Source organism: Glycine max, chromosome 5 (assembly GCF_000004515.6).
Source record: "Glycine max cultivar Williams 82 chromosome 5, Glycine_max_v4.0, whole genome shotgun sequence".
Classification (NCBI taxonomy): domain Eukaryota; kingdom Viridiplantae; phylum Streptophyta; class Magnoliopsida; order Fabales; family Fabaceae; genus Glycine; species Glycine max.
Window position 1 is genome coordinate 32,973,653 of NC_038241.2, and position 126,955 is coordinate 33,100,607.

Below are 126,955 nucleotides of genomic sequence, written 5' to 3' on the forward strand. Positions count from 1 at the left end.
AAAAGAAAAAGGATAAAAATTTCCGAATCTCAGCATGTACATTTTTTTATTTGTCGTAATATGTTTTTTTTTATTTGTTCAGCATGTACATTCTAACACCATACCAAAATTATTGACAAGAAAAAAAAAAGAAATTCAAATCTATCTTTTTAGTGTGAATGCTGCATAACTTACTCGGTCACAGAAATAACTTCATTTAAATCTATTAGTGATAAATCTCAACTTGACAATTTTTTTCCGTGGATAAGAACGTTGAGCTTTGAATGCCCTTACTGAATGTAAGTTAACAAATGCTTAATTTTGGGTTCAAACCATTACTTTTCAGAAAAACAAGGCACATACAATTTTTTATTCGTTTCTTTATAATATATCTCAAATTAGTTATATAAATAAATAGTATTATGTGAGTCTGAAATCTCCAGGACAACAATAACAGAGAGAAAAACTCAACACAGATGTTGATGAATTTCCTTTGAATTGGCTCCAACTCTGGGATTTCTAGCAGGAAGTGAATGTGTAATCAAATTCTAATTAATGATCCCTGTCAGCACTCATAGTTTCTGTCAACTTGTCACATTTTTTATGAGTAGTATATGTTTATGTTTCTGAGCGGCATATCCGGATTAATGTTTTTTCTCGATTGATAGAAGGACGGATTCTATTGTTTTGAACCTTGCTCGCATAAAGTCGGATTTGAATTTCAATCCAACAATCAGGATGGATAGAAAGACATACCATCTGCCCTTTGATTCTCTGGCCGAGTTGGAATTGCATTTTTAGGGGGCAGAAGTTTTTACATTTACATGAGTAAGTGTAAAAACTTCTGCTGAGCAGTTCTGGAACAATTTCTACAGTCAGCTGTCGGGGATTGCTAAGTCTTTCACTTAGGGTTCTAATGTTGGTCAGTATCACGATGATGTTATAAGGTTGTTGTTGGATTCAAAGCTGAAAAGACAAGGTATTGGGTTTACCATGACAGAGTTTATTTATTTACAGAACCATATGGAAGATCTGACATTAGCTATTCGAGTAAAATCATAGGATTGAAAGCCGATTGCTACTTTCTTGCCTTGGGGCCACCAATTGCCTCTTATATGCTACATGACCAAAGTAACATTTGTTTAAAGCATGGTGAAGGAGAAAACGATTTGACAAAAAGTGTGAGCTTTACGTTAAGTAAAGCAAATAAATGATTCTTCTTCGTCACTTAGTAACGAAGTGGGGTATCAAATATATGAAAAGGCCATCATGTTGCCTTCCCAATGAACCAACTTTTATGTTGTAGTAATTGTTGCAAGCCAAGAAAATAGAGACTATTTTTATTTTGTTTTTCTCTTAATTTAGTTAAAGCAGCTCCCCTTTTATTTTTGTCAACTCTGGGAAAGAAAATTCCCCCAATTTGAGCGTAGAAATTCTGAACCCATATTGCAATAATGTGGTATAGAGCCCCTTAACTTTTGTTATAAGACAGAATCCCGTTTTGGAATTCAAGTGTCCCTAATCCCTATTCTAGATATGATTTAGGTTTTTGTTCACACAGGCAGATCTTATTTTCTCTGTACTCTGGATTCCCCTGTGAACCAATTTACAATATGTTCTTAAACTGTTCTAAATTACATTTCATATATTTTGAACTTACTCCCTTTGTCTTTTGGTCAATAGTCAAACAAACTATTAAGGAGATAGTATATGCATTGAAGTATAAAGAGATTTTATATGATAAGTGTACCGACTTTTATAATAGTCACCTTAAAATTGACATCTATTATGATTTTTAATTAGCTGATAACATAAAAAAATTTACACTTACCAAACATAAAATTAAACTCAAATATGTCATTTACAATAGTTACATGTGAGCCTTGTAACAGGAAAACAGGAGGATTGTTCTGAACTAAAAAAATTAATCTATACACATAAAGTTAGATAGTTTTAATGTGATCACCAATTTTTATTCAAATAATACCTTTTGACTGTGATCAATGAATCCAATTTCATTAGCATTTAAGAAATCTTCAGTTATTATACAAGATGCTTTAAAATTAGCAGTCTGATTGAATATTTAGAAATGATCAATCTTATTTATATAAATAGAGTTCTTTTATCCACTTCTTACGAGTTTTATTTTATTTTATTTTTGGTAAAAAGTTAGAATTATATTTGTGAGACTCTAAATAATTATTGGACCCAACTATAATAATTTGGGTTATTCACTATCTCTTCACATGTTTAGGCATCAATTGCTGACAAAGGGATGCTTATTTCACAGTAATACTAAAGGAAACAAAAATTTTGTTACCCTTTTTTTTCTCGTGATCTTTGTTACCTTTTTGTAATAAGAGAAGGTTGCCAATTCAAAAACACGAGGCTTTTTAGTTCTGTTATATTCCTAACAATGATGACATACAGACATTGGTACCATACCCTGGTAGTTAACATATGCTGACAATCACACACACTCACAAAACAAATAAATTAAAGAATATAAATCCAAACTCCATGCTTATGATCAATGTTTGTAGGATTTTCAATGCAACAAAAAAATTAAACCAATCGTCAAGAAATTGACCAAAATCATAAATACATGATTATTCTTCTGGACCTTCCAATAATTTCTCCATACAAAGACATATTTGCCAAAGTAATTTTTAACTTGTTTATATCAATCTATTTTCTAGGAGAGAAAAATTTCAAACAGATGAAAAAGGAAGTCAACTTGAGAATATAATCAATAATTGAAGTAGATAAAACAAAATAAAAGCAAGTATACATGAGAGGATTTTTATCATGTCCAAGATCAAAGATATATTATACCATGATTGAGTATGACAAACTTATAATGTGATACGTATGGAAAAAAAGCCATAAAGAGCGCAAACACTATCCAACAAGGGACTCTAAGTCTTACACGCCAAGGGAATTATCTTTTTATCATTTGAAAAGGCCATTCATGGTCACATTTTCATTGCAAAGATTCACAAAATGACATTGGAGAGAAAATATTGGGATTGGAGAGACAAAAAAAAAAGAAGAAAAAAAGAGGATATGGCTTTTGGGTCACAATCAATGATGAGAAAAAAAAAATCCCATTAGTGGGAAGTGATATGTCAGTCGGTCCCCGGCGTGCCATGGACGACAACTTGGTCTTACTCTTACTCCTTAACATATTTTGCATCAAAAGCCCCACACCCCCTTTAGGACCCCTCTCACTGAGAAAATATACTAAGTACTTTGAATAGATTTGAAATAAATCAGTTAAATATGTAATTTTATTGCAATACTTGTTGTGACCGTGTATATGTACAGTTCCACAAAGTTAATCAAGCATGTTAATTAACCTTGGTGGCACACTGGCACCAACTCAATCAATCAGGCTTCTCCAACTTCCATGCCAAATTTTCTATGCAATTACATAAAAGAGAAAGTAAAAGTGAATTATGAAAATAAAGTATTGAAAAAAAAGTGAATTTCCCTTCTTTTTTTTTCTCTCTTTCTCATAAAGTTCTCTTATTTGTTTATTCATGAACTGTTATAAAGCTTAGAAGGAAGAATTGTTCCAATTTACCCAGCAACATATAGGTATAGATGTGGAAATTAGTTTCCTAAAAAAAGTGACTATGCTCAACAAGAAACTTCCAATTAAGATTAATTTGGCAGAGAGTGGAATGCAACAAGAAGTAACCTCTGTATGAATATGTGACAGTCGCGACTCTTCCGTTTTATGCAATGACGCTTACCTTATGTTTACACAATTGCCTAAAGTTGAAGCATACTCATAGGCAACTTAAATTATTTATCCCATTAATAACTGACTAGTCTTTGAGACTTGCTCAATACATATTTGACCTATGATTTTATAAGCTTGTTACCTCCAATATCTTTTTTAACTCAACACTAGTACAAAAATTTAAAGGCTTTTAACGTCAATTTTTTTGACATTCTAAATAATTTAGCGAATAGCTAGATATATAATCAATTGATATAGAAAATCAATAATTTCTATATCGATTTCAAAATTAATATAAAAATTTATTTTTTACACTAGTTTAAAGATAATTAATTGATATAGAGGCATTCTACATCAATTCTAGTCACAATTGATATAAAAAAATCATTAAAAAAATCATTTTTTACATTAGCATTTGTTGTAACTAATATAGAAAGTCATTTTTTACATTGATTATCTCACACATTCAATGTAAAAAGTATATATATTTATTTTTTTAAAAAAAACATTGCATCCCTAATGTACTATACTAGTTTCCTGGATGTCGGGTTTTATTTGTCACTATTTTAAAATGTTGAAAAATATAATAAAAAATAAAAAATAATCATAGTAAAACTATACATTTAAATATTTAATATTAAATTATCTTTATTTTAAATTTGGACAATCATATTTTATATTTAAGTCAATTAGATTTTATTGAGTAAATGATCTTAGTTTTAGTTTTTTCTCAAAATAAATTAAAATACATCTACAATTAAAATTATAAAATCTATTAAAAAATAATAATACATTAATTTTTTTTAAAGATTAATCAAAATTAAATAAAATCAATAAGTAAAAATATTAATGTCGACACATAAAATATGTGGTAAATTCGTAACATATTGACCATTTATATATACATATTTTTTCCTTTATTTCTATATCTATTGAGATTATATTGTCCTTTTCTATTTTGTATTTTCTTTTTATTATCTCGTGCAGTAATCTCTCTTTTATGCATAAATTTTTTTGTTGATATCATTTTTTTTGGAAAAAATATAATAAAAAAATTTATTTCATTAATATTATTTCTATGTTTAAATATCTTTCATTTAATAAATTTGTCAAACATTTTCGTTTTTAATAATGAAATTAGTGATATTACAATAATAACAATGCCAATACTATTTTGATATTTAGACAATTTTAACATTGTTTAAACTTTTTTTGTTTAAAATTAGATCATCATTTAATTTTTTATAATAATGTTTGTAAATTGAATGACAATTCCCTATAATTACAGTACTAATTACATATAATTATGGAAAAACTCCAAACCTTGATAAGAATGAAAATAATAAAGGCACACATATATAAAGATGAGTTTATGGGTATATGTTATCACAAATTTCAAAATGTTTACCCATAATATGTACTCTATATTTGCATTCTTAAATTAAAAAAGTCATCCAAACACATCTGAATCATCTTTTGTTTCTCATCATATATACACAACATCCAATTCAAGGTCACCAATTCAAGGCATCAGCCCCCATACATGGTCCTAGCATGTATATATAAATGTATTTTTTTCATAAAATAAAATTAAAAATGAAATGTAATTACGTTGAATAGTAATTTTTGGGACATGTTTCAAGTTTATGTGTGAAATATGTGTAAAGCATGAAGAAATGAAATGAACAGTTTAAAACATATTATTTCTGCAACTCAATATCTAATAATATGGGCGTAGAGGGATAAATTAAATTCTGCTTCATTGTTTGAGTAATCTCACGTCAAGTCCAGCAAACTAATGGGTGCTTAATTCAGGAAGTCACATTTTGATGAAGCGTAGTCAAGAAAACTGAGATTTGGTATTTATTTATTTGCAGTAACTAAAGTCTTATAATTGACAAAAAAAACTAAAGTCTTATCTCTCTCTCCAGGGAAAGTATTGAAGAAGGATATAACAAAATATTGAAGACAAATTCTAAAAGCAATCAAAAGATCACAGTTCATTGTCATCATGATTCATGAGGTGAAAAATAATAATGACAATGTACAAAGAATAAGTGCTGCTTTTATCTTGTCTTCAAAATCTCTCTTTTGCGCAGAACTTGAGTCACTCAAACGGTGTAGTGCTGCTGAAATGTCTCAATGTCAAGTCCCTGGAGTTTCACAACAGACTTGATATGGCCCTTTAGTGTGTAAACTGTGAAGCTCCCTTAACCTGCAAACCAAATAGACTACACTCTGGATTGGACTCGGCGAAAAAACAAAGATAAAGATATCCTAGACAATGGACATTACCTTGCAACTTCAGCACATTTCCTAGCCTGTTCAAACAGTTCTCTATAGTTGTTTTCTTCATTCAAGATTTTGACTATTTCAAGAGGATTCAGACCATGTAAACTGTGTTGAGCTTCAGCTTGTGCTTCTCTCTCTCTCTCCCTCCTTTTCCATAATCCTTCTTTGAGGTGAAAGCAACCTGCATCACAACACTGAAAAACACTCAGATTGAGCAACAAATTTGGCAGAGATTAAGATGTTGCCCTGATCTCGATTATATTTCCATGCCTTGTCTGTTAATCCATATTGGATGATGAACTTGAATATATCCAACGGTATGTAGAAATTAAATGATGCTATAGAGCCAAATGGCACCTGCCTGACTCCATTCAATCCTTGCAAAGCCCCAATTCACATACACAGCTATGATCATGGCTATCTAAGAAATAATCCATAAAACAAAATATCAACAATCATTAATGTGTGGTTTCTATGCAAGAGTAAGAATATTAGGAAAACAAACCCATTTCAATGTAAGTCCAGCTCCTTGACTGTGTAGCAATGAAAGCCTGACTTACAATACTTGAAGATAAACAACTGCTATGAGCTCACGGTGGTTGTTCTTGATAGATCTCACGCCAAATATGTCCTGCCAGTATTTTCATGTATATAGAAGTTAAGCCTGAAAAATAATTCTGCAATTTTAAAGAAAATATGCTTATCTTACCGTGAAGAAATTCGATGTAAGAGCAGCGCCTAGAAGAAGACAACAGTCATAATAGCACGTCTTATGGTCTCGGCAATGTCATGCCTTGGTGGGTCAAATAGAGGCAACAAACCCACAAATTGCCACTGCCCTCTCTTTGCTTTTTCTGGCACTTTCTGAATCAAACTAATTTGCCACAAAAACCATCATTTGAAGAAGGGGTGTATTCACACAATCACAAGTTCAACTCATTTGTTTGAAACAACAAGGGATCAAAGGCCACAATCAACAAATTTATCAATGATGGAGTGATCCATATTCTATATGTCTTCCTGAAGATATGCTAACAAATTCTGTAAGAGCTAACATTGTACAGGGAAACAACAAATTAAATATCAACCATGTGTAGTGCACTAATTACCTGCACTAGTGCCCTTTTGCTTACTCTCAATGTTTTTGTTATGACTGTCTACTTGTCAACTGGATTAAAGCGTAGGAAATGTAATTATATATCTGGAATAGAGTAGTACCCAAAAGCCCAACCTTTACACTGACAAACCTAGTAGCGCAGCTCATACCACCTGCATCTGTGTCATACCAATATGAAGAACCAAATGGAAGTGAGATCAGATGAGAATCAACTTTTGTCTTACAAAAATATAAAACGTGACTGATCAATAAACAACAAAACAGCTTAATTAATCTATTAGGCAAGAAAGGAGATGGGGTGAGTATGTAACACCCAAGAATCACACCAAATGAGAGACATCTAAAGACTATACAGGTATGAAATTATACATGTAAGGATGACTTAAATGAATTAATTGATATTATTTATACTAACAAAGTTTATCTACTTTTCGGTAGCCCATTAAATAGATAATTCATAGTTAAACATGTTCGATTTAGAGCAATTATGAGATGGATGACTTTCTGAAAAATTTTCCGAAAGCATGTGAATGAGAACAAAATATACCAAAAAGTCTTATGTTAGTTTCCAACGAAGAGTTAAGTGAAGTGTGGTAGTATGCAAATCATCAAAAAATCTACAATGAGCAATGTTACATAGTACAACAAAGCTACATCATATATGAAAATTAAAATAATAGACAAAAATGACAGTACAACTCATGACAAATTTGATAGTTACTTTTTTTATTTTCGTTTTATAAAATAGGAACACCAATTACTTCCTTCAAGTTAACTCGATTTCCTTCTCTCTTTTGTTCTACATTTATTATATTATAAATCATTCACTTTGAGAAATGTTTATTCATGTTTGATAAATTTTTCGTAATTGCTTTAAATAGAAGATTTAAGATAGATGAGTGAATATAATTCATGTGAAAAAATTATAATAAAAGAAACATGGAACACATTAAAAGAAAGAAGTTAACTTAGAGGAAAGTGTTGGTGTTCATATTAGATGATCAAATGAAAATAAAAAAGAAGCAACCAAATTTTCTTTATGTGAGCCCATCTAACTAGAAAAGAGAAAGGTTCTTTGTCCCTTTGTTATTGTCTATGTGTTAACGTTTTAATTACATTAGAATTTACATTGGTCAAGTGTAACCCGAATCTTAACTGTAGTACTGAATCGAAACTCAAGTCGTCTCCTAAGGGAATAATACAAGGATGAATATTCAAATTAAAACATTTTGAATAAAGATATTTTTGTTAACGCGATAATAATTATAGATGGAAATAATAACGTTGAGATGTTAAGATTGTACTCGAAATCCCCCTATTTGCTGCAATTCCTCACACTTCTATGTCATTATATTGTTCATCTCCAATTCCTCACACTTCTATGTCATTATATTGTTCATCTCCAATTCACTAATGTATTATATCCTTAATCCCTTAGGTGATAGATCCTAAATCACTTGCATTGATTTTCAATCCCTTGACAAATCAAGACAAGCAATTAACATTATCGTTTGGGAATTAATGAGGCTTAACCAAAATTATTCTATCCCTATCAATAATCCTAAATAAGTATCTGATTCAGTTTGGATTTCAACAAGACTCGTTAAGGTGCACATCAATTCCTGGAATCATCTATGAAGTATGTAGGCTCACAAAACATTAAGTATAGAAGGCGAATAATAGACTCAAACAATATATTAATGTGAGAAAATTACATCAAATAGGGTTCAGTCCTTTCCTTTCTTAACTAAGAAAGAAACTAGTCATTCATGAAATACAAGAAGAGAGAAGAGAAAAGGGTTTTTCAGTAAAGGGTGGTGTGTAGAGGTTTTTTTGTTATTGCCTATGCCTCTTTATTTATAAAATCGTAGATGTATTTAATAGAGACAAATAATCTTCTTAATTTATAAAATAATATAATCTATACAAAGAAATGATCTCTTCAACTGATATAATCTGTTTTAATTGTTGTAATTATCTTTCAAATGATTTTCTTCATTTATCTTTGAGTTATATCTCCATAATTATCCCAATTTTGAATTAATTCAGTTTATGGATGCACTGTCTAGCTCACTCCTTACTTAAGCGAGGTGGTCCTTTGAGTATGTTGTTTTCTATCATCTGTTTGCTTAAGCGAGATATCTTCTATAAAATTTCATCTCCTCCTCTGTTTGAGTTGGCTTGAGTGGCCTATACCTTATAAAATTATCCTATTTTCTGTAAAAACTCACACAATCATATTAAAACTTCTAAAATTGTAATTCTTATTTAAGATATATTAAAAACTAAAAACATAACGAATTTGATTCAAAATAAGGTCTAAAGTATCAACTAAACGTCTTAAATTATATATGAAAATACGATAAATTTTACGAGGATTTTTAACTGATACAATGATAGTGTTTGAAGCCTTCGAACACATTGGTTAGAGCCATCGAGCATAGAAAAAATTTCATCTCACATTCCCATATCTTGTTAGTTTTTTTTTTCAAACTATCATTAACATTTCCTCTCACCAATATAATTAAGACTTGAGTTATTTTTTATCTATTTTTTTGTGGTATTTCATAAAATAGGAAAAAAATATTCTTCAATTATATTATAAAAAGATTATAGTTTTAGTGTTTTGGTCAAAGCCAAAACGGTTTTGTAACCAAAACGGGTTAGTATACTTTTAAAATTACTATATTAGATGCTTCAAGTTGGTATCGAATCTTTGATGTGTTGATTAACAATATTAATATGTTGATTATCTTTTGATGGAATTGCTAATTTTCTCAATTGCAAGTTAAGTGTTTGGCCTTCCCATTTGAGGTAATTTGAGGAAAGCGGAAACTTAGGTCCCTCTTTTGAGCCAAAACGGTTTTGTAATCAAAATGGGTTAGTATACTTTTAAAATTACTAAAGAAGTGCCTCATCTCAATCCCACCTCATTTTTCTTTTCATCTTTCTTCATTTCTCATCATATTATTTATCACATCTATTACCTTTTCTCATTCTCTTCCTTATATACTTCAAAAATGAAATGGAGGTTATCATTTTCTTTTTTTTAAAAATACACCATGATAGTTTCTTGCAATTAAGAAAGCCTGCAAAATACTTAAAGATGTTGTTAATAATAAATAGGTAGTGTTTATTTTTAATAATTGTTATCTTCAATCTTAAAAGAATTATTAAACTCATGAATTCAATATATATAAGTTTATTTATTTAATGTTATACCAAAAAATGAAAAAAAAAAGTAAAACATATTGAATGTCCATATAATTATTACCATCTTGGAGCAATCAGAAATTTTGTACGTGGAACTGTTGAAGAACCTGCGAAGCGTCAAGGTATTTCAGGCTTTTACATTCAAGTTTATGGAAGTGCCCCGAAAATAATTCACTTTCTACATGCCAAAGTCATCCCTTAGTATGGTCCTCCGAAATGATTACGAATGGGTCACCACCATATTGAAAACTAATAATGGTAATTATAATTATCACGCAGTTTTCCCGTAACATCAACTTCTCTTGGTCAAAATGCAATCCTTCAATATCGATATACTATCACACAATAAGAAAGTAAGCTTCTCTCTCTCTTCCCTAGTCGTAATGACCAGATATTTGTGTTATGTGAATGTTACATTGTTACTTTACAATATTCATTTTTGTTGTAGAAAACTGTTTAAAAGTAAAAAAAAAAAAAAACAATGTAAAGGATGAGAAAGACAGCTGTTATTGAAGGTATACTTGTGAAGTGATTATCTAACATAACAACGTTGTTTTTTCTCCTTCGCGCGTGTCGGTGCTAACCTCGTTTCCTAAAGCCAGCCAAAGTGATATATCAATATTAATTCCATTATTGATCATTCAAACAATGCATAAACTTTTAACTAATATGCGAGTCAATATATGCCATGAATCCATTTTAAAAAAAAATACAATTCTCCTGTACTAGAATCATGATTTGGGTGAGGGTAGCTGGAGATCTCGAGTTAGGGTTTGTATATTAAGAGTGTAGATAAAACACAGAGAAACAATGCTCTCATGTAGATGCTGAAATTATTGACGAAGAATCATATTAATGTGCAATATTAAATCTTAATTAATTACATACAATAAAGTAAACAATTACAGCATTTAGAATCTTTTGCTCAATTATGCTACGTAACCCACGGTTTATTTTATTCACAAGACTTATATAATGACTCAAAGATTAATTATTTAAAAATGAACGTGAATTTGATGTCTATTGGTCATAGCCCGGACACATTAACACGTATTTAGTGGACTATACAAGACTTACTGGGAGAAGCATGGTTCCCCACACAACTCACACAACCTAAACAAATCCAACCACCTTAGCCAAAGAGCATGAAGCCTTTTAAAGTACAATTAGTCAAAATCTACTTTATGGAGGTTCAAACTAACAAATCAGAGGATGAACAGGAACTCCAGACAGCCTGAGCCTATATATCTAATAGAAAAAAAATTTCATATCAACTAAAGATAATACGAAAATAAAATATATAGATAAAAACATTTCTCATTTTACAAGTTAATGTTGTAAGATTAAGTTATATTCAAATTTTAAGATGATATCAAAGTTTATACTAAATCTATTAAACAAGTCATCCTCATATTATTTACAGACTAAATTCAAAAATGTTAAATGCGAGAAAATCTATTGAAAAAAAAAAACTCAGTCTCACACTAATTTTATAAAATTGAATTAAATTTAAATTCACCTTCTAACATATTCTCCTCAATAACAAATTAAGCTTTTATATATATATATATATATATATATATATATATATATATTATGGGTGAAAATAGGTCAAACAAATTCAATAACAGAACAATAAACAATGAAAATAAATTTTCTCAAACATGCAAGAACATGTAAGGAGCACCAATTAAATATAAAACGCAAAATACAAATTAAGAACACACAAGAGCATAATTTATTTGATGTAGAAAATCTTTCAATGCAAGGGTGAAAACTACGGGTCGTTCAGATCAAATAAATAACTCCATTATAATCAATAAAAATACAAGATAGACTCCAACAAGTGCACTAAAATATGTTACAAACAGTCAAACCAAAATCAAGCACCAATGCTTGCAATTGAGAAACAAGAAGATGAAAAACACCAAATGTATGTAGAGCAGGAAATGCGAAACACTTATCTCCCTTTTTAGATATCATTTTGATAATCTAACCAAAAAATTTGAAGTATCACGTGTATAAAACCTATTTTCCAAAATTAAACCCGATCTAACAGTGAACAAATCCACAATTGCAATCTAAACAATGTTTTCTGGTAAGTGTGCGAAAATCACAATGACTTTTCCTCTTCTTTCTCGCTCAATGTTTTGTAATTGTTTTCTCTCACAAATTAGTCTCTCTTTTTACACTCTAATCTGACATCTTTCCACGTAATTAAGTGAGACAAAATGAATCTTGTCTTTTGGGTCCTTCCTCCACATAGAAATAGAGCCAAAATATCCAACATATATATCCTTGGACACTTGTCACTTCCCACCAGCATCATAGCAATGATGAAAGGCTGGGTAGTGTAATCCGCACCACCATTCAACAACGTTTCCTTTCCTCGGTCTCTATACAAAAGAAACCTGAACAGAATTGAGGCATTTATGTTGTTTCGATCTAAAGACTCATTCATGCTTATCAGAGTATTTTCAGATACACCACTACTGCGGATAGCTCTCCAATGAGACCAAAACCATGAGAATTCGAAACACGCTACCAGAGCAGGAGCTAGCAGGAACACCTAGGCTTTTAATTTATATCAATGTTACTTTCAAATATTAAAATCTAGGAATTATATTTTAGAGCCTTTTTGAGTATATGAATGATGAATCGCCTTGGTTCGATAAAAAGTAGAGAAGTTGGATGGAACTCATGGAAGGTTGCATATTTTAGTTGTTTATTATTATTATTATTATGAATTTTAGTTTTGGTAATCCTAGCTACCTCCAATATAAAGTCTCGGAGAATTATACAAGAGATCCTATTAGCCCTCTTCTCTTAATTAATAGCTACAAAATCAGTGGTCTTATTGAAAGAGCATCACTCTTAAATTCAAGAGATACTAAATTAAATTGGAAACATAAAAGTATCTCATTTGCAATCTGTGAATATAACATGCTTCTAACTTGGAAAAGTTGGAAAGGAAAATTTGTTGTCCTTGAAGACTATATTAGATGCTTCAAGTTGGTATCGGACCTTTGATGTGTCGATTATCTTTGATGGAATTGCTAATTTTTTCAATTGCAAGTTAAGTGTTTGGCCTTCCCATTTGAGCTAATTTGAGGAAAGCGGAAACTTAGGTCCCTCTTTTTGACAAAGGCATTTTTTTTTCTTCTCTCTTCTTTTTGACAAAATTAGATATTGAGTATCATAATTAAAAAAAAAAGAAGTAAAAAACAAACAAGTGATTATTCTAACCATTAAAACTAAACTTAATTCACTTAAATAAAATTTTATATTCAAGTATATGAATAATATTGATAGTTGAATCTTAGTCAATTAGATTTATCGACAGAGATTAATCATCGATAAACTTTGATAGATATTTTATACTAATAACATAATTATCACAAGAAAAATATCAAAACATTTTCCTTAAAAGAAGAACAAGGATAAGTATGCGGATTACTGATTGATTTACAAGGTTAGAAAATAAACTTTACACACACTGGATCAAAATGTATAAACTTATCTAAATAACCCTTATATTCTTTAGCTGAAACTAAACCAAATTATACTTATAATAATTAAACACAAATATTAACTGATGCAGAGTTATTTTAATTTAACTACTAATCTCAAATTTATATTTTGAATATACATTTATGTTAAATATTTAGAAATAATTTTGTCACTCATAATAATTTTATTCCGTTCAAATAAGATTGTTTATGATAATTAATATGTATTATCTCTAAAAAAATCAATTATACATACTTAAGTGGGTCATACAACTATACAATGGTTAAGACTAAAAGTTATTTAATGAGAAGAGCGTTTGTCATGAAAGCTTGTGAAGAGTATATCTAGAGCATACAATCATCCATAGATGCTTAAAATTTTAATGTAAATATGTAATGTATTAAATCTCAATGCAAGTAGCCTAAATTAAAAAGAACGTGTTAATATCTGATATAGTTAACTATTACATACAAAATAAATAGTATCTGAATTTCAAAAAAAAAAAATAGTATCTGATTGATAGATTTTTATTTTCAAACAAGTGAAATTTCAGGTAAAATTCAACAAACGGAAACATATTGAAACGTGAACGTTAGATGTTAAGTTCGTAAATATTGATTTATCCTCCTTAGAATCCACAATTGTCAGTTACCAAAATTTGTTCCGATCCAAACAACGGTTTTACAATTTGTCTTTGTTTTCCATGCTTTTGACTGTGAATCGTTTTTCTCCCCATAGATCTATTCCTTTTAAGACAAACCCGTTTAGACCCTATCAATAAAAATTAAAAACTGATTCGTTACATTGTGAGAGTAACATTTTCTGTTAATCTAATTCTGGTTTATTTTGACTGTGAATTTACTTCATATGACAAAGATATTTAGTTGAATAGGATACAAAATTTGCGGAAATGCGCGTGCACGATTTTTTTTTCATTATTCGATCTTCCAATTGACTCATTTTTCCTACGGCTACCTGACTTATAATAGTCATAAACTCAATTCAGGACTTAGTTAAATAGTTAATCATTATTCTACTACTAACTACAGATTATATTATATATGGAAGGGGAATTTATTTCCTTCTTGTACATCGCAAATGTATTATTTTTTAGGAATCCATTTCATGTGAGCAATAATAAATATCAACTTGGTTCAAATATTTTAAAAAGATGTCGTAAAAGTATTTCATAATTAAATGTTTTTTCTCTCACATACTAGTTTGCATCCCTCTCCAAGTGACACATAAAAGAAACATTAAATAAAATGGGGATTCATTATTCTCTCCTATGGAAAATAAAATAAAAATTCACCACATGCAGACACAATCTTGATTTGGTGTGAAGAACAACTCAACAGGGATTCACTAAGCAGAATGTGCTAATTAGAGTGTGTAGCAAAGTAAGAGATGGTCCCAAACCCAGCTAAAAAGTTAAAACTTTATAAAGATTAGGGTGAATTGAACTGATTCACTGTTCAAATTTGTGAATAGTGTAGTGATATATATATATATATTGCAACTGCTGCAAAGCAAGAATGAATGAGAAAGGCGCAAAAGAGGGCATCATCACCTCCCATACCATTAACACTGAGCTAATTGATGTTGCTTCATTGGTGGGGGGCCCTCCATTTGTTTACTCTAGCTACAATTTATTTTTTCCCACGAAACATTCAACCGTAACACACTATCATCATTTTTTTCCCTTCACATTTCAACACGTGGGGCCCTCATTAATACATTTTTAATTCTTTTCAAGACTATATTCTAAATTAAACAATCACTCGATGATAAGCTCATCTGTAGACTTCAATTACAAATACTGTCCATAGAGTATAATTTAAAATTTAAATGCAACTGGAAACCGGTAGAGATTAACACAGACAGTATCAACATCAATAACAATAAAAATTATACTAGTGAGAACCTATTAGTTTATGCTTATTTTTTGTTTGCTTATTTATCAATCTTGCTATGTTTATCAAAGATTAAAGATAGTTTAACTGTATTTTCTATCCTTTTAATTTAAATTATGTATAATGTTGGTCTCGAAATTTTTCTATTAACCAATTAAATTTCTTTATTTTTAAAATCAAGCAAATTGTGTCATTCCATATATTTTTTCTATTTAAAACTCTCAAAATCTAATTTTTCTGTGTAAATATGTGGGGGTTTATAATGAATTTGGAATTAATATAAAATAAGGTGTAAGTTAGAAATTTGAAAATTTTGGTATGTAAGATTAGAGTTTAAAGAATGTAAAATTTGAGGCTTTTTTGTTGAATTTAATGTTTTGGTTGATGGGTTTTAAATGAAAAATGGTTTAAAATAATTTAATTTTCTATAACTTCGAGTAAAAATGATAATTTAATAATTTTACATAAAATTAACAACAAAAATAAATAAAAAATAACTTAATTTTAAAATAAAATATTTAATTTGTTAAAAGAAACTTGAAAGCCAAAATTACACATAATATAATTAAAAGAGCCAGAAGTCTAAATAAACTTGAAAATAGAATTCTTGATTTACCAAATCAGTAAGCACTAGGCAGAGAGCTATACGTGATTCTGTCAAATAAAAAAAAGCATGTCTCGAAGACACTGGGAGAAACAAACAATGCCTCAAATCAGAAAACAACCAGATATGTTGCACATGGTGCCAATATTATGTTTCACTACACTAGTACTATGTATATGGGGGAAACATTCTCACGCTCTCTGACAGACACTCACTCTTGGATCAAGCACAGGCCAAGCTCTCAGGTTTTCTTTCTTTTTTATAGCGCCGATCTTTAGATTCAGACCTTTGTCTGTGGGTCCCAAATCGTTGACCAAAAGTTAAATCAATCCTTTAATTAACTTCTCTCAGTTCTCTACTCTACACAGTTTATTATACCAAGATATTAATATTATCATATGTGTTTACGAGTGAAACTGAGTTTGTATCTTTTAAATTGAAATTTGATGATACGAAAAATATGATTAAGAGATGATTTTATTAAGATGGTTATATAGATTTTTTAATAAAAATTATTCATTAATAAATTAGAATTTTTTTTATTGTAGTATAACAAAGAACTTGAGTTTGTATCTTTTAAATAATGTCTCAAATTTAAGTTATATATGAATAGAAAAAATATGATTAAAATAAATGATTTTATTAAGATGATCAGGTAAACTTTTTTTTAACAAAAATTGATAATCAACAAAACTAAAAATTCTGCACTAGAGCAATTGTGCTACAAACTTACCAGTAAAGACCCACCACACACAGCACAACCTTATTCCCTCTCACGTTCCCTCCTTTAAATTTTATAAAACACAAAAAGCAGCACCTTTTCCCAAAGGTTTAGCCACAACAAATTCTCATCATACTCACCACTCTCACAATGTCTTTCCTCTCTCCTTTCTACACACATTAATCTATACTTCTCTGCAACATCTTTGCTGGTCTCTCTCTTCCCAGACCTGTGTTCTGTTCTGGCTTTGTACAAGGCTTGTTTTCTCAATGGAGAACAACCATGTTCAGTTTTTGCCTCTTCTCACCGTGACACTTCTTCTTGTGATCACTGTTTTGTTTCCTGTGACTGAGGGTGCAGCAGTTTCCTCCATCAAGACTGATGCACAGGCTCTTCTCATGTTCAAAAGGATGATTCAGAAGGATCCAAGTGGAGTTTTGTCAGGGTGGAAGCTGAATAGGAATCCATGCAGCTGGTATGGAGTCTCTTGCACCCTTGGAAGAGTTACTCAGCTTGATATTAGTGGGAGTAATGACCTTGCTGGGACTATATCTCTTGACCCTTTGTCTTCTTTAGATATGTTATCTGTTCTGAAAATGTCATTGAATTCATTTTCTGTAAATTCTACCTCTTTGCTTAATCTCCCATATAGTTTGACACAGCTTGATCTATCCTTCGGTGGAGTCACAGGTCCTGTCCCTGAGAACCTGTTCTCCAAGTGTCCAAATCTTGTTGTTGTGAATCTTTCTTACAACAACTTGACAGGCCCTATTCCTGAAAATTTCTTTCAAAATTCTGATAAACTGCAGGTCCTTGACCTCTCTTACAACAACCTGTCAGGGCCAATTTTTGGCCTGAAAATGGAGTGCATTTCCTTGTTGCAACTTGATCTATCTGGAAACCGTTTATCAGACTCAATTCCACTCTCTTTGTCAAACTGCACCAGCCTTAAAATTTTGAATTTAGCCAACAATATGGTTTCTGGGGATATCCCCAAAGCTTTTGGTCAGCTAAACAAACTACAGACTTTGGATCTTTCACACAACCAACTCAATGGCTGGATCCCTTCTGAATTTGGAAATGCATGTGCTTCCCTTTTGGAGCTCAAACTTTCTTTCAACAACATCTCAGGCTCAATCCCACCTAGTTTCTCTTCTTGCAGTTGGCTGCAACTTCTTGACATATCTAACAACAATATGTCAGGGCAGTTACCAGATGCAATCTTTCAGAACCTTGGATCATTACAGGAACTGAGGCTGGGAAATAATGCTATCACAGGTCAATTTCCATCTTCACTATCTTCCTGCAAAAAGTTGAAGATTGTGGATTTCAGCTCAAATAAAATTTATGGATCTATCCCCAGAGATTTATGTCCAGGAGCAGTCTCACTTGAGGAGCTGAGAATGCCAGACAATCTCATTACAGGAGAAATCCCAGCTGAACTGTCAAAGTGCTCAAAGCTGAAGACACTTGATTTTAGTCTGAACTATCTCAATGGTACAATTCCTGATGAGCTTGGAGAACTCGAAAATCTTGAGCAGCTAATAGCATGGTTCAATAGCTTGGAAGGAAGCATTCCACCAAAGTTGGGCCAGTGCAAGAATCTCAAGGATCTCATACTGAATAATAATCACCTCACAGGTGGAATTCCAATTGAGTTGTTCAATTGCAGCAATCTTGAATGGATATCACTGACAAGCAATGAACTCAGTTGGGAAATACCGCGCAAGTTTGGCCTCTTGACAAGGTTAGCAGTCCTGCAGCTTGGAAACAACAGCTTGACTGGGGAGATACCATCAGAGCTAGCAAATTGCAGAAGTTTGGTGTGGTTGGACTTGAACAGCAACAAGCTCACTGGAGAGATCCCTCCAAGACTTGGCAGGCAGCTAGGAGCAAAATCCTTGTTTGGGATCCTTTCAGGAAACACTTTGGTGTTTGTAAGAAATGTTGGAAACTCATGTAAAGGAGTTGGAGGTTTGCTAGAATTCTCTGGTATCCGACCTGAAAGACTCTTGCAGGTCCCAACATTGAGGACTTGTGACTTCGCAAGACTCTATTCTGGTCCTGTCCTCAGCCAGTTCACCAAGTACCAGACTCTGGAGTATCTTGATCTTTCCTATAACGAGCTTCGCGGAAAAATCCCAGATGAATTTGGAGATATGGTGGCTTTACAGGTTCTTGAATTATCTCACAATCAGCTATCTGGAGAAATCCCTTCATCACTTGGCCAGCTCAAAAATTTGGGTGTGTTTGATGCATCACACAATAGACTGCAGGGTCATATCCCAGACTCATTCTCAAACCTCTCATTCTTAGTGCAAATTGATCTATCTAACAATGAGTTAACAGGGCAGATTCCATCTAGGGGACAACTGAGTACACTTCCAGCTTCCCAGTATGCGAACAATCCAGGACTTTGTGGTGTACCATTGCCTGATTGCAAGAATGACAACAGCCAAACCACAACAAATCCAAGTGATGATGTTAGCAAAGGAGACCGTAAATCAGCAACTGCAACATGGGCAAACAGCATTGTCATGGGAATTCTCATCTCTGTTGCTTCAGTGTGTATCTTAATTGTGTGGGCAATTGCAATGCGCGCAAGGAGGAAGGAAGCCGAGGAAGTCAAGATGCTCAATAGCTTACAAGCATGCCATGCTGCTACAACATGGAAAATTGACAAAGAGAAAGAGCCCCTTAGCATTAATGTGGCAACATTTCAGAGGCAGCTGAGGAAGCTCAAGTTCTCACAGTTGATTGAAGCAACTAATGGATTCTCAGCAGCGAGCCTCATTGGGTGTGGTGGTTTTGGTGAAGTGTTCAAGGCCACACTCAAAGACGGTTCAAGTGTCGCCATAAAGAAGCTCATTCGACTGAGCTGCCAGGGCGATCGAGAATTCATGGCAGAGATGGAAACCTTAGGGAAGATCAAGCACAGAAATCTTGTCCCTTTGTTGGGGTACTGCAAAGTAGGGGAAGAGAGGCTCCTTGTGTATGAGTACATGGAGTATGGAAGCCTAGAAGAGATGCTTCATGGGAGAATCAAGACGCGTGATCGACGAATTTTGACATGGGAAGAAAGGAAGAAGATTGCAAGAGGTGCTGCTAAAGGACTTTGTTTCCTGCACCACAATTGCATCCCTCACATCATACACAGAGACATGAAATCAAGCAACGTGCTACTTGACAATGAAATGGAGTCCAGGGTCTCAGATTTTGGCATGGCAAGATTAATAAGTGCCCTTGACACACATCTTAGTGTGAGCACGCTAGCAGGAACACCTGGATATGTTCCTCCAGAGTACTACCAAAGTTTCAGGTGCACTGTCAAGGGAGATGTCTATTCATTTGGAGTTGTGATGTTGGAACTGCTGAGCGGGAAACGCCCGACTGATAAGGAGGACTTTGGTGACACCAACTTGGTGGGGTGGGCGAAGATAAAGGTCCGCGAAGGGAAGCAAATGGAAGTAATTGACAATGACTTGCTTTTGGCCACTCAAGGAACTGATGAAGCAGAAGCCAAAGAAGTGAAGGAGATGATAAGATATTTAGAGATTACTTTGCAGTGTGTTGATGACTTGCCTTCAAGAAGGCCAAACATGTTGCAGGTAGTGGCTATGCTGAGAGAGCTTATGCCTGGATCAACTGATGGAAGCAGCAACAGTGCTTGAACCATGTTATTGTCCATAGTTATGACAGGAGAATGAATGAAGATATGAAATGAGGCTTGTAAGATTTTCTCTGGTCTCTACAGCTGTTATTACTGAGTTTATTGTGCTTAGTTTCTCAATTTTTTTCTTCATTTGTTTTGTTTTTATTTAGTATTTATTGTCAGCGATACTATGTAACTCCAACCAATATTAACATTGCAGTAATTGCATATGAAATCAGAACAAAGAGACGAGTTAAATTAATTAATCTGTGATCTAGTCCAATCAATTGAGGCAATTTATCAAACACAAAGGTGATATGCAAAAGAATTATGACTTGCAAATTCACCATGCTGTGGTGAAATTTTTATTAACAATTCATTGACTGGGTGAGATGAACAATAAATCTTAACATCCAAACTTTCCTCGTTAGAACCAACCCAGCATCGCCATCTTTCTGTGTTGTGGCTCAGTCATAGTAGTGGAGGTTAAATGCAACTGCAAAGTGGACCGATTGTATGTACTGTGAAGAGTGACCATCTCATTAAAGAAAAATGGTTAACAAAACCCTCTTAGTTAATCTTTTTTATTATTGATATTTTTATCAAATATTTGAAAAATATTTTTTTTAAAATGTAACAAAATTGAAACAGTTTTTTTTTTTTTTTATAAAAGTGTTATTTTAAAGACAGATTGGGTTAGTTTGTTTAAGTTTATTTTTGTTTTTTTAAATAGAATAAAATAAGCAGTTTTATGATTTTTTTTATGTGATTGTCTAAACTATTTTTACTTAAAATAAGTAATATTCTACTTATTAAAAAAATACTTATAGAAAAAAGTGTTTATTTTAAAGTTATTTTTTTAAGTTTAAATAAATTCACCCAAGATTTTTTTTAAAAAAAAATTACTTATTGTAAGTAAAAACAGTTTTGGCAAGTACATTAGAAAACTGAAAATTTACTTATTTTATTAAAAAAAGTTTTTTTTAAAAAAAATAAACTTAACTAAACTGACCATTGGTTTTACTTTATTGCAGTTTGAATATCTTATTTAAGTTTTTTAACATTTTTTTTTCATTTTTATCATAAACGATAAACTCAAATTTTACAAGATCTTTTTTTGGGGTTCTTTTTTATATATATTTCTGGGGATGTTTGTGCATGTTTATTCAAGATGTGAAGCCAACAAATTTAATTGAACACATTTAGTTTCCATACCTATGCTGAAAACGGAAATGGGCCAAGACATATGATCCAGTATTATTCCCACAATCCAGTCGGCAAACAAACAAATGCACACATTGATGCTACACACACAGAGGCATCATCCTAAAAAACCCCCTTTACAAGGTTGAATTAACTTATTTTGTACTCAAAATAACTTGTTATTTCTATCGTGCGTGTAAATCAATTAGCACAAAATTATTCTAATTTAATCAATGTTCTTGAATTTAAGTTCAAAATATCCAACTGCATTAAATGATTAAGAAGTGCAAATACAACCGTGCATGTATTCCGGTAAGAAGAAAGCCATTATCGGTTATTAAAATTTTCATAACAAATTAATTGTTCTAATAGACAACAGGAAGATGTAAAAAAAAAAAAAAAAAAGAAGGAAGTGTAATGTCAATTACTACACAAACTAATATTTCTCAGCATTTCTACCAGCCATACAATATGTAACGTGTTTTAAACATGTTTTGTGATATCTATACTATTAATAAATGAAATATTATTTGTTGGTGTTCACAAAATTTAGATAATTATATTCTGTTTTAATTTTTAAACTTTTATTACTCTCTTTTAATAGTTACTCACTACTTTTATGTTGTTAATTACTTTTTATTAGTCTTATTTTTTAACTTCTAAATCTTTTTTTCCTTTTCTTTTATTTTATTTAAAATATGTAGAAGAGGTAGGGAATACCTCTTTCCCCTAGTATGGTATAATATACTTTTATTATTTTTTCTTCGTATATTTTTTGGTAATTTTTTCCATCATACTTTTATTAGAGTTAGTTTTAAGTTAACAATAAAATGTAACATTAGTAGAAAATGACGAAGAAACAGGAAGGAAGATAAGAGAAGTCAGAAGAGAAAGGAAAAAAGAGAAAAGATGCTAGGAAAATTCTTGGTGCACTCCATTCCTCATTATCAATAATCAAACAAAAGTTCAAATTAAAATCACAAAATAACTCAATTATGCCACTTCATAGCTAAAAATACATTTGCAAAATATCACAGCAACAATGTGTCAAATGTAATTAATTTCCTAAAAAAATGTGTCAATGGCTAAATTGAAAGGATCATACGCCTTTTTCTTCTTCTTTTAACTTCTTAGTTAGGCCCGTGTCATTACCCCATTTACAAAAGAATCTTATCCTAAACGTAGAAGTAAAAAAAATAAAATAAAATCTATATATACCAAATGGCATCCAAGGAAATTGAGAGTGCAAATGCATCAAAATTTATAGGACAAAACCCTTGGGTATAGGGACTTAAAGGACTAGCTGGGATTCATAGAAAAGCGTAGACACTGGAACTATATGGCCACTAATGGATCACTTATGCATTTCTTTAACAGAGAAACATGAAAAATACTAATAATTCAAGCAAATTCAGGAAATTTTCAGAGCTAAGTATACGGGTGAATCAGGTTCACTTATGCACTTCTTTTTTTTATTTTTCTTTTGAGTTATTACTTGTTAATAATTGACTAACTTTAATAATATAACAAATATACTAATAAAGTGCAAAATGGGTAACAAACAAAAGTTCCAACCAAATACCAAATACCTACTTGGTACAAAATGTCTTGTGAACTAAATATCTTAACTCTTAAGAACAAATGTCAAATATACACATAATAGTTAGCAAAAAGAATAACAAATGCGATTTATATTGAAAAAGAAAAAAAGAACTCCACAGACCAATTTTAGCATGCTAAATTCGTAGGTTATACATATTGAGTTGAAAAAAACTCACAATTAAGGGGCCACATATCTTCGGGAGAATCACAAGTTAAAATTATCCTCCATAAATCACACAACTCGTATACCCAAGTCTATATGCAATTGTACCAGTGAGTTACAATCTTTCAAAAGGACTAAAATATTACTTGGACAACTACTCCGATTGTCATTGAGAAAAAGGATTACTAGCATGGTTACAACATAAAAAATACTCAATTCATTTCATAACACTAAATCGAACATCCTTTGATGAACATTAGCCTAGTTTTTTTTATTAAAAAATTAATTATATTGAGCCCCTTGAAAATGATTGAAACTAAGCATCAACCTTTAATCTTCGCTGAAAATCTAACTAAACGTCTTTAGTGGGGATATTCTCATCTAACTACATTTTTTTTTTCATTCATAATGTCTGAATATTAAATCTTATTTAAAAAAAATTAAACTCAATTTTCCTAATACGAAAGATTTGTTTATAGTTATGAAGTAATTTAAAATGAAATTGATAATTGAGTTTTTTTTTTTTACTGTTATAACTTGGAGGGTTTAATTTACAAGTGTCCCTCCTGCTCTTACTCTCCGACTATTTATTATGCATAGTTGAGCCTCTACCATAAGGAAATGATACTCTCTAAAAATAAAGTTTATATGCACCAAGTAATAAATTGTTATGATCCAAGGCATAAACTTGAATTGAAAGCTGAATACATATTAATTCTTAACTATATAATAGCATGTGCATACAATCATTGAGTAGCTAGAGAAAAAGATTTGAAGAATTTCGACACAGTTATAGATTTCTTTATATAGAGAGAGGTTGGGACATGGAGAACAAATACTATAATTGTTGCTAGTGTTTTGATGACTGTCACGTGTTTGTGGATCAGAATTTTTTATCTTTAAATAAAGAAAATGATAACAAAAAATTTCTTTATAATTATAAATTTTAAATATAATTACAAAATGAAAAGTTAATTAATTAGGAGAAATTGAAAGTAATTATAAATAAAAAGTGATAAATGTTTATAATTATTTTTATATTTTATTTAATTATTAATGTTAGTAATATTTCCATAAAAAAAGGTTTAATAAGATACAAAATGATTTTTTTTATGATATATAGTACATGAATGTATATTGATGACCGACAGCATCCGAATAATATTGGCAAATTCTTATATGTACTAAAGCTATAAAATTTTGTTTATAAGATTAATATTATCTGACTGGTAGATCATAAGTTTAAGCTCTCATTGATTTTTCTAAAGATGAGGTAAATATAAATTTTATAAATATTTTTGGAGTTCAAAGGTTTTTTCCACCTTAAAAATACCATCTTTTTCCACCTTAACCGATATATATATATATATATATATATATATATATAATCAAGTAAGTCTAATTGAAAAAAATAGAAATTATTATATATCACTTCTTTAAATTACACTTTTATTTTAAAGATATCATTGGAGATTTTAATATACAGTTACAGTTGGGTTATCCCCATATCCATAGAACATGGAATTTTCATTTAGTAAAAGTCCACTTGAATGATGACTGCAAGAGTCAGATTTGTATTGAGACAGACCCCACTTATATTGCAACAACTCATGCTATAATGCATCCAAATAGACATAAATCATATTCTTCGCTGAAAGTGCTCGTACATATACTGTTCTACCATTCAATTCATGAAAATAGATAGATATGAGAAAAATGCTTATTCTGAAAACAGATTAAAAGAAGTATAATTCGGTCTCATTCATAAACCGTCTGGATATTACAGCTACATACCGTTGTTGGTGCCAGTGCGATACAATTGGCTGACCCATATTTGACCTTTTATGTTTTTGGATTTAACTCTTTTAAAATAATGATATTACGTATACACTTTAGAATGTAAAATTTAATAATAGTTATTAATTATAAATCAATTATTAATATCATAATTAACTTTAAACTTATTCTTTTATATATTTGATTCTATGACAATTTTTAATTATTGATTTTTTCATCAAAGATTATAAGTATTTTATTCTTAATTTAAACTCTATCCTTTATTTTAGAAGACTCAAATCTTTTTGTTTTTATAAGTTACACACTGACCTCTTGATAAGATTTTACTTGGGTTCCAGGCCAAGCATTCATTTATATATCTCGAGTCAAGTGTTTTACCTTTATGTCTCACACCATGGTTTCACTTCTTGTTTATGGATAAATTTTGCAAACAATAAAATAAATTATTTTATGAATAATTTGGGAATTAGAATCAAATTCTTCTTAAAGGCTCAAGTCTAACAAGCGTTTACCTTATGCATAATGTTTTACTCTACTATTATTGACTGATCAAAGTGTTGGAGTATTACCCCCCTTCATGATGCAAAAAGCAAATACTTGATTAAATCTTAATCACCTTAAGTCAATGATTAAATCTTGCAACCTCAAGTTAAAAATGGATTCATAATAGCTTATTCTGCTTATTTAGTTTCGCAAGAATTGACTCAGATGCTGGATAGTTGTTGTCAACACATATTCTTCCATACTTTAGGAGTTATATTGGAAAGTTTTCCGCCTCCAAAAGTAGAAACATTATCTTGGAGTCTTGATATATATGAAATACTAAGGTATAAGATTGATATAATATATATGTTTAGGTATAGAAGAACTTAATTACTTGAATTCATAATAAACTGATAGTGTTTTATTTGAGAATAGAATATCATTTCCTTTTAAAGTTCTTTGACTCTGAGCCAAAATAATTTACATCTCAAACTATTATAAATACAATCAATGTTAATATTTAGTGTCATGTATGTATCTAATGCTTAACAGGACCTTAATTGGTTTCCATTTTAAATTAACCAGAATAGATAATTACTGTATTTCTTGTTTTCTTTAATTTGTTTGCTTGAATTGTTAAGTTGCTTTCTTACATAGACATATGTTCCTCATATCAGAAACCAACATATAGCTATCCGACATATTACTAGTGTATGGATTCGTGGTCGTTGCAGCTAGCTAGTAGATGACTAGACATTGCTGTAATCACTCTCTTTCAAGCGGGCCATTTATGTTTTTATGATGATAACACGAAGCACCTAGACATTTTTTTCTCTTTGATTTATTCATGCAATGTTGTAATCGTCCAGTAATCCACACAAGTGTGTGGGTGAATATATTTTGTTTTTTAGTTAATAAAAGTATACATAGTAAAGCTATTAAGAGGTAGTAGTAACGTCAGTAAACTTGATGTATCGACATTCTTAAACTGTATGATAATTGTCGTAAGATAATTTCATAAAGAATTGAGTTTGAATTCGGTATAACCTTCCAAAAAAAAAAAAGTAAAGTTCAATGTGTAATTTAATATATGAACACATAAATTCAAATTTTAGGCTATGTTTAATAAAGTCATTTCAGTCATTTATAAATGAGTTTAACTAGTTTATGATGAGTTGATTTGATTAAAATAAGTATATGTTAAAAGTTTATGTTTGCAGCTTCTAACTCATTTTTGAATGCTACTTTAATTATTATTTTAGTTTATTTGTTTGACTATAAATATTAAAAATGTTTGACAAATAAGTTTTTATAATAGCTTGCAAAGTTTTTTTAATTTGTTAGTTTAAATAGCATTTTAGCTTCTATTTTTCAGCTTCTTTATTCATTTTTTTATCCTTAACTTATTCTTAAATAATATATTATAGGTTTATTTATTTTATTTTCGTTATTATTTTCAGAATTTTTTTCTGCATTACACCTTTTATTTTAGCCATTACGATATCTAATTTATTATTTTAGTTTTGTACTTCAAGATATTGATAATCATTTAGTATGACAACACAAATACTCATTGATATTTAAATGTACTTATTGTTATACTAATTAATAAACATAACAAATATGATGTCTACTTAAACGTATGTTACTTTTTTATTTTAAATTTAATTAAAAATATTTTACATATAGTATAAGTATAAGATTAATAGTAAAATGTAAAATATAAAAAATATATAATAAATAAAACTAAAAAAATATAATTAAAATAATAGATCTTTAAATAAATATAATAGTTTCAAATTGATCAAAAGGATAAACTATACTTATCCAAACATATATATATTTTATCCATAAATTCTAATTAAAAATTTGTACAAAAAATAATTATACAAGCATATCTATTTCTAACATTTTACATTTACCAACTATTTTAATAAATAATTTTATTTAATACCTATAATTTAAAAGATAGTATAATCACTCTCAATTTTCAGTTAATAATTTTCAACTTTTAATTAGTTAGTTTTTCAACTAAGTTAATTTTTTTATCTATTTCTTTTTTATTCATAAAAATTAAAAACCATGTAAAAGGATTTATAATAATTAATGCACATTCTACTTAATGAAATTGAGATAAATCCTCTTTACTCATCTATTTATTTTTTCGAATACAGTCTAATGATGTCCGCATATGAACCACGTGGCATGTTATGTTGATTCCATTTTCTGTCTCGTTCTCTCACTCTCTCTACTCATAAATTCGTCTTTCTTTATATTTTATTGTAATTTTTTTATTTTATAAATTCTTTCCTAAATTAATGAAGTTTGAGTTTTAGTATATGTCCAGGTTATCATGAAGCAAAAATAGGTTATCGTTATTAATTCTTTAAAGAAAAACATAAAAGAAAAAAAAACTATAATATTTATTGCTAAAATATAATAGGTTTAATAGCAAGTCAAATTCACAAATCTGGAGAATATAATTCAAAAATATCTGTTACAAAATAGAAGAGAATAACAAACAAAAGGAAAAAAAATGTTTAGCCTAGAAGATTTACGAGCAAAGAAGATGCTCTTTGCAATTTCCGTAGGCTCGATGTTGGTCTCGTTGCAGCAATGGTGTTACTTTGTGATGGAAGAAGCGAGAAAGACAAGAAAGAGAGATTATGAGTTTAAATTTTCTATTAACAAAAAAATTAATAACTAACATCAAAATTGTTGACATAAGTAATTTGTTATTTAGATTTCTTAATAAGATTTTGAGTTTGATCTATGACTTGAATATAAAATGATAACTAAAGGTATCATTTTATTTTAAAAATGGATCGATTTGATAGGGGAAGATTACACTACTAATTTTTTTTTAATTGAATTTACTTAACGTGTATTTGGATTGTAGTTTAGAGCATGAGAAAAGAAGAAACACTTTTTCTAAAGCACAAAATTGAGAAATGAGTATATTTTGGTATTGAAATAAACAACAATTACGTTCTAATGTATCCAAACGGAAAAAGTTTTCTGTCTTGATGGATTGAAATGAAGTACTTGGAGATGCTAGAACGAAATTCCGAACACACTTAATTTGGTACTTGATCACCTTAAGTAGAGCCAAAAATAAAAAATGTAAATCAGGGTACGATCGAAAAACTTATGTTGCTTTCAGAGTTCCCTGAGTTATTGAAGGTGCCATATATTAGAATGATAGCCCTTCAAATACGCATTGCTCTTTAAAACTGGTGGAAAGATAAAGGATTCTTGTACCGTACCGTAGCTATCTAGAATATATATAGAGGCAGACTCTTGGACCGTAGCAATCTACCATTGAGAACCAAAAAGGGTAGGGATGCATTAAAAGGTGGTCCCAGAAGGCACTAGATATCATTAACAGGGTTTTTGCTTTGGTTTCAATTGTCAAAGGACAATTACCATACTCCATCCACACCCATTTTTTCTGAATGTACCATAGATAAACTTAAATCATTGATTCTTAAAGCTCTATAAAGAAAATGTTGTAAGCAAATGGTTTTTAAATAAGTTGATTTTATTTTAGTATCTTTTTATTCAATTACTTTTAAATTCTGACTATTTATTATTATATATACCAAGACTTGTACCTATACAACACATTGGTATATGTATTTTTCTATTCATATGATGTTAATTACTTAGAGTTTATTAAATATAATATTAATTAATATTTTGCTAAAAAATTAGCTTAAGGGTTATAGTTAACAATGACATGCAGTTAATATTATAACGGAGTAGCTTATATTATTTTACAATTATACTGTTATTTTATTATTATTTCAAAATACAGTAATATAATAATAATAATAATAAATATGAATAAAAAGTTTATATATAAAGATGATTTGATTTTGATACACTGTTAGACTACAATTTTTTGCACTATTAAGTGATTGCAAATCACCTTGAATAAGACTAGAGTAATTATTACGAAACATTTGTGTAAAAATTAATTAAAACTTAAAAGAATGAATCATTTTTAATTTAATTTGTGCACTTTATAGTTTCATATATTTAACAAATGATATTATAACAATATATTAGAATAAATAAATTAACAACAAAAAAAAAACTAAAACGGAGCAAAGTGGAATACAATGACAGAAAACTTATTTGATGTTTTCCAGTCACAAATTAGGTAAATTTTACTTTATACTGAAACTGCCATACTGGTTTATTTCTGCTGATTTAAATGTATGTTCATTTATAGTTATTTTTTTCCTCTATTATCTAAAAAACATATATAGATATTGTTTACAACTATAATACAATATCATTTTATAGTTAAATATGCATTGGTCATAAAAGTTAAGCAACCTTCGTGTCTATCATGGTACAAAAAGTGGTATGAGTTTGGAATAATTCAAAACTTAATAATAAAGTCAAAAAATAAAGGTCAATAATATAATTGACTCTAAGGAAAAGCTCAACCTACTTTTTCTTTCTTTGAAATTTCAACAACACGAAAGTTCCTTCGGAATTCAGGAAGAGAAAGTCCAATTTTGAATTGAGAAATTGTACTTATCTGAAAGAATTATACAATATTTTTTATTGAGTAAATATTAATCATTGATTTTTTTTTTTGTTAAGTGAGAAATCCAACCATAATTTCTCTCTCTCTCTCTTCTTTTACTTTCAAGTTAATCTTACAATAAAAAAATGTTCATTTTTTATTTTTAGTTATATATCAAAGAATTTAATTCAATTAGTTAAATAAGGATACAAATTATTATAAATCTTATTATTTTTCGATTTTTATAGATAATAATATATTATAATTGTATTTATATAAAAGAATTACACTAAATGCACAGATGAATTAATATAAGATTATTTCAACTCAATGGAAATGAAAAGTTTCAAATATAGATCTTAAACATATAATTATATTAAATATTAAAAAAATCGTAAGAGAAAATGAATACTTGCGATCTATTAGTGATACTTGTTGTCTATATAAAAGGAATATTAAAAAAGTAATTGCAAGAAAAAAATTCTACTACAAATAATTTTGTCAGTTGACAAAGATTAACCAGAGTCAGTAAGTATTTTACTACATCGATGATGGTAAAACAAAAAAGATAAAATTGTTTAAAATTTGAAACAACGACATGGATTCTATGCTATTTTGCACCTTAATTAATGATAAAGCAACTGTAGCAGCCCTATGGGCTGACACTGCGACCTCTTAAAAGCATGTGCATATTTAGAGCCTTGTGTGCGTTTCTATATGTTGAGAGTGACGAATGCCTGCCCATTACCATTTCAACTGTGGCACTGAAAAACATGGCGTTTTTTTTTCTTATACATATACTATCCATTTAAAAGGATCGTTTATGCAATGAAAACGACCCTTCCATCTTTTCACCCTTTTCTCCTTTTTGTTTTCCCACATCAAAAGAAAGATTTATTTAGCCCCCCCTTTGATTCTGGTTCCTATACAGAAAATACATAAGTTAAAATAAAATGGTCCCAACCCATTGCTATCATTCGCCCGGATGAATGTCACATGTATCATTCATTTAATATTACCTAAAGGGTCCATGTGTACAAGGCAACCTGACATATATCAACAACATCATACTTCACTCCTATAACATTAATAACATTTAATGACACCATTTTTTCTGAATAAATAATAATAGTAATAATTAATAAATATTTCTTCTGTTTTTTCCTCACCACATTCATTCATTGCCTCTAATGTGTAATCCCAAAAATCCAGATATACCGGGTACTTCCAAATATAATCATTAATCAAACCCTGGAAGAGATATATCCTTCCTCTCTTGTTTCAATTTTTCCTTACTCAAACCCGGAATTTGAATCTACATTAATTGCTGTTAAAATAACTATTGTTTTCTAGTTAGTACAATTTAAGCCACAAATAAGTGGAATCCAGCCAGTATTTTGAATTAATATGTTGTTATTATTGAAGAGAAATATAGGGTACCCTCTAATTACAATAAAATTGTAAAAGTTGCCTTTCATGTATTAGGTTAGACATAAGGGCCGGGTAAAGCTAACCTTGCATGGTCTTCAATTTTAATTGTCATATAACAAATGAACGGATGATGAATATGTCAAATAATGATCATAAAAAACAAGTTACAACTCACCTTTAAACAAAGCTTCAATAGTCAGACTCTCAAACTCCTAAACACTGCATCTCGATAAAAATATAAAGAATATGAACTTTCTTTAAAATAAAACAAATTTCACCTAGTCAAGAGAGAAGGAAACATTAAAGAAAAAAAATGAATAAGAAAAAATTAAGAACAATATAACTTCATGTAAACTCCTCCTGTAATATCATCATATCATATCTTTCCCTTAGGCAGAATAAAGCTTGTCTTTTCTTTCTTTTCTTAGCACAATGTGTTCTGGTCACAGTATATGTCACTCATTCTGCTTCTCCTTCTGTGGTGGCTGAGGACATGTAACTCATCACAATGGAGGTTTCTTCTGATGATGGAACCCCAACAATTGAAGACTGAAACTGTTGCTTGCAAGTGTGGCATGTTATTTCCTTAACAGTGGAACTTATCTTCTTGATGGCCTGCTTTCTCAGCTCTTCAGCCTTTGCAAGTTCAGCTTGTGCTTGTTTCCTTATCCTTTTGGCATTCTCAAACTCATGTTCAGCTATCTCAATTTGGCGTTTGGCCTCTCTTCTAGCCTCTTCTGCATAAGCCTTTTCTGCCATGGCCAACTTAAGCTCCTCTCCTGCAAACTCCTTCAACCTTGCCACTTCCAATGTGGAATAGTCACTCACATTATTATTATTCCTTTCTGGTGGGCTCCTATGTGCTTCTGAACATGCTCTCTCTGCTGGTTCATTATTCCCTGTGTCGTTTCTACATGAGCCTATTGAAAGTTTCAAGCCATAGTTTTCCTTTGGATTATGTTTTTCTTGAGAATTTATTGAGGAGGGCAAGAGCTGAAGTTCTAAGTTATGCGAGGTGGTGGACTTGTTATTGTGTATCTCTGACATTAATAAGACTGCTGTTGCTGGTTGTTCAGCTGGTTTTGGCAGTACTGGAAGTCCTTGCAATGGTGGGGCTATGCTAAAATTTGCCTCACTAGAGGGACTTGCGCTTGAAGCTGTTCTAGAAGAGCATGCTGCTTGAAGTGCTTGCAACTCTGGGCGATGCTGCCGGACAGTGCATGCATCTTGGTGTTCTATGAAACTCTCCACCCTGTAAAGGACAAAAGTTTAGGTAATTAAAATAGATTAGATTATGATATATATGTGTTATGGCTTCATCTTGTTGTCTCTGAATATATAATTGGCTAGAGAAAAAAAAATCTTTGTCAAACAAAGATATACATGTATGAAAACCTTGTTAATGTAGTGTTTTAAAAACTAGCATGAAGCAACATAAAAAATAATTAATCAAAGATCTGGTTCTGGTCCATGGATTCTGTGGTCATGTTTAACTTGAATAGTGCAACAAAATAAAATAACTCAGAGTGATCTAATATTCTAATTAATGGGGTATTCATAAGTTCAAAAAAAGAATGAAAAGATTAAACTTTTCCCTCCTATATATGGGTTTATTTGGGTCTTTAGTAATCAATAGACGTGTGGATAATTGGAGATAGACTGCCCTTAAACTCAAAAGCTGTCATAGGAACACCAAGTACAAAGCCGGAATGAGATGGATTGGGTGTATGTATGTAATATTCATATGCATAACATAATGTTTTTCAACTTACATGTTTTTGAAGTTGCAAACTAGAATAAATAAAATATTAATAACCTCTAGAAGATGGGAAATCTTTCACATGAAAGGTATCTGAGATTCAGAATTTTTGTTTCTCTGCACCATCCTTGTACCTAGAATTTTAGGGTTTGACCATAATCATATAGTATAATTATATATATATATATAAAATTTAAAAAGCAAAATAATAACAATAGTTATAGTAGTAACTTGGTTTCTGTTATTGAGAGAAAAAACAATTGCTTAGCAGGGGATGAATCTGAGGAGCCCAAAAAAACAAAAACAGAAACCAAGAAAGAGAGAGAAAGATGGAAACTTGGAATAATGGACAAACACCACACACAGGTGTATGTTTATGTGAGAACTGACAACTGAGAAGTGGGAATTATTAAGTGGGAAAACAAAACTAATTAATAAACCTGGAAAAGACACGGCCACAGTCACAGGAATGGCCCCTGGTGCCACAGGTTTTGATGTGAGCCTTGTAATCAGATTGAACAGCATACCCTTTGGAGCACTTGTCACACACCCACTGCTTGTGATTGCTGTGCTTCCTTCTGAAGTGCTTCTTGATTCCCACAAGGTCCCCAAGGGCATGGCAAGGGTCATGGTGCAAGCAGCTTGGCTCAGGGCACACAAACACCCTCTTCTTATTCTGCCCTTGTGCTGTTTCCCTCTTTAGCAGCTTCCATGGCACCTTGTGCCTCCTCCTGTGCATTTGAAGATTCTGGTCCCTCTGGAACCCTTGGTTGCAGATCTCACAAACATATCTGTCAGATTCCAGCAAGGTGGTTGGTGAGAGAGACACAACCTCGGCATCTGGATCTGCAAGAACAACAAAAAAGAAATTAACTTTGGAGAGAAAACCAAAACCCCACGAATTTTGTAAAAAAAAGAAAAAAAAAGAAGCTTGGAAGTTGAAAAAACTTGAACCCCTATATAAAAAAGGAAAAAACTTTTACCGGGTGTGCCTGCTGGTCTTCTTTTCCTTTTGTTGTTAGCCACCCCATTTTCAGATAATGCAAAGGCGGCATCAGAAGAAGATGGTGCACCAGAATTAGAAGCACTGTTGTTGTTGTCTAACATGGGTGGAAAATTTTTGTGCTTTGAGGACTATATGTTAGCACACGATCAAATTCTCAAAACTAGTGCAAGTTGTGAGGTTGCAATAGTGGGGTTTTCAGCTTTACTCGTATGGAAAGAAGATGAGGAGGAGTGATAGTGGCACAACTGAAGGAAGAAATAGAGATAATAGAAATAATAGAGAGAGAGAGAGAGAGAGAGAGAGAGAGAGAGAGAGAGAGAGAAAGGTATTGCTTTTATGTAATCAGCTTTCTTTAAGGCTTTTTTTTTTTTTGCTAGCTTTTTCTTTGCCACGAGCTTTCTTGCTTTGTTGTGTTGTTTCATTGACCCCTCACCTCGAGCAGGTAAGGTTGAAGGCAAGTCTTGTTTATAAAGCTCCTCTATAGTGTGTGTGTGTGAGAGAGATTATGGGGTGTGTCGTGTGTGTGTGTGTCTTTTTTGCTTGGAGCTGACCCAATCTAATCAAACGTTTGGTTGAAAGTTTGAGCCCCCACACGCGGAATTTTGGACAGGAACAAAAAAAACATCCTCATCTCAGATCCATCCAACCACATAAGAAGAAGAAAACAACAGCATAGTAGTCATTATTTCGTTCATGGCACTGTAATTTGCTTGCATGAATATATATATAAATCATGTCAGCCAAGGACCCCGTTAACGTTGTGTTATATATGCGTGACCTCATATCACACCCCATCCCCATCTCTCACGTGACATCTGCGTGCCGTGACCAACTCTAATGGTAGGATAGATAGTGTGGTACAATGAAAATTCAGTTGCCATTGGCGTACCAATCGGGCGGCAGACTCAACACTTCCACCAATTTTGGAGAGAAAATATAAATATATATTCTAGAGATGTTGTGTTGCATCCAAGTGTAAGGAGAATGGCAAATCACTCACACCACATCCAACAAGTAGAAGATATACAAGTTAATTAATCAAATCAATTACATCAACATAGCCAATTTTTTTAAAAAATGTCTAATAAAAATCATATCATTTCTTACAAACTCAGCATAGCATATATGTATTATCAATTGATTATAATTTAAAAAGAAAGAAATCATGAACTAAAACTTTAAAATAATTTTATATTCTCAGTTATTCTCATTATGCTTTACTCTATTGTGTATCAAATGCACACTAAAAAAAATTCTATTGATAATACATAAATATTTGTTCTCATTTAAAATTCAAGGTTTTGAAATGAAATAAAAAATAATAACATATAGACTATTGAATAGAATTTTAAACATGAATACGATCGAGATTAAAATTATTGCAGATATAAATCATATATAAATATTACTTTTAAACACAGATCAGAAAATCAATATTATATGACCTTATTTAGACTCTATTCATTGTTATTCCTAATAAACTCAATTTATATGTGTTGATATGTACTAATATAGGATAAGTCGGGCCAACCTATGTGAAACTATTTATTTTAATTTTTTATCATTATTTTCGTTGATATTTTTATTTTATTTTCTTATTCTGAGTTTGTTATTAATACAATAAATTAGTATGTTATATATTTTTTTGTATTTAATTTTTTCTATTTTTCTTTTATATTTTTTATTTTCTAAAATTAAGTGAGTCAACTCACATAGACTATCAACCAACCTATGATGGCCTAAGCAGTTGAGCTGAATTATATATTTTTTGGATCATAAAACAAGTGAGTCAAATAAAATTAAGTCACTTTTTAAACAGCTCATAATAAACCAACTCAAATCGCCCAAATCAACTTCTCATGACACCCGTATTTTCGAAACTATTTCTGTACTCATTGTTTTCAACAAGATCCGGCCCAAATGACGTCACGATAAAATTACTTGCATCTTGTCTTTTTTTTGCTGACTAATAACTTTGCAAGACTCAAATTATGCTATGCGTTCAAATGCAAATAGAAGCACTTCAACTTGAGAAACTTATATATATATATATATATATACACACACACACTTGAGAAACTTTACCCAACATGTGCATGGTAATATTAGTCAGCTAAAATGTCTTCTTTATTTGTAACCAAAGCCACTTCTCTTCATTTTTATCACTTTTACTTTTTTATTTTAGTCTTTGTAAAAAAATTATCATTTTAGTAAAAAAAAAATATCATTTTTAGTTTTTTCTTTATTTATTAGCCATTAATATTAGTGATTGTGGATCAATTTTTTCCCTTTTGTTACCAATTTTAATCTCTGTCACAAACTAATATTGATGACTAAAAATAAATAATAGACTAAAACAGTGCAAAAATGTGTATAGAGACTAAATTACAGGAAATTAAAATTTTATAGAGATAAAAAATTTATTTACTATTTACTTAAAATACATGTAATTTGTGGATTAATTAGCAAGAAATAGTTTCAACTTAATTAGTGGTATTAAATATTTTGTGGGAGAGTTTTATTATCTATAGTAATCTTATCTAACTTAAGCAGAATTGTATTTCGTAAAGAATACTTACAATTTTCATTACATGTGTGTATGTGGCCACTTGACTCGTGGAACTAGGCCAAATTGGATCATATTTTTTTTGTTTAATTTATTTAATTTTTAAAAGGAAAGTGATAAATTAATAATATTCTGTCTTACCCAATAATTTTCATGTCAATTTTTTACAAGTTTATTCCACTTGATTTACCAAGCCGAGCCAAATTGGACCAAACCAATCTTGTCACCTCCATTAGCAATAAACAAAATGTTTAGTGAAAAACAACCATTTCTTACTTTTTACTTCTCATACAAACAGAGGAGAAGGGAGGATGGGATGTCAGGAGCCATGGTGCCTGATTTTTGTCTCATTCGTAGAATTATTAAGTTTGTTAGAAATATTAGTAGGAGAATCTGAACTTACTACTTATGTCTCTTTTTTTCTTCCTTCACCATTCTTCAACCATTGAGTGAACCTTATATCTTCATATCTTGCTTTTTCTCACCATCAATGTCATTCAACTATATATAATTTAATACATATCTTATTATCATAATATCATTTCCAAAGTATATATTTTCAACATTTTTTCCATCATATCTGAATATTTTTTAAAATATTGGTATCACATTTTATCAAGTATCATATTTACATTTTTCTTAATTCATTCTCTTTCTTGGTGGTGTCTATTATTAGAATGAAGATGTGTTCCAAACATTATTCATTTCAATAATACAGTCACACACGTAGGTTCCAATAACTCCTTGAGCCATCATTACTACTATCCCAATGTGTTATTTATCCATCCATATAGGTCAACTTAGGCTTATGCACAATGTTCCCTCTCTGACGCACTCTAACAGTTAAATACTATGTTTTACTCTGCAAAAAAGATAACACATCTTAGAATAGAATAATTTAATTTGAATAGTACAATGCTTGTATTAGTTTAATTACCCGTGCAATGAAATGATTATAGACTGCAAAAAAATTGTACAAAATAGAAAAGGAAGGAAAACCAAGACTTTGGGACCCAACTTTTGAGCAAAGGAATCTCACCAATGCTATTTCTTTTGCCTTGTAAAACTAAAGAATCTCAACAAGATTACCCTTTTACTCGGCTTTAGGATAGTAGGACCCAACTACAACGCATTGTCACTATGGCACACTGCAGTAGCTTCAACCTTCAAAATCAAGATTTCCATTGGTTTTAAAAATGCCAATTTATCATCATCATATCCTCTCACGATCTCTCTATTTTTGCCTTTAATATATTCTCTCTTTTTTTTTTTGAAAAATATAAATTATATTAAACCCAAAATGATACAACAATAGACGGGACATATCCCGCAGCTAGAGAAAATAAAAAATCTCTCTAATACAAGAAGACCTATATCAAAATGCTAAAACAAATACAACAGGTGCGTTTGTCTAATATATCCCTTAATATATTCCCTTATTTCTTCTTTGTTATAGCGCTGAATCCTAATAACATGATTTAAGTGTGTCACAATTAAAACACCTAAATTTTTCCTAAAAAAATTTGGCAAGTGTGGTTTGTTTAGTGTTTTATCGCACCTTGCCCTCTGTTTGTTTTGATAGGCAAATGGCGACATCTTCGACATAGGATCCATCTCAGGCTCTGCACTTTTCGTCATTCATGTTGACAACTAGCCTTTAGGAAAACCATTTTTTTTATCTTCTTAGAAAAAATATGTCTACCTTAATGAGCAGCCTCATTATAAACAACTTATATGAATGTATTTTAAAATTCAATAACTCTAGGGGAGGTACATTTCCTAACTAATTAATTTATCTAGCTTCAAACCTTAGGCCAATACTTCTCAGTATTTATCCTCCTAAGAGCATATCAATTTCTTTTTGAAGTGTTAATTGTTTGAAATTGATTCCCTTGTATTATCATGAATCAAAATGTGAGCCTAATTGGTTTTAAACTTCTTGTAAAATGGGGGAGAAATAGTTTGAAATGAAGCCGAATTATAAGACATTGATAGATTTGATAGATAAAATCATAAAAGTCTACGCATTCTTATGTACAAAAGGTAAAGTTTGTCTATGCTCCATTTAATTAATTAATGATATTTTAGTTAAATAAAGGATTCGTTATCTATTTTGTACGTATGAAAACAATGAAAACTGGAACTCATGAAACAAGCCAAGTAACTCATTGGCCAACTTTAGGATATTCAGGTGGAATGGAAAACTAGATTATGAAAAAGAGATTCTACAAAATAGAAAGCCTAGCTTGCCGAATCAAAGGCTGGTCGACCTTATTTTGGACTTTAACAGGCACTTGCACATTGGGTCACATAACAAATAAATACATGCATGAAAATGTAAATGATAATTTAAGATAGGCAAAGAGGAGGAGAACGTGTACTTGTTAATTGGTGGATAAAAAGAACAAAAAGACAGCATTCATTTAACAAGAAAACTACACCTTTTTTTTTTTTAAAGAAAGAATACTGTACTTAAGTAATCCCTCATACACACACCCAATTAAAAACCTTGGTGGAAGTAATAAAATCGACTAAAATTAAAGTTCTGTTCTGATCTTAACATTAATTGCCACAATATAATAGTGATTTTGTTACATTGTAACTTGGTGGTCCTAACTTTTAATTGTGGAAAAGCTTTTACAGTCATGTGATAAGCTTGCGCTCTCCCTCTCCCCTATGATGGTAATTATGAGCCTCTCACTGGATTACATTTCCATCTTGAATATGTTAACTTTGAGTTGAAAACCATTTTGTAGTTCATTTTACTCATATGTCCACCATGACTTTTGTCTGTTAGACTTAGAAGACCACCTCGATAAAGTTCTAAGCATATTAAAACTTCAAGTTATAAATAAATTTTGAGAAAGAAATTCACTTATTACAAGAAACTCGGCTAATATGAAGAAATGATTTTGATTGGGGAATGGACCTCTTCATCGTCAAGTCAAGTCAGTGACGTGTTTTTTTCTGCACCTCCAGAATTGCTTCCTGCACTTTCCATATTGCTTTCGGAATGTATTCCGGAAGCTTTAAATGCAAGAAGCAATATGGGAGTACAGGAAGTAATTGTCGTGAGTGGCCCAAGAATGGAGATTGTTCGACCTCAATATTGAGATTCAATGACCCAACACGTCCTAGTGCCAAAATTCTTTTTTCTCACCACCACCCCCTCACCTCCTCCACTGGCCACCACCTCTTTCTCAATCTCTCCTCTCCTTTTCCAACTACCATCTTCATCTCTTTCTCTTTGTTGGAAACTAATGGAGATAAGAGAAATCAACACCAATAGATCTCAAGCAAACCACAGACATAAATCTAACACCACAATCTAATACAAAAGCTTAAAGTTCGAATTTATTGATTTTATTCTCATTTATATATTGTTTAATTTTTATTTTATTTTTATACAATGTAAAATTTCGTTTCGCACTTGTATTCCAACACTCTTCTCTTTCTATTAGTCTCACTGATCACGTGTATCACCGTCTATCATCTTCCCCTTCTCTGGGAAGCTTGTTAGAGTCCTTATTGCAACCGAACTCTTATAAAAAAAAAGGTGAGTTTGGTGAACACATGTAGATCTAAAAGGAATTACAACGGAAAGAAGATTTTAACAAAAGCTCGAGGCTCTATCTAGGTTTCTTTGTAATAGGAGGAAGTGATTTCTCTGTCTTTGGTGTTTGTAATTTCAAGGTGCTAATTGTTAATGTAGCTAGTGTTTAGTGTGCATGTCGATCTTTCATTGTTTATATATGTTGCATTGTTGTAACGTTATTCTAATATCTTATGCTTGTGTATGTGTCGTTGAGCATTTTCATGAATGAATTACTGATAATAAAAAATATAGCTTGCTATTAGTTCTTGCCAGAGTCTAAGATTACAATTCACAAATTAAAGATCAAAAGTGAGTTATTTTTAAATTATGATACTAAGAAAAATATTTTTCAGTTTGAGAAATCAAAAAGAAAAATTGGCCTAAATTTATGGGATAAAAAATATATTTAAGTATTAACAAAATTGTTTCTACATAGAAAAAGAATAAGGAGAAAGATTTCTAAATTTTAATTAATGTTTTTCTTACTTATTAAGCCCAATACTTTTAGGATTTAGAGTAATATCACTTTTATAATCTCTTTGTATACTTTAATACGAACTGCATGGACAGCTCTAGAGAAGTAACAGTGGGATCAAAATATTCTATATAAGTTTATGATAATAAAGTTATAGTAAATATTATTATAATAAATAAATAAAGTTAGTGGAAGTAGAATGTTGATGACTTAATTCAAGTTTAATACTTTTTTTTTATCAAACTTTAATTGTTTGCAAAAAAGAAAAAGAAAATACTTAAATTCAATTCACTCGTTCAAGTAAATCAATTTTAGAACTTAGATTTGACTTTAAAGATCAAATTTAAAGTGATTTTATTTTAATTAGTTAACAAATTTTACACTAATAAGTAATAATTGATAAAAAAAAATATTTAAGAATATACAATATGCATTGAATATTTTTTTTACCTTTATTTAAAAATAATCAGTGCCCATGATATGTCGTAGTTAATTTAATCGACTGTCTTTAATTATGTTGAAAATGAAGTAAAAATAAATGAATTTGGACATAAAATTATGTAATGATAATATTCTAAGTAAATCATGACTAGTATTTAGTATGCACAATACAGATGATAAATATAATAAACAAATATTTTTGAAAATAAATTATATTAAAATTAAAAATTTTAATATATAAATATTATTTTAGATTTATGATAAATAATTTATATTATATAAGGTTGTTTTTTAACTATTCATAATTTCGTTTTAAAATTTCCTCAAAACAAATATTGAAAATTATTTTAGAAATAAATATGAAAATGAGAGATTAAAAAAGAACCTAAAAATTCTCTTATTGAAGAAAAAAAAATACTAAAAACATTCTTATAAAATAGCTATCATAATATATATAGAGAGAGAGGTAATTTACTAAGTATATGTACACTAGTGTATGCATATGAATTATTTAAAAAATAATAATTAATGGGAGTTGAGTCTAAGAAAGCTGGAATCTCCTACAAGGTGATGAACCAAGATTTGAATCTTTGTTATAAGAGGTGTCTAAATTTAGTATTCTACAATATCTCAAAAAGGATTGCTTCCAAAAAGTACCTATGAAGGACATAGTGTTGAGTTTATAAAAATCAAACTTAATTATTTAACAAGTTTATAAAATTAAGCTTAATGATTAAGAGTTTGATTAAGTATGAGTTTAGTTTGAATATTTCATGTATAATGTAAGTTATTTACAATCTTACATACAAGAGTTATAATTATTTTTAATAACAAAAAATACCAATAATACACTAATTTTAAATATAGTATTTACAATCCGATGGATTCTATGTAAGTCTCGTAAGATAATCTTATTTTACTCTATATCTAACAGAATTTATATAAAATTTATTCAATAATAAAAACATTAAAAAATATATTAAAGATTATGTTATCAAAGTTCTCTCGTAATTAAAATGTTAAGAAAAACTTACTAGGTTGATCTAGTAGTAGGAGTGTGGGCAATTTGTATGAAATCTTAGATTCAAACTTTGTTATTGTCATTATACACACACAAAAAATGTAAGGCTCTATATGACGTGTTGTGAATGTCTAATTTTTTATTTTCAAATTTAATTTTGAAAACAAAATTGGTTTAGATAATAAGGGGTTGAATTGGTTTTAAATGAATTTTAATACTATTTTAACTCACCTTTTGGAAAATAGAAAAATAAAGTTTTCTAGTTCTAGTTAAGTTTTACATGTTATCTCATCTCTTTTCACACGTTCCTCCACCACTCTCCACCTTCTGCTTAATCTTCTTTGCTTGTTATTTTTGTTTTAGCTGTGACAGGTTAGGTTGATTCATCCTGTTTGATGAAATTTAAGGTGTGAGCTTTAAATACAAAATATAAGCTTCTTTTTTTATACATATAGAAGGTTAGTTTGGAATTCAAATTGATATAACATAATTGACAAAAAAGATATAATCTTTTATCTTTCAAGGCTCAGCCAAAATACAAAATAATAGTTTGAATTGAATTTGAAAAACTTGTCCCAAAACCTCCAAAACTTATGAAAATCACAAGTCTTTTTAGGAGGGATTCAAGTCTTTACAAGTTCTATTAGTGTAAACTTGAATTTGATGATTTTAGACTTAAGTTTGGATTGTGGGATTTGAATCCCCATTTTTCATACTCAAGTTTTCCCGGTCAAATTTTCTAAATCAAAGTTGTGTTTCTCTAAGTCTTATTTGATTAAAATACTTCTTATTCCTTCTTAATGATGGATCCTAATTCAATTTTAAAACTCTAAATAGATCATTGTGGCATGGTACAACAAAATTTCTTAAAATTGAACTTTACTATTGATTCATGTAACAAATCACATAAAATTATGCTTATACTACTTAAACTGTACTACATGATCGAAGACTAATAATACAAGATAACAATTGCACACTAATTTTACTATGATTTGATCTTAATACCTTATGATATCATCATGATCTCATTATTTAGTCCTCAAAATTACAACAACTAGTCAATTTAATTCTTAAAATTATAAAAATATTACTATATACGCTAAAGTTATCAAGTTTTTATTATTTTGTCCCTTGAAACTACAACAATAAAGATTAAAATGATTTAAATTTAGTAATTTCAAAGTATAACAACATTTTTTTTAATTTCATAAACTAAATTAATTGATATTTGAAATTTTAGAGACTAATTTTGAGAACATATTCAAAATAGAATGTTTTTTTATTAAGAACAGAGGAATTCATTACATAAAAAAACCTACTACATTATTTTCTTTTAATTTTAAATCTATTTATACGGTACATAAGATTAGGAAATAATTATAATAAAGTAACTTATATTTTAATATTTTAAAATTAATTGAAGGTACAACACTATTTATAAATAGTTGCAATGAAAAAAATGAAAAATCTTACGTTTGAGGAAGACATAACTAAACAAAATTTTACCAATATTATCCTTAAACTGATTATTTAGTCGATATAACTTTAAACCAAACATGCTTTCCTTGTATACTATTTTTTCATCCACCTCTTGCTACTTCTATGATTGAAATATAAACATAGATTATGGATTTATCTTCTAATAAAAAGATCAACCTTAAAAGGCATTGAGATTGACATGAGGGAGTTACACATTCAATGGATTGAGAAAATCTGGCATGAACAAGGCAAGTTCTATACAAAGCCCAACATATATTTTTTTTCTCCCAATTTATGTTGTCCACATCGCCCTCTCTCCTAATTTTTTAAAATCCCTCTTTCTACATGCTTGCTTAGCAAAACTCAAGCTAGATATATGAAATTAGAAAAAGTCCAAAAAATACAAATTCATATATATTGTTTAAAACGAGCGTGGCAAAGTATATTATATATGCCCATACATACACTATTTTTTAGCACCGTTTCTCTCTCCCATTTCCTCTCTCTCCTCTCTCCTCTCTCCTCTCTCCTCTCTCCTCGCCTTTCTCTTTCTCTCTCTTTCAGATTTCTGTCTCTCTCATCTTTCTCTCTCCGGAAGGGCAAACCCTAAAGACCGTTTGCACCCACCAGTAAGTTTTCTCTCTCCTATCTCTTCTCTCTCTCTCTCTCTCTGCGCTTTCTCCTTCTCTCTCTCTCTCCCTCCCTCTCTCCCCTTCTCTCCCTCTCTTTCCTTAAAAATTTGAAATTGATGGGGTCCTTCTTCTACCGCTGAGCCTCAATATAAATCATTTGTGCTGTGAATTTGTTTTTCTTCGCCATAACGAGCGAGATCTAGTCCCAAATTTTGGAACCCTAAAATGGGAATTGGGGATCTGCACGCCGAGCTCGTCTTTTGTGTGTGCTGTGTTTGGTTTGTGAGGAAATGTAGGGATCGTAATGGCGTTCAGATCGTGGGGTTTTCGTTTTGCGGCGATTAGATCGAGCAAGTTCCGATCTTTTTTCACTCGGGAACGGTGAATCTGGACTTGTTTGAGCCTGATTTGAGAATTTGGGTTCGGGAATCTTAGACATTTTCAATTTTTGTTGAATTTGTGATTTTGGTATTTTTCTCATTTTTCAATTAAATTGCATGGTGTTTTGTCTATCTGGAATTTAATTTCCCCGTTGAAGTGTTTGTGTTTTATTAGTTCATGGTATATGTTGCTTGTTTGTTTAAGATTATTTTAATGGTGGACATTGAAAGAAGAAGCAAAGGACATATTTTGAAACTTTATGATCCTTTGTTTTGTGTTGTGTGTAGTTGTCATGGATGATGATGTGTTGAACATGCCCAATTGGGGTTATTATGAACCCTTCAGGGGGGGACATCTTGGTCTTCAGCTCATGCCTGGAATAACTGAACGAGACACAAAGCCATTTTTGCCTGGTCGTGATCCGGCTATGCTAATGGGTGCAAATGGAACTTTTCACCCACGAGATTGCGCTGTTTCAGAGGCACCAATGCCATTGAACTATGTCAGAGATAATTGGATAAACCCGAGAGATAGGTTTTTTAATATGCAGCAGCCCACAAATCCTAGTTATGCTGTTCTTCCAGAGACATCAGGAGCTCCTAACTTGCAAATTATACAGCCACCTGATTCGTCAAGTGACGAGAAAGTGGATAGAGTCGAAGAGGTAGCTGTCAAAAAGGAAGGTGGCCAGTCAAAGAAAAGGCAAACTAAGGGTGCTCTGTCGACTCCAAAAGCTAAGAAACCTAGGAAGCCGAAGGATAATGGCAATGCTCCAGTTCAACGTGCGAAGCCACCGAAGAAGACTATGGAGCTTGTGATTAATGGAATTGATATGGACATTTCTGGTCTACCTACTCCGGTTTGTTCATGCACTGGGGCTCCTCAGCAGTGTTATAGGTGGGGCTGTGGAGGTTGGCAATCGGCTTGTTGCACCACAAATGTGTCAATATATCCTTTGCCAATGAGCATGAAAAGGCGTGGTGCAAGGATAGCTGGGCGGAAAATGAGCCAAGGTGCTTTTAAAAAGGTTTTAGAGAAACTTGCTGCTGAAGGTTATAACTTTGCTAACCCTATTGATCTGAAGACTCATTGGGCCAGACACGGCACCAACAAGTTTGTCACTATCAGGTAGATAGGTGCTGTTGAGACGCATGACATTTGGTCTGTTTCACCTGTATATACACCTGTGTGGTCTTTCACACAGATGTTGAGTTATTTGTTATCCAAGATTTTTCTGTTGTGGTACTTCTACCTAAAATTTGGATATTCCGGTTCTTTTGTTCTTTTTCCCTCTTCGGCTTTTATGTGATAAGGGACAACCATGTTGTATGGCATCAACATTTATGTAGATGAGTTATAACTAGATAGACTAGCTTTGGATAATTCTCCTTCACATTTTAATTTAAAATTGTTAAGATTTTTCAATGCTATGATTTTTTGTGAATTAACTTTTCATCATTCCTTTGGCTTATTGGTTTGTCAGTTACACATTGCCTTTATTTGTTTGACTTAGCCCTTTTAGTTTTTTAGTTGTGTATAGTTCATTAACAATCCTATGAGTGGATGCTTCTTGAAGTGTGCTTCATTACGTGTGGATAATCTTTCAGTTGCAGTTCTAGTAAACTATGGTTTAACCTGACAAGTCCTTCCAAGGATTTAGAGGTTGCATAATGGGGGTAAGAGCCTATTCTTCTCCTATAATCACACCCTATATGATATCAATGAGATTAAAACCTGGGACTTGCAGGATAGGGACCTCATTGAATAACCAATGTATCCCTTGTGTGTTACTCTGTTAATTTTGGATGAATTTATACTGTTTGTTGTCAATTAATTCAGTGGTATTGTCCATTGAATTAGTCATCTATTCTGTTTATTCATGATTCTATACCATTTTATGGCCTTTGTATTATCTATTTCTCAGTCCTGTTCTGAACAGTCTAGAGACATAATGGGAAATAATTTAATGAAAAGGTTCTTTTGGACAGGAAAGCTGAAAATTTTTCAAAGTTCTTTTCTCCCCCATAACACAATTGGAAGGCAATAATCACATCTGAGATGCCTTGTGATTATGCAGTCCTGCAAATTTTCTAAACCTCAAATTTTGAAGTATAACAATGAGTTGAATAAATGGAAACAAGTGGCATGATTAGATACCCACGATCTTTTTACTCTGTATAGAATGCCAACTGCCCCTTATTTTAGTTAGCTCTTGTGAGGCAGTAGTGGCATTAAGTCAGCTATTACCGATTCAAAATTAGGAAGTTGGTCTTCATAGGTTGCCATTATAATAGGTTACTTTCATAGAGAAATAGTCAGAACATGTGTTGGCAATAGTTGGCAATGTTGGCCAAAATTATACTCATTCTGTAAATAGGAGAGGCTACGGTAACATTTATGCCCTGTTTGTAGAGGAGAGAAATAGGGTATAAAAAAGATAAGTGAAAATAAATGAAAAATAAAGTAGAAGTTAAAAGTGTTTGGTTGAAGATAAATGAGAAGAGATGAGTGAAAATAAGTGAAAAATAATAACAATGAGTTCCATCATTTCGATTAACTTGTTTGGCACTAATCGATAAAAGAATAGATTTTTTTGGGGGGATTTGAATGGATGAAGGAGGAAAAGGTTTTTGACCCGAAAAACTTAAAATGTAGTTGAAATAGAGAAGTTGAAAGAAGATTATGATGCCTAACAAAACTAATGGTAGGCTAAGTCCTGTTTTTGAGAGGGAGAGGCTGTTTGAGTAGTTAAGAGTCAGTTGTCTAGTGGCTAATAAAGAGCAGTAAATTAAGAGTTAACAATCTTTTATATTTCTCACTCTTGCTTCCCATCATAATTTAATGTCTTAAAATATTTTTAATCAATTTATCATTTCAAGCAATTTAATTCAGATTTTGTGCGTTGACATTTCGTTGTTTGACTCACCTTTTATCCTTTTAAGAGCGTTTACACGTGATTGTTCATTCGGTATTACCTCGAGATTGCCCGTTTTCACGAAAAGAAATTTGTGATTCGACCCACGAATTGAAAATCAGAAATCTTACGTGGTTGTGTTTTATTGATCAATTTTCTATGATTTTGTTAGTGGTGCCTTTAACCATTTTTTTGTCCTCTATATTCATATGCCACATCAATCATAAAAAGGTATCACAAAAAAAATGTAATATAGGGTTACTTTTATTCAACGTCCGTTTGCACGAAAAGTGTCATGATAAGAAAAATAGGATAAATAACAAGGGCAAATTATAATGCTAGAGAGCATCAGAAATAAAAGAAGTTGCATTGGAATTTGTCTTATTAGAAAAAAGGCGATTCTTCCTATCTAAACCATATAATCATGATTAAAAGAAGAAAAAGTATATACCTCTGACGTTTTATGCAAAAACTACATCACGAACTTTAAAAACTTTCGTATTTAATTCTTATGCATACTTATTATTTCATTTAGTTCTTCTACGCATCAACATGTTGGTTAGAGTTGTAAGAGTTTCTATCATTTAAATATATAATTTTGGTCCCATTTCAAGATATTTATATAAAAGAAGTACTATTAGGAAAATGTTCTTATTTAAATGGCACATTTCAGAGCTGGATTTTGAAGAAAATGAAAGGAGAATAGAATTTTTATTTCTATTTTGATAATTTTTTAAAATAAAAAAGATAAAATAATAGACTAGCAGAAACTTAATATATCAATCTATGGTTTACTTTTATAAATATTATATAATTATTTGTAGAAATAAGTATTTGTCGTTCTTTTTCTTTCCTCTCAAAAATCCAATTCCCAAACATACCATAATTTTGGGTAATACGTACCATAAGTATTTGATTATATTGTAAGAGATTAATCTCTCACTTACTGTGAGAATATAATATGAGAAATGAAAGAAAAAAAACACGGTCCTTTCATCTACTTTTGTTAAGCAAATCATTTTATTAGTTGCACTATCGGATGACAAAATGGATAAAATTCTTCGATGTAATGCGACGAAAAGACCATCAAAATTCAGTTAAGCAACTTTATTAGAGTTGCAACGTTGACTTTGGTAGACGAAACAAGTAGTCCAATTAAATTGATTTTAATTCATGATTCATAAATGAAATCAAATGAAACTTAACCCCCAATGTTTTAACTAATGTGTTAAAATTCCTTTCTCGAGTGCTCCGTTTTCTTCAATTTAGAATATTTCCAAAAATATTTAACTTTTTTTTATCTCTTTTTTAATTATTGCTTTTGAAAAACAGCCGTGCTATTTAGCACGAAAGAAACAACACACGAACACGAATCTGGAAGACTATTGTTTTTTTTTAAAAAGTAAATATTGATTTAAAAATAAAAAATATATGATATATGATTTTGCGGCAAGACACATTCGTGCATGTTTCACGAAAACTTTTTCTCACAAAACAACCATTTTCTTTCAAAAATCAAATCAATACTTTTAATGATTCTTAGTAGCATTGTCTTTGTGAATTAGTAATTGATCCTCGATTTTTTAGAAAATACTTAGTTATTCACAATTTTAATTGTTACAAATAATAAGAAAAATGTGTTTTTTGTTTTTATACTTTTTGGTCAAACTTGATTTTACTTCTTATACTTTCAAATTGATAATTTAGTCCTCAAATTTTATAAAATATTTGAATTTAGTCTCTTTTTCAATTTTGTGACGGTAAAAAATCTCACCAAATGTTAAGTTTGAACATAAAAAAGATTAAATTTACATATTTTTAAAACTTGGAGAATTAAATTCATCAGTTTAAAATTTTAGAGACTAAAATCAAATTTAATAAAAAATATAAGGACTAAAACATTTTTGTTCTAAATAATGTAATAAAATAATGACACTATTATGATACTTCTTTGGACCTAAATATAAAAAACTAACTAATTTTATACTAATTAATTAAAAAAATTTAGCTAATAACATTTAATTCTTTTATTTTCATTCACGAAATATTTTTTTTTCTAAACTTTTCTTTACTGAAACTTGATATAAAAAACAAAAAGTGATCGTTAGAAATAGTATCTCAATTAATTGAAGGGTACTTTTTACATATATCATTAAATAAGATAAAAATAATTAAAATTTTACTTATATTTGAGTCTTAGAATTTTTTTCTTCTTCTTATATTTAGACCGTAATAGTATTACTTTATGTAATAATAAAAAATAACTATAATAAATAATGTTTTATTTTTATTTTAAATACTTTTTGTTTTGTTGATTTTAATGCAAATAATATAATATTATTCAATACTATATATTAAACTATATTATTTATTTTATTATAATATACCTAAATATATATTTATAATATAATACTATAATATTGTTATATATATCAAATACAAGAAATGTCATAAGAGTGAAAAAAAATATTGCTAACATAACAATGATATATGGACATGCACATGCATATTACAAATGCTTATTTCATACACCTCATATTTCTTTCTAACTTATTTTTGTTATATCATATCATATCAATAATTTTTTGTCTTTTATTATTTCTTTCTTTAAGTTTCAATTAGCGTTATAATGTCTACTAATTTTTTTTATAAGATCTAGATCCAATAAAGTCTTCAATTTAGGCTATAGCCGAGTTTGTGGTTTTATTGACAGAGCAAAAGAGGAGACTGCGAAAAGTATCCTAATCCTAGATATTTGGTAGTGCTTTCATAGGGAATATTGTCAACTTGGAAAAAGAAATTTCAAATCTACCATTGGGAAGCCATGCTGATCTGCTTGCTACACTATGAAGGCAAATAATAGATGTTAGCAACTTGACGTTTGGAGAGGGTGTCATTGTAATATGTACCCTTATATTTTTTACTTTCCTAAATGTAATCAAACTATCCAAAATGTGTTTAGTAGTTACTAACTGAAATAGTCTTTGATGTAGAATAACCGAGAAGTGCGACTTAATTAGGTTGTGATTTTGTACTAAATAATTAATAGGAGTTCAAAACAATTTATGATTGAGTGTATATTTGAATTCTGATAGGGAGAGCTCAAAAGGACTTTTACTTTGAAACTATATCATTTTTTTTTTCTTTTCATTTTGTCTTAGAATTGGGAAATATGCTTTGAAATTTTCAAAAATACTTTCCCCAACTTGCAAGGAACATTGTGTTAGCCAAGATGAAAATAAAATGTTTTAGCATGTTACCTAACCTTGGAATGCAATAACATGGGTGAGTCCATGTCGGCGATGAATTAGATGTTAAGCGACACAGAGGATGAAAAAATTAATGCTAACATGCAAGGAACATAAACGCATGTATACAAAAGAATAGTCATAAAGATAAAATGCCTTTAGAGCGTACAAGGAAAGAGATCGATGCAGACACGTGAAAAAATTGAGCAATTAAATTAAATCATCTGAAAACAACAAGAATAGGATTTCAACGGATTTGAAACTCTCAAGCTTAAATGAGAAAGTTCAAATACAAGAAAACATATACACCATGTTACCGGGTGGATTTGTATGAGAAAACAACATGGGCAAAAGTCCAGAGCAAGGCATGAAATTGGTTTGTTGACATAATAAAAAATGTAAAATTGCTTTAACTAGAATTAAGAAGAGACTTTCAATGAGAGGAGAGCATGAAAGACTCAAACATGAATATAGAAAACAATTCATGAGCCATAGGTCAATTAGCCTGGTGTAGAGAGATATAATTGGCATGATGGCAACACAGAATTGGTCACATAAATTGAAAATAGACTGGTTACTTAAGCACTCATGAGTCTTAACCTTAAAGACTGTTAAAATTCAATAGAATAAATAAGCTAGTTATTGATTGATATAGATATTGCCACGTGTAATAAGTACTCTCCTATATGCTGAACCATATTGAGTATTAGCTATGTGCTAACAAAAATAATTTTCGTTGTAACTGTTTTCCTCTTTCTCTCTCTCGTTCTTGGAAAAGTGTATTTGTGTGTATGTGCGTGATTCTTTTGTTTTTTTTTATGAATTCATACTCCAACAAATGGTATCAGAGCAGGTTGTTGAAGTGTGATCATCGATTGAAAGTGAGGTGAGTGAAACTTAAACACGAGAGATGGTAAGCGAGTGAAAACACGAGAGGCGGTGATGAACCTTATCAATGGCAACGACGAACGGAAACTTTCCGGCGAACTTTCCGGTTCTTGATGGGAGAAATTATGATCAATGGAGTATGAAGATGAAGACGATCCTCGATTATCAAGATGTGTGTGATCTGGTGGTGAACGGACTTGATCCGTTGCCGGTGAATCCAACCGCTGCGCAACAAGCGATATATAGAGATGCGAAGAAGAAGGATTGCAAAGGTTTGTGCATTCTGCATCAGTGTGTGAATCAAGCAATTTTTGAGAAAATTGCGAGATCGGAGACGAGCAAAGCGGCGTGGGATGTTCTCGCGAGCTCCTACGTCGGTGATCAGAAATTAAAGAAAGTACGGCTTCAAACTCTAAGGTGACAGTATGAATTGCTAGGCATGGAAGAGAGTGAGACAATTGCTACCTATTTCACTCGTGTTCAAACCATGACAAATCAAATGCAATCGTGTGGTGAAACTCTGTCTGATGAGAAGATTGTTGAGAAGATATTACGATCGGTGCATTCGCGATTTGATCATGTCACGATAGCGATTGAAGAATCGAAGGATCTATCAACGCTAAAATTGGAGGAGCTTCAAGGATCATGAAGCACATGAACAACGAATGAATGAGAGGAAGTCTGTGAAGCCTAGCACTGAACACGCACTTATGGAAAAAAGTGGAAACAGAAGTCGTGACAGTCAAGGAGGACGTGGCAGAAGTAGAAACAGTTACAGAGGAGGAAAAGACAGAGGTAACAATTGTAACTCAAACTCTGGTAGAGGAAACTCTAGTAATAATTACAATAGTGAACAAAAGAACAATAACAGTGAAAATTATAGAAGAAGAGGTGGAAGAGGTGGTAGAGGAAGAGGTGGAAGAGGAGGAAGAAAAACTGATAAGAGTCACATTCAGTGCTATAATTGTGAAAAATACGATCATTTTGCCAATGAATGCTATAGTAATCCAAGCCACACTGATGCAAGATTGGCTCAAGAAGAAGATGAGAAGGAGGAAATTCTGTTAATGGCAGTAGAGGAGGAAATTGGTGATGATGGAGTGGAAGAAGTGAGAAAGGAGAAAGTAGATATAGAAGAAGTGTTATATATGGTGACTGTGAAGGATGAGAGTGATCATGGTGATAACTGGTTCCTTGACATTTGGTGTTCAACACACATGTCAGGAAAGAAGCAATGGTTTGTTGAGATAGATTTCACTGTCAAAAGCAGGGTGAGGTTTGCTGATGACAGGACTATGAAGGTTGAAGGTGTAGGAAAGGTGATGATCAGGAAGAGTGATGTGATTGAAGTATTCAAGAAATTCAAAGTTTCAGTGGAGAAACAGTGTGGAAATAATTTAGAGATATTAAGAACGGATGGTGGGGGTGAATATGTATCTGCTGAGTTTGTTGAATTTTGTGAGAAAGAAGGCATCACACATGAAGTAACACCTCCATATACTCCTCAACATAATGGAGTAGTTGAGAGGAAGAATAGAACTTTGTTGAACATGGTGAGGAGCATGTTAAAGAGCAAGAAACTACCAAAATATTTGTGGGGAGAAGCTGTGAACACTGCTGCATACATCTTGAACAGAAGCCCAACTAGGAAATTGGAAAATATAACACCTGAGGAAGCTTGGACAGGAGTGAAACCAAGTGTGTCTCACCTCAGAGTGTTTGGATCTATTTGTTATAGACATGTACCTGACCAAATGAGAACTATCCCTCAAAGATTAAATGATTTTGAATTGTTGAATGATGGTGCAATTAATGATGAAGGTGAGATAATGCATTTTGCACTACTAGCTGAATCTGAGTCACTCACAGTGGAAGAAGCAATGCAGAATAAGAAATGGATTAAAGCTATGAATGAAGAGCTTAATTCCATAGAAAAGAATAATACTTGGGAGTTAGTGGAACTACCAAAGAATAAGAAAGCCATTGGAGTGAAGTGGGTGTATAAGGTGAAAGTAAATCCCAAAGGAGAAGTGGTGAGGTATAAGGCGAGATTAGTAGCAAGGGGATTTCTCCAAAGGCAAGGCATTTACTATGAAGAAGTATTTGCACCTGTGGCCAGATTAGAGACAGTGAGAGTGGTGGTGGCACATGCAAGTTTGAGAGGGTGGAAACTACATCAACTTGATGTAAAATCAGCATTTTTGAATGGTGATTTACAAGAAGAAGTGTACATTGATCAACCACCTGGGTTTGTAGTGAAAGGCAGTGAGAGCAAGGTGTTCAAATTGAGGAAGGCTCTATATGGGTTGAAACAAGCACCACGTGCTTGGAACATGAAAATAGATAAGAGCTTGACCAATTTGGGTTTTGTGAAATGTAGGTCTGAGCATGGAGTGTATGTGAAGTCAGGGGGTGAAGACATTATGATGCTATGCCTTTATGTTGATGATCTGTTATTGACAGGAAACAATGAAGCAAAAGTGAATGAATTTAAGAAAAATCTGATGGATGAGTTTGACATGACTGACCTGGGTGAGTTGTCATATTTCCTTGGAATTGAATTCAAGAAGTGTAGTGAAGGAATTGTTCTCACACAACAAAAATATGCTACTGATATTCTGCATAGATTCAATATGCAACACTGTAACAGTGCTGAAACACCTGCAGAAGCTGGATTGTGGCTCGATAGAGATAGTGAAGAGGACTTAGTAGATGCTACTGAGTTTAGAAGGATTGTTGGGGCATTGAGATATCTCTGCAACACCAGACCTGATCTGGTTTTCAGTGTTGGTCTGATTAGCAGAGTTATGGACAGGCCTAGAGTATCACATCTCAATGCAGCAAAACGAATATTGAGATATGTGAAAGGAACAATTGGTTATGGAATTTTGATGCCCATTAACCATAGTGAAAATACAAGAAATCTATATGGCTATACAGATGCTGATTGGTGTGGAGACAAAAGTGATAGGAAGAGCACTGCTGGGTTTTTTTTTCTAATTGATTTAGCACCAATTTCTTGGAGCTCGAAGAAGGAATTTGTGGTGGCACTTTCATCGTGCGAAGCTGAATACATTGCTGCTACAATGGGAGCTTGTCAAGCAGTGTGGCTTGATACTTTGATGCAGGAACTGAAGATCGAAGAAGAAGGTCCAGTTGAGCTATATTTAGATAACAAATCTGCAATCAAGTTAGCCAAACATCCAATTGCACATGGAAGATCAAAGCACATTGAAACCAAATTTCATTTCATAAGAGACCAAGTTGCGAAGGGAAAATTCAAGTTGAAGTTCTGCAGATCAGAAGATCAGCTTGCAGATATATTTACCAAGTCCTTGAAATCTGAAACCTTCAAGAAACAGAGAAGCATGCTGAATATTGTTGATAGCAGGAAACTAGCTTAAGGGGGTGTGTTAAAATTAATAGAATAAATAAGCTAGTTATTGATTGATATAGATATTGCCACGTGTAATAAGTACTCTCCTATATGTTGAACCATATTGAGTATTAGCTATGTGTTAACAGAAATAATTTTCGTTGTAACTGTTTTCCCCTTTCTCTCTCTCGTTCTTGAAAAAGTGTATGTGCGTGATTCTTTTTTTTTTTGATGAATTCATACTCCAACAAAGACATTACTAAGCTATAATGATCAATTATGTTCTGTTATTTCTAAAAAAAGACTATCGCCATTATCCTGTCATGATCGAAAAAATCTCCATTGAATCTTATATAGTACCCCATGTCCCATTATACTGCCACATCAAGGATATCTATCTATCACATTTTGCATAAAATTAATCCAAAAAATTAAATTGGTGTTAGTTCCATGATCTAATTATCTAAACTTAAAAATGTTCAATTTCATAAAAATCTAATTAACATCCAATTAAGGGAGAAAAAATAAAAATAGATGACAACACAAGTTCTGCAGTTTCAATATCTAATTATCATATGTCAACAACAATAAGAACATAATAAATTGTCATAAAACTTTCCTAATGCTGAAGAAGGGGGATTCACAAAGACCTTCTGCTAATGTGGAGAAGAGAAATGCATCAGAAAAACTTTTACCCCTTTGGCTTCCACTTTCCAATATTTCCTTTTCCTAGTATACTTCTTTGATTGACAGGAATTGAAGATAGGATCATAGGGTTTATAATAATTCATGTGTCCTGCTAAATTAAGTGAGTTAAATCCTTAGATTCCCTAGCAGTATATTAATATACATATATAGAAAAATGAATCTAGTGAAATGAAAAGAAAACAACATATAAACCTCGGTTCTATGATTCTACCAACTAATTAGATCAGGAAGAGATTGATAGTGAGCAGGTACATAAGGTACGATGCCATATGATTCCTCAAAAGGGTTGGTTGTGGTGCCAATTATAACCTTATCACCATTAGACACATTATCCATTCCTTTAGCACCAACCATTATATGATCATCATCAAACACCTCCCATTGTTGCGTGATCACAGTCATCAAACCATTCTCTGACCCCTTCTGCTGTGAAACCGATGCAGTGGAAGAACAATCTCTCACCACAATGGCCTTATTATTATCCTCATCATTTCCCACAACACCACAACCCTTCTTGGAAGAAGCACCACTGATTATCCTCTCAAGATCTTGAATATCTTCCCGAGATATTCTATCAATCTTAGGGCACTGAGAGGCATTGAGGACCCCAATATCCTTGCAAAAGTCAAAGAACAAAGACATCTCCTCCACTTGAATCGATGCTTTCTGAAGAACCTTGAGGCCAATACTCGCTTCCATCTTCCCACCAACCTCATATATTCTCAACAAAACTTTTGCAATCTTGTTGCAAAACTTACTATACACACCGAAAACCTCGACTATGACACAATCCATAGCCTCAAGAATCAAACCAACGTTCAAGTTCTCATTCTTTGGCCTAATTTGGAGAAGCATGTCAATCATCCCTTGCAACTTTTGCAGCTTTTCAAGCTCTTCCATCAAAGTCTCATCCACCTCCTTCATTTTATTACTAACATTCTTCTGCTTCGTCTCGGAGGACGCAAACGCAGACCTCTTATCCAAATAAGCAAAATAAGCGCGAACGAAAGCGTTGAAGCTCCAAGCCTTAGCGGGGCTCAAATGACCATCGGAGAAGTTTGAAAGGTCAAAGGGTAACCTCCCCATGCGTTGCACCACGGGAATGTCAATGCAGAAAACGCCGTGGATGAGCATCAAGCCTTTGAGCGCCACAACCCAGCTTCGAGTCTTTTGCATGCGCATGGAGAGGATCCACACGAGAGGCTTCAGGTACAAGGGCGAGGTTCGTAGCCATTGGAACACTCTTTGCACGTTCTTTGAATCTATGTGCTTATCGTCGTGGCTTGTGGCTTTGATTATCACGGTTTCTAAATCAGGGTTGTGGAATGGACCCTTTGGTGAGAATTTCGCAACCCATATGCTGTTCCTGTCCTTGATGGCTCCACTGGCTCTTTTAAATACCCTCATTTTCCCCTCTCTTAACTTGTTGATCGGTTACAGTTGCATAACGGTTTGGTTGGGTTTATTGATATCGTGATAAATTACGAACAAATGCAACCCGATGTGATTTCAATTGTGGTTGAGGACAGTTGAAAAAAATTGATGTTATAACTCAAATCACGGTTGCCGATGGTTTTTTAAATCCTTGTTGTTGATTATTTCGATCTCTACAAAACAAAGGTGGTGGTGGTGGTGGAAAATTAACGAAGGTTAGGGTGACGGTGGTGTTTTCTTCACCACCTTCAACCTTCCCTTCTTTCTGTCGTTGAAAACTTTTGTTATTTTTTTTATTTTGTCTTCATATTTTGTATATGTTTGTTAGAACTTTGTGAATTCTGTGTGTGGTGGTTGGGACGTGCGGATGATAGGGGGGGAAACAACGCAAACACAAAGGGATTTAACGTGTTGGTGTTGTATACAACACATCCACGCGGCATCATGGCGTATTTTTGGTAAGGTTGTTACCTTAATATCATGAGTCGAAAACAAGCTTTGCTGTGGGATGAGTTGTCATGCGTTTGTAAAACTCTAGATCCTATTATGTTTGGAAAATGCTATTTGGAAGTGACTAATTGACATGTATTAAACGAATAAAGAGTCTATTTGTGGTTCACAACTAAGAGTATGGTTGATTTTTTGCTCTTAACTTGTTATGCACGAATTTTAAGATCAATTTTAATGATCCATCACAAATTGAACACAAATAAAAAAAGTGTGAATATTTTTGTAAACTTTATTTTGTCATCAATGTTTATTTACAACGGACACCCAAACATGCATTACAGCTTCTAGCTTATTCTCGAATGTTAACTGTGCCAGAAGGAATTTGTTTGGCATTCATATGCTTGTCCCATGATCCTGAGACTCTACATACATGCCTTAATTAATTAGGTTGCCTTCGTGAATGTGTATGATGTTGTGGCTATATATAAACATTGTTAATGTCGCTGGCTTTTCTCAACAACAAACATTTCGCGTTGTTTAAGTGCTTTGCTAATGATCGTGCTACTGAGGAACTTTATAAAATTATTTATAGGAAACAAATGTATCGAGTATGAGTAAGATAAGGATCTCAAATTTAACAAGTTGTAAGTTTGACTCTTTACTTCTAAATGTAAAAAGGAAAGAAAAAGAAAGAAAAGATAACTTTTTTTTTATGTTTAATTCAAGAGAGTTGTATGATGTTTATAAAAATAAATAAAAGATTAAGATATTGGGTTTATGTTAATCTATCAGTTTTATTTTTATTTTTTAATATATTTAATTAAAAAATAATATTTATTAAAACAATTTGTTATCCTGCTTTTCCTTCAATTTCTTAAGTAACCTTTGAATATCAATAAACTCCTGGCTTTAATTAAACTATATTATGAATGGTGAAAACTGAAATATAAAGATCATATGAATTAAGTGACATTTAATTTTGAAAATCTATAAACAATTATATACCAAAAATTTGCTCTTCTTTTTATTAAAACTAGACGAAATGACCCGTACTTTGTACTACACAAAAAAGCAAAACAGCGGCCATATTTTAAATTCACATAAAAGAAAAATAAATCAATGCTTACATTATATATATATATATATATATATATATATATATATATATATATATATATATATTTTCGGTCTATGGCACTGTAGTAGACTGGGGAAATGGATACAAGGACCCACGAGAAGAAGAAAAAAGGGTGTGAATTGCGTTCAGAAGATGAATCTATATTGATAACATTGCTCAAAGCTTAGTGGTTGGAAAAATCTGATTGCATGCTTCTCATTGGCACGGCATGTGAATCAATCGTTGAGCCTGCCAACTTATATATATATTTTTTTAAAAAAAATTAACAAATTAATATATATCGATAAAAAATTTACTGAGTACAATCTTATAACATATTTCATAGGCATCAGTTCACTCTTTACACATCTAATCAAATGTTTGTGATTGATTTTTTATAGCAATAATTAGACAGGAGTATCCAATTGAAAAAAAAAGAAATTCGAGATACAGTTAAAAGAAGAAAAAGTTCAAGAACCTAATTAAAATTTTTGTAAAATAATTATGGGGACTCACGGATCAATTTAACCTTTATTTTAAAAAATAACAATAATTTCTTTCATGGGAAGAAATATTCAGTTTCCCTCACAAATAATGGCTTCAAATGAGACAACAAAAAATTAAAGAGAGAACTAATCGTACATCATGCATGCTAAATGTCTTATTTTTTGAGAAAGGAAAAATGTACTAGAGGATCGAAAAAGTTTTCCTATTTTCCCAGTGTTATATTTGGTGATCTAAATTTATACTTCATTTGAATTTGGACCAGGAATCATGTGAAGGGTATTGTGGTCCTAGGACTACTCTCAAACCCCAAACTCTCCAAAATAGACTTTTCATTTCTTGGGTGACTCCTTAGGGGCGAAGCTCAATATAATTGGTCTTTCAAAAGCAGTGCGTGCAGGTTTTTGGGGGTTACGAAGGGTTATTTTTACACAGATATCTTTTACATATGATAATTTTATTTAAGTTCGATAAAATTATTATAAATAATAATAAAAAATATTCTAAATTTTAAAATAATTACAAATTTAAGATTCAAACTAAATATTATTGATTAAACTATAATTATTAGGTAAATGGTGACTAATGTTCTTAAGACATTAGTTAAAAAATTAAAAAAAATATATTTATTAAGATGTATATAATTTGTGTCATGCTCTCTTATATTTTTCGCAATGAATACTTTTTCTTAATCAATGTTCCAAAAATACTGATTAACAATACCTAACTATTATATATGTATGTTGATTTACACGTTTCATGATAGGATAATAGATTATTTTTATTTGATGAAAATAGTCATAGGGCGTGTGGGCATGAAATATGAACATAATTAATGAGGGTATGTGGTCCTCCTTTGAGGTGATTTTTGTTTTGTGTTTCTGGGTCTAGCTTTTCAGGATCTTTAAATGGCTTGGTAGTGGCGGAGCATATGGGCTTTGGAAGAGTCGTTGTAGAATCTGACTGTTTGATATTGGTCCCTCCTTTGATTCTGCAGTCAATTTTGTTTGCTCATATATGAGTGGGGCAACTCTGTTGTTTCCCCCATGCTCTTTTTTTCCTTTTATGGTGCCTTTTGGGCCTAATGTTCAACACAAACAAAATACTAGTATATAATATTGAATAATTTGTCCGAATAATTCCAATATTTACATTATTCTGTGATTTCTGTCTCTCATATATTGTCCAATCTCTTGAAGCTCCCATCAAAACATCTTCAAGTTATGGTATAGTGTTCTGAGCATTTTCTTTTTTGTTTAAATTGTATATATATATATCCTCTGTACAAGACAATCTTGCTTTAATGGGAAACACTTATGATGAAATTAGTTCTTGTAATTGTAACAATAGTTGTTTTTTTTTCTTTCTTTCTTTTCTTTATATATACACAACTCAAAAAGATCAGACTTAAGAGAATCAAGCATTAAATAACCACATATTTTTAAGTTAATAAATACTTACATTATTAGCATAAAAAAACTTATTAACACCGTGAATCAATTAAAAATTATGGCTGATATATATAACTTTTGAAGTATTTATAAAGTATTTAAAGTATACACGACAATTTCTAATTGAACATAGGGTAAAAAAAACCTTTATACTATTTACATTATTAAATAAATACTATTTTTCTTACTTTTTTCTTATGTACTAATTTGTTGATTCAATAGTGACTTGAGACACTTACATGCATTTATACAAGTAAAAGTTTCGCTCTAATGTACAGTAAAAGTTTTGCTTCAACGAGTAACAGATTATTTGGCTTGAAGTTAAAAGAAATTGGATATGATTTTTGCTTGGTAAGGATGATGTTATCATCTTACTTTTGCTCAAAAGCCCCAACCTGCGGCTTAACAAAGCTACGACAGACAACTTTTCTCGGTTTTGATGTTTCTCATTCCTAACTCGCTTATTTGACGTCAATCCAAAACTTAACATCAACTTTGTTTTTTTTTAATAAAAAAAAATGTACGTCAATAACAAGAATCTTTAATCAAGAACACCCCATTAATCATTGAATAATATGAGACATGAGAAATATGTGACGCGCTATGTTGGCCAAAGTTAACAATTAATATATATATACAGGGAGAAAAATATTTTAGCAATAGTAATCAACATTTCATCTCAAAATTAAAAAAGAAAATCAACATTTTGTTATTTAAAATAATAAAATTAAAGGAGGCCAAACTAGTACCAGTTCGTATTAACTAAGATTATTTATATTTGCTCAATATGAAGTAACCAAGTTTTAAATACTAGCGTGGAAAAAATATGCAAAGAATATTCCTAAAATACACAAATCATTAAAGAAATATTTGCAACACATTCTATTGAACATTCTTCTTATTATTAACTAAAACTTATTTGAGATTACAAAAAATTGTAAAACTTACTTATTATTTAATGAGTGTCGCTCGTGATATTTTAGTTTCTAATAAATTATGTGTTGATAAACAACTACCTCAAAATAGAGAATTATTATATGATTTGGGACCATCCCAATCCTAGCTAATTTCTACGCGACACATAGGTAAATTTTATTAACTCTTTCTTATAAGTTGAAAATTGTCTTAACTATGGACATATTATGATCTGGGACTTCTTGTGAAAATGGAGTGAATAGATAAAAAAAGCAAATAGAAATAGAAATACAAAAGAAAGAAAATAAAAGATGTGGTAAAAAAAAAAGAAATAAGAAGAAAATGAAGTGGAAGGAAATGAAAGAGTGGATGATGCTGTGATGCTCATTGCTAGCCTCTTTCAAAAAAAAAGAAGAAGAAGGAAATGAAAGAGAGAATGAAATGTATGGAAAATTTTATATATGGAAAATAAAGTTAGTACGTTAGAAGCTGCTGCAGATCTTCCCTACCAGATGCACCTTTGTCCTTGTAATTTATTCAGTGGCATCATACAACTTGAAATACATAACAAAATGGTTTTAACATCCTAAATTTACACCATCTTCATATGCACATACATATACTATGGAAAAGTATTATTAATGCGTGTATACATGTAAAATGTAGCTTTGATGTTGAAACTGTCACATGCTACGTACTACTTTACGAGTGTTACATCGAAATAAACGAACGGCTACACTTCAAAAGTGTGAAGACTAAAGTCATGGCAATGACGCGATATTTTTGCTTTCGGCTCTCGCTTTCTCTTTCTCCACACCTCATTTTCAAAGCTTAATTTGATTTTGCTCTTTACGACGGATATATGGGGTGTGCGTAACTTAGCAGCAGCAGCAAGCACAAAATTTGTTGGTTATTTCCTTCCTGCAAAATCCAAGTAAAGCAGAAAGTGTGTTCTGTGAAGAGAGAAAGAGAGAGAATCTAATATTTTTTTTAGATCACATATATTTTTTAATATAAACAATCATCTTGTTTGAGTCATATGAGATAAAAAAATTTCTTCAAATATTTAATATAACTATGCATTAAAATTCAAACCTGAAATCACTTTTTTATTTAAGATAAAACAACATGATTTGTGGTAACAACATTTTCAAGCAACTACACTGCTACCCTTCTTAAAAAGCAGCAAAGCAAGAAAAGAAAAGCCATGCCTCTGATTCGTCAAGAGACAAGCACCCATATAAAAATTAAAAACAAAAATAAAACAAAGAAAGCGAAAGGCTAAGATTTTAAAAGCAAGTAGCAAAATCCCAATGGGAATCTTTCTTCGTATTCAACTGTTCAAGGTGATCCCACATTGCACCTCTCTCTCTCATTCTATCTCTCTCATTCTGCTCTATTCCTCCTTTTTATGCTGTTTTTCTCTTTTGCCATCTTTTCCTCTCTTTCTCTCGCTCTCACAGACACAAACACACACAACAGACAGACAAACCAACATTTTCTCAGCTTCTGGCATGAGCTCATCTGTTCATGGGATTTTCATGCGGGGAGGATCATTTTGTAAGTGCTCTCAAACCCTTGTTTCTCTCTCCAACTCCTTCATTCATAAAATGGGTAATTGGAGAATGTGTTAACAGACAAGAATCTTTTGCTGTTTTTTCTTTCTTTTCTCTTCTTCTATATTGCACTATTGCTTATGCAAAACAATTTTACATATTTCAGGACGGAAAAGAGAGCGAGTTTCCCTTGATAGATGAGACTAGTGCAACACAACAACAAAACAGTATCATCATGGAAGTGCATCATCTTCAAGGGGTTGTTGTTGATAAAAGCACTGATTTCTTCCCAGTTGAACACCCTATGGAGCCACCAGATGAAGATCGTCCCGTGAAATGCCCAATGCCCGAGTCTTCGGTTATCAATGTAAGCACATATATGTTGTTTATCTTATCATATGATGTTTGCATGGTAAGGAAAAACAATTAATGCAGCTTCCTTTTTTTTATGTTTGTTTTACATATGTACATCTTGTCCATGATATGTATATATATATATATATATATATATATATATATATATATATATATATATATATATATGTGTGTGTGTGTGTGTGTTTTGATTGAGTCCTTTATATATTTATGCATTTTGTCCTCTACTTTTATTCTCGTAATCGTCTCTTGCTAGCAGAGGAACCGACATGTAAAGTTTCAGGAGGTTTACTTTTATATACCGTATAAATTAAAACACAAGAATTTGATATACTAAACATAAATTTCTTTTGGGCTGCATTATTTGAAAGACATATATACTGGACCTGGGGTACACCCTCCAGAGCTTCTCTTTCTAGCTTTGAATTGCAACATACAGATGTGGAGAATGACTTTTTAGGGTATAGTACATCGTAGAAAATCATTCAGAACATGAAGGAAGCTTTTGAAAGAAAAGAATTCTATATCAGTACTGTGCAGATATTTCTCATAATCTGTTTCTAATCTATCTAGGTGTTTGCTTTGAAGGAAAAAAGAATCTTGTATGTATACAGTCATAATGTATTTCTCAATATCTAGCTACAAGGTGTTCGTCAAGGTATTTGATTTTTATTAAATGATTCTCAATCCTTCTAAAACATCTTTTTTATTAATTCTCTTAAGACGATATTTAAACACAATTACTTTTTCATTTTATATTTTTTTTTTTATAAAATATTAAAAATTAGTAAAAAGATATGCTGTATAGATACACCATTCACTCGATTTTATTTTCTGGATATCCATGTCAATTGTCAAACATTTTGGATGTTGATTCTAGCTAGAGGGATATATTTTCCTACTTTATCCTCTCTTCTAATATCATTCAAGCCAGTATTAAATAGAAAAGAAAATACACTTAATATCTTAAAAATATAAAAAGGAAACATTTAATATTTTCCGCATTTAGTAAATTGATTTTATAAAAAGATTTAGAATTATTCTTTAAACAATATGTACAAAAAAAATGTACCATAAAACAATAAATAATTGAAGCTAATTAAATTAAATATAATCAGATCCTATGAATGTTGACAACTAGACAACTAGTTACTGGTTTGTCTGCATTTTTTTTTTATAAGGAAAATAAGAACCAGAGTTTTTCCCTCTTGATATTTAATTTCACTGGTTGTTTCATAGGCCCTCAGAAAACGTAGTGTAAGAGGAGTACTTCAATGCATTTTGAAGTTCACTCTGAAGTTCAGGGAAGAAACTGAAATCTACATGGCTTTTGCAGGATGAAAGGATGCATGAAAAGAGATTTGCAGAAAGCTCAAAGAAGAGAGTGGAGACAACCCGGGCCGTGGTGAATGGAGAAGGAACCACCACCACCATGGACTCAGAGCCTCCAGCTCGAGGAGTAAGAAAGCGGCATCACACACTCACACACGAAGGAGGAGACCTTGTGATGACTCCATTAATGAGAATGCCACCCTTACCATCCCAGAATATCACCATCTTTCAGGTGCTTCAGCAGTTGGACAAGTTCGAGTCTTAACAAAGAAATAAATTCCATCACAACATTCCATGTAACGAAGGATGCACTTTGGTTATAAGCTGAGTAAGCTTCAATAGAGCAAGACAAAAAGCATTGGAGCAGCAAGATCCCAAGTATTCATCATGTGTGGGTCGTCAAAAAATGTACCTCATGTTTTCTACTAAATCCAGATATTTCTATACTTCAGTGTTTGCAAATGTGCATATTATACAATTCATCGTGCAGAGGCATGTTGGATAAATACTTATTAAGGTAACATTTTGGAGAAATGCTAGCAAATTTTAATGAATGAAACCCTCACAATTTTTTAATGTCTAACAAATTTTAACCAATAATAAATAATGTAGTAGAAAGTGTTATATTGCTAGCATTTCTAAAAAATCTATGTCCCCAACTAGGCACGTCAATAATTGCATGTCAAAGGCTCTACAGCCTCTACTTAGAATTTCAAAACCTACTTACCTACGTTCCATCAAAATGTGTGGAGTGAGTTTCATGAGATCAACCGCCCTTGTCCAAATGTAGGCGTGCAGGCTCAATTTCCATTGAAAGAGAATAAAATAGAAAGACAGCAAAAACCCAAAACATAAAGACAACGGAAGAAAAAAGGTACAAAATCAATCAGACACAATCAGTGTCTTCATTTTACGTGCATCAGAAAGAGGAAACCATTTTGACTGCTATACAGCTCAAAAGAGAGAAAAATGTTACAAAATACAAAGTTTTGACAAAAAGAAAACGGCTTGTGCTAGGTTAGTATTAAAGACGAAAAGAAAAAACATGTACTGTACCAAGTTCACTCTGTTAGGGAGTAAGGAATCATTTGGTGTTAAAGCCTGACCATTCTGTTTGATCCATCATTTTCTATCAATTCCCCTTTCCCTACAAGCTTTTCTGGGTTCACCGTTTAGCATAAAGCAAAAATATAAAGAGAACATTTGTAAACTGGTTGGCATATTTTTGTGAAATAATTGGCAAATCAGGAATCAAGACATGCAAGTCCTAAAGAGACCACATTTCATTCATTCTACAAGGGAAATACCAAGGGCAACAGCCATGCCCATGGTCAGGGAGATTATTTGGACAACAGTATTTCTTAATGTTGTATTCCCACTGTTATTCATTTCTGCAAGTACTCCCGCTATTGCGATGTATATAAATCCACCTGCTGTAAATCCCTGTAAAAAAGGAGACAAATTATTGCTAAAATCAATCAACTTGCAATCAATCAGTATAAATTCGTTATGAAACATTCCTTACCTCAATCAAAGATGACTGTCCAGGATCCTTCCCCCACAGCAGAGCCTACACCAAAAACAGTGATTTTCTATTTCATTCCATGTTCATTCTTGGGCATAATAATAATAATAATGACGGGAAGCAAATCAAGAAAAGGGAATCTGGGACATTGAAATGTATCTAGATGCGATGCTCGTAATTATCCAAGTCCTAACACAATCTGGGACATTTAAAAAGATTTATAATAGTCCCATAAAAGTTTTGAAGTCGTCACTTTGTTACCGTATAGAAATCTAAGGTATAATGAATCTCTCTTTTCATTTTTAGCTCATTTTAATTTTTTACTTCAACTTTTAGCCTTTCAAAAAAAAGTTGATTACCCTTTATTTCTCCTGCACTCATTTACAACAATATTTGTTAACACATTATTGTCAATATTCACATTTTTTTTTTCAATGTTAATTGTGTGTAAAAGCCGTTTGTGGATCCACTAAACAGCTCACTCATTTGAAATATTGAACTGAAGACAACACTCACCAATGCAGTCCCCGCAAGTGCCACAAGTGCTGACAGAAAGTTGAAGAACAACGCTTTTGGTATGCTGAAACCAGATCTTATCAGAATGCCAAAATCACCGATCTGTATGTGGAAGAAACAAATAGCATAAAACTTTTGGTGGGACAAAAGTAAGATCTGAATCCAATAATACCGATGGAATGTACATGTCAACAATAAACAAAATCGAGACAGAAAAATCAGATAAAAAAGAAAGAACAAAATACTAAGCTGAAAACATTATAAAATGACAATAACAAAGCATGAAACCCAAAATAGCAGAAATATGATCACTTGCAGGAATTTTGATTCCTCAACTAGGAGATGATAGCACTGAATGTTCAACTTATATCCCTGAATGTGTCATTAAGGCAGGATACTTAGGATCTGACAACTTTCATGCCAGATTGATCAAGGTTCAAAGAGTCTCAAGGCTTCAGAGGACCTAGAATGTTTAACATTGCTTGAAAATGTACAAGATTCAAATAAACAACAGCTTAAAAGAATCATAACATGGACTTGGATCCATGGTATGGAATGTGCATGACAATGAACGGCTGGTCAACTATGACACAGACATATATATTTCGTATAAGTAACCAGATGAGTAGTGATAAATTTTTTAGTAAAGATAATATAATAGCTAACTGAAATCTGAATATACACCTGGAATGTACATCGATGAAGACATATGAGCATAAATGCCACCAGATGAAGTCTTTTTAGGAACCCTCTACAGGAGAAAGTATTAGCTGGGCAGTGAGAAAGAGATTGAGAGAAAATGTTTGGATCAAAGAACAGAAGGAATGTTCTTCATAGTATAACATTATTCATGAAGTTTCATAGTACCTTATGCTTGTAAAAAAATACACAACAATGAAGATTATAATGATAAATTTAATTCAGTGTCATCATGTGAATCATGTGTTTGGCTATTCTGACACCATAATTTGCAAGTTTTAACATATCCGTGCTAATTTTCTTATTAAAATCAAGTAATAAAAAGATCAAACCACTTTATGAACTTTAACTAAATAAATTAGGCAATAAGAAAAATAAACATCACATTAGCAAAGATACATATTTGCTTCACTTTGTCAAATTAAACAAACAAACTTTTCAGGCCTTCAGGAAATTGTTTGTTACAGATTAAGTTATGCCTAAAAATGGGATGAAAATGTTCTGCAGATTGGCATAATACTTATGTAAGTGAACATATGATAGAATAAAGATGAATTTGAACCTCTTGAGGAAGCTCATGTGCAAGCAAAAACAGAGTTCTAGACCAGCCACCAACAGATCCATAAAGCAAGAATGCACTTCCTAAAGCCATTCCATCAGTGAAGTTATGCTGCAATATTAATATATTTTGCATGAATACATCGAAAACTTTCCTTCATTACAATTTACAACCAATAAAAGGTCAAAATATAACTTACCACTCCGTCAGAGAAAAGATTGAGATAACCAAACACAAGACTTGTTGGTGATATAACTGGTTCCTTAACATTTGAAGATTTTACATTATATGTGGCGCTATCTACAGTATTAGTGTCCGGATCACCTTTGGTCACATTGCTTCCAATTCTCTGTGATACAAGTATTTCATTTGTCAGATAATTTTTTCTCATCCCCTCCAATATTCCATTCAAACTAAATGTCTAATAGAGCATTATACAACATGCGTAACCATCCTATTCCAGCTGTTCAGGTTTTGCATATATTATTATCCTATTAGTAATTGCATTCCCAGCACAACTGCTCAAACATCTGAAGGCTAAATGACAATGTCTACTGATAAAAGTCACGGCATATGTGTGACATCAACAATGGTTCGAACCAAACCAAATGGTGCATTCCAACCTTAGTCAGCTGAAGTGACATACCAGTGCTCATCTTACCTTTCTGAGTGAGGTTTCAGATTGAGATGGATTATCTCCCTTCAAGGAGTCACATGACACTTGATCATCTTCTTTTATCTCATCTATCAATCTCTCTTCTTTTGCATTATTAGATTCTGACTGCAAGTTGGCACTAGAACTGTTATCACCTTTCAATTTTTTCTTGCTATTGTGGTTATGGTGGTGGTGTCCATGCGTCCATGAATTAGCTCCTCCTGAGTTTTCTTCAACATACCTCACTAACTTCTCCACAAGAAGAAAGAGCACAATTCCAGCTGCAAGAATCATAAAACGTTGTAACAAAAAGTGGTTCTAAGAGAACCCACCTGCATAGTCCTACTTTCTGAAGACTACAAATGACTAGAGAAATATAGAGATGAAAGAAAATTGAGACAACGAAGGAAGAGATCAATCACAGCTACAAGCATGGCTTTAAGAAGAAAATTCAACCTCAAATTCCCTGTCCCCACCTTTTTTTCTCACTGCTATGAAAGTGGTTTGTCATGATGGTGTCATACAAAAAACAACAAAAATAGCCTTATCCTACTATGTATGGTTGGCTACATAGATTACATGATGCCATTGGACTCAATAAGTGACTAGATGTTCTCCTTGCTTCTTAAAACAAGTGTTCATAATTGTGAAATCATACATCATTCACAAATCAAGAATAAACTGTCCTTCCTCGATTAGATATCCAAAACCACTATAAGATATGGGAATTGTTTTATCTCACTACCAACATGTCCATTTAAATTCCCACCTACAAAATTCTTTTTCTCGTGGAAAGCCTTGAACCAAACCCTCCAATTCTTCCCAAAACTTTTCTTTCAAAAGTGCTTTTGATTCACCTTGTGGTGCATAAACACTAATTATATTGATAGTCTCCCATGCAACCAATTAATTTTAAAGATAAACTTATGTCCCTAATCCTTTTTACATCCACCACACTTTCCTTCTTATCCTTGTCCACAATAATACTCAAGTATCAAAGTTTAAATCTTATAGTGTCTAGCTCCTTAGCTTTTTCTCCATGAGAAAAGTTAGAGGAAAGATTGAAAGAATTATATGAGCATTATTGTGGACAAGGATTGGAAGGAAAGTGTGGTGGATGTAAAAAGGATTAGGGACATAAATTTATCTTTAAAATTAATTGGTTGCACGGGAGACTATCAATATAATTAGTGCTTATGCACCACAAGGTGGATCAAAAGCACTTTTGAAAAAAAAAGTTTTGGGAAGATTTGGAGGGTTCGGTTCAAGGCTTTCCTCTAATTTTAAAGATAAACTTATGTCCCTAATCCTTTTTACATCCACCACAGTTTCCTTCCAATTCTTGTCCACAATAATACTCATGTAATATTTTCAATCTTTCCTCTAACTTTCCTCATGTAACAAAGTTTAAATCTTATAGTGCTAGCTCAGCTTTTTCTCCAGCCCATTTAGTTTCTTGAAGACACACGATATTAATCCTGTTACGAATCATGGTGCCCACCAACTCCAAATACTTACTTGTCATAGTACCAATATTTCAAGTACCAAACCTAATAAGGCACTCTTGGACTCATATTGTTGCCCATATTGCTATAGAAAAATGTGAAGACCCTTGCACATTTAACATAATCCAAGCACGACGCAACAACTCTAGCTCATTAAACAGTGTACTCAAGAAATACAACCTATTAATTCTAAATATAAATCTAGAAATAGCACACAATCCATCATGAGCGATCCATGTTTGGGATTTCAACAAGTTTTACATTGGTTGTTGAGAGCCTAACACAACTTTCCTTTCAAAAGACCATAATAAACTTCCTTTCACCCGGGCCAAACTTCTTAATTATCTGAATGCAAATAAGAAAAAATATAAACTCATTCCATGCAATTAATAAGTGGAAGTAAGTGAAGTCAATAATTTAAAATATCCTTGCAGGTGAATAATCAACATGATCAGTAAGAACATCAAGCATATCACTACTAACCAAGGATGGATATTCCTATAGAAAGATCGGCTAAAGAATGTGAATGACCATGTCCAGAACTAGCATGATGGTCATGATCTCCATGGTCACCATGAGAATGAGAGTGTTCTCCACCTACAGTAAAAGAGAATCATATTATGTCACAAAATAACAATTTTTTTAGAAAACAAAATATTATCAGAAAGAAAAAGGGACATAAGAACTAGGGAAAGGATAACATATCCCTCTTAACGAAATAGGGGGAAAAAAACAAGATGGAAATTGAAATGAATCAACTCAATCAAGAACACAGCAAGTTTGGGCAGTCTCTCTGCAAATCATAAAGTAAAGTACATAATAAATTATGGACTAGAGTAAACAGAATCCAGTACAATATATCCTTGATCCTTTTCTACCAAAACATTTAAAATGGAGCATGAGAAAGTTCTCTAAATTGAAACAAACACCTAATACTCATCAAACAATTTTTACTCCCAATAAATGAAATAACAAAATAAATAAACACACCAAAAAAATCTTTTCCAAAGGAAAACAACTGCCTGATATTGTAAAAGTAAAACGCTCACTCTTAACTTCATCTGGCCAAAACACAAATATCAGTATAAAGAGCAGTACAGGACCTACGAATCTGTATGTCATCACATCCTACAAGGTATATAGCTCTCTAGATCAAAGAGTTGACCTTAGTGTAAGACCCCAAAACCCAAAATAAATAAAATGTATATGAGGAAGAGGAAGAGGAAGAGGTGTGATGTACAGGATCATACCAGGGGAGAGAGAATGAGAGTAAGATTCCACTTAGTAGGGAGGGGATTGGGGTGTGTGGATTGGATGCAAGGGGTATAAGCTTCGGAAGTGTGAACTGAGAGAGACTAGGAACTCTTGAATTGCCTAGAACCAGGTATCTCTTCGATACAGGCTTGATACTTGATAGTAATACATGACAGTTTCTTCTCTATTTCTCTTAGCTCTTTCTGGTACCTAACAGTAGATTTCCAAATTTGTGGGTCAAGGAGAAAATTTTTTCAATTAAGAAAGTGGGTAACAAAGAGACAATAGGAATTACAGGAAGAATCAATATCCTAAAATCTCCAATCTTTCATTTGAAAAAAGAAAAAAGAATCAAGTAAAATAAGGAGGGGCTCTAGTACAAAATTCTTAAACTAGTCACTATAGAATTATAGAATTATAGAACAGTATACATACATATGTAAATATATATAACCAGTACCACACTTTTAGTCTTTCTATCACACTAGTCACTATCACTTCATGCATGTTTCCTTCAAGAGCTGATAAACAAATTTCAGATTTTTTACATTTTCAAAGCATTAGCAATCAAACTAACACAACCATTAATACTCTAATGTTGAGAATGACAACAGTAAAAAGAAAAGCCAGAGAGATACACATGAAGAATATAAGAAAGAGAAAAGGAGATCAGAGAAAGAGGAAAAGAGACACATAATTTCCTCCAATGATATCAAATAATGGAAAACTAGCAATTACAACAATTCAACTGAACTTTATACAAAATCAATCAACAAAGGCATCAACTGTACTGAAGACAGGTTATGATGCTTTCCATACCAAAAGCATGTGGTAATTGGTGAAGAAATGCATCCCCCAACATAGCTCCTGCCTGCAAAAGGCATGATCAATGAGAATGAAATGAAGCAAAAAAAGTTAACCAGAAATAAAAGAACATATTTAATCAAGCTATTGACAGGGAAATAAGGAAGAATAATACCCAAAATTACCAGAAAGAAAAGCAATAAAAAGAGAATTCAAGATAAATGAAACCAAAGAAAGTAGGTGGATGAAACCTGACCCCAAATAAAGCCAACGAATCAACAACAGCCTTTGATGGTTTCCCTTGTACTGAAATTGGTGAATAAACCAGAGTATTCAGTTTTGTATACGGTAGATAAGCCTTTCCTATTGAGAAATAAATAATTTGTATTGTACAAAATGACAAAAAAATTACTTACCAAAAATTACAGGCAGGATAATCAGACAAACAAGAGAAGCCATGCTCACCAGAAATGAACAGCCCAATGCATTCAACCAAAGGCCTAAAATAAAAACAAATGATCTATATAAACATCAAAACTGAAACAATCTGTAAATTTGAGCTTCCAGAAAGCTAGAGTAGCATTAACAGCACACATCTTAGGCTATCATTGTCCATTTTTTTAATCCAAAAATATAAATGTTATAAGGGAATTGCATTGCTCTGGTGCAGCGGTAAAGTTGTGCCTTGGTGACTTGTTGGTCATGGGTTCGAATCCGGAAACTCCGGAAACAGCCTCTTTGAATATGCAAGGGTAAGGCTGCGTACAACATCCCTCCCCCATACCTTCGCATAACGAAGAGCCTCCGGGCAATGGGGTACGAAGTTTTTTATAAATGTTATAAGGGAATTGCATTCTATTAGAAGAAGAAGAAGAAGAAGAAGACATTTAAAAGATAATCTTAATCTCCAAATAAAAAAGTAATAGTTTCCAAATGTCATTATGAATGGAACTTTTGATTTACTCCAATTGAGATAATCTTAATCTCCAAATAAAAGAGTAATAGTTTCCAAATGTCATTATGAATGGAACTTTTGATTTACTCCAATTGAAAGAAAGCTGTGCAAGCTTAATGGATGAGAAGAGCATTCAACTTGAATAAGTATTGAAGATTCAAGTTGAATTACTCCAATTGAACCTCTGTCGGGCAAGGAAAACCGTGAGAAGACATTTAAAAGATAATCTTAATCTCCAAATAAAAAAGTAATAGTTTCCAAATGTCATTATGAATGGAACTTTTGATTTACTCCAATTGAGATAATCTTAATCTCCAAATAAAAAAGTAATAGTTTCCAAATGTCATTATGAATGGAACTTTTGATTTACTCCAATTGAAAGAAAGCTGTGCAAGCTTAATGGATGAGAAGAGCATTCAACTTGAATAAGTATTGAAGATTCAAGTTGAATTACTCCAATTGAACCTCTGTCGGGCAAGGAAAACCGTGAGCATGATCTTCTAAACAGGACTCAGTTAAACAAACAGAGTTTTCCACATCCTGGAGATAAGCTAGCAGTCCCTCATCCTACCAAGTGACATCTCACACTCAGTCCATCAATCCTCAATACAAGAATTGCCTCCAATCCATATTTTTCTATCTGATTAGCACCTCAGCCCACACTATACAACATAGGGAAATAGCTACGGTGAAGTAAATTAATTAGGTGACTTTTATACATCTTATGTTACTTACCTAGTACATTTGTGGAAATCCCTATCACCCCCATTTTTACATTATAAATTGCACGAAACACAGGCTTCGTAGCAATCTAAATCAGTCTATAAACCCTAGCGACACTTTGCACATAAACCCTACATCAGCTAGGACCACAATCACATCGCCCCTCAAAGCTTCTATAAATAGATTCTAATTCCATACAAAATTTGGTAATCAAACCATCACTGACCTAATTCCCACGAGCTGCATTTGAAATTAAGAATGTTAAAATTGACACAACATTAAGGAGTGAGAGAAAATGGATGAAAATACCTAAACCGGAGAGTTCTGCAGCCTCGATACCGTGATCATGGTGATGGTGATGGGGCAAACCGAAGCCATAGAGTTTCATATCCTCCTCCTCCGCTAACTCTTCGGGAAGAAGCTTCGACCTACCATCAATCTTGTCATGGTGATGGTCATGCGCATGGCCATGGAGATGGTCATCTCCACAGTGATGATGGGCATCGGATGCACAGAAACCAGAATGGGAATGAGAATGACCCTGATGCTGATGCGCTATTCCCAGATCCAAACACAAAAAGAGGAGAAGCAAAAATGCTAATTGCACACTCTTTTTTCTACCCAATGCCATGGAATTGAAAAATAGAGAGAGATTGAAGAGTGTTAGTGTTAAGAGCGTGAGTTGCAAGTGCCTTCGATGGAGAAGTAGCAAACAATTACTAAGAAGAGGATGATAATGCCGACTATGATTCCCAATGTTATAACATCCATATTTAGCTAAGCTTATTAGTGTACTAACACTCCAACATTTCTTTTTTATTTTTTTATTTTTTTCCATAATTGCACGCACTATATTCGCTTTTTTTTTTTTTTTTTTTGTTAATCTAATCCGATCAAAATATGCATAGCTCTTCAGACAAATTAATTACGGCTAGATCTGGGACCGTTAGTTAATGCAAAAATATTTTTGGTTCATACAGAAAAAGGGGAAATACGCATATGTTATACTACTTTTATAAAAAATTCCTTGAATTAAAATTATTTAAAATGTTTGTTGTTTACTTAACACGTTGGTTAAGAAATTAAACAAAAAAAATATTATTATAGAGATAATCAGATAACATAAAAAATCATAAAAATATAATTTTACATATTTTAATATTTTTTTAATTCATTAATCAATGTGCTCAGAGCACCAATATTATTTTAAATTTGATCTTTTTACATTTATGTGTTTTGAAAGAGTGAATTATGAATTTCATTTGAAAATGATAATAATAATTTAATGTGATTTGACTTTTGAGAGAACAGTAATAAGAAGGTTGGGAGAGAACACATCTACGAGAGAGAAAAAATGCACTTTATTTTGGTCCCAAAAATAAATGCTCTAATTTCTACTTTAATTTTAGGTGATTGGTTGGAAAAGAACAGCTTCCCAAGAATCTAGAAGTCGCAATTTAGGACATTTGATTTTTCTCTCTCACTTGGGACATGATCACTCTTATTGGTGACATGATCGCTCTTGCTTTGAGGATCAAATGTGTTTTTTTTATTGCTCTTAAAATGATTGAGCAAGGAATCTTCCAACAAAAGATATGGGAGGGTTGGTGTGGATAATCACAAGGAAGTGCAAATGATATGTGGAACAAGATGTCCCAAGAGATTATTAAAGTGGCTAAAGAGACGTTGGGTGAATCTAGAGGTTTTGGACCTAGGGGTAAAGAATCGTGATGGTGGAATGAAAATGTTCAGAGCAAAGTTAGAGTAAAAAAGGAGTGTTTCAAGGAGTGGTCTAGGTGTAGAAATTCTGAAACTTGGGATAAGTATAAGATAGCTAGAAATGAAACCAAAAAGGCGGTGAGTGAGGCAAGAGCCCAAGCTTTTGACGGACTATACCAAGCTCTAGGAACCAGGGACGGAGAGAGATCTATATATAGGCTTGCTAAGGGTAGAGAGAGGAAGACTAGAGATTTGGATCAAGTAAAGTGTGTTAAGGATGAAGAAGGCAAAGTCTTAGTGCATGAAAAAGATATCAAGGAAAGGTGGAAGGCGTATTTCCACAACTTATTTAATGATGGATATGGATATGACTCTAGCAGTCTAGACACAAGAGAAGAGGACCGGAACTATAAGTACTATCGTCGGATTCAGAAACAGGAAGTAAAGGAAGCGTTGAAAAGAATGAGTAATGGTAAGGCGGTGGGGCCAGACAACATACCTATTGAAGTGTGGAAAACTCTTGGAGATAGAGGTCTTGAGTGGCTCACCGAACTCTTTAACGAAATTATGAGGTCAAAACGCATGCCGGAGGAATGGAGGAGAAGCACGTTAGTGCCAATCTATAAGAATAAGGGGGATATACAAAATTGTGCAAATTATAGGGGAATCAAGCTCATGAGTCATACCATGAAATTATGGGAAAGAGTGATCGAACGGAGATTAAGAAAGGAGACTCAAGTTACTGAGAATCAATTTGGTTTCATGCCGGGAAGGTCGACCATGGAAGCGATTTATTTATTACGGCGGGTGATGGAGCAATATCGCATGGCCCAACAAGACTTGCACTTGATTTTTATTGACTTGGAGAAAGCGTATGATAGAGTGCCTAGAGAGATTTTGTGGAAAGCTCTAGAGAAGAAAGGGGTTAGGGTTGCATATATTCGAGCTATCCAAGATATGTATGATAGGGTATCGACTAGTGTTAGGACACAGGGTGGAGAGTCAGACGATTTTCCCATCACAATTGGTTTACATCAAGGGTCAACCCTTAGCCCCTACCTTTTTACCTTAATTTTGGATGTCCTCACGGAACAAATCCAAGAGATAGCGCCGAGATGCATGCTTTTTGCAGATGACATAGTCCTCCTTGGAGAGTCGAGGGAGGAGTTGAATGAGAGGTTGGAAACTTGGAGACGAGCTCTAGAAACACATGGCTTTCGCCTAAGCAGAAGCAAATCGGAGTATATGGAATGTAAGTTCAACAAAAGAAGGAGGGTTTCTAACTCAGAGGTGAAAATAGGAGACCATATTATCCCTCAAGTCACACGGTTTAAATATCTTGGGTCTGTAATACAGGATGATGGGGAAATTGAAGGGGATGTGAATCATCGCATTCAAGCAGGATGGATGAAATGGAGAAAAGCATCGGGGGTGTTATGTGATGCAAAGGTACCGATCAAGCTAAAGGGAAAGTTTTATCGGACTGCGGTAAGACCGGCGATTTTGTACGGAACAGAATGTTGGGCGGTCAAGAGCCAACATGAGAATAAAGTAGGTGTAGCGGAGATGAGGATGTTGCGGTGGATGTGTGGTAAGACTCGACAGGATAAAATTAGAAACGAAGCTATTAGAGAGAGGGTTGGAGTAGCGCCTATTGTAGAGAAGATGGTGGAAAATAGACTTAGGTGGTTTGGGCATGTCGAGAGAAGACCGGTAGACTCTGTAGTGAGGAGAGTAGACCAGATGGAGAGAAGACAAACAATTCGAGGCAGAGGAAGACCCAAAAAGACTATAACTGCAAGTATGGTGCTCGAAATTAATGGTTTGGATAGAAGTATGGTGCTTGATAGAACATTATGGCGGAAGTTGATCCATGTAGCCGACCCCACCTAGTGGGATAAGGCGTTGTTGTTGTTGTTGTTAAAATGATTGAGCATGGGGTTGGCACAGAACCTACAACTGCAAGTGCATAAAAGTAGTTCATAAAAAAATAAAATAAAAATCAGTATGCAGAAATGAAAAGAGATTCAACTATCAACAAAAAATCCAGATTGATTCACTATGCATAAATGAATAAGATGCATTAATTTGAAATTGGTGCACTTGACAGTATGCATCAATGAAGTAGTCATTTGATATTGCCGAAAATAACTGCTGCATCATTTCCAGATAATCAATTAACCTAATTCCCAGATAAAATGACTTGATACATTCGAGCTATATTTGAAATTAAATTGCATAAGAAATGCTATTTGAATTGGTCAAGTAATTGATCTAGGTATCTTATTAGACTGGTTGTGCATGTGAAATAGTATGAACTAGTCTTTATTAGATCTGAATAAGTAGATATCAGTTTTCATGATTGAACCGGTTGTAAAAGATATTTAATATAAATGCCATAGTTGAGAATTGAGCTTGAGACTAGTTGATTATATAGTTGTACTAATTTATGTGAGAGATTCTACCAATTCAACCAATAGCTCATTGGATGAATCAGTGACTCAGTAATTCAATACTTCCACGGAGTCAATGACTTTTTCAATTGTTTTGAAAAAATCCATGCCATCCAACAGATATAAAATCTACTATCGTTAAGGTATGCATCATTCATTTCTGTTGCTTCTTAAATTACTCACTCACTTGAGCGTTAGAAGTATTGTTAGAGATGACTATCACTGCCGCTCTAGAGATACACGCACGCAGTTACCATTATGATTTTTTTTTACTTAAACAGTTGGTTAAAATATGAGTGAAAATGTATATGCCATCATCTAGTGGTTAGTGGTCAGTGCTATATATAACAATAAGTTCAATTACGGTATAGTATAATGTCTTATAATCGTATATATTGTACGTGGATATGAATGGTATAAAACCTTTTTGTTATTCATATGAATCCATAACAGTTATTATTTGATAGTTTACAATAACTCTGCATTATATTATGAGTCCCATATTAAGAAAAATAAACTATAAGTCTTTAGCTTCTCCTATCTAATGGATTAGTTTTTTAATTGGGTTCTTTACTTGTGTTTAAGTCTTAACACATCATGTTTAACCAACTAAATTAGATCTTTTATTGGTGGATGGTATAATATCTTATTCATGCAGTGGTTAAAAAAATCCTTATTTATTATGTACAAAACAAACACCGAAAAATGAAAAGAAACTACGAGGAAGCACATGCGTAACTTAAAATAACAAAAAAAAAAAAAAAACAACTGAAGTCCCCAGCAACGTCAAATTCGTATACAGAAGCTTTAGTACCATTCATATTTAGGGTCACAGCAATGTCAAGAGCTGTTCTCATCTTCATTTTGGATCTTCATGCTGTCAAGATATGATCTCCCACGGAGTTCTCTTGAGAGGTATCCCCTGTAGTATTCGGGTACACTAATTGTTTTGAATACTGCTGGTGTTGTTGGAGTAACAAGGCTTGGTGCTGGACCTAATTTTACTTCCATGCCAGGGTTGTAAAATGTAGCTATGGAAAGCCTTTCCTTTTCTAAGTTCACTGTTGCTCGATGTTCGATGCTTCGATAAATTCCATTTGTCATTATCTACCCAATTGGTTGTTAAGGTAAAGGACCAAACATGTTTGCAAAAATTAAATTGAAAATGTTAGACAATTAATCATTGTATATTAAAAAAAAAAAAGTTGATCTAGCTTGTTAATACTTAATAGTATGATTAATTACCTCCATCATATCTCCAAGGTTAACGATGAAAGCATTGGGGAGGGGTTTAATAGGAATCCATGATCCATCTATTTTAATTTGAAGACCTTCCACTTCATTGAGTTGGAGAAGGATAGTGAGGCTTCCACCATCAGTATGGGGATTGAGTCCCATCACAAGCTCTGGTTGGGGACATGGAGGATAGTAATTCATCCTCATTGATTGAACCCCTTCACCAAATAACTCTCTAATTTCCTTGGAGTCCACATTAAGGGCATTTGCCATAAGTTCAACGATTTGGATCGCAAGTTTTTTTAATCCGGCAGAATATGTCTCTAAATCATCTCTGCCACCAAATGAAGATTTCGTAACACCCACAAAAAAAAAATGTTTTGGGTAGTAAAATACAATGTCAATATGCAATATACTATACAGGTGCTACGTTTTTTTTTTTTTTTTTTTTTAAAGTCAAATTTAGTTTGCCACTAGTTTGTGGTTTGGGCGATACCACTTATGCATTATATATAGTGTTGACTTCTTTTAAAAAATGTAGTGTTCACTTTGTCACTTTGTCAATGTACTTATTTATATAATAATAATAATAATAATAATAATAATAATAATAATAATAATAATTATTATTATTATTATTATTATTATTATTATATTTATAATCCATTAAATAATTAGGTCCACCCATCGAGACAAGTTTAATTTGTAAACATCAAGGCATCAAGAGTCCTGACATATTCCATAAATTAATTTTTTTAAGGTAGTTGATTTTCAGGGAGAAAATTGTTTGGAAGGAGATCGAATAAAGAAAGTTCTAAATAAATATAGTTTTACAAAGAACAACAATTGCTACCAAAATTAATAAGGATAAACGGGAGTTTTGCACAATATTTTTTTATCAGACAGAGAAAGATAGAAAGAAAAAAAAAGGAAAAAAAATTAGATGAGATAAGAAATGTGAGAGAAAAAATAAAAAATATTATGCAAATTGTATTATTCAATTAACTTGAAAGCGACACAAAGTTATAATATAACGCAAATGGAATCAAAGTGAAGTGTTTCCAACCATACAAGAAGACGAATATATCAACTTGAATGTTGTTATCCACATCCTTATTTTTAGCGCCAAAATATCTTTAATTAATATTTGTTGGATTACATAATTTTATTATTATTATTTTCACATTTTAAAAAATATTAAACTATTAAATTTTTTTAACGTGCCAAGATTCTTCCTCTCAAATCTAACGTTTATCTAAGGTGAAGGGAAAATTAGGACTTGTGCAAGGACAGAATAAAAGTTTTCGATCGGAATTCAAGCTGAACTTCATTTCTTGATTGATTGGAGAATGGAGATATAATATCATTATAATATAAACACATTATAATTCTATATCCTTATTAATGACTGTTTTTCTTGTAAGTTACTGCTGGTTTATCATATTAATTTTCAAAGTTAAAATGGAACACATAGAAAAGCAGAAAGCATATATATAATAATCGATCAACAAAAGAGAGAAAGAGTGGAACCTGAATGGTAAGGGGATGTTGGGGAATAAGTAGGGTTTCCTTATATGTGGTGGCAAAGTGAGCATGAAAAACATATCTGCCCACTCTAATTTCTGCTCCTCGGAGACCACAAAGGCCTGACCATATCCCTCCACACCTTCTCCTTCTCTCTGCCCTAACTTTTTCTTCTCTTCGATTGGAAGATTGAAGAAATCTTGAGCACCTCTCTTCACTTTTTCCACCAATGAAGTGCTCACTCCATGATTTATCAGCTGCAAATTAATCGTGGATTGATGAATCATTCACTTCATACTTAAAATGCATATTATGTTTTAACAATAAAAGGCGTTTGTTTATATGCAACATGCATTCAGGACTTTTATATATTAATAATTGATACTCCTAGCTATGAAATATGACTAATATGTAAAATTAAACCAATTCACTAGGATCAAACTAGTGGTGACTGGTGAGAGTTTTGGATAGTTTGTACAAGATTTTAGGTTTTAATTGCTATAGTACGTTGTACAGAAACAACAACAACAACAACAAAAAAGTCGATGGCAACCTGAAAAAATCCCCATTCTTTGCAGGCATAGTGCAGCTTTTCCAACTCAGGTTCCTTGAGATCTTGTGACAACAATTTGCTTAGGTCAATGACAGGAACTTGGGGTAAAGGTGTAGTAGTGGCTGATAATAATATTGGGCGCTCATGAAGTGGACGAACATAACGCTCTGGAACCCTCGTCAAGGCATCCTTTGCAATTTCTTGGACAAAGGGCACTGTAAGAGATGTCGGTTCCATAGCTTCAACTGAGCATTCACTATACTGTACACAGCTGGTTGAATCAATATAGGATACTAATTAATGTATATATATATATATATATATATATATATATTGATTGGTGAAGCTTAATTACAATATTATACTAGAATAGGTCTAGGATCCCACGCCAACACCACTTTACCTCTGTCAGTGGTATATATGATACGTTTAAGATAAATGGCACACTCGTGAATGGCAAACCTAGGAATTTCACACTAGAGACTAATTTCGTAATTTTCGTGCTTAATTTTATAATGTTTAAGCAGGCCAAATATTAATCTAGAATCTAAAGAAGCGTGCCGGCATGTTCCCTATATGTTTGTCGTTGTTCACTTCTCAACTATTTCAGAATTTAGCTTTTAATTCTTGTAAAAAAAAGTTTCCTAATTATAGTTTTTCATTTATTTTTATCAGCATTTTTTTTATAATCAATTATAATTAGAATTAATTTTTGTTTGAAATGAAATCAAAGAAATTACTATATGAAACATTATTAAAACAATTATTTTATACGACATACATTTTAATTCTAAGATAATTATGCGAAATCATCTTAAAATCACACTATGATAATTTGATAAATACAAAATTGTTTAACAAAGATGATTTTATATTGTCTTAGAATCAACTGTACTGCAACATACTTTCACAAAAATCGTTTTAGAATGATTGAAAACCGTCTTAGTACTTTTATTTTTAAACTCTCTGTGTCCCTCTCCTCTTGTTTCTCACTCTCTAATTCTGTCGTGTCTCACCCTCCCTCTCACTCTCCACCGCCAACACCAGCGCCACTGCCACCGCCTCAGGTTCAACCTCAACCTCAGCCTCAGCAAGAACAACAACCATAATAGCAGACACAACAAGGGATGGTTCCATCACAGGCGTCGTCGTTGTTTCAGATACTGTCTTTGTCTGTGCCGTTGGGGTGTTTGAATTCGTAGCTGGCATCATATCTTCTGTTGTTGTCGAGGCTTCTATTTTCCCCAACTTCTTGTTAGTTAGGGTTTCCACAGCTTCCGCTTTCGCCCACTGTGCCGCTTCCGCTGTCTGAGACATCTGAATTTGCTAGGAGATGGGTTCCATTGTGTAAGAAATACAATATTGAGCCCCAGGCACCGGAATGGTACTTTGGTCAGAAGATGGGCTATCTGAAAAATAAAGTATATCCAGCATTTGTAAGGGAAAGGAGAGCAACGAAGGTGTCAACTTTTTCTTTTTAAGTAATTTACTTCTTGTGCTAAAAGATGCAACCATTTGACTCCGCTAATGGTCTTTTTCATTTTGGCTGTTATAGAGGGATTATGAAGAATTTAAGGTGAGGATTAACAGTTTGGTGGCAACAACACAAAAGGTTCCTGAGGATGGATGGACCATGCAAGATGGGACTCCTTGGTCTGGAAATAATGTGAGGGATCATCCTAGCATGATTCAGGTAAGAAGATATATCAGTTTAACAAACATAAAAAATAGTGTTTGCATATGATGTTGTTGGGCATCTCATGGATGATTTGGAAAACCTTTTTCCCTTTATTTTGTTTTCTAGTTGATTTTTGTAGCAATAGCGGTTTTAACAGCCTCTTTGTATATGCAAGGGTAAGGCTGCGTACAATATTCCTCCCCCATATCTTCGCATAGCGAAGAGTTTCTGGGCAATGGGGTACGAAGTTTTTTTTTTTTAGCGGTTTTAACTTGGCAAAAGTCACATTCTCATAATTTTGATTTTGATGATATTCTCTATGTTGACGGTATATCCCAAGATTTATAAAAAGCGAAAGACATATTTACCTAAAGGAGCCCGAAGAGATGCTTTGTTGGCTACTAGATTTCCAGCATAGTTGTCGTAATCTATTAATCTTTGTGTTTTTATTTTCTTGCTCTTAAAATTCTCGCCTTGCTTCAAAATACAGGGTAATAGCATAACAACCAGATTGGATTTTTTTTTTGTCCTTGTTAATGTTATCTTGTTGTGAGATTTTCTTTTGAGAACATGGTTTAACATTGTTGTCATAAAACAGGAACGGTATTAAACAATGGAAGAATTCATGGCAAGATGGAGTTTTGGGAACCAACTGCCCCATTCCTCCAAACTCAAATTACACATACAAGTTTCAGGCCAAGGATCAGATTGGTACATATACATACTTTCCATCAACTCAACTGCATAAAGCAGCTGGAGGGTTTAGAGCACTCAACGTTTATCACAGATCTGTCATCCCAATCCCTTATCCAAACCCTGATGGAGATTTTACTTTACTCGTTGGTGATTGGTACAAAACCAACCACAAGGTAAATAAGATTTTTTATACCCTCTCTCATAAACATACTATTGCAAAATGTTCCTTGATACTTACAAGTTTGCCTCCATGTTCAGAACCTATACGATTCACTTGATGTCCATGTTGGCCAATCAGTTGCTGTGTTAGTAACCTTAAACCAGCCTCCAAAGGACTACTATATTATTGCCTCAACAAGATTTACAGAGAAACCTCTCACTACAACTGTTGTACTACACTATGCAAACTCTATTTCCTCTGTATTTGGACCCGTGCCTGCCCCCCCTGTTGATAAATATGACTTTGACTGGTCCATGAAGCAAGCTAGAACCTACAGGTAAGGTCACAAAAAAAACAAGGTAAAAAAAAGACTTTCTGAGTTGTTTTAATTTATTGATAAATTCTAATCTGTTTAAAATGAATTATTCCTGCAGATGGAATCTGACAGCAAATGCTGCTAGGCCTAACCCACAGGGTCATTCCATTATGGGAAGATTTCTCTTAAACAGTGCTGGTGTTAGGAGAGTAACAAGGCTTGGTGCTGGACCAAAAATAGAATCCAAACCGGGTTGTAAAACGTGACTAGGGAAATCCTCTCCTTCTCCGAGTTAATTGTTACTGTGTTCAATGCTTCGGTAAATTCCATTTGTTGTTATCTGCCAAAACAATAGGAAAGGTAAGCAAAGTAACAAGGTATTAAATCATAGAACAAACTACTGATCAAAATCCAAAATAATTTTTACACTTTAAATTTTGACATCCTTCTTACACTTTTTTGCCTTATTTTTTAATCACCTTAATTATTACTTTTAATTTCTTTCATTCATGTCTATCTAGATGTGAAGTGAACATTTTCAATAAAAGATAATTACCTCAATCATGTCTCCAAAATTGATAATGAAAGCATTAGGGAGGGGTCTAACAGGAATCCATTGTTCATCTTTTTTTATTTGAAGACCTTCCACTTGATTGGCTTGGAGAAGAATGGCAAGTCCACCACCATCAGAATGAGGATTGACTCTGGCTGGGGACAAGGAGGATAATAATTCATCCTTATTGATTGAGTCCCTTCACCAAATGACTCTCATTTCCATGTTATCCACTGATAGAGCATTTGCCATAAGGCCAATTATTTGGATCGCTAGTTTTCTCAATTCTGTTAAACAAGCCTCTAAATCATCTCTGCAAATGAAGATGCCAAGCTACCAACATTAACAATATCCACTGTTTTTGAAAATTCCATGCTACCCATCTCTGTAAAGCATTAAAAGCTTCTCCGTAATAAATACTCAAATTTTTACATAACTTAATACAAAATAAATAGGTCAAAATTAACTAAGTCATCTTATTGGTTTGACTAGATTAGATTAAGTCTCCTTAAATAAAGTTTTAGGTTCCAGCTTTATAGATAAAAAAATGATTGAGATAAGAGATTTAACTAAAGATAAGCAAAATTCATCTGGGAAGATTAATCATCAAAAAAATTAATAAATATTTTACACTAATGTCATGGAGATAAAAAAATCTTAAGAAAAAGTAAAAATGATCACCAAATTAAATTATTTTATTTGTCACTTGGTATATATGTAATTCAATGTGTACGATTACATAGATATTAGTATTACCTAGATTGGTACAAACAAAAATGATTGGAACAATAAAATCCATCTTGTTCATATTCTAAATATCCGTATAATTATCAAAGATTATTCAGATGATTAATTCCACAAAATGAAATAGCATTGAGGACAAAGAAATTGTTGGAGCTTTTTTTTTTTAATCCAGTACCAACATACTTAGTGTTAAAAAAAGCCTATTGTTTTACTATACTCTACATATTAACGGACGAACAAAAAATCATAAGACAAGACAAAGAGAGAAAGAGAATCTGAATGGCAAGGGAAGGTTGGAGAATAAGTGACCATGAAAAACAAATCTGCCCACTCTTAACTTTTGTTCCTCTAAAATCACGAAGAGTTGACCATATCCCTCAGCTTCTCCTTCTCTCTGCCCAAACTTTTTCTTCTCTTCCATTGAAAGATCAAATAATCCTTGAGCACCTCTCTTCACTTTTTCCACCAATGAAGAGTCCACTCCGTGATTAATTAGCAGTAATCATGGTAATTTGCACATGATATTAGCTAAAAACATACGTGAGTAATTGATAAATCATCCTAGTCAGAAAAATTCTTCATTTCCTATACTTTTAGTAGTTAAGCATGGTTATAATCGTTGTACTTTTATAGTAATAAATTTAATCCTCAAACTTTAAAAGTAAGAAACATATGAATATAGTCTATTATAACTTTAAAAAAACATCATAAATTCTTAAATATGACATTAAATCATATGTAAAATTTGAAAACCAAATTCATGATCAAAAGGCCTTATATAAAGAAAGACTTCAATCATGTTTGATTAAAAGTATATAGACTAAAAATTAACACATATCATGGTCCTTGTGATCTTGGGACATGCAAGAGTTTGTTTAGGTCAGTGAGAGGAACTTGGGGTAAATATTGGACGTTCATGAAGCGGACGAACATAACGCTTTGGGATTCTCATCAATCTCTCCTTTGCTAATTCCTGGACAGAGGGCACTACAAGAGCACTTAGTTCCATGATCTTCAACTGAGGCCTATGGAATGTTAATTAGAATCGGTGAAGGCTATTTATGAATTTAACCTTTATATTCGTTTTATTAAATCCGGCCTTCGGCTTAGGATTTATGATTAAAGAATATATAATATTTTTTTATAATTAAATTAAAATTGTGCTTTTATTTCACGTCTCTTTCATTTATCTAAATAATTACAATGTGGCATGTGAACGAAAATATGTTCTCATCTTTAGTTTTGTGATTGGGTAAGGGGACTTGGAGGCCCATTGTTTTCTCCAAAAACTTCAAAACACAACATTCTGATGGTGGGTATCGTTCACAAAAACATAGGCCCGAAATCCTCCCTCCCCCGTATTCAGTCCCATGTTTGATTCAACAATCCAATACAAAGTGTTCGTGGATGTAGATAATCATAAATTCAAAGTTTCTCAAACCGATCTAATTAGTTTGGTTCAATTTTTTTTAAGATTTGAGTCAAATTTAATCTAATTTGTTCAAATTCATTACTGTATATAATTAAGTATGTATATAATTTTTAATTCACCCATGATTTTTTTAGTTGATGTTTTTAATTTTATATCTTAATTCTATTTATGTTTTTTTATGCTAATATCTATTTAAAATTAAATATTGTTTAAGCATTAGAATCATTCATTCTATTAATCAAATACTCTTTGTAACAAAAAAAAAATCAAATATTATCACAAATTAATCTCCTTAAAAGATATCTAGTCATTATATATTAACAAAAATTAATTTAGATATACCCAATTGATCTAACAAGAACTAACTTATTTGTGAATGGATTTATTTGGTTTGAGTTTGACAATGAAATTATACAAATTTAATCCAACCTAACTCATACAATTTGATCTAATTAATAAGTTTACTCAAATCTAATCCATCAATATTCCTAAATAAAAGTGTGGACTTTGTTAATGGTTTTTTTTTTGCTAAGTTCATCTTCATGCTTATATGTATTTTTCTTCTTTCAAAAAGTACCCTTGATGGAAACAGGTTTCCATTGTTTATAATGCATAACAAAAATGTGTTTTATTGTGTTACAAGATGTGAGGAAGCAATACAAAATTGATAACATGTTTCCATTGGTTCAAAATACACAACAAAAACATTGTGTTAATTTAAAAAAAAATGTTGTGTGATTAGTTCTAAATACAAGTTAATTTTTTTTAAAAGTAATTAAATTAATAATGATATAGATTATCTCTTCTTAATATGGCATATAATGTATAATTACAAATTATACTAAAATTTAAAATATAGTAAAAAAAGTCAACATAATTTTTTTTAGTCTCACTCTATTTACTATTTTAATTAGAAAATTTTAAGATTTTTTTATGAGACATTTTCAATATTATCTCTCTGCATTTTTAAATGTATATTTCAATTTTCACACACTATTTTTATAATTAATAAAAAAAAGTTCTCCCTCGACCATTTCAAAAAAGTCGCCATACCATTGTTTTCATCAAATTGTGAAAGATGCAATAGAGCCATTATAGTGACGAAGACTAGTTGATTACTAGATGTGTGTGGTGTACATCCTCTACCAACATTGATCCAAAAAGTTCAGGATTGACGATGTTGGAAAATCACTTTGAGATGCCTTCATTATTGTCACGTGATTTGCATGCTGAAAAGCTTTTCCTTTCCAACTTCAAATGCATATTTTTCTACGAACCTTCCAAATAGGCACGTTTAACTTCTGTTTAGATAATACTATTCGTTTTAATTATTTTTTTATTATATATTTGTCTTTTTATTTATTAAGAGAGATAAAAAGACATCATTTTAAAGATATTAGAATAATAAATAAAAACAAAATATATAATATATTAAAAATATAAATAATTTCAATATAAATGAGATAATAATATTGATATGCTGTATTTTTAAAATTATAGACGATAAATAGACAGAATATTTTCTTGGTAAAAAAATAGTTTTGAATTCTTTGCACAAAATTTGTCCATACGAAAATTCTCATCAACCTTAATGTATTCGTAAGCATGTTTAGCTTTTGTTGCCTCTAATTTATTCGTATAATAGATTCACACGCACACACAATAGGTTCATAGAAAAATCTTCTCTGTACACAAGTATTTTGTTTGAGAATAATTAAAATACATTAATGATATTTGCAAAATCAAATAAAAATTTATCTTATATTAAAGGGGTATTGAGGGGTGTTTTCATTATTCCTTTAAATTTTGAAATGAATGAAACTATACAAAGTCGATCAGTGCGGTCAAAAACTCAAAAATATATCTAGATACTAGTTATTTTCATGAAAAGTAATGCTTCGTAAAATTAAAATAGATAAGATTTTGATGGAATTCAGTTATAAAAACTAAAAATTATCAAATAAAGAAAACTACTAAGCCAGAAGCTGATATATTACCAAATACCAACTAGACATGTGAGTGCTCAGCTCAAAGAAGAACATCGAAATAGTTGATAAGAAAGAATCTATTTCAAATGAAAAGGCCTTAGAATACAAAATAACTAATGACGTGAAAAAATTGCATACACATATGACACTTATCTAAATTTAAACAAATTCATTATATATTTATTAGATCTGTTGTTAAATTAGACTGAATATTTTTTTTGACGGAAATTATTAATTAATCAAATAACTCAACCACGAATAACATTATCTGATGTTTTAGCTTTCATTTGTTTATTGTGAAAGGAAACTGAAAATGAATGAAATGGACACTAAAATAAAATGTAATTCATAATTTTATATTTTATCTTAATTAATTTTCATGCTATTTTATTTCACTCTACCAAATACTCTATTAGTCAAAGCAATTCAAACTATTATATATATCATAGTGATGAATTACATCATTTGGTGTTAAGAAAAAGATTTGCAACATTCAAAGAAGTTAAAAGCCACCAATTAATCTAACCATTAAATATATTTGGTTCTTAAAGTATAATACTTAATGTCAGAGTGATTCTAAAATTATATTATTTGTTGATAAATTAGTCAATGATATACATGTTTATTACATTTACTTATTTGTAGATTAAATTAATAATTAAAAAAATATAAGGACTAAATTATCAGTAAATACATAATTGAGAAATTAAATAGGTTATTTATTAAATATGCCTAAATAATATCTAACATGATTTATGAATAAATAATTGTCTTTATACTATATTTTAAAATTAAACTCTATATCAGTATATGTTTTTGAACCGTCGACACGCGTAATAAGCTTAAAATATTCTATACTCATGAATCACGATTATATCTAATTCCACATGAAAATTATATGGGCTAAAAGAACTATAATACTTTTTTGCTTTCTACTTCTAAAAGAAAAAATTATATATTAATTTAATCGTAAACTCCTTTATGGGTCAAAGGCTATTCGAATGTTTACTTTTCGATTACGACAAGCAAACTGTATAAATACATATTTATATTTTTTAAGTAAAATATTATATTGCTGTAAAAAAAAGTAAAATATTATATTATGATAAACATAAACGATGAACCGGAAAAAAAAAGATATACACAATTGTCATATAACATTAAAATTCATTGTATTTATTTGTATATATACTATTTTTTTCATGAGTTTTCAAAAAAATATATTCTAAAAATTATTCATTAAACATTTTCTTACATTGATTTTTTTTTTCGACAGCATATATAATGGTATCAATTTCCATACAAGAATATGTTTATATAGTTAGCGTAGAATCCAAAAATATATAACATATTTATATTTTAGCGGCAAGAATTTTTTTTATAAGCAAAAATTTATTGAGAAGTAGAATACAAAGAACACTCTAACCCAGATACAAATGTCATACAAGGCAATATGTTAAAAAAAAAAACAGTTACATAATCAATACATCAATTTAAGAAAAAGAGTATTGAACATTACCTTTTTTTTACCTTAAATCATGTCTACCTTCATCAAATTTAAAACACTATTCAAGTTAAAGGGAACACTTAAAAAAAACACACACACACAATTTTCTTGTGCATAGTTAGGGAAAACAATGAGATGAGGCAAGTACAGGTAGTAACCCCGTTTGATGGATGAAAATTTGTCATGCACTTTATATATACCCACACGAGTATTTGTTAAGTAAGTAAGTATCCATGATTTTAATAAACATTCATGGCTATCACGACTCTCTCTCTCTCTCTCTCTCTCTCTCTCTCTCTCTATATATATATATATATATATATATATATATATATATATATATATATATATATTTATTAATGTATGGATCGATATTTGTTAAAATAAATATTTTAAGCCAAAAGTATAAAAAAATTTAAACAAACAATTTTGAAACATGCATGTATTTACACTAAAAATAAGTAATTTTAAAACATATATTTATACCAAAAATAAATGACAACAACTTAATTTATATATAACTAAAAATATTTAAGTAATTTCAAATGGTAGGTATTTGCAAGTGCATATACCTTACTATCCACCCTTATCCCGTTAACAAGTAGATAGAGAAAAATTCATTTCTTTTAACCATGAGTACTCATTAAGTTATCCATTTTCAATTTATAATGGATTTATCCTTTCAATTTTTAAAAATGAATTAAATTGAATATAATGTTGATGCCACTTTCTCACTTTTAGGAGCTAGATACTAAAGTTGTTTGTGCTGGGCGAGGTTTTTTGGGAGCACTTAAAGCTAATTAACTTTAAGAGTCTTCAGAAAATTGTAAATAATTTTGTGCTTGAGAATTTGGTACTCATCTCACGTCGTTTAAATGTTTAAAACTAGAGGTATTCTTAAAACATTGCATCTGTGTTACGTTGTTAGGATAATACATTAATTTCATCAAGCCCAATTTTTTCTATGATTCACATTAAATCCAATCAAACTCGATCTCCATGAAAACATGTATATCTTTTTTTTTAGCTTTCCATAGATACTAAGACCACTTCAGTTACATTACTAGAATCTGAATTATGACCTAATTAACAAGGAGGTCAGGTCAAAGTTGGAATCCATAAAAATTTAAAGCTTCTCACTTTTGCATAGTTTTCATACATTAAAAACTCAAGAAAATTAGAATAATCATGTTCTTTTTCCAGTTAAACCATTCAAAATATGGATCACAAGAAAACATATGCATATGATGACTTATTTTTTCACAATATTTCATCAAGTTAATTTGTTAAAACATGTCAAAATGACTTTATAAATCTACATATGCTATACAGATTTATAAAGAGTCATCTCCATCAAACCACATAAAATTTATTTGCAGACTTTTTAATATATACAAGACCCTTTTATTGACATTTTAAATAACGAAAGCTATTATAATAAAGATAATCTAGGCAATATAGATAATAATACTCCTTTCTAAGTTGTGTATGGACATGAGATAATCTAGGTAATATATATATAGATAGATAATCTAGGCAGTATAAAATTTACCAACATAATACAACAACCAAGAGATAATTTATTTCCTTTCTAAGTTGCCAACATAATTCAACAACATGTATCAACCTACCTCTTTAACAAAAAGAATAACACAGTGCAGAAAACAAGATTAAACACCCACTCCAATATAGCATGGCTCGTATTTGGTTGTGGCGCCCAGAAATAGGAGACCCTTTGTTTTGGAACATTTCTAACAACATTTTGGATATGCTAAAGAATACTCCAGTCAGTGCTGTCATGTATAAAAATATAGTAATACGCAGCATTTCCTTGCTGATGTACAGATGTTGAAACTATGGATTCATATTGTGAATATCAGGCAAACTGATGCAGGATTGGAAATCAGCACGATAAAGAATATTTAAAATAATTATAGCTATTTAAAAAAAATATTTTTAATTTATATTTTATAATATATATATATATATATATATATATATATATATATATATATATATATATATATATATAGAATAAAACGAGTTATGCAATTATAATATCCCAACATCGTGAAAACTACTGTTTAGTCACAATTTATTATAGCCTTGCATATCTTCTGATATTCATTTGAAATAATTTTGAATCTCCTTATCATTAACTCTGTTAATCCTTCTATTTGTTAAATAAAGAAAGTATTAAATGTTTTTGAAATTTCTAAAACATTATTAGATATATTAATTTTTATTTAATATTTTCTTCATAAAATATTAAGAGGATTTGTAAAAAAATAGAAAAATTCAATTACTTATTTTTTAACATCTATTAGCTCCTTACTATTTTTTTTTTTTTAAGATTAAGCTCGTTACAACTTCTTAATCACCCACATTAGTTAACATAGCCACTTAACTCCTTTTTTTTAAGCCGCTAACTCCCTTAAATATTCATAAAACATGATTTCACAGTATGACTCATCCCATCGTTTCACATTTGATTTGTAAACTATGGCCTGTTTGGATACACTATTATAAAACATTTTATAGACAAAGAATTTATTCAAGAAATTCTTATATGAAAAGTTATTTTTACATTAATTAATTTGACGTTTGAATGATAAACTCTTAAGTGCTTATTTAAAATAATATGGTGTTTGGATAAAATTGTAGAAGGTCTTTTGCATAATTAAAATTATCGAAAAGGATATTATATGCTTTGACATTATTAAAACTAATAATTAAATACTTAAACATTATTCTATAATTATTAAATGCATTAAATAATTAAATATTATTAAAAATAATAAAAATTACCTTTTTCTTCTATTTCATTTATGAAAATATTTTAACTTTATCATTATATTTAAAATATTGTTATATATTTTTAGAAATTTTGATTAAAAAATAATTATTTTTATAAAAAAATAAATGTATCTCATAAAAATATAATTATACGTCTTTCTACATAATTAATTTTCATATTTAAAATGTAATTAATACATTATTGTTTTAGTAATGTTATCACTTAGATTCTAGTTTATAATTTAATTATTATCTATGTAATTATTTATAACAAAATATAAAATATCATTAACCTGGTAATAATATGATCAATAATATCTTTCAATATAAAATTGTTCAAATTAACCCATGCCATAAACATGCAACCTTGTATTATTAAAAAATAAAGAAATTAAATACGTGTTGGAAACATATTCTTTGAAGATTCTCTAATCGTTCCATTTATACTTTGAGCATTCCGTTCTTCCCATGTTGTAGTATTAGGACCAACTTCACTTTCATCCTCATCACTATCTATATATTCGTTATCTTCATCTAGTGAATCAAATTCTCCATCACTCTTGTCATTTCTTTGAATGAAGTTATGTATAGTCATGCAAACAACAATGATTTGGTTTTGTATTTCCAAAGCAAAAGGTGGCATATTACCCAATATCTTTCATCTTGCTTTACATAAACCAAATGCACGTTCAATTATACTTCGAAGACTAGAATGATAATAATTAAAAACTTCAACTCTCTCTCTGATTCTAGGCCCAATTCTAAATTGCGGGAGATGATACCTAGTTTTCTTGTATGGCCCTAGAAAATCCATAAAAGTAGGATAACCAGAATTAACAAGATAATATTTACCTAAAGAATAAAACAATAGAGCAAGTTAGAACACAAAATTAAAATGATGCATATATTTATAATATATAATTTTAAGTACTTGAGGAGGATGTGGAAAATGAAATGCAGGCTTACATAAAGCCTCCATAAATATCTTAGTATCATGTGCAGAACCTTCTACCTGCCTCAAACAAAAGTGAAACACATGCTAAAGTCACAAACAACCATGACATTAGTGGTAGTGTAGCCTTTCCGACCAATATAAACTCCTTGTAGATGAGAGGGAACGCAAACTCGTATATGAGTACCATCTATTGCACCAATACAATCCCTAAAATAAGGGCGATATTTGGCATCTTTTAGAATCTCATCAGGAGTATCTCTAAATTATGGATTAACAAGTTTAATTATATCCTTTGCAAACATACACACAACTTCTAAGACACTATGAAAATGTCTAGATATTGTTTCACCTGAATGTTGAAATCTTTTCTCACAATTACGAACAGAACTTGGTTGACTCAACATGTATAAAAACAAGCCAACTTGCTCATAAATGATGACATTTTAATTTTTCTTTAAGTTGTACTTGGTTTCCAAGATATCACATAATTCAATAAAGATAAGTTTCTTCATTCTAAACATCTGATAACAACGTATTGATGACCATTTAGAATTTAGATACCCTAACGATGGTTGTCATGCTTGAATCTGTACATGGATTTTTCACAACATAATTCATGAAGTAATTGGTAACGTTAGCTACAACAAACATCAACACTTTGTTCTTCGTAATGTGATCGTCATCGCCAGATGAAGAGTCATTTGATGATAATGATGAAGACATCCTGTAGAAGGAAAAAAAAATCATAGCACAACTGAAAATAAAAATCAAGAGCCAAACCATAACCAAGATCCATAACATAACAAAAATTAAAAACTAAGATCCATAACACAACCAAGGTTCATAACCAAGCAAAACTTGCAAGTGTCAATGACATCAGATAGAGGAGAAACTAAGGAACTTGTGCTCAAGTGTCAGACTTGATCCATCCAAGTTGTAGCTCAGGCTCTTCTAAAGCAACAAAGGTGATCTTGTTTGCCTTTTTTTTTTCATAAGTCTAGTGGCTTTGTAAAATAGTTTACTCCCACACTCAAGTCTTGGTAGATCTTTCAATTTTACTACACATGCAGTAATGCTAGTTGGGTCTTGAGCAGATACACTAGATTCAAATGTTTGAATAATACGATCTAATTGTGAGGAAAGCTTGGCAGCAACCCCAATTCTTTTGTCACCCTCTCTACTTCTCTTCCTCTGTCCATTTTCCTTTGTCGAAGACATGTTCTGAGTTGTCGTGTTTGTCTCAGGCTCATTCACTTCCATCTCAGTGTTATCATCAATATTATCATTTGTCTCTTTTGTTCTTGTGTTAAATCCTTCATATTGTCTTGAATCCTCAGATGGTGCATATGCTGCAAAATCAGTAACAATAGTATCCTTAAAAAGGAATTCCATCTCAGGTAAGAATTTAAGGTCTTGCTATCTAAACTTTGTTACTTCAAGATCCTCCTATAAAATAAAAAACAAGAATTATAATATATATTTTGGCATGGGAGTTAAGAGATAAAAATCAATCTCATTATAATATATAGAAGTTCCTTCAAATATTACTCATGTTACATTTAGTCCTACATCATAGATTCTCGTCAGCTACTAGGGTGAGCATGCATGTTTACTTGATGGGTACAATTCTTGGTAAGGTTGGGATTCCTATATAATTTAAATTAAGAAAAACCTAATCCAATATGAATTTCTCCATATGTTAACCTTGTGTGGTTGGTTGGTTAGGTGCACGTTCCTTGGTGGGCCATAATAAATTATTTTATGAAAGATTTAGAAATCTAAATTAATCTAGGTTTCCTAACTAATCCGTATATCTTCTAACTTTGGACTCCTCACTAACAGTGTTTACAATTGTGCAAAACTCGTATTTGGAGATGAAAAAACAAAAGAAACTTCCGCGATATGCATGATATTTCACTGGTTTAATTGAATATAAATACTATGATTTAAATTCCTAAAAAATATGTGAAGAAAAAACTTTCTTATATCAATTTATATTTTAAAGATAATATTCATTTTCTTAACATAAATAATTTGAATTTGAGTTTTTTTCTTAATGAAGTCATAATTGGAAAAAAATAATAATGAAATATACAACACGTTATAGAAAATAGAAGTAATTTATTAAACATTTTCTTATCAACTGTGTTTTTAATGTAAGTTGCAAATTTCTCATTTTATACAAAAATAAAAATAACCCTATATAACGATGTAACTCTAACAATTAGCAATTAAATTAACCTCTAGCAAAAACATGTGAATTTAACTTGTTGTATGTTGTAGGATTTGTTTTTGTGTAACAGAGATTTTGTTGTTGGCAGCACTTAGTGTAGAATCAGGCTATCTAAAGAATTGGACCAAGCAAAGAACAGGTTGCTACAGCATCAGAGAAGGATTGTTCTCTGCTGCCGGTGTGTTTGCATTAGCCATAGTTTTCTTGGCTGTTGGTTTATACCTAACAGCACTACGTGCACAAAGAGTGTGAAAGGAGCTAGCAAATGTTCGAAGGGAGGTTCTAGAAGCCTCTACCTTGTATGCTTCTCCACCAAGATCACCTCAACCACAATAAATGTCAACTGTTGCCAAGGAAAATCCCACAATATGTGTGATTTTAGTTAATGTATTTTAAAAATTTTAAAAACTCTTAAGAATAAGGAAGACACAAATTTTTGCAATGATAAGAAATTTTTAACATTTATAATTTTTTAACATAAAATGAAAAAAAATCACATAGGTTGAGATTTTCAATATATAAGAATGCCTACTAAAATTTAGTGGATTTTGGGTAGTATGCATAGGTTTTAAAATCACTTTAGTATCAGCATATATTTTAATTTATGAATGTCAAGAATGAGAATAAATTGTTTTGGTTAAAAGTTCAAACTTGCAAGATGCAGGTGAGGAGAAGTATCAACAATCTCATGTTGAAAATATGATGGATTCTAGTTAAAATAACAAATATGGTTGCATAATGGTTCCTTAACTAATTGGGTTGACAGACTCTGAGAGATTCAGCTAGAGAGTTGTTGGATAGATGCACTTTGTACCATGGAATAGATATATTGAGTACATTTTTTACTATGCATGTGAATAGGATTGACTCCGAACTAACTTGTGAATGGTTGTGTACTCAAGCACCCATTTTTCTTCAAGTACTAACATTTGTTTGTTTTTCTTTTCAGTTTAGCATGTATCTGCTAAACCTAAATAATCTTTAGCATCTTGTTATTATCATAGTTATTCTAGCTAGTGTGAGTTTGGATTGGCTTTAAAATCATGTTGGAGAACACATCAAGGTTTGAAGAAAGCATATGTCATCTCTTGCAGAACATACTAAAGAATTGCCAAATATAATGGATAGTAGTAAGTAGTAACTCATGTACTCAAACTTACCCTGTTATGTTATTACAAAAAGCTCATGAAAATTTAACTACCATTATAAAGAACAAGAAAATTTTCATAAACTCAAATTTACCATTCATAAATTAACCAAAATCATCTTCATACTCATCTTACCCTCATGCCAAAAACATCTAAAAATAGCACAATGCAGTTAGCCTAAAATACAACTTTCTTAAGAAAAAAATAAGGAGTTATTTTGGTATGGCCACTGCATCAGCATTGCAAAAGGTGTGACACCCTCTACCCTTACAATTATAACTAACTAATTAAATAAATAATACAAAATTTAATTAAAAGATTATAAACACATAATAATAAAAGAAGGAAAAAAACATGCAAAATTAATTAATAATTTTTCTTTTTAAACACATTTAATTTAAATCAATTCAAAATGATAAAAGGTTCACATCCACTTAGTGAAAACATAATAGAATTTATTTTTTTTAATAAAAGGTAAGAATATCCCGGCTCAAAACAAGGTCGTTCACTCTAAATAAATAATAGAAAGAAACTAAAGTAGAAAAGTATAACGCAATTATATCATTCAGTCAATCATAACATGTGAAAATCATAATATGCGAAGTAAAATCCTATGCCCCAATGTCACACTTATCAGAGCATATCCCTATCACAGACTAAGTCTCTCCATCTCTAGCATGTGACTCATCATATGAAGCCTCACCTGAAACAAAGTGGCAATCAGCCCAAACACAAACACACACCGGGAGTGAGTTATCATATTCGTATATAATAAAACATTAGAGTATGCGAAACATTTAATACTTAAAGCTGAATGTATATAAATAACATTACTACACAAAATCGCACACATTATTCACACCCATTCAAGTTTATACCCTCCATAAAATAACATCAACCACAATTGTTAACTCAATGAAATTCAAACACAAGCGTTATGCAACAATTATACTAAGACTCAAGCCTATATGCAATGTGGTACCATGTCAGTGAAAAACAACACTGGGGCGCTTAGGAGTACATGACAAAACACACCACACAATGGGTATACTCGGTCACTCTCACTAAGTAACATCATAAGGTGACCGGTCAGGGTTACTCTGTTTTGCGAGAATGCCCCAACCACATGGGATCAACATGGGCTTAAAGGAGCACTCAAACCGAGTATCTTTACCCCCAAGGCCTAGATTCCGAAGAATCCGTTGGGCCTCACCTTCCTGATTCAGGTCCAACCCCTAAAATATTTTCTTTTTTGCACGCAGACACTGTTTATGAGTTATATAATACACACGACCTCACACTTATATTTCAAACATATTTAACACATTGCGCTATAGTTTAACCCTTCAGGATCCTAACTAGGAATCCTACAATTTCCTTTAACACTGCGCATAAAAGTTCTCTCAAGGTAAACACTGGTCGGGTTACTATATAACTCATAACTCACATGACAAGTAATATCACTACAAATATCAATCACACACTCATTCACAACCATATTTCATGTCCAGAGTTTAACATTTCACACTTTAACTAATTCCAAAATATACTCAACAATTAAATAACAATATATCATAACAATAATAACATACAATATTTAACTTCAAGGCTTATAAACAAATAACTATAAAATACACGTAAAATATATATATATATATATTAACGTAAACGTAAACGTACATATTATATATATATATATATATATATATATATATATATATATATATATATATATATATATATATATAACATATAAAAAGTATTAAATATATATTAATATAAAATAATCACAATAATATCAAATATATCATTAAGTAAATACAAATTATATATAACAATAAAATATATACTCTTATTGATTTCTATGAACAACATGTATACCTATATTCTAAATATATTTCAACTAAGTTATCAACATCAAGAAAATGCCTAATTACAATGTGAATACAACTTTAGTTAATTTCTTTAAATGATTTTAGCCAGTTCAATTAACCAACAATCCCTACGCATATGAATTTCATGACAATCCCTACACATATGAATTTCATGACGAGAAATCACCCACATGAAATAAAATATAAAGTTTGTAAAAAAAACAGTATCAATATATATATACGTATACACTGCGGTGTCAAAAAAAATAAAAAGAACAAGATTGAAAGGCCAACATATCTGGTATAAACAAAATCACCACCACACAATTTTTATGCTAATTATAAAGAATTCTAATTTCTAAGGTACGCACCTAACACAAGAACACATCAATTTTACAACAAACTCACAACAGAACACCAATTGGTTCATCAAACACACTCAATCCGCGATTAAACATGAAAACATAATTAAATTCATAAACACCCCAAAATAACCCAAAAATTGATCCTCTAGGGATCCCTACACATATTCATTCTAATCCCCAAGCGTGAGTAACTCATCCCTTACCTCGATGTAGTCGCTTAAATATTCTCTGTTAGCAATGGTGGCGTCTCTGATGCTCTTTAGAGCTCCTCCTCTGGTTGCTCTGTTAGGGTTCTTGTGCGTCAGAAAAGAAGAAAGGAATAGAATGTGTTTTCCAAAAAGCTGCTCTAGGTTAACATTTGGCTTATATAGTGGGAATTTATGACCTAATAATTTTTATTTTATTTTTATTTATTTATTTATTTATTATTTTCTTATTTACTTATTAAAGTTACGGCGGTTACAAAAGGAACCATTACCCTTTTATTTATTGGTTGTGCTCCTCACAAGCCTCAAATAGGGCTTTCGTTGCTACTAACAACTAAGGATCACAAGCAATAATCAAACCCCAAACATTTAGTTGATGCACCTCAAGCCTAAGCCAACCTTCATTGACTCCCAATTTTTAAAAATGAGCAAAAATATACCAGACTACAATACAACACATCTCTAGAGAGAGCTAAAAAACATCAATTAACACAATATAATCACACATCAATTGTATATCCTTGTTATGGTAAACAACACCTCAAATTGCTAGCATGGTGCATTTCATTTTTTTCTCATGTAACACACCACCATGATCTAATAAATAAACCATTCGTAAAATTTCACACTTAAAAGTGGTACTATCACAAGTTAGCAACAAATTCATTTCGATGTATCTAAACTAACTCAAATTCATTTCCATTGGTGCTATGGCTTAAGGACCAATTAAGTGGGGCTCTTTTTCTCACTCAATCGACAATAATAAGATCGAAGCATTTGCCTACCCCATTGAAAAAGGATCTCACTCCCACTTTGCATTTTGAAACTCTCATATTTAGATGCTTAGCTTAACTTGGCCTTTTGAATTTTGACCTAGATTTTCTCATTCCTGTGCATAGTCATCAACAGTGGCACACAGAAATAGGCACTCATTGATACAGGAATTAATTAAGCAAGTTCAGTTCTGTACATTTACATTTTTTAAGTTTTGAATCAATTTTTATGAGTTGATTTTCAACTTTCAAAAGCTTTCTAAGGTTAAAATTAGTTATCGATAAAATTTTCCTCCTAAGGTTTTGAAATAGCACTATCAAAATTTAGAAAATTTCTTTTAAAAATTCTCCATCAATAAAATTATCAAGAGTAATCATAACAACAATAAAATCTTATATTGTGTGAATTACACAATATCAATATCATTCAATTTTAATTTATTTTCCTATAAGATATAATCTTACAAGTCATTTCTTATTTTTACCCATTAGACTAATCTTTGGTTATATTTTGTACATTTACATGAATCAATAGAAAGAGAACTATTCCTTTATAAATTTACATAACAAAACATGTCTTTATGCAATACCAAACGATGCAGATAAACATGCAGTAGACAATGTCCATTCAATTTGATGTCAGCTACTTCACCACATTACAATCTCTTCTTGAACACAACACTATCCAATAAATTTCCATTTCATTAGGTTTTAAAAGAAACATCACTATATCAACACATTCATTTCTTTGCATCTAAACTACCTCACTTGCAACATGTAACAAAGTAATAACCAACCTAATTATCAACTAAAATTTTAGACGCAAGCTTCTAAAAAATAGTCTGCAGCTGCAATTTTGGCCGCAAAGTCAAGAATCACACATAAAAAACAAAAGAAAAGAGTGGCCTGCACAAAAACTCTATTTTCGTTGAATAATACATACCTGAATTTTGATTTCCCACCATTCATCACTAACTACAATGGTTTTCTTCTCCCCATCCCAGCCAAGACCTGTGTTCTTCCCAATAAGCTTAGCCCATAATTGTCATTCTTTTTTCAAAGAATTCCACCTATTTCTGAATTATTTATATTCATATCTCAAATTTGTTGTCTTATTGAATTTTTTTGCAATATTTGCCCAACCAAGCTTAGTGAAGTGATTGTGAGGTTTGTTTTCAGCATTCACCTCTTCTATGCACACTTTCAACATAATCTCAATATTTTTATCACACCATTATGCTTTCTTTCTTTTCACAGAAACTTGATTGAGAAACATTTCACAAGCTTAATGAAACAAACAAAAGCATAACCCTAATCCATAACAATTCAAAATTTAATGAGAAGAAAAAGAAATTAATGAAGACTTAGTTAACCTATGATGCTAACAAAGGAAGAAGAAGAGATGACGAAGGATGATCGAAAAGGATGACGAAGGAGATCGGAAGCACCAGAGAGAAATTCGCACAACACGTTATAAGGAACAAGAGAGATAAATTTTTAGGGTTTAGAAAATGAGGAAGACATGCTTTGTCATTTTGAAATTTTTTGAGGACATAATTGTCTAAGCATTATTTAGGGAGTAGATTCCCAAAAAAAAAATTTGAGAAACTGGAAATCTGAGCTTCAAAACAAGATCTCATGACAGTTTTTACTTTTGTAAAAACTAAAAAGAAATTAATAACCAAATACTCTTAAAAAATAAAAAAAATCTTTTTTCTAATAGATAAGATAATAAAAGATCTTTTGGACAAGCTAAAATAACATGAATAAAAGTTGTTAGAAAATAATAATAATAATGTAATATAACCCACCATTTTAATGATGAGTAAATAGGCTGACCCATCATAATCATTCATTTTTTATTTTTTCTTACATAAAAATTGTTATGAATTGTATATATAGAGTCGGTGTTCCAACCTTGGACCCATACCTTTTGTACATTCAAATTCGAAATACGTAACAATTTGTTATAACGTGCAAAACACAGAGTATTTTTTTTTATTACATCTAACTTTGTTTATAGGTTTTCCAAATTTAAAATAAATAAGTATACTGAACATAAATAATTACCTTTTCATAAATTGACCCCGAGTATTATTAAAATTTTCATATTTAGTTTCTCATTAAATTATGACCATTTAAGGTACTAATCAATTTTTTTTTCATTCATCGTTAAGTTCAATAACAAATACCACTAAAGATGACGAATCAGTCAAATTTTTTGATAAAAATTAGTTATCAATAAAATTAATGAATATTTCATATTAACATGATGATAAAAAAAAAACACTAGTAAACATTTTTTCTTTTTTTTATAAGTACTTATGCATAGATACCGTTCTATTTTTTTTTTCTTGTGGTATTATAACATATTCTCCTTTTCATTAAAATATTTATTTTAAATAAATAATAAGTAATTAATGAAGATGTATGATTGAGAATAGCAATCTGATCTTGGGGATCATCAGTGGCCACTAGTGACTCACTTTGTGGGGTACAATTGTCTCGTGAGAATTTTGGTGAACACCGCATGTTGAGAGGTGCCAGCCAGTTATATCATACATATGAAAAAATAATATTGTTAATAAGTGCTCTTATGATATTATTTAAGAAATTAAAAGAAAAAATATTAAATATAAAAATTATAAGAAAGTGCTAAATTATAATTAACTTAATTTTTCGTCTTCTAATAAAAAAACTCTATTTTAAGTTTCTTAAAAAATGTCTTTAGGAAGAAAGCCTACAATTTAATTTGGGGACAATCACGTTTTGTAGATGTACATGGGTATCCACTAAGGCTACATTGCAACTGGTGTGTAAGCAGAGTGGGGAACTAGAACAGCAATCCATTGATGAAAAGCATCAGCTTCAATTTGCTTCATGCATCCAGCTTTCAAATCTTTGGTGCTAGCAATGAGGTGGAACTAAAGAAGATTTTTTATTCTTCCCTTTCTTAACTGATATTTTCAAACTTTAAAATCGTTTTTTGTATAAACCACGAATATTTTTCATTATTAATTCTCTGTTCTTAAGATCATTATTATAAGTGTCAAATTTTACTAGTTGTTGGTCCATAACTTGGACATCGGTTCTTTAATTTTACTATAGCTAATTAGTTATCATGGCTTACCAAGGCCATTTTGTACGTAAAAGTTACTGATGTTCCCAATGCCCTTCATTTCATGCATGATTGTTGGAACGGCGACCGTAAATATTTATGTTAACTCCGTATTTTAACGTTACCGAACTTTTACCTGACTGTAAATTTTGGTAATATATATATGTTAACATTTAGCATAAAAAAGTATCATTATTAATGTACAAAAACAAAAAGACAAATAAATATTTTTTGTCATTTTCTTTTTTCATCTGGTTTAATTTTTCTCTTTATTTCATGCCTTACTATACCACTCTTCGTTAACTATGCTTAAGCAAACCTTGTTTAATTAATTGCATTTTGAAAATTGAAAGCAGTAATTTTTGAAAATAAAAACCAATCAGTCCCCGAAAAAATTTGTTTTCACGTTTTAATTAATTTGGAGCTTTCCAAAAGACGTAAAAAACTTTCATAAAATCAGTTGCTTTTCACTTTCAGTTATTATATAGATACTTTTATTGAACAAAGCATGTCCAATTATTATTCACAAATCTTGTAAATACATATTCATTTTTTTTTCCTATCTCCTTTATACTTCATTTGCTTTTATATATCTCTCTTTTGCAGTCCATACAATCACTTTCTCTTCTATATTTTCCTCTTCTTTTTTTATTTTTGTTCCTCCATTCTTAATTTTCACCTCAATACACTCTAAAATGGTATTTCACCTTTGTTTTAATGGTATTTCACCTACCTCTTTAATTTGTGCTTTATTGCTGAAAATTAATGGTTATTAATTGCTATAAATTGTGCAATGAACTAGCTAAGGGAAAACTAATCCATCTTTATCCTATATATAAATTGTATAATAACTGCGCATGCTCTCTTCGGGGACACTTCTAGAATTTTCTGCTTTTGTTGATTGAGTCTGAATGCAAGCCGTGTTTGTACCGAAGCAATTTATTTATCTAGTCAAGGAAATACTAGAAGGAAATTTTTAGAAACTCCAAAGAAATTTAAAAACAAAAGAGTTTTCAGCTACATAACAAGCCGACTTGTTGAAAAGTAAATATATATCATCCTTTTTCACGAAGTATATCTATGAATAATTAATTCATACACACATCCATGTCCAATGTAATTGAATTCTCATAGGACTTAATTTCCTGAAACATAACATCTATAAGTGCAACTCCAAATTTAATTTAATTGATCGCTGCCAAGCACGTGTTGTCAATTTAACCACTTGCAAACGCATCATTAAAAGACATTTGATCAACCGATAAATCATTAATTGGAGTGATACTAAATCTATTTCATTAAAGTAAAGTTTTAGATTTAAATATAATTAAAAAATATTCCACTGTTAAATTCTGCAATAGAAAATAATTATTAATGAAATTAATAAATACTTTAAATCAATATTATAGATAAATCAATAAATAAAGGACAGTTCATCCTTCAATTAAATTTGATCCAAATAATTAATTATGACAAATACATAACCTACGGTGTTGGATATACATGCATTAATTAAATTAGTTGCAGTCATAGCACATATGCACATTTGAAACAAGTTATTCTACTGCGGCAAATAAATAGCTATCATGGCCGTACAAATTAATTATTTAAGTCGTCATAGTCAAATATATCCACATTTTAATAAATATTTTTAACCTCCAAGAACGGGTCAAAACTGAATACGGCATTTTCTTGCTGCATAAATACCAATCACACCGTTCGTTCTCATTGCACCTTAATTTAATTTACCAATGGCTTCATCACAGCAGGTTAGTGTCTTTGGGAGCTCTCGTTCTGTTCTTGGCGTGATGGACATGCCCAAGAAACCAGAAATGGGAATACCAGAAATGTATATTCGCCCACAAGAACCTACAATTCGATCAAATGAAACCACTTTGCCAACCATTCCCGTTTTTGACTTCAAAGCCTCGCTACATGAAAATGCTATAGATGATGCTGAACTTGACAAGTTGTTTACAGCATGCAAAGATTGGGGTTTCTTTCAGGTTTGTACCCTAACATATATATTATATACCCTTAATTTCAAATATAGAATTAATGATAACTTTTCCATTTGCATTGATTAATTAATATAATTGCTTAATTAGTCATTGCTGTTAAGTGTTAACTACTGTATAATTTGTGTTTTAGTCTTATATGAGAGCACTACTGTTTTGTTTATGCAGGTGGTGAACCATGGTGTTAGCTCTCAGCTGCTGGAGAAGCTGAAACTTGAGATTGAGAAGTTCTTCAAGCTTCCCATTGAAGAGAAAAAGAAGTACCAAATAAGACCAGGAGATGTTCAAGGCTATGGAACTGTGATAAGATGTAAAGATCAAAAGCTTGACTGGGGGGACAGATTCTACATGGTGATCAACCCTCTTGAAAGAAGAAAGCCACATCTTCTCCCTGAGCTCCCTGCATCATTGAGGTATATACTTTCATTCATTTCTTTCTCTTAATTTCCTTATTATCTATTAAACCCTCAATAAATAAAGAGAAAAATTATATGCAATTCCTTATGTATTTTTAATGTTGTTTTCTAATTATAATTCAGAGTTTTACTTTGATAATTCACCTACGTAATAAAAATTTACATTCAATATCAATGTAAATTATTAAGATGAAATATGAATTCTGATTGGAGAACAGTATGAAAGTAGCCAGATATGTATGTATATATGTATATACCTTGATCATGATATATGTATAATAATTTGTATGCTTATGTATGTATAATTAATAATTATAAGATTTACATTAAATATCAATTCTGATTGGAAAACCAAAACCAAAAGTAATCAGATATGTATGTATGTATGTATATATACACCTTATGAGATACGTATATATTAATTTGTGAAGGGATACCTTGGAGTCATACTTCAGAGAATTGAGGAAACTAGGTATGGAACTTCTGGGGTTATTGGGAAGAGCCATAAGCATGGAGATTAAGGAAGTGATGGAGATTTCTGATGATGGCATGCAGTCAGTGAGACTGACATACTATCCGCCATGTCCAAAGCCAGAGCGTGTTGTAGGGCTCTCCCCGCACTCTGATGCCTCGGGCATACCCATCCTTCACCAGGTCAATGGTGTGGAGGGTCTGGAGATAAAGAAAGGGGGGGTTTGGATTCCTGTGACCTTTCTTCCTGATGCTTTTGTAGTTAACGTTGGGGACATCATGGAGGCGTGTCATGTTTTTCTCTCTTTTTTCATTCAATTTTTTTAATACTAATTCAGCACGAGGTCTATAGAACTTAGTCTTAGGATATATATATATATATATATATATATATATATATATATATATATATATATATATATATATATATATATATATATATATATATATATATATATCATAAGTCTAGTTTTCTGCATCTAACATAAATTATGTCCAATAAATCCGGTTAATATGCAAACTTTTTAATTGCTTTAAATGGATAAAGCAAAATTCAACATCGTCACGTCATGATCATGGATGATGCAAATGAGTGAAAACAGCTTATATTTTTTGAATTTATTTTGTAATTTAAAATGAGTTTAAATTTTTTATTTAGTTTAAGTTTTTTCTTTTTCAAAACTAATAATTTTTTTCTTAACTTAAAGTTTGTTTTTAATAAAATCTTTAAAATAGATTGATAAACTTTAAACAGTTTCTTGAGCTCAAAGAAAGAAATAATGAATATAAACTTATAACTCTATCATATTTAAAATATTTTTAAATAGTCTAAACTGTGATCTTTTTATTTGACTATGTTATCGATCAAAAAGTTTTACCTTAATTTGTTTAATGAAAGTTATTTTTTCTGAGTTTAGATTTATGTGTATTTGAATTAGAAGTGAAATAGAGAGAAAAGAAAAAAAAAGAGAAAAAACTGATAAAAGTAAAAGAAAAATAAAATAGTAAAAGATGTTTTGTTTGGATAAATAGACATAAAAAATAAAGAAATAAAGAAATTTCTCCCTGCTTCTTTAGAGGTAGATGCAGAAGAGTAAGTGAACCATAAATAAATTGTATAAAAAGCTTTTTATACTAATTTAAAAATTAAATTAACTAAAAAATAAAATTTGTATCATATTATTCTTTTTCTTAACATGAAATTATTTATTATTTTTTACATCACAAAAAATATTTAATTTTTAAAAAAAAGTAAAACAATAAAAATACAATGAACATTTTCCATAGTTAGGAGAGAAACTTTTTATATGTGAAACTAAAAAGAAAACTCCTTTTATTTTATTTCTTGTTATTTTTGTTCATCTTTTTTTTATTGTATTTACATTAAGAACAACATGAGACAAGTCATAAACACTAACATTTCTATATCAAGGCGTGAATTTTGACTTTTTTAAAAGTAAAATATTGACGTTTCAAGTAATTCCATAAAATAGTTTATGATAGCATTGATTCCCTCATTTAATTTTTTTACTAGTTATTTGGTACAGTATTCCACAAAACTGAAACAGCATGCATTAACACCTAATTAATGGAAAGGTAGTTGATAATCATGGCTTATTTATAAATGATAGTATCTCACTATATATCTCCTTATCCATAACTTATGCTGTCGGTGATCTTGCAGATTCTTAGTAATGGGGCCTATACCAGCATAGAGCATAGGGCTGCAGTGAACAAAGAGAAGGAGAGAATTTCTATTGCTATGTTCTTCAACCCCAAATTTGAGGCAGAGATTGGGCCAGTGAAGAGTTTTATAAATTCTGAGAACCCACCCTTGTTCAAAAGCATGTTGATGGAAGATTACTTCAAAGACTTTTTCTCACGCAATCTTAATGGGAAGTCACACTTGGAGAAAATGAGGGTTACAAGTTTTGACTTGATAAAAGATTAAAGTTAACTATCTGATGGGTCAGTATCCTTTAATTTTGTCAGCATGTTGTTGTATATAGTTTATCGATCAGAAACTCTAATACTGGACCTTAATTTCTATAGTAAAAGTTGATATGGATATGTACTTATGTAACCGATATTTTACTCACTATATTAAAAAAGATCTTTTATTCTAAATTATGATGGCATGCGAGTATCCATATTTTGTTATCTGAAGTTTGAGTCAAAGAAGAGCATGTTTGGATAAATTATTTTTAGGTAATTCTAAGAAAAGAAAATAAGAAAAATATTATAAATTAAAATAAATTTTTCATTAATTAATTTGTAAAGGTTTTCTTATATAACTTCTCTAAAAGATGAGAAGAAATTTATAATTTAATTAATAATTAACTAATAAAATTAATGAATAACTTATTTTAGTTTATAAAGAAACTCATTTTATATTTTTTTTCTTTTTTCTTTTTTCTAAAAATACTTCTAAAAACGTTTACTCAAACAAATTCTTAAAAAGTAAAAATACTTATAAACTCATTCGTCTGGATAAAAATAAATACAATTGGAAAACTGGAAAAGAGACTATAGAAGGAAGATTGGAATCACTGGCCGCAACTCCAAAAGAACACACTCATTTCAATCTATTTATAAACTTCGTTTTGAACCCATATTATGCAATTAAACATGTTCATGTTCATATATATCATCTATGTAACATGAATACATTTGGTTTTAGTTATCGTAAAATAATGAAACCTATATTATGCTTCAACGAATTATTTAGTGAGATTTGGTCCGTAAGATCTCTTCCATTTTCTCGACACGTAGCATGTTTTCTTTTTACTTTTGATATCAGATTGCAATATCCCCAGCCAGCAAACCTTAGTGGCCAACTCACGTCATTCTATTAATTAATAGCTGAACGTACGCATGTCCAATATGTAGTAGTTCTCATAAAAGATTAAATTACTCTGCCCTTGAAAGTTTTTATATCGTAATGTTTTTTTTTTTAATTAATACATATTATAATTTGAGAGAAAAAGCTATGTACTTAAAAAAAAAAAGTTGTATACATTGTGATTTGGGATGGAATGATATTATAAAAGTATTATGAATAAGCCTTTTGTTTCTTTGTACAATTTTGCAAATTCCTTTCGAGTTTCAAATTTTAAAAACTAAATAAAATTCTGGATAAAAACCTCAAGTCCATAACAAGAATGTTCGAAACTTCTTTTACAAATTCTCAAAATCAATAACAGTATTTAAAATCAACTGAAAATAACAATTAAGGACAATTATAGAAAACAGAACTGCTAATTAATACACTTTTTATCAAGCTATTTGTGCAAGAATTTTTCGTACCATCTAGTAACATTTTCCAAAATAAAAGGGGCATTCCTTTGGAAAGAAGGTGACATTTATCTTTAGAGAAATGATAAATGTTACGAAAAGTTTTTTTTTATCTAAAGAAAAAAATCCTGATTTTCATCAAATCATTATATATACTTTGAATTTTTATTAATTAAAGTTTATCTGAAAAATCTCAGCCTTACATATTATATTTCGTGCAACTCATTTTTTATTTGAACGGGTAGTATAGTTATTTGTGACTCCATTAATTGTCTTATAATACATGTGATAAAAATACATACATATTAAGTTCATTCACCAACCACAAACTTATTGTATTTTTTCAAAAAAAATATTGAACCGGAAAAGCTTAAAATACAATCAGCAAAGCAATGAGCAATGATGACGTACCTCAAGATCACAATAACTCGGCTAACGTCACAGCTGCGTCAATGCATACATATATTAATCAATTGTCATTTATAAATGCTCATGATCCAAATAATACCATCAAGACATATGAATTGCCAGCTACTATATAATATAGTAGTAGTATTTTTTAAATCAGTATATCATCTCACTTGCAAGTAAGATCAAAGACAATTGGAAAAGTTATTTATAGTCAATTGCTATATTATCTTTTTTTTAAAATAATAATAAAAAAGATACAATAAACTCTAGTTTAGTCAATGTATTTAGGAGAAGACTAATAGAAAGTAGAAACCTATTGCACAAGATGGATATGAGGGAAGATAGTCTGATTAAGGTGAGAAGAAATCAGATATAACTTTTAGAGATGCTATCAAAAGGACCTAGATTGCTCTAGATATATATATTGACAATTTGGCTGATATAGCCCAATTAATATCATTTATATTACTATAAATTTTTATATATTATTTTGGATAGCAGATGCTTATGATTAGAAATATGCATGCATATACTTTATGCTCAATATCGGATGAGTAATTTATTTGACATGTGGATATTTTAATTGGAATCACGGATCGGCAATATAGTAGCTTTATTATCATATCTTATTTTGTTGCTAATGTAAAGAAGAATCACCAAGCATGACTCTAACCTGTAAGCAATAAAACACAATTCAAAATATTTTGATTCTAAACAAAGAAAACAAATAGCTAAGTTACTGATATAGTTGAAATTTTGCTATAACCATCTTAGAAAGTTTTTTTTTTTCCAGCTTAACCCATGACTAAACAACTCCATTAGAAAATATATAAAATAGTATAAAATCTGTTTTGAAATTTATTTATTTTCTAGAACTGGTTAAACAAACAATTATTTATCCAACAACCGATTATATAACTGATTTTAGATATAATATAACTAGTTATATAATCAATAATATTATTAAAACTGTCAAACCACCATCATGTGTTGATTGTACAATTTTTTGAATTTTTGTATTTATTTTATTCAATTACTCAATTTATTTTTATTTTTTACTATTTTTTCTTTAGAATTCGGCAGTGCATGGATTTCAATGTTAGTTCTTTATATAACCGATACTGCCAAAGTAACTGATCGTTTGAACTGATTCAAAACCATCAAATTAGACGGATAAACGTGCACACACTTGTGATTTTTTATTTTATTTTTAAATAACGGAAATGAATAATATATAAGATAAGGAAGATATGTATAACATTTTAATCAAGTAGGGTTAGGTGTATTTACCGCTAACCTCAACAGATTGTAATTATCCCTTTTGGAAATTTTATGGTAGTAATCTGCATTAACAACTATGACAGAATATCAATCATATATACTGTATCTTTCAATAACTTTACCCTTTGAAGCCAACACAATCAATTATTTATGCTAAGCAAGAAGTGATTTTTGAATTTTGTATAAGCTGTTGAATTTTCCAATCAATGAATAATACGTTCCCCAAGGGCAGCTAGTGGTGTTGAAATCCTCACTTCAGCTGTTAAAAGTGTTATGAGGGCGTGTTTTGACAATGGCAGCCTCAACCTTCTTCCTCTAAGCATTTCCTCACTGATGCCAAAAACATGCGATTTTGCCACTTCATTCTCCCCCATCTCTGTATTTGATGCATGAATTCATGCAGTCTTTCAAGTGATTAAAACTGGAAACAAGGAAAAAAAGTAAGACGAAGTTCTAATAAAATTGAAAATACAGGGTGCTTTTGATTTTTCCCCATTTTCAGTTTTATATATATTCATCCTGATTTACCTAAAAACAAGTTGATTGACGCTACTATGACATTGGATTATTTGTGAATTGTAATAGCTTAAATGGCATTCAACCTTAGACTTAGAGTGTGTTTGGTTTCTTATAGAATAAAGCTTAATAAGAACACATTGAATTTTTTCTTATTCACATTAAAAACTGCCAAAGGTGTAATTAGCATTTTGGATGAAGAAAATATCAAATATTTTGTCCCCGAATAGACAGGGCTAAAGAAAACCCATATATGCAGCTGTGGGTACAGGGCACTGGCCCCTACCGACCCCAAATTTGACAGGAAATACTTAATTTGTCCTAAGGTCAGGTAAGTTTTTCCCCAAAATGTAAATGGTGGAGTTGGGTGGGCTTAGGATACAGATATAGATATACTTCCTAAACGCAAACTCAACTCTGATCCATAATTAAATTATAGAGTAAAAGTGTTGAAAATACACTCTTTATTATTGATTAGAATTTACAGAAATCAATAAAATTAAGAGTAAAACTCATTGAATAAGAAGTGTGACCTATAATTTTTTGTAATTTTCAATAAATTTCAAGTAATAATAAAAAGTGTGTTCCTAGCATTTCTTTTAGAATAGTAATGTGGTTACATCTGAGTCCTATTAACTTGACCTCTAACTGGATCTACTTTTTCACTTTGGAGGCAAGAGTCTTTTGGGCGGAGTTAACCATGGAGAACATTTTATTTGTTAAATCCTACCAAACCATGTTCCTTAACTAGCTTCCTTAAAAATGGCTCCTTATTTAGGTTGTTGTAACGACTCAAGTGTTGGATGCAAAACTCACTTGGACAGTATTTACATTGTGACTGTACAGTGTACAAATAGGTTCCTTAAGGCTAAATGAAGGTGGAAATATATCGATGGATGCAAAACCCTGACCCAATTAATCCTACGTTTCTACTTCTACAAAAAATTCATTATATTTTAACAATACTACTTACTTAGGACCACCCAAAAACCAAATATCACTGATAAAATGACAATGCATTAATTTACCAATGATTATTGAGATGGAAGCATCAATTCACCGGATAGAATTTAGCAATTCATGAATTAAGTGGCTTCAAAGTCAAAGAAAGAAAACAATATAAAGAAACTATAAATTTTCCTTGCCTTTTTAAACAGATAACTAGATGAGGCTTTTTTATTTTTTTGTATACCTACCTCCTGGGTCCTCACATCCCTCTTTTTCCATCAACTTTGCTTTCCTAATTGGCAATTGAACTTTTCAATGGGAGTACATTGAGACAACCCATAAATAATTTTGCATTTGTGATTTTACATAATTGTTTTCCATAGGTAGGACTCTAAACTATGTATAGCAATCGTTGGCCCTATTTAATATATTGCTCAGTCAAGAAATAGAACAAGCTCGGGATTTATATAGCATGTCTCACACAAGCAATCTTTCAGATACAATAGACAGAAAGTGTACTAACCTAGACACCTCGACAGTTTCAGAATGTTATTCAAACATCAAATGTCAAGTGGATTAAGTGGAGTTCCGCCCACTCAGCCACCTTAGCTGCATCTGCATCTCATGCAATAACCATAAGAAAACAACAAACTAACTGTGGGAATAACACAATTTCCACATACATCTCCTTGTTTGCAAGAGAAATTTGGATACTAAAATTTTCAGAGTCACGGTTCACCTATCTGAATTCACTAGAAAGGTTGCAATGAAATATCTTAAACTTGATCTAACTCAAAAGAAGTCAAAATGGAAACAAAAACATGAAAGCAAAATACAGAAAGTCCAGTAAGAAAAAGACTTACCGTAATGGGGAAAAATCAGTTTTCTTTCTCAGCATCACTTATCATTAGAAACAAGCCTCAAACATGTATATGCTACCATATGTCTCTACAAGTACAGTTACCATTCACAAATCTGTGATATCTGTTGACATCCCTCACAATTATTTCCCTTTCTAAAACTCTTGTCATATACTTAAAAGCCTCGTGGCAATCCTTACAAATCCTCAAATTCTTCACAATCCTTAACGGCTTCCCTGGTGGTGCAGATCCACACAACACTCCAAACGCAACAGCTAACTTCTCACTGTGATACCAAAGAGACTCCTTTCTCTTTTCCTCCCCAACATTATGCAACACCTCATCCCAAACAGGAACGTACCCTAATTTTTCAATATCCCCCATAAGCTCTGCCAACTTCTGATAAATTTCCTTGGACCTCTCATGCTTCCAATCCCCCGCCACAAAAACATGAACTTCTCCCTGCACTTCAATCCAACTCCTCCCACCTTTTTTCTTCACCCTCCTATCCTTCATCATCTTCCTCAATTCCGCAACATCATCCCACCTCCCTGCACTTGATAACACATTAGCAACACTAACATAAGCATAATCATCATGTGGCTCCAGCTCCAACACCCTCTTCGCCATACACCAAGCCTTGTCAGCCTCACCACGATACGCACAAACTGATAGCAAAGCTCGCCAAACTGCAGCATCCGGTTCAAACGGCATTGTCAACACAACCCTCTCCGCACGCTCCAATTCTCCAGCACGTGCCATTGCACCCACCAAACACGTATAATGCTCCAAACTCGGTTCCAAACCATAATCCACTCTCATCCTCGTAAACCACCGATAAATCTCCAGAAACATCCCAGCATTACACAAAGCAGTCAATATCGCCAAAAAAGTATACTCATCAGGCACAAGTCCAAAACCTTCCAAAGACTCAAACAGTTCAAAAGCAGATTGATAATCCCCATGCTGTGCATAACCAGCCATCATTGCATTCCACCCCGCAATATTCATATCATCCAAACTATCCTCAAAAACCCTCCTTGCATCGTCAACAACACCCGCTTTACCATATCCATCAACGACAGCACTACCCACCACCACATTCGAATCCAACCCAGCAATAATTGCATGTGCATGCATCATTCTACATTGCTCCAACGCAGCGAGCTGAGCCGCAGCACGCAAACCACCAGAAACACCGTGAACAGTTGACGCAAAACCGCGACACCTCATGTCAGAAAAGACCGATAAAGCGTCGACGGAGCGGGAATTCTGGGCGAGTGCAACTACCAAGGCGGAGAAACAAACGTTGTCTGGTTGGGGAATTTCGTCGAACACCTTGCGTGCATTGTGGGGCATGCGGAGCTTGGCGTAGACGGAGAGGAGGGAGGAGGCGGGGAAGGGGTGGTGGGCGAGGGCGAGTTTGAGGGCGAGGGAGTGGAGAGAGAGGGCAAAAGAGACGGCAGTGAGGGCGGCGCAGGTGGCGAAGAGGGAGGCAAGGGTGCGGTGGTTGGGGAGAGTGTTGTGGCGGAGCATGGCGAGGAAGTGGCGGAGGGAGAGGAGGGTGTTGGAGTGCGCGGAGATTAATGCGGTCCATGAGACAACGTTGGGAGGAAAAGGGAGTCTGTGAAACAGGGAGACAGCGTAGGATGAGAGGTTGGATTTGGAGTAGTGGGTTATGAGGTTGTTCCACACTGCGCGGTCTTTGGCGTGTGATGTTATGGCTCGTGCGTGCCTCACGCGAGGGTCCATGGACATTGACATTGTTGCTTCGTCATCGTTTTCATCACACTGAACCATTACTCGTTCAACGTGAAAACGAGTTGAACCTATGTGTGTTCATGGCCCAGTAGTTATATTCATATTCTCACTTCTATTATTATTAATATGTTTATGTGTATTGTTGAAACTTTAACGTGTAAGTGATTTGAATTTTTTTATACACTTTAAATGTTAAGAACCTATGAAAGTGTGTTTCAGTTTTAATTAGTTTTTAGTATTTTAAAGTTATGATCATATTTTCCTTTAATATTATCATTTAATTAATATTATGTTATTAATACTGGTTCAATCTCAATTCAATCATTAAATCTTCAACCAATGTCTTGATATCAAGTTAATGACCGGTTTGATTTTAAAATACTAGTTTTCATCTCTTAATTGCCAGATACACTCGAAGGATATCAAAAAAAATATTTCTCCTAATATTCTAAGTAGACCTCTTTTCACTTAATTTTCTTCATTTTTCTCTCTTAACTAATGGTTTTCTCATTTTCCTCAATAGAGCTATATCATATCCAATCAATCTATTCAATTTCAAGCTACTCCATTATGAATTAGTGATCTAGATCTGTACCTATCACCTTCAAAATTCTAAAAACTGGCCTTAGCCTCCGTGCATATAGGTCGCTAACACACAAAAGAATTAATATTCCAAATTTGCATGTGTTCATATATGTACAACTAGTCACAAAAAAAATAATAAAAAATCATACAAAACTAAAATTGGTTAATTATGAAGTATGCCAAAGAAAGTCCATGAATCTCGAGCAATAATAGTTGGTCACAGAAACCCGAAAGAAAAGTTGGAGACAAGAAATCAATATGGTTATACAAATTCCTGCGAATGGCTTGCATGCCGTAAAACTCCAAAGGTTATCCGATCATATAGCATCAAGACCGAGTCTCTAGCTAGAGGCAACTTTGTTTTTGTTTTTAGTTTTTTTTACTTCTTAAATAAATATCTCACTCATTTCAATATTAATTCAGTACATGACATTCAATTCTTCTGGTGAAAAAAATTATGGGTAGTGAAAGGGAAGAGTGTGAACGCGTTTTCAAGCGCTTTGATGTGAATGGCGATGGCAATATCTCCTTGTCTGAGTTTGCAGATGCTCTCAAAGTGCTAGGCTTAACTTCACAGGAGGAAGTTGAGCGTCGAATGGCAGAGATTGATAAAGACGGTGATGGACACATTACACTTAATGAGTTGATTGAATTTCATACTGCCAACCCTAGCTTGATGAAGGATGTCTTGAAGAAACTCTAATTCCTTTCATTCTTATCATGAAATCATATTTCTATATATCATTACATATATCTTTTGATATTTAAGAATTGTTTTGGTTTATTTTGTGGGGGATTCATGAGGGCTTCTCCTTTGGTTGCTATGAGAAGGTAGTGTGCCTCAAGCTCCATCATCATCCTCATCATGCACCATTCCAAATTCTTCGTTGTTTTTAGTTTATCTTTTAAAAAGTTACACCAAGTCCCTGTTAGTCTCACCTTTGGACAAACCTTTAAAGACACTTGTGGATGTGCTTTTCAAGGTTTCTTTTCCTTTTAGCAGGATATTACTCGTATATTTGTTGTTCTATGTATGTTCTTTGGATGAAAATAATAAAATGTGATTAAAGGTATTTTCATTTTTATTTAAATTATATTTTTTACTTTTCAAGTATATATCTCGTATCCCCGTGTTATATTCTGTTGATTATTAAATGGAACTTTAGGAGGAAGGAAATTAGTTTGAATAGTTGAGAATTTGTATAGGCTAAATATATAAACAATTAAAATTAAAAGAACCAAAATTATACATAAATTAAATAATAATTAATCCAATTAAAAATAAACCAGCACAAGAGTTACTAGCAGTTGTTGGATATACCTAATAACATATACATTTTTTTTTAAGAATATAACGTATACATCTTATGCTCTGTTTGGTTTTCGGTTAGTTGGTTTTCGGTTAGTGTGAGGTAGTCACTCATTAGATATGAATAAGAAAATTAAGTAATATATAAGTAAGAGAAAAAAATTTATACATACACACATGATGTCTTTAATTAAATTTTAAGTTGAATATAATAATAAGTTTATTTGTATACTTTACTCCTAGTTTTTTTTTTATAGAGATGTCCTCAAAAGTCATAAAAAAATAGAGATGCCTCAATATTTTAACCCCCTTATTTTCCTTAACAATGGTATTACTCATATGGTTATAAGGGGAGTTATTGTTCAATGTAATTCAAGATGGAAAAAGCTAGATGAAACTAAATCTTGGAGTCTGAAAGGTTCCTTGTTGGTGCTCAATATTTGGTTAGCTTCATTGATAATCATTGTAGGAAAATGTGGTTGTCTGTACCCATTGAAGATGAAGGATCAAGTTTTTCAATTTTTTGAGGAGTGTCATATCTTTGTAGGAAGATGAAGGACCATTGATAATCATTGTAGGAAGATGAAGGATCAAGTTTTTCAATTTTTTGAGGAGTGTCATATCTTTGTAGGAAGATGAAGGACCATTGATAATCATTGTAGGAAGATGAAGGATCAAGTTTTTCAATTTTCCTTCAAAAATTTCCACTTAAAAGTAAGAAGTTTATCTCCCTTAAGTTACCACCACCTGATCCTTAGATTGGTAACTTGCTGGATTTTCTTGTTTATGCCTTTCTAAGAAAACATCAAGGATAAAAAACTCTGTTTTTGCAGAATCACCTCGCAATCCTTACACTTACAAACCCCTTTATCAGCTTTTTTATCATAAAGAAAGTAATTTGCAATCTTGAACTTTCAGTCTTATAAGTGATGAGGTATTTTTTAAACAAGTTTTCATAATTTTAAAATCATAAGCTACAAAGAAATAAAAAAAATAGCTTGTCCTAGTTTATGTCTTCGAAGCACCAACAAATTGCCCTATCTCTACTAACATTCATTGAAATCCCCTTGTGCCATATTATTAATATACAAGTTATATATTTGTTCATGCACAGTATCTAGCATGGAAATGGCTAAGGATCCGCAAAAGAGGGTTTGTTTACTCGTTGAATTCGTGGATTTCTAATCCCATCTCGTGTATTGATCGACGTTAAGTGGCATTGTTGGGTTGGAAATCAGTCATTTATATAGTGCAGCAATTGTAATGTATTTCTAATTTTGTGGGGATGCTGCAGGTGTTAGATTTTGAGCGGGATTATCTTTTGGCATAGCTTCATTCGTTAATGTTAATTATTAGTGCCATACACTTGGGAAGTTAGAGAGCTTGTGACGTTTTATTTTCATGTAAATGTTTTTGTATGACTTTCAGTTAATCTGGTACTCCTTGTACCAGTTTTGATGGTTTTAATATATTTTGCCTTTTCAAAAAAATATACACAAGTTATTTTCTGATAAATAAAAAAACATTCATTGAAATCCCTGCCTAAGAAAATAATTTCCTCCAGTTAACTTGAACATCCGAAAATAAGAAATCCACTTGTACATATCTAATCATAACTTGTAATTTCCTAAAAGTAAAGATAAATCCCATAAATAATTTCTATTGGTGCAAAGTCAGGTGTGTAGGTACAGAATTCCCGGAACAAAAAATAGAGAAACAAATAGCAATGTTCCAAATTGTATATATACTTGTATGACTTGAATTGGTTTATTTTAAGAGAAAATAATCGCTTGTTTGTCAATTTTGTATTATTAAAAAACTAATAAAAGTGATTATTTTTAATTAAAAATTCATATAATTTGATACAGTAATATCAGACTCTCCCAAATGTTTGATATTTTCATATTTGATGAAGCACATTGCAGAAACAAGAAACCGCTGTAGTTGTTGGTTTTTTTTTTATTTTTATAACAAAACAAATTTTATAAGAAACTTTAGGTAAGAGGCCCAGGCCTAGCCCAATTCTTAAACACACTCCAACATCCATGGACTCCTTTTCAACATTTCTTAAACAATGGGCACTGCTAAGCGCATCCCAGTAATTTTGTATTTTTTTCATTTTACTCTTTTGTAAAAGGATATTTTTTATTAGTAAATATTTTTTATTTATAAAAAAATATACTAATTAAATAATTCGTATGAGTTATATCAAAATTAATTGTCACAAAAATTATTATTTAAATTTACATGCGCATTAAATATATATTAAAAATTTTAGTGATATATATAATAGCATTATTTATTTTATAATATAATTGACTTATTAACTTAATTGATTACAACGTTACATTAATAATGAAAGTCCCATGTTCGATGCCCTTAAACAATTAGTCAATTACTAATGCAAGTTAGAATTTACAATTTTAAATATATTCTGAAAGGTTGTTTGGAAATATAAAATATCAATTTTAACAGCATTTTGTGTAGTTAAATTATTAAATTAAATAAAAATAAAACTAAAATTAAAGTATATCTTATAAAATATATTTCAAATATGTATAAAAAATATATAAATTTAAAATCAAATGAAATCGATAAAAATATATATAATATTATTTATCAAATGAAGAAATCTTTTTTTGTTGTTGAAAGAATCAAATGAAGAAGTTTTATTATCGATACATAATTTTTAAGGAAATAAATTTTAAAGTTATATGAGATCAACTAAAAGTTGCTGGCTATACTATGTTCTTTCATGCAAGGAGGATAAGAGGTGATGTTCCCACTTCCTTTCAAAGATAACAATATTGAGGGCCTTAACTAGCTCAATAATTGTCATATTATTTTGCCATTTTGGATGCGTAGTTGTTCTATAATTTAATTGATTCTCAGGTAGCAATCTACAAAAAAAGCTTGATTTATTAATTTGGATTATAGTTTTTTTTTTTCCAATAGGTTTTGACATATTTCCATGTTCTGTCACATAACATATATACTTGATAATAATTAAAAAACAACCAACTTCACTGTGTACTCATCAGCAACAAAAACATATAATATCTCATCTCATCTCCTAGAAGTTTCTCAATTTCCTTCCTCTGAACTCCTAGCTCTTTTTTCTTTTTTCCGAATGTAAAATTGAACATTTATGTACATATATCACAGTTTTTTAAAAAACCACGTGCAACCACAATATTGATGATGGCAATGTCACGGTTGTTGGAGTCTCTAATTGTAATTGCGATCGCACCGGCCACATTTTTATGCAATTTTTCTCCAATACAAAAGATTGTGATAAAATTGCAACATTGATCACAATCATATCGCGATTTAAAGCCTAGCTTGAATCACACAAATAATTCACAATCGGAAGCTTGATCGTTTTCTATTTACAAAATCATCAGTGGTGGAAACTTCAAGGGGAGTTTTAATTTGCTCGTATCTTTCTGATAGGAATAAGCTTTGCAAGTTTTTCATCAGCTCTGGTAAAACCATGACTTCTGCCATAAACATAGCCTTAACAGGTCTATGATCTGACAGTTTTGATTCAATTCTAGTGTACTGAAGTTGCTTTAGACCCTCACCATACCATACTATTCGATCACACCTAAATTAAGAACCAACAAGAATTTAATAATAAGTATTCTACAGTGAAATGTAAATGTTTTTGAACGTGACCATATCTAATTATGGATTTTATATTGTCTCTTACCATGCTGGTGCTCTTCTCTTTTCTGCCTTTTTGCCATGATAGCAACATCCATAGTAAATGTCTGAATTTGGACAATATTTGTAGGTAGGTCCAAATTTAATTGCTCCTTCATTCCATCCTCTTAACATGTTTCCAGTCATTAGCTCCATTATTAGCTTCGTTTTCATTGAACATAATTTAGTTAGATTCTTAGAGATAAATATGATGCAAACAAATTCAAAGATTTTTTTTTTTTAAAGGATTCAATTCAACAAGATTTTTAAATCTTTAATCATACGTACCTGATCATTTTCTAATAAGGAATCCCAGTCTCTTTTTTCAACAAGCAAGCGTGTCGTTTCTTCTGGTAGAGAAATTCTGTAATTTAGATCTCCAAGAAATATTACATGACTGCACAAGACCAGCAGTGATTAGGTGTCTAAAATAATACATGTATATCATTCGAAGTACAACCAATTATATGCAAGTTGGGAGATAGTATATTTCATTAATTTGATGGTTCAGTGGTCAATATGAGTTTAGTTGTTACTGTCATTTGAATATATTCTTTTAAAAAAAAAATCTTTCAACCCAAGAGGATGAATGTAATAATATACTTATTTATATTAACATTAATTTTAACTTTCTTATACAATCTCCTTTGATTAAGAAAAATAAAGCTCTCTCATTTATGATAAGTGCGTATGTAAAGTATTTAAAAATTAAATATAGATAAAGATATAATTGAAAAGCCAGTAATTCATATTATGATAATTAAATTTTTAATTGATTAGATAAATAGAAACAAAAAATTTATTTCCTAAATGAACAGATGAAAAGAAATGGAGGGAGCATTTACGGTTACCAGTGCAAGTATATATCTCTTTACCGTGTTTTGTTCTGTTTGGCTTTTTTGACAACTTTTGTTTACTCACGGAACCACTATATATATCAGAACAATTTCTTCATAAATTCTCAAAGTTAATTAACTATGTGGGTGCAGTTCAGTTTAAAATGTTAAACCACCGAAGAATAATATATTAATGTTTTGGTGGCATATTCATTTCATTAAGCAAATTATTTATTTCAAGAACCAACAAACCAAACGAAACATAATGTATTTAATATTTGCACCTTGTTTACATGATTTTTTTGGAAAAGGACCATAATTATTAAACAAAAAGCAAGGGAGCAAAAATTATTAAGAATCAGTTTGGACGGTTTCAAACTTCACTTACTCATGATCAAGAATGGTTCTAGGCAAATCAAGCAAAGGGCCTCTAGGAAAACTTGTCCGAGAAAAAATTTCAGCAACATTAGAGTTCCTGTACTTTTCATCACCTTCGCTGCCCCCTGAAGCTAGATGGCTGCACACAAAGCAGAAGCTTGTTTCATGTAACTGAAATCTCACTGATACAGAACCCTGCAAAATTAATTGGAGTTGTAAAACAGAAAGAAAAAAAAAACCCAATTAGGATTTGTAGATAGCCAATTCTGATGCGATCAGCTTTAGACTAATTAAGACATATAGAAGAGTTTATGCATAAGGTGTTTATGACTTTTCTATATGGATTTTCAGCTCATTTCTAATTTTCTATAACAAAATAATTTTAAAGTTTATTTTGATAAGCTTCAGAATGAAGCTTATGAAAAAACTCTTATGTGATAAACTTTTACTTAACATGGCTCTTTACCAAGAGTACCTTAGGTGCTTTATAGAAAATTGATGTTTACAGTAATGATTTGTATGAGTGTATAGTACAAAACAAATACGAATATTCGATCAGGTGCAAAAGTAACATCAATTGAGTGGGGTTTGTTAGGTCACCTTGTTTCCTAAGCAGCCCATTATGCCACAGCCTACACATGACACGCTTGGATGCCGAATGAATGGACAAAGATCTCTTCTAATCCATACAGATATGAATAATCCAACCATTTGCTTGCTAATGATACATTGGAAATCATGTGGGGCTTCACAGCACTTAGCTGGATTTTCTTTCTTATTGGGAAAATTTTTCTTTAGCTCCTGTTTTTTAGCATCTTTGCCCCTTTGATGTGTTTTCTTGTTCAAGGCTTCCCTGATTTTTGAATTCCATTTCATAGAAATCTCATTGTTTTCGGAGCCCAATACATTTGATGCTCTTAGAGGCACTATTTCTTGAAACCTGGATTGGAAAACAGTAAAAATAAGCATAAAAATATTATTGTCAGATCAAAGCTTCAGTTTCTTTATACACATTTCAAAACGTGTTTTTTTATATATGCTAGAAAACCTGAAGCAGTTCTGACAATACCCTAGTATATAGATGTCACAAGAGTTGTTGAATGTCTCAAACAAATCATCTATATTCAAATCTTCATCCGGTGCAATCCCACCTACGTTCCATGTACTAACAAATACCCTTAACATGAAGTAAAAAACACAATATCAGAAAAATTGAAAGAAAAAAAAATATAGAGAAGAACAAAACCATAGAAAGCAGAATCAACCAAGAATAGAATTGAACTTGATCAATGATCAGGCACATACTTCAGCCATCTACAACTTTTCTATATATGATGATACATAAGATAGAAAAGTACTAGAAGAAGAGGATATATGTGTTCTTACTTGTATTTGTGTGTGTCCTTGTGATCATTAAGAATGGTTTTTGAGTTCTGATCAATGTCTACAATACCCAGCAAGGGTTCTTTATAACTAGGAAAATCTGCTATAAAATTGCTGCTTCCAAGTCTCTTCTTGAATATCTTATTAGCCACTAATGTAGGCCACATGTCCTAAAGAAATTTGCATACACAAATCGAGGTCTATAAAAGTTGACAAATGAAAAATGATTGAGAGAAGGTGAGAGTACTATTGCTAGGTGGTCACTGCTGCTCCTTTTCCTGGCACATGAGTAGTGTACGTGGTATTATTGGAAACATATATAGAAAGCATTATATAGAAAGTCCAAAAGGAGTAATAATAACAAGAAATGGAAAAAAATCATTCTGGGAAAGAGAAAGGCTTGTGCAGCTTGAAGAGGTAGGAAAGGCTTTCATGTGACGTAAAAGATGATGCACCTTTGGCTGCATTGCTCATCATATCATATATATATTTTTTGAAATATAGGAACATTTATGTCCCAGTGGGAGAGAGATAGAGAAAGCTAGTATAAAACATGGGTCTACCCTTCTTGCAGATTTGAATTCTTCTGTTTGTTGAGTAGATTTTAAAGGATATCTTAATGTTTATTACCTAATTTAAATTGCTGAAGATGAGTGCAAGTGGGAATGTGGTCCATAACAAAACAGGCAATTAGCTAGGAAATGTGATGAATAGCTAGTTATTATTGCCCCATCTACAGCTAGTCAAGTTTTTGGCTGACATAAGAATAAAATATGTGACTTGTTTTTTCTTTTTCTTTTTTTCTTTCTCTTTTTGTTTCTTAAATTTTTCTTTGGGGGAGGGGTGGCCTGCTGGAAGGACTTCTACAGAAACGGACTCACTGTGAGTGCGTTTGAAAATGGGTCCAAACCACGTTAAATGGAGAAAATTAGCTTTCTGAGACACAAAAGGCCAAACACGCGAGAAAAGTTTTCACTGGAACAACAATTGCGTTTGGTCAAATTCCCACACAAACACACTCTTTATCATGGAACTAAATATCTCTCAATTTTCATCATTATGATTCATTAAAGAGTTTTATGTATGGTATTGGCAACTTATGTTATTGTCTTAATGTTTTGTACAAAGTATTTTTCTGAAGCAAAAAGTGACAAATCACGTTATAATAATAAAGTTTTGTATTACGATTTGTTTAGTAAAATTATGTATATATAAACGTTCTTGTGGCATGCATTGTTTCCATTAAAAAAATACATCGCTTTTGAGGGATTGTGCCCAACTAAACGAGATATTCTGCAGATTCCAATGGTTAGTAGCACGTTATTAAGAATTTTATTTGAGACGGAAATCCGTTGAGATGGAACTACATCTTCATGTTAATTGAAGTAGACGTCGATGGTTAAATATTTTACGCTAGGGTGTCTTTCTTTAGTTGTAAACGATGGACCCACTTTCAAGTTTCAACAATGGTAATGCTATTTATATAATGAATAATAAATTTATAGAATGATATTTACGTAATTATTTTTATCCATCTTTCTTGCATCACTTATTATATCTAATATATTTCTTTATTTCTTATGTAGAAATTATTAATACACGTTCTCTACTTATTTTATCGAACATTTTTTTTGTAGAAATTATTTCTCTTATGTAAAAATATATAAAATCACACTATACGTCAGAAAATGTGATAAGGAAAAGCAATTAGTTGTAGTAATTTTTTAGCTTGGTTGCATTCCAAATGATAGAGATGATGGTGCTAACTAAAGTTAAAGGGTATATATATATATATATATATATATATATATATATATATGTCTTGGTTTAGTATTTAGGATTTGTTGTTCAAAAAATATTTTTTTAATTTAATTTAGAAGAATATGAACTCATATTGATTATTTTTTAGGAGGGAACTCTTTGGATTTGAGTTTTACCAATTTTGAATAAGACTAAGTTTTATATAT

At 31.4% G+C, this 126,955-nt stretch overlaps 13 protein-coding genes and 1 long non-coding RNA gene across 24 annotated transcripts; 6 read left to right on the forward strand and 8 right to left on the reverse strand.

The window, feature by feature from the left end:
• Positions 1-5,564: 5,564 nt before the first annotated feature.
• LOC102659756 (uncharacterized) lies at positions 5,565-7,454 on the reverse strand. Of its 5 annotated transcripts, none has more exons than XR_001388436.3 (4): positions 7,129-7,454; positions 6,729-6,893; positions 6,023-6,650; positions 5,565-5,942 (listed from the first exon to the last, which is right to left on the reverse strand). It is a non-coding gene; the product is annotated as an uncharacterized lncRNA (long non-coding RNA). The 5 variants fall into 5 exon arrangements; XR_005891507.1 differs by having other exon boundaries at positions 6,729-7,039; XR_001388437.3 differs by having other exon boundaries at positions 6,023-6,436; positions 6,525-6,650; positions 6,729-7,454.
• Positions 7,455-15,394: 7,940 nt separating this feature from the next.
• BRL2A (brassinosteroid receptor-like protein) lies at positions 15,395-20,768 on the forward strand. Its single transcript, NM_001251065.1, has 2 exons — positions 15,395-15,472; positions 17,325-20,768. The coding sequence occupies exons 1-2, from the start codon at positions 15,395-15,397 to the stop codon at positions 20,766-20,768; spliced, it is 3,522 nt and encodes a 1,173-aa protein (NP_001237994.1).
• An 11,349-nt stretch (positions 20,769-32,117) lies between these two features.
• Positions 32,118-35,365, reverse strand: LOC100806138 (zinc finger protein SHOOT GRAVITROPISM 5). 2 transcript variants are annotated; one of them, XM_014775654.3, is made up of 3 exons: positions 34,711-35,365; positions 34,255-34,573; positions 32,118-33,220 (listed from the first exon to the last, which is right to left on the reverse strand). In XM_014775654.3, the coding sequence occupies exons 1-3, from the start codon at positions 34,832-34,834 to the stop codon at positions 32,428-32,430; spliced, it is 1,236 nt and encodes a 411-aa protein (XP_014631140.1). In that variant the 5' UTR covers positions 34,835-35,365; the 3' UTR covers positions 32,118-32,427. The 2 variants fall into 2 exon arrangements, with proteins under 2 accessions (XP_014631140.1, XP_006580086.1); XM_006580023.4 differs by having other exon boundaries at positions 34,168-34,573; positions 34,711-35,358.
• Positions 35,366-44,773: 9,408 nt separating this feature from the next.
• Positions 44,774-47,000, forward strand: LOC100814354 (uncharacterized). Of its 3 annotated transcripts, none has more exons than NM_001252795.3 (2): positions 44,774-44,942; positions 45,614-47,000. In NM_001252795.3, the coding sequence occupies exon 2, from the start codon at positions 45,619-45,621 to the stop codon at positions 46,456-46,458; it is 840 nt and encodes a 279-aa protein (NP_001239724.1). In that variant the 5' UTR covers positions 44,774-44,942; positions 45,614-45,618; the 3' UTR covers positions 46,459-47,000. The 3 variants fall into 3 exon arrangements, with proteins under 3 accessions (NP_001239724.1, XP_006579455.1, XP_006579456.1); XM_006579392.4 differs by lacking the exon at positions 44,774-44,942 and adding an exon at positions 44,949-45,413 and having other exon boundaries at positions 45,614-46,751; XM_006579393.4 differs by lacking the exon at positions 44,774-44,942 and adding an exon at positions 44,949-45,365 and having other exon boundaries at positions 45,614-46,751.
• Positions 47,001-56,370: 9,370 nt separating this feature from the next.
• On the reverse strand, positions 56,371-58,232 carry LOC100814886 (putative clathrin assembly protein At1g25240). The gene has a single exon (XM_006580024.4). The coding sequence runs from the start codon at positions 57,865-57,867 to the stop codon at positions 56,668-56,670; it is 1,200 nt and encodes a 399-aa protein (XP_006580087.2). The 5' UTR covers positions 57,868-58,232; the 3' UTR covers positions 56,371-56,667.
• Positions 58,233-63,658: 5,426 nt separating this feature from the next.
• Positions 63,659-66,100, forward strand: LOC100815951 (uncharacterized). The gene is made up of 3 exons (XM_003524795.5): positions 63,659-63,891; positions 64,054-64,254; positions 65,599-66,100. The coding sequence occupies exons 1-3, from the start codon at positions 63,862-63,864 to the stop codon at positions 65,857-65,859; spliced, it is 492 nt and encodes a 163-aa protein (XP_003524843.1). The 5' UTR covers positions 63,659-63,861; the 3' UTR covers positions 65,860-66,100.
• A 696-nt stretch (positions 66,101-66,796) lies between these two features.
• Positions 66,797-75,665, reverse strand: LOC100816483 (IAA-alanine resistance protein 1). Of its 2 annotated transcripts, none has more exons than XM_003524796.5 (11): positions 75,099-75,606; positions 73,528-73,611; positions 73,368-73,417; positions 73,127-73,178; positions 71,537-71,650; positions 69,555-69,829; positions 69,093-69,242; positions 68,897-69,004; positions 67,636-67,737; positions 67,120-67,164; positions 66,797-67,037 (listed from the first exon to the last, which is right to left on the reverse strand). In XM_003524796.5, the coding sequence occupies exons 1-11, from the start codon at positions 75,418-75,420 to the stop codon at positions 66,882-66,884; spliced, it is 1,458 nt and encodes a 485-aa protein (XP_003524844.1). In that variant the 5' UTR covers positions 75,421-75,606; the 3' UTR covers positions 66,797-66,881. The 2 variants fall into 2 exon arrangements, 1 of the variants encoding a protein (XP_003524844.1); XR_001388438.2 differs by lacking the exon at positions 66,797-67,037 and adding an exon at positions 68,320-68,386 and having other exon boundaries at positions 75,099-75,665.
• Positions 75,666-79,561: 3,896 nt separating this feature from the next.
• LOC100817012 (protein SRG1) lies at positions 79,562-82,687 on the reverse strand. The gene is made up of 4 exons (XM_003524797.5): positions 82,275-82,687; positions 81,728-81,978; positions 80,207-80,531; positions 79,562-80,068 (listed from the first exon to the last, which is right to left on the reverse strand). Exons 1-4 carry the CDS (start codon positions 82,509-82,511, stop codon positions 79,802-79,804), a joined length of 1,080 nt encoding a protein of 359 aa, XP_003524845.1. The 5' UTR covers positions 82,512-82,687; the 3' UTR covers positions 79,562-79,801.
• Positions 82,688-83,674: 987 nt separating this feature from the next.
• On the forward strand, positions 83,675-85,559 carry LOC121174867 (L-ascorbate oxidase homolog). The gene is made up of 6 exons (XM_041015294.1): positions 83,675-83,734; positions 83,830-83,967; positions 84,079-84,128; positions 84,551-84,821; positions 84,907-85,145; positions 85,243-85,559. The coding sequence occupies exons 1-6, from the start codon at positions 83,675-83,677 to the stop codon at positions 85,388-85,390; spliced, it is 906 nt and encodes a 301-aa protein (XP_040871228.1). The 3' UTR covers positions 85,391-85,559.
• LOC121174868 (1-aminocyclopropane-1-carboxylate oxidase-like) lies at positions 85,417-96,491 on the reverse strand. Its single transcript, XM_041015295.1, has 3 exons — positions 96,224-96,491; positions 85,681-85,832; positions 85,417-85,464 (listed from the first exon to the last, which is right to left on the reverse strand). Exons 1-3 carry the CDS (start codon positions 96,489-96,491, stop codon positions 85,417-85,419), a joined length of 468 nt encoding a protein of 155 aa, XP_040871229.1.
• A 10,054-nt stretch (positions 96,492-106,545) lies between these two features.
• On the forward strand, positions 106,546-109,848 carry LOC100807726 (protein SRG1). Its single transcript, XM_014775656.3, has 4 exons — positions 106,546-106,822; positions 107,003-107,247; positions 107,682-108,006; positions 109,406-109,848. The coding sequence occupies exons 1-4, from the start codon at positions 106,568-106,570 to the stop codon at positions 109,670-109,672; spliced, it is 1,092 nt and encodes a 363-aa protein (XP_014631142.1). The 5' UTR covers positions 106,546-106,567; the 3' UTR covers positions 109,673-109,848.
• Positions 109,849-112,666: 2,818 nt separating this feature from the next.
• Positions 112,667-116,893, reverse strand: LOC100808258 (pentatricopeptide repeat-containing protein At4g33170). 2 transcript variants are annotated; one of them, XM_006580026.4, is made up of 3 exons: positions 115,035-116,893; positions 114,695-114,786; positions 112,667-113,128 (listed from the first exon to the last, which is right to left on the reverse strand). In XM_006580026.4, the coding sequence occupies exon 1, from the start codon at positions 116,829-116,831 to the stop codon at positions 115,107-115,109; it is 1,725 nt and encodes a 574-aa protein (XP_006580089.1). In that variant the 5' UTR covers positions 116,832-116,893; the 3' UTR covers positions 112,667-113,128; positions 114,695-114,786; positions 115,035-115,106. The 2 variants fall into 2 exon arrangements, with proteins under 2 accessions (XP_006580089.1, XP_006580090.1); XM_006580027.4 differs by lacking the exon at positions 114,695-114,786.
• A 908-nt stretch (positions 116,894-117,801) lies between these two features.
• Positions 117,802-118,448, forward strand: LOC100306123 (polcalcin Phl p 7). Its single transcript, XM_003524798.4, has one exon. It carries the CDS (start codon positions 117,835-117,837, stop codon positions 118,078-118,080), a length of 246 nt encoding a protein of 81 aa, XP_003524846.1. The 5' UTR covers positions 117,802-117,834; the 3' UTR covers positions 118,081-118,448.
• Positions 118,449-121,682: 3,234 nt separating this feature from the next.
• LOC100818069 (type IV inositol polyphosphate 5-phosphatase 9) lies at positions 121,683-125,557 on the reverse strand. 2 transcript variants are annotated; one of them, XM_041015476.1, is made up of 7 exons: positions 124,992-125,557; positions 124,654-124,782; positions 124,206-124,545; positions 123,616-123,800; positions 122,680-122,788; positions 122,399-122,553; positions 121,683-122,293 (listed from the first exon to the last, which is right to left on the reverse strand). In XM_041015476.1, the coding sequence occupies exons 1-7, from the start codon at positions 125,153-125,155 to the stop codon at positions 122,047-122,049; spliced, it is 1,329 nt and encodes a 442-aa protein (XP_040871410.1). In that variant the 5' UTR covers positions 125,156-125,557; the 3' UTR covers positions 121,683-122,046. The 2 variants fall into 2 exon arrangements, with proteins under 2 accessions (XP_040871410.1, XP_003524847.1); XM_003524799.5 differs by having other exon boundaries at positions 124,675-124,782; positions 124,992-125,532.
• Positions 125,558-126,955: the final 1,398 nt, after the last annotated feature.

Excerpts from the sequence above, each read along its gene's own strand:
- LOC100306123 (XM_003524798.4), top strand. The coding sequence starts at position 117,835 with ATGGGTAGTGAAAGGGAAGAGTGTGAACGCGTTTTCAAGCGCTTTGAT.
- LOC100814886 (XM_006580024.4), bottom strand. The coding sequence starts at position 57,867 with ATGAGGGTATTTAAAAGAGCCAGTGGAGCCATCAAGGACAGGAACAGC.
- LOC100818069 (XM_041015476.1), bottom strand. The coding sequence starts at position 125,155 with ATGTGGCCTACATTAGTGGCTAATAAGATATTCAAGAAGAGACTTGGA. Across the intron at positions 124,546-124,653 it reads TATTGTCAGAACTGCTTCAG|GTTTCAAGAAATAGTGCCTC; the intron begins GTTTTCTAGCAT and ends TTTCCAATCCAG. Across the intron at positions 122,294-122,398 it reads AAGAGAAGAGCACCAGCATG|GTGTGATCGAATAGTATGGT; the intron begins GTAAGAGACAAT and ends TTCTTAATTTAG.
- LOC100814354 (NM_001252795.3), top strand. The coding sequence starts at position 45,619 with ATGGATGATGATGTGTTGAACATGCCCAATTGGGGTTATTATGAACCC.
- LOC100817012 (XM_003524797.5), bottom strand. The coding sequence starts at position 82,511 with ATGGAACCGACATCTCTTACAGTGCCCTTTGTCCAAGAAATTGCAAAG. Across the intron at positions 81,979-82,274 it reads AAGAATGGGGATTTTTTCAG|CTGATAAATCATGGAGTGAG; the intron begins GTTGCCATCGAC and ends ATTAATTTGCAG. Across the intron at positions 80,069-80,206 it reads ACCTTGGAGATATGATGGAG|ATAATGACAAATGGAATTTA; the intron begins GTAATTAATCAT and ends CCAATTGGGTAG.
- LOC100816483 (XM_003524796.5), bottom strand. The coding sequence starts at position 75,420 with ATGGCATTGGGTAGAAAAAAGAGTGTGCAATTAGCATTTTTGCTTCTC. Across the intron at positions 73,612-75,098 it reads TGCAGAACTCTCCGGTTTAG|GCCTTTGGTTGAATGCATTG; the intron begins GTATTTTCATCC and ends TTTTTATTTTAG. Across the intron at positions 73,418-73,527 it reads TATCCTGCCTGTAATTTTTG|TACAAGGGAAACCATCAAAG; the intron begins GTAAGTAATTTT and ends CACCAATTTCAG.
- LOC100807726 (XM_014775656.3), top strand. The coding sequence starts at position 106,568 with ATGGCTTCATCACAGCAGGTTAGTGTCTTTGGGAGCTCTCGTTCTGTT. Across the intron at positions 107,248-107,681 it reads GAGCTCCCTGCATCATTGAG|GGATACCTTGGAGTCATACT; the intron begins GTATATACTTTC and ends TAATTTGTGAAG. Across the intron at positions 108,007-109,405 it reads ACGTTGGGGACATCATGGAG|ATTCTTAGTAATGGGGCCTA; the intron begins GCGTGTCATGTT and ends GTGATCTTGCAG.
- LOC100806138 (XM_006580023.4), bottom strand. The coding sequence starts at position 34,834 with ATGTTAGACAACAACAACAGTGCTTCTAATTCTGGTGCACCATCTTCT. Across the intron at positions 34,574-34,710 it reads AAGACCAGCAGGCACACCCG|ATCCAGATGCCGAGGTTGTG; the intron begins GTAAAAGTTTTT and ends TTGTTCTTGCAG. Across the intron at positions 33,221-34,167 it reads TGTGGCCGTGTCTTTTCCAG|GGTGGAGAGTTTCATAGAAC; the intron begins GTTTATTAATTA and ends TGTCCTTTACAG.
- LOC121174868 (XM_041015295.1), bottom strand. The coding sequence starts at position 96,491 with ATGGAATTCCTTTTTAAGGATACTATTGTTACTGATTTTGCAGCATAT. Across the intron at positions 85,833-96,223 it reads GCTTTCCTCACAATTAGATC|CCAGAGTCAATCCTCATTCT; the intron begins GTATTATTCAAA and ends CCTTGTCCCCAG. Across the intron at positions 85,465-85,680 it reads ATTTTGGAGACATGATTGAG|ATAACAACAAATGGAATTTA; the intron begins GTAATTATCTTT and ends TTGTTTTGGCAG.
- BRL2A (NM_001251065.1), top strand. The coding sequence starts at position 15,395 with ATGAATGAGAAAGGCGCAAAAGAGGGCATCATCACCTCCCATACCATT. Across the intron at positions 15,473-17,324 it reads TAATTGATGTTGCTTCATTG|ACCTGTGTTCTGTTCTGGCT; the intron begins GTGGGGGGCCCT and ends CTCTCTTCCCAG.
- LOC100808258 (XM_006580027.4), bottom strand. The coding sequence starts at position 116,831 with ATGGTTCAGTGTGATGAAAACGATGACGAAGCAACAATGTCAATGTCC.
- LOC100815951 (XM_003524795.5), top strand. The coding sequence starts at position 63,862 with ATGGGATTTTCATGCGGGGAGGATCATTTT. Across the intron at positions 63,892-64,053 it reads CATGCGGGGAGGATCATTTT|GACGGAAAAGAGAGCGAGTT; the intron begins GTAAGTGCTCTC and ends TACATATTTCAG. Across the intron at positions 64,255-65,598 it reads CCGAGTCTTCGGTTATCAAT|GATGAAAGGATGCATGAAAA; the intron begins GTAAGCACATAT and ends TGGCTTTTGCAG.
- LOC121174867 (XM_041015294.1), top strand. The coding sequence starts at position 83,675 with ATGGGCTATCTGAAAAATAAAGTATATCCAGCATTTGTAAGGGAAAGG. Across the intron at positions 83,735-83,829 it reads GGGAAAGGAGAGCAACGAAG|AGGGATTATGAAGAATTTAA; the intron begins GTGTCAACTTTT and ends TGGCTGTTATAG. Across the intron at positions 84,822-84,906 it reads GGTACAAAACCAACCACAAG|AACCTATACGATTCACTTGA; the intron begins GTAAATAAGATT and ends CTCCATGTTCAG.